The sequence below is a fragment of the Pelodiscus sinensis genome, chromosome 1, assembly GCF_052426305.1.
Source record: "Pelodiscus sinensis isolate ZL-2025 chromosome 1, ASM5242630v1, whole genome shotgun sequence".
In the NCBI taxonomy this organism is placed as follows: Eukaryota; Metazoa; Chordata; order Testudines; family Trionychidae; genus Pelodiscus; species Pelodiscus sinensis.
Window position 1 is genome coordinate 92,945,254 of NC_143052.1, and position 133,472 is coordinate 93,078,725.

Genomic DNA, 133,472 nt, shown 5'->3' on the forward strand with positions numbered 1-133,472 from the left:
CCCCCCACTTCCTCATCCCCCCCAGTGCTAGCCCTGCCCCCAGTGCCCCTTCTCATCCCCTACCCCACAGTGCCAGCCTTGCACCCCACAGCTCCTCTCCCAGCCCACCCCTGCATTCGTGCCCTGCCGCCAGCCCCCACCGCTGCCTCTTTGCCCACAGCCCTGCCCTCCTGTGCCCCCTGCTCTTCCACAGCCCCTCCCTTTGCTGCAGCACCCGCTGCTCCCCCAGCGCTCCACTGCCATGCTAGTCTTGCCCTGTGACTTCCTCACCCTGCCTCCCCTGCTGCACCAGCTCTGACCTCACCACCACCCCCATTTTCTCACATCCTTTCTGGGCCTAGGGTTACCAGATGTTTTCAGAAAAATACCCAACACACTTGATCTCAGATGGGGGTGGGGACCGATTGGGAGGGGAGCAGGGCACAGCTGGCAGGAAGCAGGGCTGGCCCAGAGGAGGTTGGGAGGAAGCAGGGCTGGTCCAGGCAAACATAGATCCTGGGGTGCAGCCCATCCCTAGCACAGTCCTGGCCTTCCATCCCGGCCCCGCCCCCCTCCTCTCTATTGTGTAATTGTATACTGCCTGGTGAGTAGACACGCTCACGCAGTACGCAACTATGTACTGATAATCATGATAATAAAACTTACTTAATTAGAAAATACCGGACATTTATATGTCCGGTATTTTCTCAATTTGTTTCCCGGACAGAAAGCTCAAAAACCGGACACCTGGCAACCCTATCTGTGCCAACTCTGTCCCCACTTTCCCTGCTCTTGGGCTGCTGTGCCAGCTTTCTCCTCCCCTCCCCACCACTTCTTACTCCCCCACAGCACTTCTCTCCCTGTGCCAGGACTGCTCCTCACTTTTCCCTCCCTGTTGTGCCATCCTGCCCCTAAAGTGTCTCTCACTTCCCCTCATCCCCACCCCTGTTGCCCATTTCCTTGCTCTACCAGTCCTGCCACTAGGGCAACCTGTTCTTCTATGACCCCTCTCTCTGCCATGCTAGCTTTGTTCCCTCTTCTGTTGCCCCCCGCCTCTTGCTGTTTGAGGTGCATTCAGATATAATTACATGTTTTCCATATTGCTAACCATACAGTAAAGCAGGGGTCAGCAACCTTTCAGAAGTGATATGCCAAGATTTAACTTATTCACTGATCTGGGTACGGTGACCATATTTTCTGAACCAGCTGCAGCTAGGGAGAACAGTTCAATTTAAATTATGAAACAGATTAAGCATTTAACTTTCTCATGTTAGTTTATTAAACTTCACCTTATTTAAAGTAAAATATTATGTCCAACACAAAAGGTTTCAATGTTTTCTTTGTTTATGGCAGGGATAGGGAACCTTTTTTGAGTTGGGGAGCCACTGACCCACAGAAAAACCAGTTGGAGACCACACAGTGAGAAGCAAAAAAACCCTACTAACCCTCACTGATATAGCCCCCAACTGAAACACCTCACTCCCTAGTGCTCCAACCTCACAGGGCAAGGGGAAGGAACAGGGAGGACTGAGGTTCAGGGTTTCCTGTAGGCCAGATTTACTTTTCTGGCATTCTGGAATTGGAGGATTTTATGATCCCCCTTAGGTTCTGGAGTAGGGACAAAAATGAGGGGTTTAGTGTGTGAGACAGAGTTGCCAACAAGTAGGATAGGTATGGGGTGCAGAAGGGGGAAAAGTTGGGAGGTGGGGTGCAGAAGCAGGCTGGGAGTAGGATGTCGGCTGGTGGAGACTGCAGGGACAAGGGAGGGTGCAGTGTGTGGCCAGAGAGAGCGTACAGGAGCAATGGTGGATGCAGGAGCAGGGTGGGGCTATGTGTCTGGCCAGGCCAGGAGGGAGGGTGCAGGAGCAAGATAGGGGTGTAGTGTCTAGCTAGGAGAGAGGATGCAGGAACAAGTGAGGGTGTTGGAGCAAGCTGGAAGTGTAGGGTCTTGGTGGGGGGAGGTGAGTGAGGGGGATTGGGATGTGGGGGTTTGGGCATAAGGAGGGACACTTACTTGACAACTGCTGCGACCATGCTGTCCTGAGCCAACCTGCAGGCCCCACTGACGCTTCCACCACAGACCGGAGCCAGCCCCAGAGGACCCACTGCCTCCAGCCTCCAGGGCTGGCCCCAACTGTGTGCGCCACAGTAGCAGCGGGGAAGGAGGGGATAGGGCTGAGCTCCCTCCCTCATGCTGCTTAAAATCGGCTCACATGCCATAAGTGGCATACGTGCCATAGGTTGTCAATCCCTGCTATACAGTTTGGACTCTGGGGGTTTGTCTACACTACAGGACAAGTTAAGATACACAACTTCAGCTACATTAATTGCGTAGCTGAAGTCAAAGTACCTTAACTCGATTTTTGGCGCTTTCTACACTGCAGGAAGTCAAAGGAAGAACACTCTTCCTTCGACTTCCCTTACTCCTTGTGAAAGCAGGGTTGGCAGCATCAACCGGAGTGCCCCTCTCACTTCGAATTAACTATCTTAAATACACTGCTAATTCGAACTCTGGAAGATCAACAGCAGCAGCTTCGTATAATCATAATCAGCAATAAAGGTTTTGCACAACAAACTTGTGCTTTCAGCTACTTCTGGCAGCAACCCTATTGTCTTCCAGTTATGACTTTAGGAACACTCGTGGAAGCTCATGGCCTTCATTGGGTTTGCACAGCTGTAACTTACTGGAACCTAGTAAACAATTTTAGCGATAATCCTCAAGGACAAATTGTGTCCAGCCTGCTCCCCCACACAGCCCTGCAAAGCCAGCAAAAGAGCAAGAAAGCAATGCAACCTTATCATCACTGAAGTCAGCACAAAATACTCCAAATGCACAATAGGAACCGCTTTGCTGAGTGGAAATGTACCACGTATACAAGGTATTTTTTTTTCTTTTAAGAGCAAAATAACATTTTGAGTCATTGGAGGGGAAACTGCCCTACATCTCAGAAGACATCACAATAGCAGCTCAGTGAACCATGACGACTGGTCTGAAAAAAAAATGCAGCAAGGAACTCACTGAGTTTCAGTACAGAATGAAGGGGAGGCAGTGAAACAAAGAAGCCAAACAAGGGATTGGAGGGGCAGGGGGGTGGATATCAGTGTAGCATGGGGATTGGCTGACGGGAAGGCTTTCACATCCCTTAACCTTGATCCACCCCCTTCCCCATTTTAAGTAATGCTGTCTTTATAGCCAAATCAGTGGAAAGTATATACACACCCTACCCTCCCTCTTGAAAAGCTAATTAAGGATTTTCATGAAAGGAGTCACTGTACGGCAGAGCCAGACTCACATAAGCAAATATGAAATGCGCAACAAGGAACTTCACCCGGATTATCCTGTTTCGGTTTTTCATCTACTTAGCTTTCTTTGTGCATGAAATTAGCACAGTGAAAGGTTCCAGAGAGACATCTTCCATCTCTTCACACTTCCCCCACCCAACCCCCCCCACAAAAATACATTCTCAAAACTCCAAAAAACAGCCATTGGTTAACTTCAAGATTATTTCCTAGTTACCTAGATGACTATAATAGATGCTTTTTATTAGATGCTTGTAGAAATTAGTTATACAGAGTTCCATGTTAAAGCACCCTTTTGCCTTTGCACAGAACTTGCTGAATGTATCTCCTTTGTGAAGGTAATTCTTATTAGAAAAAAAGATTTTTTTTCCCTTAAAGTAAAAATCCTTTGGTTGTTTTTCAGTGATGGGAGAAAACAAGCTGGAAAATGCAAGAGTCTTTTCTCATCATTAACTCAAAAACCTCAAAACAGATTCCTTACGATGCGTATATACAGCAGGGTTTAACCAAAATAAGCTACGCAAATTGAGCTACATCAATTGCATAGCTTCTTTTGAAATTGGAAATGTCAATTACACTGGGGTGGGCAAAAGAGCCTCCGCGGGCTGAATCTGGCCCATCAAGCGGCTGGATCCAGCCCACGGAGGCCCGCTGCTCCCCCGCCCCCAGGCCAATTAAGGTCTGGGGGCAGGGGAGCGCCCGAAGCCTTCTCCGCTCTGCCTCCACCCTTCTCTCAACACGGGGGCAGAGCGGAGAAGGCTTTGCACGCTCCCCCACCTCCAGGACTTAATTGGCCTGGGGACAGGGGAGTGCGCAAAGCCTCCTTCCGCCCTGCCAGGAGCACATGGCACTTTGAAATGCCGTGCGATGTTCGTAGGGCGAGGGGGAAAGTGGAGGAGGCTTTCCGCGCTCCCTCGCCCCCAGGCCAGTCAGGTGCCCTCATAGGGCGGGGGAGGCTTCGCCCACTCCCCTGCCCCCAGGCCCTGATTGGCCTGGAGCTGGGGGAGCGTGCCAAGCCTCTTCCAGGGCATGTGTGCCTAGTGGGAAGGAAGAGCAAAGGGGCTCCTCCACCTCCAAACCAATCATGGTCTGGGGATGGGTCAGCCCTGCCCCTTCCTCTTTAGGCCCTGCCCCTTCCGGGGCAGCCTAGGGCTACTGCAAACATTTTGGAAGTGGCCCCCGGTCAAAAATTATTGCCCACCCCTGGCCTACACAGTACTTCTTTCAAAATAGAGCACTCTTCCTCCAACTTCCCTTTCTCCTTGTACAATGAGAATTACACGAGTCAGAGTAAGAAGTCCTCCAGCTTGACAGTATTTCAACATTATTTCAAAATAACTGCCTGCTGTATAGATGCAGACTAAGTTATTTTGAAATAAAATTTGTTATTGCAAAATAATGTTGCTGTGTAGATATACCCTTAGTGTGTGGCTCATCTGCAGTGAAGTCAACTGGTAAGCTTGGAAGAAATCATTTTTACAATTAAAAAAGGTTTATGTAACTATAAACAATGAAAGAATTGATGTGCATACTCAGTGAACACCTTCTAAAATGTGAATGGCTGCAGTATATTTGACAAAGTGTTACTTTGAAAGGAGCCTTGAAAATGCAGAAATAAAACAGACGCTTGCAACGTATTAGCCCCCAGGAAGATTCTGGAAGCCTAATAGTTATGCTGACCATATGTCCCAATTTTTCCGGGACAGTCCTGAATTTAAATACTCTGTCCTGGTGCACCATCAAGTAGTGAAATGTCCCAGAAAGCCCTGCCAGACATTTTACTACTTGATGGGGATACTGGCTTGCAGGAAGAAGCAAGAAATTATGCCATGCCATCGCTCCTTGCACTGCGCAATAGCCACCTCCCCCTTCCCCAAGCAGGGCGCATAGGGCAGCCAGGCCAGCTTCCAGTGGTGCGCAGCCCCTCCCTTTCCCCCTTCCCTTCCCTTCTTCTCCCCATGGGATTACCTCTGCTGCACGTTGTCCTGGTCTGGCAGCACGGACTTCTCCTCCTCCTCCTTCGGGCTGCCTTGGAGCCCTGGATGGGGTGCTGCTAGGGTTGCCAGGTGTCTGGTTTTGAACTGAACTGGATAGTCCAGTATTTGAGCTTTCTGTTCGGGAAACAAATTGAGAAAATATAAATGAGAAAATACAAATGTCTGGTGTTTTCTAAATAAGATGGAATGTAGATTGTGATGTAATGTCAAGTGTGTTCAGTATTTTTGTTGAAACCATCTGGCAATCATAGGTGCTGCAGGGCGGGGCACGTTCAGGATCAGCAGGTGCCAGGACTGCAGCAGGAGGCCACCCACGGTGCTATTTTTAGAACTGCAGTCCCAGTCCCCATGGGCAGCCCCAGCTCCAGCTGGAATCAAGTGGCAGCCACACAAGGTGTGTTCCAGCTAGGGCAGCATCATCGGAATGGGCCTCATGCAGCTGCTGCTTTATGCCATCTGGAGCCAGGCAGCCCTTGGGAACTGGGAATGCAGTACTAAAAATAGCACTGCAGGCAGCCTCTGCTCCAGTCCCAGCATGCAGTCCCATCCTGGGAGCAACTGGGGCCGGGACTATAGGGGCTTCTGGGGCTGGACTGTGGTAATAAGAATAGTGTCACAGCCCCAGCTCCAGCCCCACAAACTGCTTTCCACGTTGAAGGCAGAAGGTGAGGGAAGGGGCGGGGGGGAGAACTAAGGGGGAGATAGGGGTGAGGAGAGGAAGGGGCTTGTGTTGAGGAGCTGAAGGGCAGGGCAGGAGAAGAAAGGAGAAGGCACCAAGTGGCAGGGTTGAGGAGAGGCAAATGCCAAGAAGCCAAGAGGAGACAATGAGGAAAAGGGGAGATGGGAGGGAAGGAATCAGTGGGGATGGGAGAAGGGAGGGGACAGGGTGATGCTGGGAGAGGGAAGGGGCAAGAGGGAGGAAGAGGAGAGGGGAGGAGTGGGTACCAGGAGAAGAGGGGTTGAAAGGAGGGGTGGGCATGAGGAAGACAGGGGTTGGAGCAAGTCACGTGTGAGGGCACAGAGGGGTGTGAGGAGAACTGTGGCACAGGCTGGTGAGAGGGTGGGCACCAGGGAGAAAGAGGGCAATGAGGGCAGGGGCAGAGAGGGAAGGGGGAGGCACTAGGAAGATGCAGAGGGTAAGGGAAGGTGCAGGTGCCAGGGAATTGTGGGGGTGAAGTCGAAGGGCAGACACATGGAGGGGAGGGATGAGCACCAGAGGACAGAGGAGAGAGGCAGGGCAAGTGGGTAGAGGAAGGTGCTAGGAGAGGGGATGGGGAGGGGTAGCTACAGACAGGGCCTGCCTGAGCCATTTGTGTGTCCCGGGCTCCAGGAGCGCAGCACTGCCCCCGGAAGCCCAGCGCATGTGTGGCCCCACCCCAGGCGCGGCAGAGCATGTGCGATGCCGCCCCCGCCTGGCCCGGCAGCCCCGCGCAGCGCCCCCTATAATGGAGCGCCCCGGGTGGTAGCCTGGTCAGCCCGTACCTTGGGCCAGCTCTGGCTACAGATGATCAGAGGGGGGCTAGAGGAGGAGTGGACATAGGGGGAAGAGAAGGGCTGGTGCAACGAAGGGGAGCAGGTCCCCAAAGAGCTGAAGGGAGTAAAAAGGGCAGGAGCCAGAACAGCCGAGTAGGCTGAGGGGCAGCAGCAAGCACCAGGTAGGAGACATGGCAACAGAGAAGAAAAGGGAGAGGTTTATAAGATTTTTGTTAATAACTTGGGTGTCACAGTGGCACATCTGAACAAGCTCACATGAACTCAATACTGGTGCACAAAACAAAATTCACTCTGCTCAGAGGAGGAAAATCTTAGAAGGAACACTTCCTCCAGCCTCTCCACCTAAATTAATGCAATGCAAATTCCGTTAATGCAATTGCAGGATAGTTGCATGGGGGAGTTCTGTGGGGGCCAAACCCATCCCTATTGGTAGGAGGATGAAGGGAGGACTTCTTAGAGGGGTTCACATGATACTTCTGGTCATCTGTCCACCTTGACCCCAGGAGTACTACCTCCAGGAGTGGGACTTCTTGTGGCAGGGGGTGTGGCTAATGTGTCCCTAATTTTGGTTCCGAAAATATGGTCACCATACCAGTAGTAGGCTGTTGTCATGAACTCATTGCAGGACAGAGGCCACATGACCTCACAGCAGGAAAAACTGCCCAGCTTTCTTTACTGGTCTACCAGGATTAGGTGCTCCTGTTGCTACCATTATATGCATGAGGGAAAATTGTATTGTTGAGAGATGTTCACATGCTCAGTCTTCCACAAGCAAAGCGAATTAGAGAAACTGATGAGCACAAAATCGGCACATCCCATGACTTTAGGTTCTCTTTGCTGGGTTTTTTTCTGGTAAAGTTCCCAATTTTCTGAAAATTCTAAGCTTTACATGAAAGAGTTGGGTTTTTTTAATCTAGTTCATACAGAGAGATTTGGGATAGAGTGTGGGACTGTTTTTGTTCTATGTTTGCACAGCACTCAGTACAAGGGTCCATGACAGGGACTCCAAGATGTTACACTAATACACATCATACATAATGACAATTATGGGTGCTGTGATGTGCTGCCCTTTCATAACAGCATGGCAGAAAACTCTAGCCAAACAATAAGAGAAAGCTGGGAAGTCACCCCTCACATTCCCCTTTAATCTCTCTGCAAGGTAATTTAAATAACATTACAAAGTGAAAAGATGATTTCTTTTATGTTTAAACAAATAATACACACTAAGAAAAAATGCCAACCACCGCTCACATCAGTCATTTAAATATGCAAACATTAGGAAGTGAGAGTTAATGTTTCCATAGTAACCTTCACACACGCGCTGCACAGATTGTACATACATGCAATATCTGGGGTCTGCATGGGGTGAGGCAATGGAAACTGGGTATGCCACAGAGTAGGGTGGTGGGATACGCATCTTCCTTCCTCCAGCCACACCACAAAAAATATTTTATATATCAGGGCTTCTTTTTCCTGGATTACTATCCTAAAGGGTAGTCACTGTAAGGGAGACTCTTTGGCAGTGCCACTCTGTCAGTAGAGTGCATAAAAGTGACACTGGCAGAACCAATGTGGCCTAGACCACACCCAGATCTTCAAAGGGACCAAGACACCTAGCTTTCATTGATTTCAGTGAAAGCTAGGTGTCTAAACACCTTTGAGAATTTGGGCCCAAAGCCCCCAAGCAGAGGGCGGTGTGTAACCCTAAGAATACCCAGTGCCAGCTGGCAAAGGGTTCACTATCACATAATACTTTGTTAAAGAATGCTATGTATGATGTCAAATGAAATTTCATACCATATCGGTCATCATTAGCTTTGTGAGATGTATGCAGGGGCATTATTTAAGAAGCTATATGTATGTATTAAACTATGTGACTAAGCAGGATAGATAAACAAGTTTTTTTCCTGGACAAAGGAATGTTGATTTACCTATATGCCTAGGTCTCCAATGTCAAACAAGCATTGTGTAAGTCAACAAAATCAATCTGAATTTACATACTAAGTCAACAGGAAAAACAAGAACAACAGGAGAATGATGAGAACACCAAATAACAGACAGCGGGGGAGAAGAACTTCCTCTAGGGGCACACTTCAAAGGAGTACAGTTTAAATATCTGGACTATATGGAGGAGGAAAGGAAACCCTTTGGTGTTGCATCATAAAGGGAGCAAAAAGGACAATGCATCTCATAACCATGAAACTTGGATTCTTGTGATGTGGCTAGTGAGGCTGGGAGAATTAGACAAAGATTTTAGCGTGCTAAAGTTATGTTTACTCTCATAAAAGCATGTTATACTTCTGTTTTATTTGTTTCTATTTTTTCATTATCACTTGAATCTCCATCTTGTTAATAAACGTCTCTTTTGTTGTAAGTGCATATTCTTTGTTGAATCAAGTAAGCTGGCATGTTTCTTTGGAGACAACTGACTTGGCAATGACAGAGTGTCCAGTGAAAGGGGTTGCATATCACAGGTAGCCAGGTTTGTCTACGACTCTAAGGGGATCAGGGTCCCTGTTAATTGAAGGCAAAGTAATGATTGGCAGATTCCTCAGCAGTTTGTCTGGGATGGCTAACAGACGGGTGACAAACTGTCACTGAGGCTAGCTCCAAAAACTTTCTCTTTTGCTAAGGCAGAGGGGTCACAAAGTCACCCATAATTCTGGGATCCCCAAGAAAGATGTTGCATTATGGTCCATGGTGAATCTACCAACTGTGTCTGGGGTAGACTTGGCAAAATTTTTTTGCTGGGAGAGAGCAAATCCCTAGGGAGAAAGTAGGAGGTATTCATAAGAGGATCCACCACCCTGAACTCCGTCCTGGAGGAGGAAATAATATGTTGAGCATTCCTTAGTGGAGGTAATGCCAATAGGAGTTCTGCCAGCATAAGGCTTACTGAAAGAACGCTTTTACACTAAGCTTGACATTAGCTGGAAAACGTCCCAATTTCTAGGGAAATAACAGGCAGTCCCCGACTTACGCGGATCCGACTTAGCCCCGTTTGTAAGTGCGGATCCGACCTTTCTCGCCCCCGGAGGTCGAGGTAGCGGATTGCTACCTGCGAGCTCCGGGGCGAGAAAGCCCCATTCGTAAGCTGCTCCGGTGCCCCTGGTCTGCTGGAGACGGTCTCCAGCAGACCAGGGGCACCGGGCGGGTTCCCGCGCTTCTGAGGCTTTGCCAGAGCAAAGCCTCAGAAGCGCGGGAACCCGCCGCTGCTGCAGCTTCAGTCGCGGTGCCTGTGGTCTGCTGGGGACGGTCCCCAGCAGACCACAGGCATGGGGACTGAAGCGGCAGCAGCTGCGGTTCCCTGCGCTTCTGAGGCTTTGCCAGAGCAAAGCCTCAGAGGCACGGCACCCCGCTGCCGCTGCGGCTCTGCTCCCGTATCCCTGGTCTGCTGGGGGAGGGGGGCGCGGCTAGTGTGCCCCCCCCAGCAGACCAGGCTTTTGTTTTGGACCCTGGAGCAGAGCAGCTGGGGCGCTGCTGATTGGTCCTGCAGCGCCCTCTGGGCACTACTGGACCAACCCAGCAGCAACCCAGCTGCTCTGCCCCAAGTCCTGATTCAGCCGCTGCTGGTCAGTTTCAGCAGTGGCTGAATCAGGACGCCTGGGGCAGAGCAGCTGGGGTGCTGCTGGGTTGGTCCAGTAGCGCCCAGGAGCGGTGCTACTGGAGCAACCCAGCAGCACCCCAGCTGCTCTGCCCCAGGCGTCCCCAAGTCAGCCGCTGCTGAAACTGACCAGCGCTGACTACAGGAAGCCCGAATCAGAGTTGCTCTGCCCCAGGCTTCCTGGAATCAGCTGCTGATCAGTTTCAGCAGCAGCTGACTTGGGGAAGCTTGGGGTTCTTAAGTTGAATCTGTATGTAAGTCAGAACTGGCGGTCAGTTTCAGCAGCGGCTGAATCTGGACGCCAGTTCTGACTTACATACAGATTCAACTTAAGAACAAACCTACAGTCCCTATCTTGTACGTAACCCGGGGACTGCCTGTATAGTAAAACAAGGTAGATCAAGCCAAAGCATAGGCTGTCATCAACTCCTTCTCAGACACTCTATACGAACATTCAGAGATACCAGATACATCTTTTTCTCTTTTTTCCTGAAATCTTAATCAACCCTTATGGATTGTAATAGAGATGAAGCCGTGTTAGTCTGGTCTTGCAGAAACAAAAGACAGGACTATGCAGCACCATCCTGTCAGTCTTTAAAGTGCTGCATAGTCCTGTCTTTTCCTTATGGATTGCTCTGCATGATCAAGACTTTCTATCTTATCACTAGATTGATTAGCAAATATATATATATATATAATTAAGGATCAAACCATATACACTATCTTTTTTTTTTTATCATCTACAAATAAATAAAAGCCACAAGCTGCAATTTGCCAGGTATTAGCTTTATCCACAAAATCTTTCATAAATTATTCATTGCTTACCCACCCACTCACTGCCCTACATTTCCCATTTCTATTATGTAAATATTATTTCACCATTAATGTCAAAAAGATAAAATTCTATTTCCAGATTAAAGTTCAATTCTTATAGACAGATAAGGAAACAATCCTGGCTGTCCAGATAACTTTTTTCCATACTGAACTGAGCTGGATGTGGCATTCACCCATTCCTAACCCACAGTCAGTTGAGTTCAGTTCATTATTCTTATCAGTCTTTTGGTAGATGATGGTTTCCAAAAAGTTGTGCAGGTTTCTAGGTGGGAAAGGCCTTTTAACCTTCTACGTCTTGCTCAAACATGAGTTTCCCTAGCAAAATCACAATTGGCAGCAAATAACTGTTAGAGAAGAAACAGGTGATCCAGGAGTGTGGTTGGGATAAATGGACTACTTTATTGCTGATGCACATTTATCTCGGACCTCCAATACAATGTTTCAAGTGGCAACAATTTGGCACCATTTACACTTGTTTATCCATTTTAACATGTTAATTCACACTCCTATCACTACTTTCTCTAAATCCTTATTTAGCAAATTTAACTCCCATACAATGAGTATTAATAAGCAGGTGATCAATACAATTATACCACCCTTTTTTATGATTTATCGGTTTCTAGTTAAATCAGCATTACATACTGTCTTAATCAGCTTACAGAATGGGGGAAAAGAGGTCTGACTCTGAAAGTGTTTTTACAGAGCAAGTAGGATGACAAAACAAATACACTGCTCAGTTCAACTATCTTTCTAGGCTGCAAGGACAAAGGGGAAAACATGCTTATGCTCCCTAAAGCATAGGGAGTCCGGAACTGCTCTATGGACGGGATGGCTCTGCTAGTAAATCTAAATAATTAAATTCAGAAATTCCAAGGCCAAAGGGGACCATTGTGATTATCTTCTTGTTCCGGGGTGGGCCACTCCCAGAATTTGGTAAGCACCAGTGCCAAATACATAGGTAAAATAACCTCTCTAGTCTTACTTAAAATTCCTCATTATGAATCCCAGAATCCTTTTTGGCTGTAGCATCCTGGGAAAAAATGGTTACTTACCTTTCGTAAGCTGTTGTTCTTCAAGATGTCCATTCCACTTATGTGTACGCATGCCGTGTGAACAGCTTATTGGAGACTTTTCCCACAGCAGTAGCCTTCGGGCCAGCAAGGGAGCTCCCTGGAGGGGTGCATTTAAACCTCTCCTGGCCCTAAACTCCCTCAGCTCCGTCTTGCCGGAATCCTCCAATGCAGGGGAGGCGAGTGGAATTGGAATGGACATAAGCAACACATCTCAAAGAACAACAGTTACGAAAGGTAAGTAACTGTTTTTTCTTCTTTGAGTGTTTGCTCATGTCCATTCTACTTATGTGACTCCAAAGCCCAACCCAAGGAGGCAGGGTCGGAGACTAGAGAAAGACAGCCTGCAACACTGTCCTGCCCACTGCTGCATCATCCCTGGCCTGCTGCGCTATGGCATGGTGACTTGCAATAGTATGCACCAACAACCAGGTGGCTGCCCTGCAGGTATCTGCAATGGGCCCCTGGGCCACAAAGGCGGCAGAATAAGCTTGGACCCTAGTTGAATGGGCCGTGATAGGAGGGGCTGGAACATGCACCAGTTCATAACACACTCTGATGCAGGAACTAGTCCAGGACAAAATATGCTGGACTGACACTAGGCTCATCGTCCTGTCAGCTATGGATCCAAATAACTGGGGGGGACTTACAAAAGGGTTTTGTTCTATTCAAATAAAAAAAACAAATCTCGTCTAACATTTACGGTGTGTAGATCCTGCTCTGTCCCCAAATCATGAGGTTTCGTGTAAAACACAGGTAGGAATATATCCTGATTAACATGAAAATGAGACACCACCTTGGGCAAAAACACAAGGTGGAGGAAAAGCCTAACCTTGTCCTTAAAAAAGACCATGTATGGAGGGCCCATGGTTAAAGCCTGCATCTCTGAAACCCACTTATCGGAGGTAATGGCTAAGAGGAAGGACACCTTTCAGGACAGGAGGAGATGAGAGCATGTCACCAGGAGCTTGAAGGAGGTGCCATGAGTCTAGTGGAGGAGACTAAGGGGGGGATATGATAGAGGTCTATAAAATCATGACTGGGGTGGAAAAAGTAAATAAGGAAAAGTTATTTACTTATTCCCACAATAGGAACTAGGGGTCACCAAATGAAATGAATAGCCAGCAGGTTCAAAACATACAAAAGGAAGTGTTCTTCACTTAGCGCACAGTCAACCTGTGGAACTCCTTGCCAGAGAAGTGGTGAAGGCTATGACTTTAATTGAGTTCAAAAAAGGGCTAGATAGATTCATGGAGGTTAGGTCCATCCATGGCTATTAGCCAGAATGGGTGGGAATAGTGTCCTTAGCCTCTGTTTGTCTGGAAATGGGTGACAGAAGAGGGATTATGTGAGAATTACCTGTTGTGTTTCCTCCCTCTGGGTCATCTGATATTGGCCACTGTCGGCAGACAGGTACTGGGCCACATGGAACTTTGGTCTGACCCAGTATGGCCATTCTTATGTTCTTAGTGAGCACCAAGTTAAGGTCTGAGGAAGCAGGGGCTGACGCACCTGAGGGTATACCCTGTCCAACCCTTAAGGAAGTGATGCACCATAGGGTCTGCAAAAGCAGACTTACTCCAAGACCCCGAGTGGAAAGCCAAAATGGCTGCTGGGTGCACCCTAACTGAGGAAGGGGTAAGGCCCTGGGTTTTAAGGTCCAGGAGGCAATCTAAGATAGCTGGGATTGGAGCTTCCGTGGGAAGAAAACCTCTTCCCCTTTGACCCAAATATGAAGCTCTTCTACTAGGGCCTCCTATCTGGCAAAGTGGAAGGTTTACGACTCCCCAAGAGAACAGCTTGAACTCGCTCCAAACACTGCCTCTCCAGGGTAGTAAGCCACGGAGCTTCCACACCATGAGGTGCAGGGATCATACGTTCGGATGCCAAAACCTGCCAACTCCTGAGAGATCAGGTCCGGATACAGGGGAAGGGCCGGGGGAGCTCCACCGAGAGGTCGAGCAGGGCTAGCAACCCTGCTGGTGAGGCTATGCTGGGACTATTAGGATCACAGAATCTCTGAACTTCCTGATCTTGGGAATTACCCTGTGAATCAGAGGGAATGCAGGGAAGGCATACAGCAGGACTGGGGGCCAGGGAATCAACAGGGCATTTCCCATGGACCCCAGGTTGTGGTTGAAGAGAGGGCAAAAGCAGGGACACTTCCTGTTGGTGCAGGTTGTGAACAGGTCCAGGTGGGGAAGCCCCAGCTTGCGGAAGATGGACAGAGCCACGTTCACCCAGAGGGACCACTTGTGCCCCTCAAAAGGACCTGCTGAGGTGATCCACCAACGCATTCTGGGCTCCAGGGAAGTAAGAGGCCATGGGGTGAATGCTGTGAGTGACACTGAACTCCCACAGGAGAAGGGCTTCCTGGCACAGGGGATAAGAGCGAGCACCACCCTGTCTGTTTATATAAAACATTGCTACCCACGTTGTCCATCAAGATCAAAATGACCCTGTTTCAGAGCTGTGGCAGAAAAACACCACACACGAGGCAAATAGCCCTCAACTCCCTGAGATAGATATGAAGGGAGAGATCTGCAGGAGACCACATACCTTGAGTCTGTAATTCTTGAGGTGGGCTTCCCAGCTTGTATCAAAGGCATCTGTCACCAACTGGCTGGATGGGGAAGGGCTGACAAACGGTGTTCCCTCGCAGATCACCAGTTGAAGGACCTCAGCATGTCCTCAGGCACTGTCACCACCACGTCGATTGGTTGGAACACTGGGTTGTGGACCCATGCCAGCCACAACTGGAGCAGTCACATCCTGAGCTTGGCGTGTTGCACCACATAGGTGCATGCTGCCATACATCCCAGCAGCCTCATACAACACTGAGCCATAGTGGTGGGAAATGACCGGAGCCTCAGCATGGCCTCTTGTATCACCTGAAAGTAGGTCACGTCCAAGTGAGCCCCCCCACAAATCCTTGGTGGGGGTCAGAGTGGATTTGTCCTCATTTAGGATGAGGCCCTATGTGAGAAAGGTCTTCCTGACGAGGGATGTGTGGTCCAAAACCTGGAAGAGCCCTTTCTGAGCCAATCATCCAAGTACATGTAGACTTGGACCCAGCTTTTCCTCAGAAATATGGCAATGACTGCCATACATTTTGTGAACACCCTGAAGGCTGTAGAAAGGCTGTGATGGACCAGGCCAGGTCTGGGCATGGCTGAGGGCATCAGCTCAGGGTGAATTGCTCAAAACTAGGGCTACTTACAGCCCTCGACTGGAGACCTTTCCCAAATAGGCCACAAACCAGTCACATAGAGCGCTCCAGGCAGAACAGCATCTCGATGATGACAAGGTCCTGGAGGATCCTGGTGTCTCCCACTCTGAGGACAGTGCGCTGCTGCGGGATGTCGGTGCCATGTTCACGGCCGGTGCCAGGTGGAGTGCAGACTCCATCAGGAGTGTCTTCAGGTGCAAGTCTCTCTCACGCTGTATCCGGGGTTTAAAACTGCAGCAGATCTTGCAATTTGCGGGCACATGAGCTTCACCCAGACTCTTCAAGCACAAATTGTGCGGATACCCACAGGGCATAGGCTTAGAACAGTCCACGCAGGGCTCAAAGCCATGCAGTCCTGGCATGCCCCAGGGACGAGATGGGAAGGGGATGCAACAGGCAAACCCCGAACCAACAAGAATGGGAATCCTGAACCAACAAGAGGACTAACTAGAAAAGGAAAAGGATAACTTAACAACAGACTGAAGGGGAAAGCAACTTGAAGAACAATGGGACTCAATTAGGTGCTAACTAACCGTGAATACCGCTGGAATCACACTTGCAAGAAAGTGAGATAGGAGCTCCAACAACCCTCAAGGGTGGTAAGAAGGAACTGAGGGGGTGGAGGGCCAGCAGCACCAATCCAAGGGTTGCTGGCCCAACCAAAAACTCTCACTCTGAGCACGCAGCATGCATACACCCAAGTGGAATGGACATGAGCAAGCACTTTCAGTTATTATCCATGATGACCCCCAATTCATTTTCAAGGTCACTGCTTCCCAGGATAGAGCCCCCCTTCTGTACGTATGGCCTGCATTCTTTGTTCCTGTGTTCCATTACATCCTACATTCAGGATGGATCAAAATGTTTGTTGTTTGCTTACACCCAGCTTACCAGGTGATACAGATTCCTACGTATCAGTGACCTGTCCTCTTCATTTTTTTACTACTCTTCCAACTTATGTCATTGGCAAACTTTCAGCTATCATTTTGTTTTCTTTTAAGCCATTGGTAAAAAAAATTAAGTCGTGTAAGGTCAGGAGCAGCAGGACCCCCTTGAAAAACTTCTGCTTGATGATGATTCCCCATTTACAATTACATTTTGAAACCTACCACTTAGCCAGTTTTAAAAGGAAACTTAGATGAGCACTAACCGAAGATGGAAGAAATACTTAATTATTGGAGTCAAGAATATTGAATTTTGGGCTTTATAATAATTTTGTTAAAAACTGGTCTCTGCACTAGTACTTAGGAAAGATTAAGACAGTGCTTATTTGTGTCAGGGCTTGCTAGGGCTGAACCTCAGCCCCACTAGGCTTCCCAGTATATTACCTTAGCACCTCCAGGCTTGCCCTGTCAGTTCTGAAAGTAAAAAAATTGCTTGAGTCCCAGCATCTCTTTCATTACAAATTATGCACTGGATTAAGAGCATGAGAAATTTCAATGTTGTAAACCAAACCATTTATTTCAGTTCTACTTCTAGTTAGATGCTTCCCACATATGTTCATTGTCCTGCCACGCCACTTGATTCTGTTTCAAACATTTGATTTTTTTAAGATTATAATATTTGATGAGGCAGTATACAGCTTTTATTAGCATAGCTGGATTGTTGTGTCGCTTGTGAGTAATGCAGATCATCTTAGATGAATGGTAATGAAACCTTTACAGCCTGCCAGCTTTGATTCTAAATATGCCATATGTGTCATAGAAAAACTAAGAACATTTTAAAATGTAGTTGGTATTATTTCTTGTATGCCTCTAGCAGTAAAGTCAGGAACCTTCATTATCATGAGCCCAGCCGAAGAGGACAGAAATTTCAATAAAAGTAAAATCTCTAATATAATGCTTGGTCCCTAAAAATGTCATTAAGGGCTCTTTCAGAGCTACAGGTGAGTGCTGGGTTCTATGGGAAACAGCACAAATCTCCCACTTGTAGACCTTTGTAAACAGGAAATATTAGGGTAACAGCTCAACTTTGTAAATCTAGAGATCTGTAAATGTTGCCAGTCAGAGACTGTGGGCAAGGATAATTTTGGGAGGGAAATTGTCCATTTGAGAGAGGAAGAATGGTCCAGTGGTTAGAGCACTGGCAGAGGATGTGAGTTCAATTCCCAGCTCTGCCATGGCTGGTGGTAAGTCACTTAGCCTGTCTAGCTATGTCTACTCTGCAATTAAAAAAAACCAGAATAGGATATTTTGTTCTTGCATACCTAGAACTTGTAGAATTTGATGTTTGAAACATAGCAGCACTTTGATTGGATGCCAAGGGAGCACTCCACTCTCACAGTCAGTTTGCATGCCCTTGCTTTATGTGAGTGTCCCCGGCCTCTTTCTGGAAATAGGTGACAAGGGAGGGATCATGTGAGGATTACCTGTTGTGTTCCCTCCCTGTGGGGCATCCAGTATTGGCCACTGTCAGCAGACAGGATACTAGGCTAGATGGACTGTTGGTCTGACCCAGTATGGCCGTTCTTATGTTCTTATACCAGTAGGAAAAAAACTACCCAGCTGGAAACCAGTGGAATATGGCTACCTTGCATATAGGCAACAGTAAACAGAATGTGGCATGGGCCATTACAGGGAACCCTGGTGGGCTGCAGCAGGTTGCCCACCACATTAAAGAGTGTGAAGCACTTTGGAGCCTACTGATGAAAAACACTAAGAAATAGGCATGATTATTATTTGCGGAGGAAGAAACAGTATTCCAGGCGACTGATATTGTTTTTTAAAGGCAACTGCGCCCTGAGGTTGGCGATGTGCTGTAAATCTTGGAGAAAGATTAGTAGGCAGAGGACAAGTAAGTTGGTTAAATGTATACAATATGTGTCTCATAGCACCAGTTTATCACATGACAGTCATCTCCTTAGAGCAGATATGTGTCACCTCTGGCCTAAGACTGAACTATTAAATGGTGAAACCAAAATTAATAGAAATTTTTAAAAAGATTGGTTCCGCTTCACTCAGAGGCCGTTCCTGTGCGCCTATCATCTACCAAGGATGGACAGCTGCTCCCAAAATTCTTTCCCATGACCTCCTACCTGAGATACATGGATGCCACCTCTGAGAGAGAGAGAGAGAAGTTCAGTCTTCATGGTCTAGTCACTCCTTGGTCTTTCACCTGAGAATGTCCACAGTGTTGATTAGTGTCAATGATGTGGTTTTTGCAATGTGAGCAGAAATCCCAGCAGGAATGGGACTAAGATAGAGAAGATGAACTATGAGGGACCACTGAAAGAATTTGGCTTGTTTAGTTTGGAAAGGAGAAGACCGAGAGGATACATGATAGCAGTTTTCAAGTATCTAAAAGGGTATCACAAGGAGGATGGAGAAAAATTGTTCTCCTTGGCCTCTGATCATAGGACAAGAATCAATGGACTTCAAATGCAGCAAGGGAGGTTTAGGTTGGACATTAGGAAAAACTTCCTGTCAAGGTGGTTAAGCACTGGAATAAATTGCCCAGGGAGGCTGTAGAATCTCCATCTCTGGAGATATATAAGAGCAGGTTAGATAGGCATCTATCTGGGATGATCTGGACAGTGCTTGGTCTTGCCATGAGGGCAGGGGACTGGGACTCAACCTCTCAAGGTCCCTTCCAGTTCTAATTTTCTATGATTTTAAGATAGATGCTCACAGGTTCTGACTGTAATGACCTTGCAGCACAACTGAGCCAGTCTGGAATCCAAGACCTGAAGCTGAAATACTGTGTCCCATTCCTCTACTCCACATATCCTCCTAATTGATTTAGGCTCAAGATATGTCTACATAGGGATTTTAAAAAACCTGTGGCTGGCCTGGTCAGCTGACATGGGCTTGCCGGACTCAGGTTGTGGACTGCAAAACTGCAGTATAAACAGCTGGTGACACTGTTGGGAGGTGGGGGCAGGGAGGAGTCCTCCTCTAAGCTCAGGCTTTAGCCTAAAAGTCTACACAGCGATTTTTAGCCCTGCAGCTTGAGCCCCATAAGACAGCTTATCCAGGCCAGCCACAGTTGTGCTGCAAGTCTTTTCTCTCTGTGTAGACTTTAAAAACACAGTATTTGCCACTTGTGTGTCTGCACTTCAAAAAATCAAGAATAAAACAAAAATCAGTTGCACTCTCAGGACCATACTTGAGCATATGGAAGTTTGAATTAGTACAGAAAATACCTACTCACCTTTTAAATAAGGCAGCTCGGCCTGATGAACCCAGTTCCTTTGCTCTGTAACTTGGACTAGCTGATTGCCTATTTTTGGATGTGATTCAAGGTGTTGATTATCTACAAAACTCTCAGTGACCCAGGACTTAGCTATCACTAAGGCTACAATGTTTTGCACAGAGCCTGCAGAATCCATGATTTCCAGCAACCTCCATGAATTCAGCTCTTGGGGATGGGAGCTACAAGTAGGGTTGCCAGATGATTTCAACAAAACTACTGGATACACTTGACATTACATCACAATCTACATTGCATCTTATTTAGAAAATACCGGACATTTCTATTTTCTCAATTTGTTTCCCCAAATAGAAAGCTCAAATACTGGACTGTCCGGTTCAAAACTGGACACTTGGCAACCCTAGCTGCAAGATACCCCCAGCTGCAGCAGATGCCAGTGTCACAGTTCCCCCTGGAGCTCTTAGCTGCCATGGGGTCCCACCAGCGCTCCCTACTGCCACAAGCAGCAGCAAAAGCCTGGAACAGGCCTCTGCAGCTGTCTAGCCTCTGCAGGCAATGTGGGGATCCCATAGCTAAGCTTTCCATTTTGTCTGGGATATTTTTAGTAAGTCACAGAGAATCATGGGCTTCCATGAACTTTTCTTTATTGCCTGTGACTTATTAAAAATACCCATGATAAGGCAGATTTTAGCAATCACCTCTCACTCTGTCCCCCATTGCAGCAGCAGCTACATTCCATCACAAGGTTGTCTTCAAGGCTGACCTCAAGGGGAGCAGCCATTTCTGATGGAAAGCCCTTCACTTCGGAATTTTCTCCTTCAGATTCATCAGAGCACAATTCTGGTAATTTTAGGGACACATTCAACTCTGATGTGCTTAATTGGCTGTGCTGCCAAAGTGTATTTATCCCACCACAGGTACACTGACTTACTGATCCAAGTCAATTGTTGGCAACAGTTTTTAAAAATCTTTGCAACATATTGAGCCAATACAGAAAGAGTGTCTTTCTTTGAGTGGCTCATCTCTTTCTGGGGGCTGAGTTAGTGCTTGGGGAAGTACAGAAGGCAATGTCTAACAATGCTGTGCAAAGCCAGCACAGTCATGGGGGCAGGGACACAATTTCCTTTCCTACACTAAGCAAGGAAACTGGTGCTGGGACACTGGATTTACATCTCTTATCCTTGCAATAGCACACCTAGCACATCCACATACTGTGCACTTTACAACCATTGAACCAGCTACATTCAGCGATTCTGAAAGCAACTGTTATGTAATGCCCCATACCAGAGAATCAGGACTTGGGGGTAACTACCAATTACAAAACACTGTACAGGCAGTCCCCGGGTTACGTACAAGATAGGGACTGTAGGTTTGTTCTTAAGTTGAATCTGTATGTAAGTCGGAACTGGCGTCCAGATTCAGCCACTGCTGAAACTGATCAGTGGCTGATTCCAGGAAGCCTGGGGCAGGGGCTTCCTGTAGTCAGCCACTGGTCAGTTTCAGCAGCGGCTGACTTGGGGACGCCTGGGGCAGAGCAGCTGGGGTGCTGCTGGGTTGGTCCAGTAGCGCCGCCGCTCACCCAGCAGCACCCCAGCTGCTCTGCCCCAGGTGTCCTGATTCAGCCGCTGCTGAAACTGACCAGCAGTGGCTGAATCAGGACGCCTGGGGCAGAGCAGCTGGGGTGCTGCTGGGTTGGTCCAGTAGCGCCCAGAGCAGTGCTACGGGACCAACTGGCAGTGCCCCAGCTGCTGTACCACAGGTGTCCGGAGCAAAGCCGCGGAGCACGGGGGCAGCGGGACAGCCCAGACGCGCCGTGGCTGTCCTGCTGCCCTCGGGCTCCGTGGCTTTGCTCTGCTTTGCTCCCCCCCCGTCCCCCTGGTCTGCAGACCAGGGGGACGGGGGGGGGGGGGGCAAAGCAGAGCAAAGCAGAGTCAAGCCGCGGCTTGGCTTTGCTTTGCTCTGCTTTGCCCTCACTCCCCCCCCCGTCCCCCTGGTCTGCAGACCAGGGGGACGGGGGACGGGGCAAAGCAGAGCAAAGCGAAGCCAAGCCGCGGCTTGACTCTGCTTTGCTCTGCTTTGCCCCCCCCCCGTCCCCCTGGTCTGCAGACCAGGGGGACGGGGGGGGGGGGCGCGCAAAGCAGAACAAAGCCAAGCCGCGGAGCGCGTGGGCAGTGGACAGCCCTGTCCGCTGCCCGCGTGTTCCGCCGCTTTGCTTCCTCTCCCTGGTCTGCTGGAGACCAGGGAGAGGAAGGACCCCGTTCGTAACTGCGGATCCGACATAAGTCGGATCCGACATAAGTCGGGGACTGCCTGTACTGTGGTAGGAGTTGAGGGAGTGGTTGAATCTGCAATGCTTGTGGCTTCCTGTCCAAGCTGGGAAGAAGTCATTGTAGACTGCACCAGCTCAGCCAGATCTTAACTAGACATTTTCTCCCATGTATGGCAGCCAGTTATTACAATAAGAGCTGGGATAGTGGTTATGCCTGGATGCCATCTTTTAAAATTCCCAAAATGTGACAGACTTCAGGCTTTCACAGCCAATGTGCCCAAGGCTCACATTAAAAGTAGATTTCATTGGGGCAGGCTGCACAATAAAACTGCTGCTATAAAAGCCCCAAATAAAGACTTGAATTTGATCCTGCTCGTTGTCATTCCTTTACTGAAATGAGGGTTCCAAAACACCAAACTTGGAAACCTTTAAAACTACAACTCTCTTTTTAAGTCACTGTTTTAAAAAACTGACCATAATAATTAAATATTCTTTTCCCTTGAGAAAGGCAAACTTAATCACAGGTGCCTCAAATGAAACCAAAGCTTATGGAACAGTTTGTGTACTATGGTGTAGTGGTGGATGAGATATGGGTATAATCTGTCAAAAGATGGCATCTTTTCGTGTCCAACATTCCCACCTTCCCAGGAACACAAGGGACAATGGCAAGAGGTCTTCCCTACTGCGTCAGCTAGACCCTGAGCTGGCAGTTGGGGAAAAGCATACAAGAGAAGTGGCAATGAGTCAATAAGGAAGGGCACAGCTCAGAACTGGAAAGTCAGTATCAAAAGACAAAGCCCTTGAAGCACATGTAGTCACATTTAACAGAAGCAGAGATACCCACAGAGGCGTGAGCTTTTGCTGCCACTTCAGAGAAACTGAAGGAGACAACTCACTAACGAGGAATCCTCCACATTTGACTCATGTATGCAGATTGCCAGGGCAATATGCGCTGATCATCGCTCTCTCAAAATGATCAACCATCTGCAACTGGCAGTGAGACAGAAAGAATGGCAGGTGGAACTGCAAACCAGTTAGGGGCAAGTGAGCCTTACCAAAAGCACCTGAAGGCCCTTCAAGACAAGTGCTAGAGAAATGCTAAATTTTATAACCATGATTTATAATGGGTGCTTACAGCAAGTCTTCCCCTCCCCAGGCACTGGGAACAGACAGAGGGGCAAGGCACTGTCATATATCAAAGAGACAAAATGCTGAGGAAAGTTATTTTATTTTAGAATTTCCATACACTCTGTCACAGATCATGCACTAGACTTTCCCCCTTCCAATCCCATAGCACAGCCTGGGAGGGTTGGGGGCATCTCAACCACTCACTTCATAACATGGGCCCCCAGATTCCATGACCCCAGTGGCCATACCAGTAGCTTGCCAGGAGGGAAAGGGCAGCCTTTTTACATAATTGCTTTTAATTTAAAAAAATCTTCCAGTCACTTAAAAGATTAAAGACTGAACTCGGTGGTAAGTAAAAACCTGCAGTTGAGCAAGTTGGTCCTCACTCTGAAGTTACAAGGAACACAAAGACAAATGTCATAGGAGTTGTGTGTTCCCTAAGCAATAGCAACATACACTCAAGGCATTCCCAAAGCCAAGAGTGCAGACTTGGGCTCTGGGCCTGTTAAAAATCAGTTGTCTCTATGGGCTGCTCTTTCTTCCTTGAACAGGGGAAGTGGCCATGAGCTGCATTTTTATTCTAGGCATCCTTGCTCTGTATTTCATTTTCATGTAGGAAGTAGCTCATGAATGCTTAAGACACAGAAACCCTCCTACAATATTACTCCCCTCTTAATGGAACTAGAGTTGTAGTGAATTTTAACACTGATAGATGCCAGCTTGACAACCTTAACAAGGGGTGCAAATTAGTTCAGCACTCTTGCCCTTCCCCTGCAACCCACCACCTCCTCCCCAGCACCCTTTATGCCTCAGCCCTGACCTGATCTAACCACTGTCGGTTGGCATATGACAGCTCAATGTCTGTGACCCAACAGATCTTTGGCTTGTGCTGAGACTGCAAACAATGAGTGATTATTGTCAGTTGTGGCAGCTGCCTGGGGGATAAGAGCCCCTGGTTCCCTTTAAATCAGCTGAGGCCACATCCTTGGAGCTAGCTCAGCAGAAAAAAAAAGTTTACATTTCAGAACTGAACTGATGAAGTTATGAAAGTGACCGAAATGAAGTAGAACAAAGTTTTGATGGAGAAAGAAAAGAAGAGCCTCAATTTCCATGTGATACTCCAATTCAGATTTTCAGCAACAAGAAATGGTCATAAACATTAGGTTGCCCGAAAGAAACAAAGGGTTCACTTAAAGTGTCTATACAGATATCTGGCAAGAACAGGCAAGACACTGGATTTCCCTATTCTTGTCTCACCCTTTTTTGATGATTCCAGACCATGCGATTCCTCATTTACATCAAGGCCATTGTATTGGAGTCAGCACCAACTTGGGGCGGGCAGGGAGGGAAGGGGGGGAGAGAGGAGAACACCACAGAGATGAGTGCACAGAGGGAATCCATCCATCTCCTGATATGTTTATAGCTTTGCTGACCTTCAAGTAGTTAGGAGGATGAGTCTCCCAGTTCTCCAAGGGACTCAGTCTCACCTGTTTGTGTTTATGGCAGGAAGACTGATATTGGAAGGACAGTCGAGAGCAAGAAAGGAAAAGGGTTGAACTCCAGGAATATGAGCAAGGAGCAACCCACACACAACACTGACTGCTGCAAAAGTTAAAAACAAAATAATACAAAGACAATTTGTTAACCCTTTGTATACTGCAGACTCCATATGACAGCTTTCTGAGCATCTGGCTGTCAGTTTCAAAACGAGCAGGAGTCTAGGGATTAAATAATTTTAAAAATGTAACACTGCATTATCACTGTCTACTGAATACTGTCGGACAACTGGTCAGACTGGATCAACTGCCTGAGAAAACTTGGCCTAGGGTAAATACAAATCCCTAACATTCATCTTATCAGCACCATCTTTAATTAGAAAATATAGCCTGTCTCTCTATGGGGACTCCACATCACAACCCTCTGCACCACCTTTAAGAGGGGAATAAAATAAGGCCTGAGTCTCCACAATTGCAATTCATTTCCTTAGCTTGTGTTGCTTTTAAATAGAAAGGTTGGGTGTTAAAAGTGGGAAGAGGAAACAACTCTAAAACTGCACGCACACATAATGGTAGTACTTGTCATTCAAAACAGAGCCCCACCATTGTCAGAAGGTGGCAGCACGCAACAGGAATGAAGTAATGTAATCTGGAGCAGATAGGTGCTCCATGCCTGCAATGCAGGAGATACAGCTATGTGGCGGGACACTCCCTCAAAGCTGTATAATCATCTGGAGGCAGGCAGGGAGAGCAGAGAACAGCACAATGGCGTGGAAATTGCAATATTGCAGAAATCTACCAACAGAGGAAACAAATTATGTGCTCCACTGTCCCAATGCCTCCACACTGCAAGCAGTGTAAATTTAACCTGTGACTCCCCCTCCTTCCAAAACAGATACATACCCTTCATCTCCTGTTTCCAGTAACTCATTCCTAGATAACTACTAGGCACTAATACTGAAATTAGGTCAGATCCTCAGCTGATGTAACTCATTGTGACTTCATCAACTTCAGTGCAGGTTCACCAATTCATACCAGGTGACTATCTGACCAATGTGTGTCTTGCAAATGTCTTTACTGAATAAACTTGTTTCCACCTGTTACTGAGATAAAAAGCAGGATGGTGAAAGCGGGGTCCAGTAAGATGGAAACTGAAAAAAACAGCCCTTGTATTCAGCCTCTTACTTGCATATCTGAGGTCCCACCTTGACTATTCTTGATTTCCAAGGCAATTCCAGCAATACTCCCCAGGAAGGAATGCCAAACCCCACTCCTCAGCCTCATATATATGCAAACAGTTCTTCCCAGGTTCAGCAGGACCAGTACATACTGGCAGTGATAGTGCACCTTTGACTGATCATATACACCCAGCTTATTAAGGATGACAATGTTACAGGGCTCTACATTGGCAGAAACATTAGCCATGTGCAAACTTCTCTTGGCAGCCTTGTGCCCCTAAAAATTGCCTGTACAATCACCATGCAGCATTCACTCTAATACAATCACTGCTATTCATTGTCCTATTTAAAAAAAATCCCAGTTGGGCTGACATGTACTGCTGGGTCTGAGTGCGAGAGAAATGAAAGGAAAGCAATAAGGTAGGTGAAAAAGGAAACAAATAAGGATGGGAGAAGTACTAGACATCAACAATAAATTTGCTCAATTTGCCATTGGAGTCACTGGCCCAGTTCCACCCACTCTAATGTGAGAGTGAAGGGGTTCACTCCCTGCAGCAAGTAGCATAGGGCAAAGAGGGCACAGTGTTTTGGTACAAGGTTGGAACACTTGCAGTAGGCAATAAGAAGAAACACTGCATAGTGGTTCCACCCACCCTGCCCTCCCAGGCAACAGATAAAAGCTGGGACTGGACCAGTAGCACCAAGAAATCCAGCAGAAGCACCAACTTTATAGCAGGAAGTATGGATGGCCTAAAGAAAAAAAGATTTTGTGTGTGTGTGTGGGGGGGGGGGGGGGAAGAGGGCAACATTTAGTAAGAGTCAAACAAAGTCCACCTTGGCCAACAACCCCAGCAACACTGTCCCATGTAAAGTCTCATTACGTCTGCAGCAAGACCTGCGGCTCTGAGAGGGAGCTGTAGAGGGTGTAGCCCAATTCATCCACTTCTTCAGGGGTGAGCTCTGAAAACAAGTTCACCTTGGGATTGAGAGCACTGGGTAAGACACCAGCCTCCAAGTAGCCAATCAGACTTTTCAGTGCCTGCAGGAAGCGGTCAGCTAGTGCATCTTGAGACCAGTCAGACTCCGCTTGGGCCAGGTGCAAGATGACATTGGTGAGCTGGCTGGCAGTGAGGTGGCGCAGTGCTGGGTTTGATTTGCACACAGCTTTGAGAATCTTGAGGCACAGGCAACGGCAACCAGAATCACCCTGGTCCAGGGCCCGCAGGCGAGCTGTCTCTGCTGGCCGTAGGCTCAGTCGCCACAGATTGTCATACTGGACCAGTCGATGGGGTCTGGCCACCAGGATGGTGTCATCGAGGGTCAGCGATGGTAGAAAGTCAATAAGAAGGTGCCGTTCTGGCTCATACTGGACCTCCAGCGTCAAGGCCTCTGGAGGTGCTGCTGGACGGATCACATAGTCCAGGAGGGATCCAATGGCTGGCCAATTGATGGATCCTGCCACTACTTTCTCAAAAGTGTCTGCCACAGCCTTGGGGGAAAGGTAACCCCCTACCACACAGCGGTCCCAGTAGCTGCTCCCACGGGGGAAGTATTCTGGGTTTTCCCGACGCACCAGGCAGAAGCCAGGGATGTTCATGATGGTGTCTTCCCCTGGAATGCAAGACCATAGATTCTGCTCCAGGATCAGAGGAACAATGAGCTGGATGTGATCAGCTGTCACTACCTGTCGGGGGGGAGGGGGAGAAAGGGTAAGAATTAACAGTTGAGCCTGCTGGAATGAAGTCATCTGTCTGCCCACTACAGATCCTCCTTCAAATGGAAATCCAAGAGGCTCACATCCTTTCTAAATGGGACTCTTCCACCCTCCCCTCCCCCGCCCCAATCAGGAAACATCTGAAGGGTCATTCTTCATAATCCATGGAAAAACCACAGGTCCTAATGAAATCTGGTATTTAATCAGTATGTGCACAAAAGATCTCTACATGCCTTAAACGCAAATGGATATACCAACTACAAATGGACTATTTCATCTACCACCTAAATTGAATCCGTCGAGTATAATGTGGCAGATGCTTCAGCATACAACATTACACCACCATTTGGGACACGAAATAAAGAATAAATTCTGCCTGCAGCTTGTCAATTAAATTATCAAACCTTAATCATCCTACAATAGAATCTGGCACATATACTGGAGGCAACGCCCCAATCTCTTGTGAAAGGCATGCTGGGATCTTTAATGACAGTATGTGATTAAAACCTCTGATTTAATTTGCAACTGATGCGGCACTTCATCCAGGAGCACAGAATCAGTGCTGTCTCAGAAGTGACTCACAATAGCCAGCGGCCATCTTTGCATCAAACATCCACAGCTGAGATTGCTCTCCAATTCAACTCTGTCATGTGTTAAAAACAAACCAAAAGAGAGTAGAAAAGGCTTACGGGAACATACAAGAGTTCCAACGCATTTGGAAGGAGATGTGCAAGGCAAGTAGTGTGGGGAAGGACAGAAACAAGAGAAAAATGGAGATGTGGCAGAAGCAAAACAGGAAAATGGGGGCAGGAGGGAAGGCAAAGAAAGAAGGATCTGGGGACAATCACAAAGGAAAAAATGAAGGTAGTAAAAGGCAAATGTTCTGCAGACACAGCCAAAGTAACATGCCTATTTTGCTAAAACATCACATGAATGTATTCCCATGAAGTATGGCTCTGGAAAGCTTTTTAAACAGGAATGCTGTGCTGAAGCAGTACAGCCAGCAGGGAAGCCTGCAGTTACCCTTCAGCATAATGGATACCACTCACATCAATGAGTTACCTGCAGATCATCGTACAGGCTGCCACTGAGGTACATGTCTCGCAGGGGCATGTCTGGCAGCTTGGCACGTAGGAAGCTACGCAGTTCAGCACAGATATCTACTGCTGCCTGCTTGGCCCGGGCTTGCTCTTCTGCTGGGATAGCCACTTTTCTCCGGTAGTAGGCAAACAGTTTTTCTTGCAGGGACAGACGGAGGTGGGACTTCTTCAATTCTACTTGGCTCCTCTTGGCAGACTGTTTGGGCTTTGCGGGTTGGAAGATGTCTGCCAGGCAGGAGAGAGAAATCCCGTGATCCCCAATAGTCCATTGCTAAAAGTATGACAGAGATAGCTTGGCAGCGCTAAAATGCACCCACCTCCAGAGTGGATTTTAGCAGTCATTTTGCAGGCTTTACTATGAATATCGTAGTAGGACAAAGTTGTGACTAGCTTCAATTGTAACTACTAAAGGAATTAAATGTGCAGAAAGTAAACTCTCTGAGCTGGAATTTAACCAGGACAATGAGACTAACACTTCATATCATTATGTTAATGACTGTAAGTGAGCAGTTAAACTTTACCCAAATGACAGTAGCCCTTGCAGCACAAGTACCTCTAACAGGATGCAGGAAAAATGAGGGGACTACAGTACACCTTCCAGGATCACCAACACCTGATTTTTTTCTGAAGGACTTCTATCAATGTATGACAAAGCTCAGTGCTGTTTTGTTTCTGGGATGTGATGCGATTATAGTAATTTAAGATGGTAATAATGCCCTGACATCACATTATAGATCAAGAGGCAGGCCAGAGCAGGTGGGAGGCATGAACAGCTAAGAGCCACTGCAGGTCAGGCCATTACAGGGCTTGCATTGTTTTGGGAGAAAGAGATACTTGAGAAATCTCCCTCTCTCACATTTTACATCAAAAGCGAGACCTTCTCAGATCTCATTAATACAACACCTCTTTATGCTACAGTACTTCTCTCTGGTTAAAATACAAAGCAACCCCTGCCTCCCTTCAGGATAGGAAACAGAGTACCTCTTCCTGCATGCAGTATTCAAGATAATTTTAAAAGCTACAGCAATGTCTTTATTCAGCCCCTAACTGACACCCCCACCTTAGGGGGGGATGACTGAGCTCATTTAATGACTTTAGAGGACATAATTCCACACACGACATAGATGTCTTGGTCATTAAGCTTCTTGCTGCTCACTCGGTAGCAATACCAAAGCCATCCTGGACTTGGCCTGCTCGGGAAACAAAGAGTTGGACACCAGGTAAAGTTCTATGTTAGATTATTGATTGCAGATTCTACATTAACCACCTCTAAAGATCACCAGTTTTTAAAAGATCTGTTTTACTTGCAGAGGGATTGACAGGATTGAAAGGGCAGCTGCTGTAATGCTGAAGGAGTCACACTGCTTTTTACCTGAGTCTGAAGCTGAGGGGTCAGTGGGGAGAGTCTGTAGGGAGCGGCTCAGATTTTTCTTCATATCCTGGTTCAGTAACCGTGATGAGGACCCCAGCCAGTTTGGCTCCTCCCAACTTCTCTTTCCAGACTGACTCAAGCGGGTGGGGCTGCTGGGAGCACTGATTGCTCTGTCATACATCTGAAATAGCATCAAAGGCACACCAGAAGTTACATTTATTAAATGCTGCATCCACCAGCCCACATCCTTTCACTTCCCATCCCCACATTCCTTAGTGTTCATCTCCCTAACCCTCACCTTATTACTTTCAGTGTCCCTGTTCTAATGTTTCATGTCCCTCCTCCACACTAGGGATGTTAAAAAGTGGGTAACTGGGTTACTATGTAACTGCTAAAATGTCAGCAGTTACACACACCTGCGTGGGGAGCTGACGCGCGCTGGTTGCCAACTTGCACTCCTCCCTCTGATACAGAGCCAGCAACGCGGGCTGGCAGCTGGCTCCTCAAGAGCAGGAATGAGCCTGTGTGTAACAGTTCACAGGCTTAGAACGGTTATTCTATTACATCCCTCTACTCCACACAAGCACACCTTCCTTCCCTTATGCCTCCTCGCACTTACTCGCTTGACCGCCAGTGTGGCAATGCCTAGCATGGCAGCGCCGCCCACACCCAACACGAGCCGGGCATTGGATAGCACAAAATCGATGGCTGTGCCAATGCCGTTGTCATCCTTCTTCCCCTTGCGCTCTCCAGCACCTGCCATCACACCTTAAGAGGAAAGAACAGATTTGTAAGAATGTTGTACCCACCCAAGCTAAGCCTCCATCTCCTCAGATCCTTGCTCATTGTTCTTTAAAGATTAGGATTTTTCCAAAATGAATCAGATTAATAGTCCATCAATTTCTGTATTTTGCCTCCTACCAAACTGGCTAATATGGTCTAAGCCAGTGAACTTGTCTCCAAGAATGGCTAATGTCAGACTCTCCAGAGAAAGAAAATAAAACCCCTTTAATGTTCCTAATTACATGATATTTTAATCATAGGGAAAATGTCTTCAGCTCCAGCTCTTGGTTTATGACGATTAACAGCATGATGATTAACAGCTCCTGACATTTTACCCCACCGCAGGTCATTATGAACCTTTACACATAAATATAGCAACACTCTGGTACTAGGACCTGCTGTAAGTACAATGCAGCAGCACAGAATGCTGACCTGGGAAGACAGCAAATGAGGGGGCACAAGCTGGGAAGGAGTTCAGAATCCACCAACGGAGGCAGTTGGTGGGCAAGGGGAAGGGGGGGAGCTGCTAGAGGAGGAGAGGAATCTAGATGCTGAGGTAGCAGATGAACTGGAGCCTGGGCAGAAGGTGAGGTGATAAAATAAAAAAGTGGAGAACTGAGGTGGAAGAAAGAAGGACAACAGGAAAAGTTTCAAGTCAGGAGAAACAGCAGGAAAAAAAACAACCCCACACCTGGCTATGTGAGCAGACACTATCAGATCAAAGAGAGTGTACCAAAAAAAACCTGAAAGGAAATACAGTTGGCAAAAGAAAGGATGGATCAAAAAAATGTTTTAAATTAAAACAGATCCTGAAAAAGACCCATACACGAAAGACATAAAATGTGTAACACAGAATGACTGAATATCTATTGAAGGAATACATGGAAAGTTGCTTAATGGGCGAGTGCCCTCTAGTTAAGGAACCCTGCTTGTAGATAAACTTGATGAAAACAGGTACAGCCACAGGAACAACAAATTTAAGGAGTGCTTCAGTGAAAGGGGAAGCAAGAACAGGACTGAAAGAGAGGAACTGGATCTATAGCCAAGGAGAAGAGAAGTTGATTGTTCCTAGAAGTGGCACAATATATTGTTAAATAGCCTCTTGTTCTTTTTAATAATAATAATGTATTTTGCACAGAGAAAGGAAGAACAACATGTACAAATTCCTAAGGATTAATTAATTAGTAACACAGTTTGTTGTTATGCACATTAAGTCTTAAGTAGTAAGTCTTTGATAATGTTCTATGTTATTTATGCACTTCGAACAATTTAGGGGTTATACCTTATAAAACTCTAAAAATATAAAGTGATTCCTTGACAGAACACATAACTATCTAATGCTTTTTTAAAAATTTATTAACATATTTGCCTCAAGTTATATCTTGTAATAGCGATTTCTACATGTTAAGTAATATATTAAACTATATTACCCTTTATGCCTTTTTGTTTTTACCAGCTGAATACTGTACTAAGGGACAAGCCTCTATGCCACTTAATCCTTCCAAACCAAGAGTTATAGTCCCTTTCTATTGCATCTCATCAGCTTGCAGAAACTGCAATCTAGTTGTCAGTGGAGAAAAAAACAAACAAACCAGAATTTTTCTAGTGGTGTACTAGAGGAAAGGAATCGCGGTATTAAATCACATCACTTCTCTGACAGTGGGCAGGCAATACCAGATACTTTCAAGGAAGATACAAGAAGCCCCATAATGGGAAATTATGAATTAGTCTGCTCACAGAAAAAGTTTTTCTCCTAATCCCTGGGAGTTTAGGCCCTAAAGCATGAGCCTTTATCATTTATACAAAGATAATATGCAACATAAATATAACTATTCTCATTCATATGAGCATCTAATTTTGAATCCTATTAAATTATTCATTCAATAATATACATGGCAATGAGTTTCTCTGCTTAATTATGTGGATAAAAAGTATTTTCTTTGGTCACTTTTAAACTTACTATTTCTCAGATTCATCAATGATGTATCTTCACTAGGGAAATTTTCAGAACTATTTTAAAGCCCGTTCCACTATACTAACTTTAGAATTAGCTAAAGGCACATTATTTAGGCAATTTTAAATGGCCATATTTGTTTTTCTGAACCAGTTTCTAAAATCACTTTAAATTCCAAGAACTCAAGAAGGATAGTCTCTGAGCTGATGTGTCTGCAATCAAAATACTTTTGATCACTTTTCAGAGATTAAACTTTTCACAGTGGCGCCACTAAAACAGTGATTCTCAATCTTTTGGGTCTCAACTCATTTGTAAATGTTTATAGCCTCTTGTGACCCAGTAAACAGTCTGGTGGTGGGAAGCCCTCAGGCAGAGCTGTAATTAAGCATTTTAGTGCTCCAGGAAAGCAAACATATTTCCACCCCCTACCAGAGGGGATGTGGGAAGGGACCATGTAGGGTTACATGCCATCACCCCCAGATTTTTTCTAGAGGAGGCTGAATCCTGCCACTCACTCCACATTGGTACCCGCTGCAGCTCATGTCCTGTGGGGCTGACTGGGTTTGGCTCTCCACTCTGGAGTTGCAGCCTTGCTCAGATTTGGCCCTACCAGCTGCACCAAATTTGTGAGAGTGGTGTTGTGATCTAGCTTACCTGACTGCAGTACCACCCACTCAACTCTGCCCTATTCAGATTTTTGTCATCATAACAGCTGGGACAAACCTCTGAATGATGTTGGAACCCCAGAGGTTACAGTGCATGGAGTAGGAAGTCAAGCCAAACCAACCAACCAACCTTGTGGGACAAGAGTCACAGAAACTGCCACGTCACCCTTTGAAACACTCTAAGGACCCAATTTTGAGTCCTTATCCACAGGTTGAGAAACTCTACATTAAAACAAACAACAAAAATCATATTACGTGGCTATGAACAACCTACCTAAAAGCTTAATGCATCTGGGAGAATAGGGGAACACTGCCGTACAGCTATTCAGGCACCTTCGGGACTTTATTCTTCAATTTCTGGTGGGCAGAAGATATTAACCATCTGTCCAGGAAGATTCAAGAGTTTTGGAGGGTGAAAATAAGGAAGCAGAGCAGAAGGAAGGAAAGACTAAACCAACCCTCCCAGTTTATTGCGCAGGAAAGCCTGCCCCTTCTCCAGTTGTCTCTCCTTATCTTCAAGCCGCTCCAACTGCAAATTCTTGCGGAACTCACGCCGGATGGATGCAAAGTAGAAATCACGGTCAGTGTAACGTAGACCACGGCCCTGGCGCAGCAGCGCACGATAAAGGTTCAACACTGCCTCACGGGACCACGCTGCCATGGGGGACAGATGTAGGTGAAGACAAACTGAAGAAAAACGGATGGGTGAAAATAAACATTCGTTTCCCAGCTGCATTTTGCCATTTCCTCTTGGAAGTGTCACCCCCAAACTTTCCCCACAAGCTCCTGGGAAAGGGGAACCCGGGGGGGGGGGGGGCGCCTTGGGTTTCCACCTGAGAAAAGAGGGAAACATCTTAAAGCAGAGGAAAAAAGCCTTAGTGGGGGGACAGGGGGGCGGCGAAAAGCTTCACCTTCTCTGCCATCAAAACACTGTAACCCCCCGCCGCAGGACACTGTAACTCCCACTCCCACCACCACCTGGGTCAACTTCGCTGGCGCCTGTCTCCGTCCCGGCTTCCCCTGCCAGGTGCTTTAAGGACCTGCGGGGGCGGGACCCCTCGCGAGCCGAGGAAGGACCCCGGGGAGCCGAGGAGGGGCTGCAGGAGAGGGGGAGGGGCAGGAGCCCGGGTTTGCTGAGGGGGATCCCTCCCCGAGCCCCCCCCCCCCTCAAACTCACCGGGGAAGCGGGGGTTGGTTCTTGCTCCTTCTCTGACGCCTGGTCCCGTTTCTGGGCGTCACGCGCCCCCCGGCACCGATTCCCCGGGGTCACCCGGCAATATGGCCGCTTCGCTTCCGGGGCACGACCCCGCACGGAGGCCAACCAGAGAGCGCGAGTGGGAGCGCAGACAGTATGAGCGGGGGGGGGAGGGGCCAACTTCCGCTTGCCTTGGCGCGAGGCTGCTCGCCCGGCGGCGCTGTACGGTACGCCTGGGGGGACAGCCTGGAACGCCAGCGCTGTCCAAAGTGGCGCGATACGTCAGTAGCGCGTGGGCAAGCCCTAGCGGGGAGCGAAGCGCGTGGGCAGGACCCTGCAGCAGGCTCTGGCGCCTCTGGCTGTGGCTGCAGCACGCCGGGCAGGGCGGGGCTCGCCTCTCGGGCGGGGCCAGTCTAGCCACCGGGAAGCTCTTTAATCCGGTTTCACCCCGGTGCTTTGGTGCAATGTCTCATGGGCACCTTGGCCGCCGGCTTAGCAAGCGTGTCGCTCTCCCCCGGGTTCAGGCAGCGCTGGCTTGGGGCTGCTGGTTCTGCCCCTACGGGCAGCCTGCCTTAGCATTGCAGATGCCGCTACGCAGGGCTGCCACACTCGGGACCGGGTGCAGGCCGTCTTGTCACTTCCTGTCTCTGCTTAGGTGTTCATTTACAGGTTTCATACACTGCAGTCAAAGAGCGCCAGGCCAGTTCTCTGCCTGACCTGGGTAATCTTTTGAAACATGCCCTTTATAAATAAACATTCATTAATTACCCTAAAATCAAATCTGATACCCAATGACAACCATTGATTAGCAAATTCTGAAGATCAGATCCTTTAGAATTTGGTGTTGAGTGTAGTTGGGATACTATGTTGAGATACGTTACATTTGCTTCTAAATTTAGTTTTAGATCCTCTGATGCTTTGCGGTTAAGGAAGGGAGTGTTTGTTACTTTGGTTAGGGTGGCAGCAGAAGTTAAACGTTTTGTTAGTCTTTAAAGGTGCTACCAGACTGTTTGTTGTTTTTTAAGTTTTTCCTGTTAAGGACTAACTCTGCTATTCCTCTGAAGCTTTTTTTTATGTTGATTAGTAGAGTTTCGTTCTGAAATTGCTCTTGGGCGAGTCCCAATGTGTGCAGTACTTGCTTTCAAAAGTGCAGGTGAATAATTGCTCTTGAAATCTTGTTCTAGCTCGTGTTAAACTGCAGTTCATCTCTAAAACATGACTTTGTACAAATTGTGCAAGAGGGTTCCATTTGTATGGTCTCTGGATCCAATATAAATATACCCTCAATTTACAACCAGTTTTTTAATTGCCTTTGCCTACTCTTCTCCCCCTTATTTTGAATTATATAAAGGCAGTCTGAAAGATTATTTGCTTCCTTTATTTTAAAATTTGTTTTTGCTTTTTTAATCTTTGAAATATTAATAACATTAAATCAGGGTTGGAGAGTTTGTTTTGTTGGACGACTCTTGGGGGTTCTCAGATATGCTTATTGTGAAGTCTCAAACCTTAACTGAAAGAGTGGGAAAATTGACACTTTTATACAATAAGCATTTCAGCCAAAAGTCATTTTAGGCATTAGAGTTAAATGTGTAATTTTTAAAACAATTATTTCCAAACCATTCCCCCTCACAGTCTGTTAACTTCTGTCATTACAAAAGTTAAGTTCTCCCATTACGTACAGATCTGTCTACACTAGGGAAATTTTGCAAGCCATTATTAACACAGATTCAGCTTCACCAGTGTTAGCAATGTTGGGAGCTCTGGTATCCATGAGCCAGTAGCTACCACTACTGTTTTAAGCACTAGGTTGGTTAGATCCACTTGTCAAATGAGAGCCACAGTTCACAGCTCTGTCTGTAGTTCTGTCTAGAAACATACTTCTCATTAAACCTTCCCATTGAACAAAACACCCAGGCTGCGTCTAGACTGGCAAGTTTTTCCGCAAAAGCGACTGCTTTCGTGCAAAAACTTGCCAGCTGTCTGTACTGGCTGCTTGATTTTGCGCAAAAGCACTGACGTTCTACTGTCTGAAATCAGTGCTGCTTGCGCACATGCTTTGATGTTCCCGTTCAGGCAAAAGCCCTTTTCCGGAAATGTTTTTGCGCAAGAAGGCCAGTGTAGACAGCTAAAAACTGTTTTGCGCAAAAAAGCCCCGATGGTGAAAATGGCGATCAGGGCTTTCTTGCGCAAAACCGCGTCTAGATTGGCACGGACGCTTTTCCGCAAAAAGTGCTTTTGCCGAAAAGCATCCGTGCCAATCTAGATGCTCTTTTCTGCAAATGCTTTTAACGGAAAAATGTTTCCGTTAAAAGCATTTGTGGAAAATCATGCCAGTCTAGACGTAGCCCCAATGTAATGTTTCTCTTGAAATGCTTCTAGATTATTCCTATACATTACATATACAAATACCAATACAGAAGACATGGCTTCATTCAACAGTAACCTTACATAGGCTACTCCAAAATGCTGCACTGGTTCCAGAGTTCATGTTGCAAAAAGCTTTTTGTGTCCTTTTTCACACATTACTTCTGGAAGCAGAGCACTCTCTATCCGTGTACAACTGGGGAAGGAAAAGTGAAACACAATATTTAGCAACATTCTTTTCCATCTCCCTAAATCAAGGGTGGGCAATAAGTGGCCCTCAGGCTGGATGTGGTTTGTCAGGGTTAGCCATTGGTGGGCCGTTGGCGCTTCATTCACCTGCACATCTGCAGGTACAGCCACTTGCGGCTCCCATTGGCTGTGGTCACTGTTCCCAGCCAATGGGAGCTGCTTTTAAGCAACTGCCTAAGGCCTTGATTCAGCAAATTAAGCATGTGTTTAGGTATTTTGCTGAAAGGGGAGCTAGATTGTGTGCCACTGCCCTCTACTGAATATAGGTCTGGTCAAGTAAGTGAGAGTGCTCTCTTAAGGACGTTAAGGACTAGTCGATTATCCGATAAGCAAATGTTTATCGGATAGTCGAGTCAATTAGTCTATTCCTCCCCCCCCCCCCTTTGCTGCCTTTATCAGATAGAGGCAGCAAAGCCACGGGGAAGTGGGGGTACTTCAAAACAGCAGCACCGCATAGAGCCTGTACCCGGGCTCTGTGCAGCGCTGCCGCTTTGAAACACCGTGGTGGCATTTGAGTGGAGCCTGGGGTCAACGGGGTACTCCCCAGCTGACCCCGGGTTCTGTGTGACATTTCAAAGCAGCAGTGCAGCATGGAGCCTGGGGTCAGCAGGGGACTCAGTCCCCCGCTGGCCCCAGGCTTCATGAGGGCACTTCCACTTTGAAATGCACAAGAAACTGCATGATTGAAAATAAGTTATAAATACATCCACCTAATGTTCTTAAAGTAACAGAACATAAAACAGTAAAGGGTTATAATAAAATGCCTTATAGAGGAAATAATAAAGATATACAAGATAACTTTTGACCCAATCACATCTAATTCATGAAATTGTCATGATAAATCTTCATTAGCCTAAAATTATACTGTACATTTGTCTCTTGTTCTTTTTCCCTTTTAAGGTGGGAAGATCGCTGGACCTCATAATTATAATTTACTTTAAATTCAATCCATGTTAGGATATATAAATAATGGATTAGAAGATAATTATGACAATTTAATCAATACTGTGCTCACTGTGCTTATTCTGCCTCTAAATGGAGATAGCAAGACTAGAGAGGGTTCAGGTATGGAGAGAGAAAATGCTCAGATATATGGAAAGGCTTCCACAGGAGGAACAATTGAGACTTGTTTGCAGAGAAGAGACAAATAAGTGGGGAGATGATAGAGATATGCAAAATGATGACTGGTATAAAAAAGGTAAAAAATTATGTGCTCATATAGTAATCCTCTCTCAACAAGAAGACCTTAATTGAAATGAGAAAATAACCTGATAAAAGAGAATACAGTTTTACAAAAAGTATTATTTTTTATGTGGTTCTATTCAATGTCTCCATACATTATTTGAATAACTGCATTGAGAGTACACTTAAAGTTGTGGACTGTACTGAGCTCCGAGGGGTTGCAAGCATTTTGGAGGACAGGATTAGAATTCAAAATGATCTTTACAAACAGGAGAAATGGTCTTGAATAAATGTAAACGGCACAGATTCTACATGGTCATTTGCTTGGCAGTAATCTATGACCAGGTGGTATATTGGGTCATCTCTAGGACCATTCTGTTTAGGTATACCCCAGCCTGCTGAAAGATATTTGCTACCGCTAACTTCTCGTAGCTTTCCCTCGGCCATGAGGTTGTTTATTAGCATTCGGATTTGGCCGACGCCATCGGGGGTGGGTGGGAATGTGCTGGTGCTTCCATTGTGCGGGACAGACTAGCGTAGGGGAGTGGGGTAAAGGCTGGGCGGTCAGGCAGTTAGGTAGCACTGACAATACTTGGTCTTTTAAGTCAAGTTGTTTTAGCTCCCCCACGCCAAGCAAGTTCTGGCCTCCTACCAGGGCTTTGACTCGGTACACTCTCCCATTGTGAGTGATTTTAATTTCTACAAGCTCCGCTTGGGCGGCTTGATTTAGGCCTTGAACTCACAGCTTCCTCCCTAGTTTTTTATGCAGTGTTGAGGGGGTGACTATGGATACTTGTGCGCCGGTGTCTAGTAAGAACTTTACCAGGTTCCGCTCAACTATAAGGGTGGCAAATGGCCTTAGATCGTCATCTGGGGCGGTCGCCTGATGGTATGCGGCCGCTACTCGTTTTTTGGCTGGGTGTTCAGCAGTTCGCTTTCATTGCCTCATGGCTTGAAGCCCTTTGCTTTTGCTAAGAGGAGTTGTTCGGGGGTTGAGAGTCGCCTAACTTCCTCTTTGGTAAGCCCACTGTTAAGCAGGAAACCAAACACGGCCCTCTCCTGAGGGGTGCGTTCAGGGTATGTTTTTCTCCCTTGGGGCCGGGGCCGGGGTCCTGAAGTTACGGCAGCTACTGCTCCCGCCGATGGTTCAGGTTGGCGGGTCAGAATGTGGATCTTATCTATTATAATACAAGCTAGTTAATGGTTGGTCAACAACGGTGCGTAACCACATTATTTGGCCAGCATCTGGATGCCCTGTGGCCTCACAAACCGCGTCTATTGCTATTCCCGCAACCGGGAATCTATGTGGCTGCCCCCCAGTCTGTTGGGCCAGTGTCAGGTTGAGGGGGTGCCCTGCAGGACTCCAAACAACTATAGAGAGTCCAGCTACGCCATACATTAGATCTTCCAGAGCCTTTACAGGTCCATGAGGGATGTTAAATGAGGCTAGCGTGGTGCCTATGAGCTGGGTGATCACAGAGGGAAGAGGGATTGGCCAAACATTATTGTGTTGGACAATGATGGGGTTTCCTGCCCCACCATGCCAACTGGCGTTGCGCACCAAATAGGTACACTCCTCCGAGTCTACAATTTTGCTACCGTTTTCTAAAGAGACGCGCCCCAACCAAATGACTACCGGTTCTCCAGGGCGTCTACGGGTGGCTTCAGCCAGTTCCCTCCTTTCCGCCGCACTGAGGGTGCGGGAGACGGATTGGGTTGTGGTGTTACCTTGTTGGTCCACCAGTTGCTTGGTGACCACCACGGGGCAAACCTCTCAGGACCGGCTATCTTCTTCGGCAGGGGCGGGAGATTTTTCGGGCGGGAGTGGGGCGGACGGGTACGGGGGGGTGGTCTTGGTTCCTCAACGGGGTTTTGTGTGCCACCAGCTCTAGCGCTGTTCGTAGGGCACATTTGCTGTGTGACTGTTCGTGCAGTAACTTCGTACTGTTCTATTAGGCGCAGTGCGGTTATGAACTGGCCGTACAGTGCTCCTAAAAGGTGGTGAGGTTCATAGGTATCAGGTTTTAACTTATGGCGCGTCAAAGAGTGGCGGCTACGTTGGCGGCTAAGGTGTGTGCTCGGCCCCCGGTCTCTAAGTTGGGATAGAATGTCAAGGGAGAGACAGAGGCTCCTGCCTTTTTTATGCAGGCCTCCATACCCTTAAAGGCGTGACAGGGGGTCGCTGCTGGATCTAGTGGCTTTTTAAGGCCCGCTAGTTTTACCTGCTTTTCCTCCAGCAACGGGAAAAAGTGACTAGTGGGGTGTGTGCGGAGGACGCAACCCAGAGAGGGCCATCAAGGCGCGTACCTCCCATTTTTGATCCCCAGCAGCGATACTCAGGTGTCCCAGTATGCCGTCATCTGTGTTGGTGATTTGGTGATATTGGGCATGGAAGAGTAAATCTTCCGGGGTTAAGTTAGTTCTGTCTTCCCACGGGCATCCTGTTTGTGACGCCATGTTGCGAGAATCACAGGTCCGATGATGCATACCCAAGGGGGGAAGGACAGAACCAGGTGGACCGTTTTAGCAAATAAAAAATATTTATTTATAACAGTGATGAATTTATAGTATTTATTCTAAGATTTTTAATAGACCATGTTAATGAATTTACAGTATTTATTATATTCTACGATTTCTAGTTAAATGTGTCAGAAATATAAGAATGGGAATGGCAAGGGGAATAGTCTCTATTCTAAAAATATCCAGCTACACTAATTAAATAACAGTGATAACTACAAACTCTATGTACTACTCAAAACAACTACAACACTAAGCTTATGCAACAAGAAAAAATCAAATCATACATACCAACTTACACAGCACACAGAACATTTCAAAGATATCAGTTCGGTTGCAAAGGCCTTGGTTACGCCCGAGAGTCGGGGAAGGTGGCTGGTCGGTTGATCAGGCCAGCAGCGCTTTGAAGTATATGGGAAGGCAAACACACGGTGGTACGTGTGTTGCGAAGACCCCCTCGAGCGAACTGTGTGATGGGTATTTATCCCCAAGTCTGCACATCGCTTTCCCGTGCTTGCATATTACCATATATGGCCCAATGGTCACCAAGTGGGGGGTCTTTGTCCCAGGGGTTGGGCTGAAACTGTGCAGGTTTCATGCGACCAGGTAAGCCCCACTGTTCTCACGCCAACGTGACCGGTGGGAGAGTCTGAGGCTATTTTCCCCTTTTCACACCTTCCCTTTTTCCTGGTATGCAGGAAGGGTGCGGCCGGTTTCTCCCAAGGAGTACTGCAGCCCGCTGTAGCAAAAGCGGCCTGGCCAAACTTTTTACTGGGGGGGGGGGGCAGTTTTTTCTCTAACAAGAATTCAAAATGATCTTGACAAACAGGAGAAATGGTCATGAATAAAATCATCAAGGACAAATGTAAAATACTACTTTTAGGAAAGAACGCTCACTCACACAAATGAAAAATGGCATTACTGTAGAAAAGGATCTGGAGGTCACAGTGGACCACAAGCTAAGTATGAATCTATAAAGTAACACTGTTTTCAAAAAACATTTTTAGGGAGCAATATAGCCATAATTTATTTGGGCATATGTGTGCGCACATGCACGTGCACGCACACACACACACACACACAGAGTACTTGGAAGGCTAATTTTTAATCAAGGAGAAGTGATGTACCTCAGGAGAGAAATTTTACATATTTTTATCTGTAATGATTGAATTACTTGGATCATCTCTTTAATACCTGTCCTGTCTGTTTTTTGTTACACCATAGATTTGTCCAAAACTAGAGTGTTTAGGAAAACTATAAAAAATCACCAAACTGTATTCACTCCAGCATAGCACAAATTGGATATCTAAATTGCTATCTTTCATCTAAATCCAAAGACTCTCTCAGGCTGTCAGTATATTTCAAAACATCTTTAACACAGTTATGATCAATCTGACAACCATATATCATTCTTTTAGGTCCTAAGTTCTATCCATGCTATTAACCATAAAGTAATTAGACCAGATACTCTGTTGGTGTGTAATGGGCACTGTTCTGTTGAAATCAGCTGAGCAGTACCCCATTTACTCAAGCAGATAATTTGGCCCTGTAGCTATAGCAAGATATATATATATATATATATATATATATATATATATATATATATCTGAGAATCACATAATCTGTCTGTAACTCTCCATGCAAACGACCAGATATTCAAATAAGCTGATGAAATCTTACTTGCTTTACCAGAGTAAGCACACACGGCTCAAGCTGGCCAGTGCTTTTGCCCTGATCCACCAAATAATTTAAGTCCATGGCTAACTTTAAGTATATGGGTGGTCCCACCAACCCCCTTCTACTATCGATCCTCAGAAGAACTGCTTAGAAGAAAATAAAGAGCTCCATTTGTCCACATAATGGAATTATTACAGGACAGAAGAAAACTTTATGATCAAGCCCTCATTAAAACTTGTAAAGCTTTCCAAAACCTTTGATCAGGAGCAACCCCCCTATAAACAGCTAAACTATTTACTAACTTGAAGCATAAGAAACTAATGAAATTCTTTACAAACATTTTCAAGAGTAATACTTATATACAGACCTGGAGTTGAGGGAAATTAATATACCCAAAGACATTTTGGAAGGACCAAGATCAGGAATAGATAAGTAATATATTTAGGGTAACAGTTGATCAAAAAGAGACAACACAAAAACTGCTGAATAATTAATATAACACTTTGTACCTTCATAGCACCTTTTCCAGCTATAGCTACATTAAATGGTATTACAAAGTTGGATGGCCCTTGAGAGATTCATTAATATCTTTTGTTCATTTATGTTTTTTATATCAACCAAGCAACTATGAAACCTTCAGACTGTATTTTTGTTTTTCTGTTTGTATTATTATTCTTGTCTTCCCCTTCCTCCTCTCTGTTTTGCTCTACACCTACCCTATGCCGTCTACTCTATTCAGATAGTAAAATCTTCAAGGCCAGTCTGTTCTGGTGTAGACCTGCTGAGATATAGGCATGGATCAGGGAAAAATATATGCCATCTCCAGCTGACTTTTGAGGCCAGTGAAGAATTTGCCAACTTCCACCAGAATCATGCCACTTTCCAAGGCTCAGGCACAGGGCAAGCCCCTTACAGCACACCCTGTGCTTCACAATGAAAATTTGGACCAGACTTCTTTTCTGTGGCTAGTAGAGGTGGTCACCTGTCCCTTTCTCAAGGGTCAGATCACCCTGTCCTGTTGTTAAGCACTGGAACCTTTCTCATCGTTAGCCTCTAAAGTTCTTGTTTGAATATTTGCTACTGGTAAGATCTTCAACAGCCTAGGCGCTATATGGGCCCACATCTTAGGATTCTGGACCACATGCAGTGACCCTTATACTCATCCTGCCATAGCCCCTGCTTTTTTCATTGTCAGCAACAGCCAGGTATGTGCCCAATACTCAGCACTATCCATTTTTCGGCTAGCTGATTTGGCAGGTGGGCTGATGGATTCCAATGGGCTTCCGTGAATATTGTATTTCTATCTAAATCAATGTCTTCTGTGGGGTCGTCTGATAAGTGTCAGTGTTACAGTAGTGCCAGTCACAGATTTTTTTTTTAAATCGTGAGTCCAGACCCCAGCGGCCCCAAAATGAGGAGACTTTTAAACAAAGCTTATAGCGTGGCTTTGTTGGTCTTCCAGTTTCTGAAGTCTCCCTGCCCATTCCTTGCACATGTGTGGCGCCCACTCTTCCTAGTGTGTTAGAGAGAGTGACTAATCCTAGATGCAGGAGCTCTATTCGCCATATCTGCCCATCTCCATCCAGCAATTAATTCTGCCCACCACCCTCCAAATCAGTCCTGTCCCCCAGAGTCCACTCATCAGTTCTACCCCCTCATCAGTTTTGTCCATCTCTTCCACTCCTGCCTCTGTCCAGCTCCTCCATCCATTCAGCCAACCCAGCCCCCACTCACCTCCTATCCCCACCATCAGTTCAGCCTCCTTCACTCCCACTCGCCCAGGCCTGGGATATGGATGTAGGTGAGTACAGGCAGTCCCCGGGTTACATGGATCTGACTTACATCGGATCCCTACTTACAAACGGGGTGAGGCAACCCCGCACTAGCTGCTTCCCCCCAGCAGACCAGGGAGACGCAAAGCTAGCGCCCCCCCCAGCAGACCAGGGAGACGCGGAGCAGCTTTTCTCAGCAGACACCTCAGCTTGAGAATAAAGGACTGAGGGAAGTGAGGTGTGGGAGAATAAAACTGAGCTCTGGAGAAATGTTTGGCTAGAGTTTCCCCTACAATATGTACCAGTTCCGACTTACATACAAATTCAACTTAAGAACAAACCTACAGTCCCTATCTTGTACGTAACCCGGGGACTGCCTGTATAGGCCGTCATCACTTTAAGTCCAAGATAACTTCCAAAAAACTTGGACTTATAGCAAAACAACTTCAAGCGGGGAATTTCTTCCCCATGGCTGACTTACATTTGCACAAATTGGGGGTGATTTTTGCATGATTTAAGAGCGGGGAATGGGAGGACTTATAATGCATCAGTTCCTACAAGTGTCAATGACTTCAGTGCAAAATGGATGTACATACCGGGGCGACTTAAAGCAGGGATGCCCTGTAGTCAACTACTTGACCACCCAATAAGCATAAGCGTATTGGGTAATTGAGTGGAGTATCTGACTACTTGCTCCCCACCCCATCTTGCTGCTTCTGTATGAGAGGCAGCGGGGGAGGGGAGAACAGGAACCGGTGCTGGGAGGAACCAGCTTGAAGCTAGTTTCCCCAGCACCATCTCTGAGGTGACACCTGCCCTTCCCTTCCTTCCTCCCGCGGCTGCCTCTGATAGAGGTTGGGGGTGAGGGGAAGGGGGATAGGGGAGGCTGCTGCAAAGCAAACTCTGCCTGTGGCAGGTTGAAGCTTGCCACAGGCAGAGGCTGCTCTGGCAGCAGTTCCTGTTCATGCCAGCCCAGGCTGGCCACCGGCAGGGGTTGCTGCAGGACGTGTGACTGAAGGAAGGGGGAGAAAGCTTTGAGTGTGGTATCTCAGGAAGTGCAGGTGGAGCAGGCAGAAAATGAGAGGGGTACTCACCTGGCACAGCAGAAGTTCACAAGAGGGTTGAAGCCTCTCTCATTTCCAGGCTGGTTCCTGACCTGGCTGAAAGTCTGTTGCTCACAGGAAATGCAAGACAGCTGGCAACACTGCCATAGGGTGGAGCTGCTTGATGCTTAGTAGGTTACTCCTGGGGGAACTGGGCACCACTGTGCAATGCAGAATTTCCTTTCTCCCACAGAAATGGGCTGCTAGCTACCAGTAGTGGGTGCTGGATTTGACAGAGTCCATCCCAGCTCAAACATGGCAGACACTGCCAGTGGGTGCTCCAGGGTTTCCTGGCACTGCAGTTCCCAGCATGCCTTGAGGGAAGGAGCAGGTGGCACACAGGAAACATCATGCAAGCTTGTGACAGAGCATCAGACTGTTTCTCCCTCTGGATCTCTGAGGGAGGGTGTCTGGGCAAGGTAGGGGTTGAGGCTGGGCTCTGGGGGGAGGAGCTAAAGAAACAGGAACTGGGTTGCCATAAGGGTTTCCTTAACGCTACTCTTGAGGGAATTTTTGCCTGTGACTGAATAATTGCAAACTTACTTGCTGACATATTTTGAAATAAATCACCAAAGTAACTGAAACTGGCATGCTTAGGTAATGTTATTTTGACCAATACCATTTACAGACTTTTAATCCTATGTACACAATTTTTTTTGGAGGAGGGGGGCATACATAATGCCCCAAAAGGACCCTCTGATAATGGAACTGGAGGGGGTGGGTGTGTCCATGCTCTGGGGATGGAGTGGCTGCCATGTGTTGCATTACCACTGCTACTTACTGGTTGGAATACATTAGCTCTGAGCATGTCTCAGCCCTTAGATGTGTAGCAGTTCCCACAATGGGATGATCTAGAGAAGCCACTTTTTCAGAGTGAACAGGGATTGGGGACCCCCTGCCTTTGGTGAAGAAAATGTATCAGACCTATCCGGCTGTCCTCTCCAGGGCTGCAAGGCCCGATTAAGGTTTATGGGGATTCTAGCCTTATAGACATTTATGGGGCCATGAGCTATTGCTACACAACATCTATTGTTTAAAAGGACACTGCTGGCCAGGAATACTATTATAGATGTGACAGAAATCTTGGCTCAAGCTTGCCAGAAAGCAGGCATGTGATTGTCAACACCTCACAGGTGTATATGCTGGGTGAAATATATCAGACTTGCTCAGCAGGGTGCATGAGCACCCTCTGTTGGCTGAGCTGGAGCAGCTGCTCCTACAAGTTACTGGGTAGAATATTTTTGTCTGCCTTCAAAAAATCTGACGTTAAAGCCCCCAGGTGGTGCATGGCTGTTCAGGAATGGAAGAGATGTGCCGCAGTCAGAGACAGCTCCCTCTTCACCTTTTTTCCATGGAGTCCTAGCCACATGGGCTGCAATAAAGACAGGCACAAACACCATTTGGTTACCTTTCATACTTTGTAATTTTTATTATTTTTATTCCTCCTTTTTAAGCATCCCTTTAAGGGTGAAATGAAATCCAACCATTTACAGAGAAAATGATTTCAGAATGTACATTTGATTCATCCTTACAAAAAATTAATTACTGGTGTTTATAAATTACATTTCGTTTTGTTTTTTTTGGCAAGTCCACACATTCCTTTGCCCAAAGAGGGAGCTCTGGGCCACGCAAGTCAATTCCCTGGGTAGCATCAACCCCATGGGAATGCCGATGCATTGCTCCATGGAGGATACTGCTTGATCATTCCTGCAGGAATGGAATGGACAGTGGTTTGAAGTCCTTCCTCTCTGTACCATGGGTTGCAGTGCCGATATGCCCAGTGTATGTGTATTGCATTATACTCTCCTCCCTTTTCTTGACATTTCGGGTTAAATCCCCTCCTGTTTTTTCCACATTTACATTCCTCTATTATCACATTAAAGATAAGCTCCTCCCACTTCTCAGAGAGTGGGGTTGGGTTTGTTTGAGCTCTGAATGCAAAAACTGAGGGATTTAGGGTCCCTTCCCCTTCAATCTCTCCCCATCCCCAGTTTTAGAGGCCTGTAAAGTCACGATGACCTTTCCCTTGCCTACTGCATTCCTAACCAGTGTTTACTAACAGGAGCAGGAATGACCAGCTCCAGATTCTCACAGTGCAGATCTGTAGCAGCCATGAAAGTCAATGAAGAAAGTGGGTAATAAATGACATGAAGCAGGGTATTTCCTGGGTGTGAGAAGAAGCTATGGCCTCAGGAAGAGACCAGGAGAACTAGAAAAGCTGCTGCTCTGAGCTCCACCAACCTTGCCCTATCAATGGGATGAGTCAGAGCCTCTTCATTTGCCTACTCTTAGGTTTTATCTACACTGCAGGGTTTTTGCGCAAGAAGCTTTTTGCAGAAGAGGTATATCCACACCTCAAAAGCGATGTGCTTTTGCGTAAGAGAGCATCCACACTGCATGGATGCTCTTGCACAAGAAAGTTCTGATGGCCATTCTGTGAATGGCAATCAGAGCACCTGTGCTTTTTGTGATAGGCTCTTTTTGCGCAAGAAACTCCTCTTTAGCATCCACACATACCTTTTTGCGCAAGAACGCTTGTGCAAAAAGGAGTTATGCCTCGTAGAAGGAGGTATACCTACACCGCAAAAAGCCCTCTGTTCTGTCGATTGACTATAGATTTTCTTGCACAAAAATGCGCTTGAGGTGTGGATGCTCCACAGGTTTTTGCACAAAAATGGCTGGTTTTGCGCAAAAACCCTGTCATGTAGACATAGCCACAGTGTATGAATATGTTGCGCCCTGTCCTCCACTTAGAGGCAAAGAAGTTTTAGGGATTACAGCAGCTTCTAGGAACATATTACAAATACTGGAGAAAGAACACTAGAGAACTATAACGTTTGCCCTCTCATAGTAATCACAGAGCCATAAAACCCATCCCATCCTTTGTGTCCTGTCCCCCTAGGGTTATCATACTCAGTCTGGCCCTGAGCATCATTAAGGTTTACCATCTGCTTCACTGATGGGACAGGGAGATGCCTCTTCAACCCAGTCTTTCCAGTAAAGTAGACCCACCAGCTCCAACACCTGTGCTTATGAAGAACCTGGAAGTAGCCTGCCTCTCAGGACTTAATGTGAGGAAATGGTGGAAGAGAGCTTTGAAAACTACAAAGGAGCAAGGGCATTAATAAAACAGACTGAAACAGGTGCACAGCAGAGTGTAAGCCCCAGAAATTGCAGAGGGTATCTCGTGTGATTCAAATTAAGAAGGGTAGCAAAGGGTAAAAGGTAGAAAAGATACCAGAAATGAGCCAAGCAAGAGCTGTCTAAAAAAAGTGTTTGTGGGCAGAGGAGGAAGTGAGCTGTACTAATTCTCAGTTATTGTTGCACACATAAATAGCACATAATCTGGCTCTGACAGCCTGTCCCAGCCCTCCCCTCTTGTTAATACCTACCCCTCAGACACAACTTTGGGTTTTTAAGCTTTCCCTTCTAAACTCCATTTTGCAGCATCTTCAGTGCCAGATCAAGACCTGATCAAAGGAGCCAGACAGCTCATCCCAATTGTTTGGGAATGAGGACTCTGGACCAGTCCTTATCTATCTCTTTCTCTACTCACCCATGTTTTGAGATCCTACACTTTTGTGCTGCTCCTTGTTTACGAATCTGTCTCTCTCCTACAAGCACCCATTCAGCCAGCTGGTCAAACTACATATGTAACCTCTGCCTCCTATTTCTTCAGGGCCTGGCTGGGATGGAATCCTCGCCTGAGAAATCAATCAGCCAGCGCTAGTTACCAAAAGGCTCACCCTGTAGCTTGCAAGGATGAAGGAAGAGGACGATGTTAAACGCACAAGAGGTCAATTTATCTAACTTCAATCAAGAGAGGATTAGCTGTACAAGTTAAATACCATAAATATAAAGTGATTTGGCTTTAAACTGAACAGTTACAAAAATTATTCATATGAGGGGTAAAACAGACATGTTTTTTCTGGAAAGTCTCCCAACACAGAAGTCTGTTTCAAGTTTCATTTCTAACCAGCTTGGGCAAGGGGGGGGGGGAAAAAAGAGGGACTCTAGTATAAAGAGCCCTCTGAGTCCCCAAAGGAGCTCAGTTCTTATCCAGTGGCAATTACAATGGGATCTGTTCCTCATGCCTGTGAAAGGGAGGGGCTGCTATTGAGAAGAGGGAAATGGAGGGTGAAGAGGGAAATGGAGTAATTAAGGGAGGGGAGGGGAGGGAAGGGAAGCAAGCAGTCTATATGACTGTGCTAGATCAGGCCTAGCTACAGCAGTGATGGGTGCATTAGAAATTCATAAGGCAAGGCAAACATGCCCTGAAGTGCAATGTAAATCCCAGATAGCCCATGGAGAGGAAAAGGGGAGCAGGCAAAAGAGGAAAAAGTGGTAGGAGGAGGTGGCACAGTCATGTGAATGTATTATGGTCTGCTTGGTCCCCCATAGCTTCCTATCCAGGAAGATTGCTGGCCTCTACCAGAACCCACCCCAGACTCATGGCTAAGACTGTGCTGTAGAGAAGGGACCCAAGTTCTAGCTATCTGGTTCCTGTCATCAAGGTGTCTGAGCATCTCCCAGCATCATGGAGTTTGCATACAAAAATATATAGTGTGCCTCTCCCTTCCAGTCAACTGGAACTGGACTTTGGGTTGTTTTGTTGTTACTGTGGAAAGGTCAAATCCAAACAGAGGGCCTGCAGGTAAGTTCTGAGCTCCCATGCCTTGACCAACTGCTGGGTCCCTCCGTCTTTCTCTGCAATCTCTTGCATCAGGCCCTTGTGCTGATGCATTGTACTCTCCCCTGGCCTCCATTCAGGATAGTACAATGCCCATCTGTGCTATACCCATTTCTGCTAATTCTTCTCCCCTAACATATGCCCCTCCTTTTGCAATTACCCTCCAGTTCTTGTAAGTCACCAAAGTTCTTTCAGCAGAGTCATGAATCCTCTGTGGCAGATTGGGCTGTAGATCCCAATCGGTGAGGTCCCACGCCTGTGCTTGGAACACTCTAGTTGATGGATCACGTGGGCACAATAATAGCCTGCTCCCGGGGGGAAGGGTGGAGATTTCCCCTTCTCCCATTCTGTGTGCCAGCCACCAATGATCTCATGGAGCAGAGTGTTGTGGGTGATGGCAGCAGTTATAAATAAAGCAAAAAGATGTTTTTGCTCTTTCAAGCAAGTGCCTTGGGGCTAGGAGTGAGATAAGATTAAACATGTCTTAGATCCACTGAGAACAAGGGGTTCCAATCTTGTGCTTTATGTCATTCTATCTTGATCGTACTTTGGACCCACAGTGGCTTGGAAAAGGAATTCACCCAGTTCAGAGTCCTACGGGCTCACCTAGCACTGGGTGATAAGAACCTTAGAAATACCTGGGTGGTAAGAATCTTAGAAATACTTATAGATAAGGAGGAAGCCACAACCTTAGAACTGAGCTCCGGGACTTGTCACTTTCCCCCGGAAAAGCAGAGGAGGGAGCACAAAGTGGGGGGAAGAGAGAAACGGAAATGGGAATCCAGGCTAAAACCCCATGGTCATGGGGATTTACAGACCCACTGGCAAAGAAAGCCCCCTGTCTTCAGCAGAGCTTGCCAGACTGGCAGGGGAGCATTCCTTATAGGGAATAGTCCATTTTCTCCCTCATGCTTATTACAAACAAGGGGAGGGATCATGTTCCCACCATTTCTCTCTTTAACGTCCTCCCTCAGCGAGAAGAATAACATAGGCCCGCTCTGTCCTTCACCCCGCTACATGCTGCAAAGCAGGCTCAAGGCACTACAGAGCCATCTGCTCAAACGGGGTGGGGGAGGTGGCTGGCACCCCAAAGAACCAAGATAGCCAAGGAAAGAAGCAAGCCCTATCACAGACAACAGGGACAAAGAGCTTAGCTCGCTGGTTCGGATTGTTTCTAGTTCTGTCACTTCCCCCGCTCACTGCAGGACTCTCCACACAAATGGTTCTGGATCGCACACCCTCCCAGCCACAAGGCAGGCACATTCCAGGAGTAATCCCCACAGTGGATTCTCCCTGACAAACTGTTCCTAGTATGGGTGCTGGGCCTAGATGCAGCCCATTGGCCCCAATACCCAGGCTTGGCTCTAGGGAGCTTGGGATTTCCCCTTCCCCCTCCCTTTTACTCCAAGGAGCAGATTAACCAGTATTTTATTTTTTTTATGTTGAGGAGAGAAACACCCTGCCAGACACTGCCAGCAATACTGCCCTAAGGCTGTCCCCATTCTTACCTCCCCATCCAGAGCTAGTTTTCAACTGGCCCACTTAGAGCACTGGAACCCAGAGCCTACAGCCTCCCCCTAGACACAGCAGGCTTGTAGGGGGTTCCCTAAATATCCATAACTCCTATGTATGTAGCAGAGCTTCTGAATCCTACCATGCTCCCACCTCTCTCTCAAAAACACAAACACTCTGCCACATGCCTACCAAATCCATGCACATTCACACTCGTGCACACACTAATCCACGCACTTGTGAACACAACATACATCCAACCTAGTGAAGACCCCTGTAGCTTGTTCCCCTGATGAAAGCAGGTTGCTGGGACACAGCCTGAGGCTTTTTGGGCAGAGGTAAGGTGAGGGGGCAGAGTGATAGCCCAGTGGGAGTAGAGAAGGAGTACAAGCATTGTGTTCCGCCCCATTTCCCTTATCTGCAAGCTCCAAGACCAGCAGCATATTAGGCAGAGTGGAGCCCAGGAGAGATGCATTGGCATGAGGTTAGTGGTGGGGGGAGGGGGCGGGGATAAGCTGTGCTTTAAAGAATTCTGCAGTAAAAAAATAAATGCATATAGAGATGCTTTTGCAAATGTACACACAAACTCACATGAACGCGCATGACACACACATCCACTCACATGCACATGATCATACATTCGCCTGCCCACTCTCATGCTCATCGACGAGTTCAGACTCACACGGGCATGCAAACCTGTCCCACAGTGGAGGGCAGCTGCTTCCTCTACCCCCTCATGTAGGAAAACCTGCCCTGGGATAAGATCTCAAGATAGAGGGGGATGTGCCACAATCTTTTTGCCTCCTCCAGGGCCAGTTCCCATTTCCTCTCCATTCCTCCGGCCCTCCTTAGTGAGACTGGGAATCCCACCCCAAGTCACACTGCCAGAAGGGCAGACAATGCAGAGTGACTACATATCTTGGCTGGAAACAAAATAAAAAGGAAAATAAAAGACGTTTCTCATTCTTCCCCTTTGCTCTAAAGTTCCCATTTCCCATGCAAGCCCAGCTCCTTTCACCCAGCCCCTTCTGCCCTCCGGTAGGGATTCTCTAGCAGGTAGTGGAACCGCTGGTAGTTCTTTAGCAGGTATTTTGGGGCATACATTTGTTCCCTGGGGTCGGCAGGGGGGTACTCCTGGGTGGTGCCATCAAACCAGCCACCAGTCCGGATCAGTTCCCGGATGTAGTTGAGGTCCCGCTTGTCCTCATAGTCGCCCCAGCGGGGGAAGTCCCCGTTCTGGGCTGACACTAGTTTAAAGTAGATGCCCTCTGGGGTGAAGCACCAGGAGCAGTGCCAGCCAGCAAAATGGAGAGGGCTGCCCAGCGACCACTGCACCAGGATATGGCCTGTGCTGTTCTCGTACTGTCGGAAGCCAGGCATGGTGTAGTACTCTCTGCGGCGGAGGCGGATCCCGTCTGTGGCGTAGACAGCCCGCAACATCCCCACTGTGCAGCCAGAAACCACCTCCAGGGTGCCAGGCTGCTTCCAGAAGAAACCATAGAGGGACTTGCGCATGTGGAAGGCGAAAGGCTCCGTCCAGCCATCGTACAGCTTGAGGAAGAGCACGCCATCCCGGGCTGGGATCTCATCCGCATCATCGATGATGAAGACATCGTCCGGACGCAGGTGGCGCAGGCGGGCGGTGCCATCCTTCGTCAGGAAGGTGCGCAGGTAGTCATCAGCGATCCAGCCATCCTGGCGTCCCCCCAGGGGAAAGTGGTCCAGGAAGACATAGAGCACCTTGCGGCGGATGTAGTCGAAGGAGCCATTGAGGAGCATCTCGCGGAACTTCAGTGGGCGTGGCTCACCATAGGCAGTGAAGTTCGACTCACAGACCACGAAGGCGTCCACTACATCCCCCAGCTCGTGGAAACGGGCATCCAGGAGGTCGAACTCGTGGTTGATGTTAATGGCGTTGATGACCCGCCGGGGCACTTCACGTGGTACCAGCCGATCCTTGGTGGGCAGGTTTGAGTACTGGACCACAGTGGGCACGCCACAGCTAGGACCATGCCAGCCAGGGAGACACACGCACTCCACCCACTTCCGCCGCTTTGTCCCGCTGGTGCTCAGCGGCTTGCGAGCTGGGCGCCCTGAAGCAGCGCCATTTTCCCTCTCATCCAGCCGGCCTGCTGGTGGCTTCTCCAACATCCTGGTTCCTGGCTTGAAGCAGACACCGCCTGCTTTGGTATGGACAAAATATTCTGTGGTGTCTTCCTGCAATACAAACTCAGCTTTGTGCAGCTCCTCACTGGCCCTGCTGGGCGGCAGGGGCTGGAGCAGGGGTGAATGGGAGTAGAGTGGTGTGCGGAGGAACTCCGGCCCTCCTGGCTCAGGGCTGACCTGCGGTGTGACAGGTGCATTGTTCCAGAAGAAGCTGTAGACCAGGTTGGGGCTAAGCGAAGCCAGCTCCCGGGGGAAGGTAACGTAAGAGAGGGCCTTGAGGAAATGCAGGAAGGAGATGAGGCAGAGACCAGCCATGCACAGAGTCAGAAAGAGCTTGTGGCGTCTCATCTTCATCCTGAGGAAAAGACAAAGAGAGAAGTAACATTCAATTATAAGTTGGCTGCAAAAGGTCCCTGGACCACTGGGGAAAAGAGTGTTGTATGGAGCCCAGGATATAACCAGAGTGATGTCCAAACTCTGATAGTATAGGCTCCAGCTGGAATCTTTTCCTCAAATCTTGGAGAGGCTAATCCAGTCCTATTCCCGCCATCCCATTCTGACCAGGCCTGCCACCTTTGCTGAGTTCCTCCTTGGCATTCAGCAAATTTGAGCTCTTCTGATCTGGCCACTGTCTTTAGACCTGATATATTCTAGAACATCCCATTAGTGTCAGGGCAAGGGGATGGGAAGCATGGAATTCTGCACACCTCTGATCCACTGAAGTCCCCAAGCTCGCAGATATAATTACACTAGATGGCAAGGTAGGGACAAAATACAGACTGCTCACTCATATGCGATATCACCCAAAGGCTAGGGGGCTGTGAGAAGGGAAAGCCAGAGAACGGTTGGAATGAGAGGCAAGGAGAATAGAAGGTTGAGGCAGAAAAGAAGACATAATTGGAACAGAGTGTAGTGTGTAGGAGAAGGGACCTTAAAAAGGTTTTGCTAATGATCTCAACTTCTGGGGTATGGGAGATACCTGAATCCACAAAACCATCTGGAAGTTCACCCACAACACATGTCCTAAAGAAATCCTCTTATTCCGAGGGAAATCTGGGCAGGGATAGTCTCAAAAATTAATCTGGCTTCCTCTTTTCTCTCCCTTCCACCAAAAGTCTGGACTGTTATTTAACCCCTTTGCCTTCCATCCCCTACATGTTAGGAGCTAGAAGTGTTGCCACTGGACAAAGGCAATTTAAAAACAAAAACAGCTGTCATAGCTAAAACCATCAAGTCAGGGTAATGGGTTCAATAGTACTGAAAGACAGATGAAAAAGGAACCCAAAAGGGCGCACTCCCTCTCTCCATGCAATAGGAGATATGTTTCCATCCCCTTTATCCAATTGCTAGTCTCCCCATCTAAGAGTGGGCCAGAGGAGCTGTTGTCAGATGGGAAAGTAGCAAGAAGCAAATTCCAGACAAAAGATATGAGTTCCCACCATATGCACGCACACGTACACACACACATAAAGGCATTGACTCTTGCTAGGTGTGAAAGGGGAAGTAAATCCTCTCCTAAAGGGTCAGCAAGTTTGGGGGTGAGCTGAGATGAGCCAGGAGCAGACCACCTGCCACATGATAAAGGAACTGGACCTCTCGTTATAGCATGAAATTCTATGCAAAAGTGAACATCAGGCTGGGGCTAGAGGTGGAGGTGGGATCCCCTCTACCTCTGAAACTCAGGCTCTGAGGAGGATGAAGCCAAACAATCTACAGAAACTTCTACTCACACAAACAGACAATCCGGTGCATCATTGTAAACCACCACAGACGACACATCACCTCGCTGCTCCACTGGCTCCTCCTTGGCATACCAAATCTAATTTAATTCCTTTAAGACTTGAGACAACACTGAGACCAGCACTCCAGAGCACGCTTCTCCCTCTGCCACAGCTGCAGAGACCAATTAAACTTAGCCAATCGGGGGAGACTCACGAGTGCAGGAAACAGCCCTAGACTATGATAAGCACTTTTGCCAGAAGCAAGTAGGAGCACTGATCTCACCACAGTCAGCACCAAATGCAAAGTCCATTAGTTCAAGCTTGCTTTTCCACAAGAACTCCTCTTAGGGTTGGCGCACCTGGGGAGAAAATTCTTCTACCATTTAGGCTACTCCCAAAGGTAGAGACAGAAGGGCAAATAGGTCTTATTAATTTATAATCCTGTGAGAGTTCCACTACTATGGCAACAAGGAACACAAAATACGTAGATGGAAACGGATGTGGAAGGAAGGAAAGTACATGCTTCTTGGTTGTAATAAAAGGTTTAGGTGGTTATTTCATTGACTGTGTTATAGTGTATGCCAGAGCTTAATTTGACCTGGATTCTTTATGGTCTCTCAGAGTACATGTCAACCTCATTCCTTATCTTTAGGAGGATTCACCCAGCCTCTAGTCTTCAGATCCTATCTCAATCAAACCCTGTGGGGTTTTTCAGGAACTCTCCAAGACTTCAAAGCCGCCATTCCCAATTGTACACCTCCACTGTCCAAGAATGTGCCTAGGATCCTATGTGAGCATTCACATCTCAAACGATTGTGACCGGCACCATATTTGCTACATATCTCAAAGCTCACAGAGCAGTTCCGAATTTTCAGCATGGTGTGTTTATGATGGGCTGCACAAAGCTGTGAAGCTGATCTGGGCAGACCCTGTGTCACTGCACAGTAAAACTGTGTGATTGAGTACAGACAAAAAGATATGCAGTTATTTTGTCTCACAGGACAAAGAGTAAGGAGGGGGCATTTTGAAGCAGATACAAAGGTTATAAGGAAAGAGGGGAGGGCCAGAGCCAGGTTGTTAATGTTTGCGAAGTATTCAGTTTATCATTAACTTCAAAGATCTCAGAGGCAGAACGATTTACATCCGACACAAATATTACAGACACATGACGCTCGAGCTACTGGAGAGTCTGCAGGGGTAAGAACAATTCAGAAGAGTTCCCAAATCTGGCACAACTCTCCCGATTCAGCTCTCGCTTACACGGGTTGGACACCAGCAGAACTCCAGTGGGCCAAATCCTCAGCTGGATAAGTCAGCCTAGCTCATGGAGATCGACTCCATCAACACTAGTGAAATTCTTCCCACTGTGTTGTCAACACTTGTGATTTGATTGTGATTCTCCAATATTTGTTGTATTTCTTAGAGCTCCCATTCCTGGAGTCCTGGAACTCATGAGAAACTCACTTTAAAATAAAATAATAAAATAATAATAATAATAATAATAATAATAAAAGTTAGGTTTGTGAGCAGGGAAAAACTGGGAAACAGGAATCCTTAAAGCTCAAAACCAGAAGACACCCCCACTCAAACATTATTATTTTAATGCCTCATGATATTTTAGGCCTGACTCAGGACTGATACTGCTCCTGGCTGACATTGGTGCAAGGAGAAAATCAGGCTGACAATATCCCATATGTGGGGTTAATTATGCAGGGCTTGAAAAATGTACCCAATCTCTGTTAGCTCAGTGGTTTTCAACCTTTTTTCATTTGCTGACCCCTAAAATATTTCCAGTGGAGACACAGACCCCTCCAGAAGACTGCAGACCACTGATTGAAAGCTACGGCTCTAGCACAAGGACTAAGCCTGCTCCACAGGCTGAAACACACTGATACTATAAGTCACAGACTTCCTGTCCCATCTCCTACTGGACACGCAGCCCCCACTGCCTGGGCCCAATGAGCCCACTCTCCTGATGGCAAAACAGTGTGTTACCAATTAATACTACCCTCACCCCCAAATAAACCAATACTATGCCAATATGTTAATGCTGGGACACTCCACCCCACTCCTCAAAAATCCATTTATACTTGTCTCAGGCCCAGAGCTCTCTGCTGAGGCAGGGGCTGGCTGCCAGAAATGGAGGAGCAGGGTAACCTGGGCCTCCCTGAATACATGTGCCTGACAACTCAGCAGAGGGCCCCACCTCACACCAAGCAGAAGGCCCTTCAGCCCTCAGCTGAAGTGGTGCTGGCAATAGCAGGCCCTCTCCCCACACACAGCCCTCTGCTGGGGTGGCTGAGATCTCCAGGGGCCCCTGCTCCACACGGTGACTCCTCCCCGAGGCCTCCCGAAGGCACATAGCAGCAGTGTCCCATCCTCCCCTTCCTCCCATCAGTGGAAGCACTGGAGTAGGCCGGAAGGAAGCCATTTTGCTTTGTTTGACACCAAAGAGGTTTCCTTGAGGGCCGGAGGTTTTCAAAATAAAAACATAGGCCCTGCAGCAGTGGATGGGCCATGGCCAAGAAAGATACCTACTTGTCCTGGGTGAATAGATTTTTCAAGCCCTGTCATTCTCGGAGCCTTTCATCAGATTGCTGCTGCTAGAGGATGGTTACTCAGAGCCTTCATCTGTAAGAGACCTATTCAATGCTGGCTCTATGACTAGGAGAAAGGCAGACCTTTAGCTTCTGGGTTACTGGTTCCAGTCTAGTCCCAGATCAGTAGGACCTACAATTAGGAAGGAATTTCCCCCTACAGAATAGATCAAAGTACATAATAAGGCACTACTAGGTATTCTTGTGCTTGCTCACAGGCGTCTCCTTCTGATCCATATCAAAGGCAAGATACTGGATGAGATGGACCCTTGGCATAATCCCTATAGCAACTCGTATGTTCTTACTGTGTTGGTTAGTCCGTGTGATGCTTGTTAAGAAACACATTCCAGTTCCTACTGGGTAAGTAGCCAGCCTGCCTCGTGGTAGGCTCAGTAAACGGACCAAGATTTGAGTACGTCATAGGAATTAGCTTCCCTCCTCACCACAAATGGCTGTGAGGTTCTGTATGTAATGAGGAAATCCCACTCAAAAGCCTCAGCATTGATATGAGCCAATTGCTTCACAATTTGGTCGGCGGTGAAACGTGCTGACATTCCCCAATACAGGCTTTTAGAAATTAAAGTGTATTTTTCTCCTTAAGACGGCATGCTTGAATTCCTCTCCTGTTCTTACATCCACAAGTCTCAGCCAACATACTTCAATTTGGACCTGTAATGCTCATTGCTATTCCAGTTCCAAGAGCTCCCATAGCTAAGGTCCACCATGCAGCTACTTCCAGCAGCTCAGCCAACCCAGTCTTAACCCGTAGTACCCTCTGTTCTTCCAGTCCTGACATTTCCTGCAAGACAACTTTTCCTGCTCATCTTTACCTTTTATTGGGATCCTGGAACTGAAAACTATGAAATTCATTTCCTGAAACATAGAGGCAAAAGAGGCAAATTGAGAAGTAGGGATGTGCCAGTCTGAAAATCCCTCCCCTAAATCAAGTCCATCCTTACATACCAGGGATTCCTCTGACTGGGAGTGGAGAGAGACTGAGACTAAAAATGTCTGTGCTCTTTCCTTTTCCCCAGATCATGCTGAAGTGTGAGCTGCACCTCAGAATTGCAGCTGAGTTCACAGGTCATTAGGTGAGAAAGAATTATCTACACCCTTCTCATTCAAAACAGAACGCATGTAGTGGAAATTTGAAAGGGAAATACCTAATAATAATCTATTGGGGACAGGGCTCATGTTGCTACCTAGAACTCCTGCTACTCCTTACAAAGCAAAAATCAATTACCAGAAGCACAGAGCCTCCTCTCCCTGACAATGTTTAGAGAATGGCAATGACACCCAGTAAACCAAAACCACAGGTGGTTAAATGAGGTAGAAAAGTTACATTTGTTCTGCAGGCTAGGTGAGGAGACCCTTAAGACTCCTTAAGATTGCTTCAGCATCTCCCCACCCATCCTCTTATCCCCAGCAGCAGAACAAGAGATTTGGTTTGTTTTAAGAGGGGCCCTCATGGGCCTTCATGCTTGGGGTCCCATGGCTAAGCCGATACTTACAACCATCCTGCGCAGTAACTAGCAGCTGGGAGTAGCATCCCCAGTCACTTGCTACACTTTATTGTAGCCTGGGAAATATCAAACAATCAGTTGATTTATGCCATCCTGGAATCACATCCTGTATCACAAGGAAGAAACATGCACAAAGCTTATGAGTTGGCAATTCACCACATTCTGCTCTGGAGGACATTGGGAAGAGAATGCCAGGCGTGCAACCAGGTGTATAATACCCCTCATCTTGGTACAAATAGTCCCAGTGCACACTCACCCACCAACTCATTCATCCCCCCAACACTTGGAAATAAAACAGCAGCCCATAAACTGGAACAAGTTCAGAGGTGTCATCCAGCATCCATTCCAGAAATCCAATTCAGGATTTTCTTCCCCCTCCTGGGGAGGCTAAATGCTGAGTCCATTCCAGGAAGACATAAATCTAGCACAGGTTTCCTCTTCTCAGACACGGCAGGGAGAGTCCATTCAGGGGACAAGGGAGAATAGGAATATGTGCACACAAAGAGTCTCAAAGCACTTTCAAACCTTGAGTAAATTGTGCCCCAGAAAACACTTTGTAAATAGGCAGGGAATATAAAATCATCACTTCAGATTCAGAGCAATTGAAAGGAAACCATCACTAAGGAGGCCAGTTACTGTGTGATAGGCCAGGGCAGCATGCCACAACTATTTTAGGACAGGAAGTGAACAATATACCCTGAGAGTGAAATTGCAGGGGGAAAAGTAAGGAAATGGAATGTAATTGTCCTGGTTTAAATTTATGCAGGACACTCTTGCTCTTATGAAAAATGTCATGAAATCTTTGCTATCTGTGTGTGGCTAGAACCCTAGCACAGACATTCTGGTAGGATCACAGTGCAAGGTGGAAAGGCTGCAGGCTGCAGCTAGATTCTGACTCAGGTTCTCCTTTAGTCAGCAACTGAATTCAAAGTCTATCCATGATCCCCCTGGCTGGTGACAATCAGCAAAGAGCAACTGTTTTCCACTGCAAATAGAAACTATCAAAGGCTGCTTCAAGTCAGCAAACCTCAGAAACCCTCCCCAGAGCATTGACACTTCTGGCCTCAAAGTGACTCACTACCAATATGACAGGTGCAAATTGTTCTTACCAGCCTCACGTAACTTGAACAATCTAATTCCTTATTTTTTTCCTCTTTTCTTTTTTCCCCTCTCCTCCCCCCACCTTCCCTTATTTATTCTTGGATCTGAACTTTTAATACTCCTATCATCTGAAGAAGTGGGTTGTGCCCATGAAAGCTCATGATACCATCTCCATGTTTTGTTAGTCTTTGAGGTGCTGCAAGACTATTCGTTGTTTTTTACGGTTTTTTTTAGTTACAGACTAACTTGACTACCCCTCTGAAGCTTCGGAAGCAGACAGTGCAGCATTCAAACCATCTGATTTTGAGGTGATCTTGTCTAGAGAAGGGGAACAACTCTTCAGATATGCTGTCCTCCCTCCCCCCTTCCATTGAAGGAAACTGCGTTCTGTTTCTCAAACTAGTAATAGCCTCAGGGTTCTGTGCATCACAAAAGCTAGACGAGTAAGTAGCCCCAGTAGTGACAAATATCTACTTCCACCTGCACCTTACAAGAAATGCCATCCCTTCCTGCTGGTCAATCTCCTTCAGACTGTATTACCATGTCTTGCTGTACGTAGTGACTAAGATGGATGCAATGCAGAGATTCCATCTCGTACAGAATGCGTCTGCCCACCTTCCTCAGTGGGATGGACTGCTCTGAGTACACTGTATTTCAGTCCCTCCACCATCACCCAGGGCCTCCCTATTGTCTTTTTAAAGCCTTGTGATAATCTTCAGTTGGTCAGGACTCCATTACTTTAGCAACCACCTCATCCAGAAATATAGTTGTATTACTCACAGCTCACAAACCAGTAGAAACCACATTAGAGACGGAGAGAAAGCAGTCTTGGTAGGACTGTAGGTTGAGGGGTTATGGAATGGTCTTCTAGAGGTCATCAGTCTAACCAAGATGTGACCAACTGCAGGTCTCATTACAAGTCCCTTCTCTTTGATAAACTGCTACTATAACAAGGTTAAAATAATAATAGTGATATTAGTATTAATTAATTCTCCAAGCAGGTCATCTTTTGAACCAGGGGCTACTGAAGAGCAGAAAACTCAATAATTCATTAGGGACCTTGTTATGCAGATTTAATTTACCTGGGAAGCATTTAGACATCACAGTGATATACTAACGGGTGCTATAGAAAATTAAGCCCTCCTGGGACCATCAAAGGAAGATTCTTCTCTTTATTTGTCATGTACCAGGAAAAGGGAGAGTTTGAAAGTATCACAAAGTCTTTTGGCCACAACTGTTTTCATGTTCCCTGACTGCTAATATGGGACCTCCCTAATCTCTCTGGCAAATCCTTCACCCACAGTAGCTTTCCCTGTACAGGTAGGGAAAATAGAGATTACACATAAAGTTTGGGTCCTAACGGACAGAGAGAAATGTATAGGATATAGGAGTAAGCAGGTCCACTGTACTTTTTGTATAACCCTTCACCTCTCTCCCAAGCAAACTTCCTTGCTTGGTTCTCTTTGATCATTCCAGGGCAAGCAAATATTCTAATTCCATCTTCCCACAGCCTCATCCCATTCCTGTCTCTCCCTCTAACAACACCTAAAGTCCTGGAAAAAGAGTCTGGATGCCCATCTGGAATGGGTTCCCATGACACCAAAGAGGATGACATTTCACAGGGAAGAGATAAGCAACTCAAAGACACCAGCCCTGGTTTCCAACACAAAATTATTATTATGATTACTTATTATGTGCAACGACAGTGGTTCAAGTAGACCTATGTGGCGGGGGGAGGCGCTTGCCACTTGGTTTTTATGTTGGCACAAGTGTTGGCATCACATAGTGAAGTACCACCACATGCCACTGGGTGATGAGACAAGGCACAGAAGAGACTGGGGACAACTGAACAATCATAGCTGAAAGGAGCCCATAGTGTGTATGTGCACACGTGTGCTGCATAAGGACACAACTGACGTGCTCCTAACCACCCTCAGGGAATTATTGAGAGTGGAGGGATCTGTTTTCCCTGGATTCTGGCTATGGTAGGGAGGTGGCAGGTGGAGAAAGGGCTAACGGTGGCAGACTCCCCTCCCTGTCCCCAGTGAACCATCAAGGAGAAAAGATGGTCCTGTGGAGGAGTGAGGCAGATAGGTGACTCCCATCTTGGCAGGCTTCCTACCCATTGCGCACTGGTGCTGCACCACCTCCTGGTGGAGAGCTCAGAGTCCCAGGCTGTAAATCCATGCACCAGCTCCTCATGCTTCTCTCACTTCAGATTCTCTCACCTGAAGTGAAGAGGAAAGAGTGGAGCTCTCAGTGACTTCCCAGGATCCAGCCCTTTGCATTGAGCAGAGGAAGGTGAGCAGCACTTCTACACACTCCCCCAGACTTTAACGTCTGGTATTCATGGGTGATAGACAGGGTGCCAAGCAGTATTTGAACACACCTTACAGTCTCACACAACAAGCCACCTACAAAGGGTGCAGGAGCAGGGCAAAGCTATACAGAGGGAAGAGATACCTTATATCTGTAAAACAAAGCCAAAGTGCTCAGAATTGGCAGCTGATTTGGGGTGTTTCTGCTTTGGGGTGCCCAATTTGACATACTATGAAGGTGTCAGGGATGCCAATCCCTTGGGGTCAGAGACATGCAGCTGGCTGATTAGTCACCCATGGCACCTGACAGCTGTGCCTTAATTAGCTGATCTTTATAAAAGAGGGCAGTAGGAAAGGGGGTTAGGGTAGCCAGCCCTCCGGGGTTGGCCTGGAGTCTCCTGGAATCGGCATAAATCTCATTGACTATTGAAAGCAATCTGGGAGATTTTAATAGCATATTTTAAGTAAGTGACATTATGTCTTGTTGGGAGAAAAAAAAAATTCTGGAATAGCCTCAATCAGATTTGGCAACCTTAAAGGGGGAGGAGAATTGCAACATTCTCCAGAAAGCTGAGGGGCCAGGGGTCATGGTCCATTAGTACAAGAGCTACTGCAGAGAAGGACTGTTCAAGAAACCAACAGGAAGTGTGAAGTTCTTGACTGCTGAGGCTTTGAGGAAAGAGCCAGAAAATTTGGGTTACTGCTGTGAAGGACAGAGCTGAGGAAGGGAATACTTGGTCTGCACAGGCTGAAGGAAAAACCTGCAAGGTTTTGATTTTCTTGTTAAGAAGTCTTAAAATAAAACAAACAACCCTGCTAGATTCCACTTTTCTATCTTCCTTGAGAAAGTTCAGATGGATCTAACCCAAGGCATCAGCTGGCAGCACAAGCAAAACCTGGGCTTTGATAGTTCCCAATTCTTTTACAGATGCCTAGGGCCTGATTTTCAGAGGAGCTGAGCACACATGACTCCAGTGGAGGTCCGTGTGAGCTACAGGTGCTCTGAAAACTCAGCTGTTGGGAATCTCACATTGGGTAACCTCTAACTGCAATACTCAAAATCAGGGGTCATTTTTTAAGATTGTGGGTTAAATAAACACTACCGATTCTGTCCCTAATTTCATGTAGACATCATGGAGGAAGTGGGTCTCAAGACTGAATGTGGATGAACTACTTTCCAGAGTAGTTCAGGGATGGCATTTCACGCAGAAGGTGATGCAAGGAAGAAAGCAAAATGCAGATTCTGAGAGAAGCAGAAAAATGGATGGTCGAGAGCAATGAAACAGGCAGGGTAAAGGGATTATGGGATGACTCAGTAAGAAACAAGAATGCATGTGTCCTCGAGACTCCCAGTACCAGAATCTGAAAGGTACTGGTAATAATTTGGATCTACTGTACATCTCCAGTAATTCTGGAGGCCTAGATGGTTCACTATTTGGAAGTACTCATCCTGTACGAGTGAAGAGTCACAAAACAGCCCTGAGCCTGAAGTGACAGAGGCAAGAGTTACCATCCTGAAGCTAAGCCACTGCATGTATTAGTTCAGTTTCCACTCGTCTAGGATAGGACAAAGGCCCCTTGTCTTCTTCAGGATAAGGACATATCAGGAGAAGCCTCTTTTTTTGTATTCCTGAGGAACCACTTCAATAACTCCTACATGGAGCAACAAGGCCATTTCTTTTTACAGTGGCTCTTGTGAGAAGGATCCCTGAAGAGTGACAGGGAAAGGGGGTGTGTAGGGGCTAAGGAAAGTAACTGGATAGGTGAGCCATGAGTGGTGAAAGCTATTATGTTCACAGCACACACACACAAAAGTTAGAAAGGTTGCAATGCACACTGCTTTATTACTTTGAATTCGGAACAACGGCACATAAGAACCAGAAGGAGACAAGGTAGGATGCTCCCTAAAGTAAACAGTCATAACTCACTCCTCCTTACTCTCGGCTGACTCTCTGTAGATGTTCTCTGGTTGCACGCTTTTTCCTATAAAGCCCTATAGCCTGCGAGCAGGACTAAGAATATCTTTACAATTTAAATTGACATCTTATAATTTGAGTATAATTTTCAATACACCAGTGTCTGGCACCCATTTGTGGCTACCATCTCTGACCGTGCCCAATGGAAGGGGTAAGGCAATTCCCAAAGGTCAGCTCTGAGATGGTTTTGGCATGGCCCTCAACACCCCCATCAAATCAGCTGCCTTTGAGGGGGAAGCTGGGGTGGGAGGGAGGAGGAGGAGGGGGATGGGTACCTCATGGCATCCACTTTCTGGATGATTATTCCAGTTGGCAAATATGGGAACAAGACAGCTTTCTGTCTTTGCAGGGACTGGTATCAAAAGGGCTTGCAGTACAGAAGTGGGGTATAAATCCTTAACGAGCCCAGCACTGCCCTTGAATCCTTGAGAGAACAGAACATCTTGTCCATCTAGTTGCTGGTGAGCTGCGTGTTCTTGAAGTGTAGGTCCTCTCTTGTTGTCTGGACTTCTATTGGAATCACAGGTGCTTGTAATCAGGACCACCAGTGCCTTGTGACTGCCATCTTCATGAATTGAGCAGTCACATCAGACTTGCCTACTGCTTCCTGTAGCCCTGTTTTCACCGTCATCTGCCCCTCTCTGATCCCATCTCTTAGGTCCTCCCCTGGAGCCTTGGAGCACCTTTGATAAGAAGGGAGTAATCCTCTCCCACATAAAAAACTGTATTTCTCAAACTGATCCTGCATTCACGATGCAGAATTGGAGGGAGACTCGTGAGTAAGACTTTCGGCCAAACAGATCCAATGTTTGGGAGGTATAATCTTTTGAAATCCCTTTGATAACCTTGGGCCAGCAGCTGGTGATTAAGGGGTTAAACGCAGGTAGCTAGCAAAGGTGTTGGCAAGGGGCCAGAAGAACCAATGAGGATACAGTGCTGAAATTTAAATTGTATTTAGAAACCTTGCCTGCTCTCTTGGAAAGCGAATTCTAAGTTAAGGGCTGGAGGCAGCAGATGCAGTAATCAGAATTACCATGCTTATAAGAAATATTGGACAGGGGAGCAAATTGGGCCTTGAAATACAGATCAGCATGGATCATGAGTAGAGGGAAAAGATGTACTCAGTCATGATCAGGGTATTTTTCTTTGTTTTGGTTGTTTGGTTAAACTTTGTGTGAATCTATGCATTCCTTCCCCCATTCACTATCTAAAAGTGTACCCAGAGATGTTCTCTGTGTTTTAATTTTTTACTCAGTTGCTCTGTAACACCTAGCAACCAAGTATGCTTTATCAAATATATCTTTTTGTTTTGTTAACAAAAATCACCTTTTCTAAGGCAGTGATTTGAGTCTTGTGTCCTCGAAAGAAACAGGAGGTCTGTCTGTGTGTGTGCATGTATGCCTCAGACTAAGAGGTTAGCTACCAGAGACTGCAGTTGTTTTTAAGCTCTCTTATGGTAAAGGAGCTTGGGAGTATCCCTCTGGAAGAAGTCCAAGTGCTTTCTTCCTGGGTTCAAGAAGAAAGTTTTTTTTTTCCTTTTATTTCACTTGGTGGTGGCAGCTATTGCCCCAAAGAGTCAGTGAATCTGTGACTCTGGGGAGTTTTTGTAAGCAGAGCTGATAGAGGCAAGATATTTAAGGTCTCTTGTGGGCCCCCATCTTCTGCACTCGGAGTGCCAGAGTGGGGAACAGCCCTGAGAGGGAGGTATCATCTTTCAAAATCCCCTTGATAACCTTGGTCTTCTCCGGATACCAAAAGAGATCCTAATGTGGGGTGCATGTAAAAATATTAGAAGCCTGTGAGAGAGACTTGTTAGTGCTGTTTTATTCACCTTGAAGCAGTCAGGAATGAAGCTGGAGTGTGCCATGGTCCAACCTGCCTTCATTGATTGGTAGGGTAAATCCTGTTAGCACGAAAAAGGTCAAGCTGCTTGTGCATATTTTCTTGGGTCACTGATGTCTCACTGTGCAGAGTTTCAGCTATTCTTGAAAGCAGGTCTTGGAAGGCCAAGCCTGTGGTCATGGCATATAGTGCCTTGCTCTAAAGTGCAGGGCAGGGCAACATACAGAGGGTGGATGAGAAGGATCCTGTTCTTTTAATGAACAAATTAATAATGAGAAATTGACAAGAGATTTCTGCACAAAAAGGGGGAGTTGGAAGGTGCAGGAACAGTAGCAGGTTGGACATGGTGCAGGTTACATTGCCTGGGTGCCAGAGGTAATGGAGGGAGGGTTGCAGCTACTATGACCTTCATACCCCCACATGGGATTAAGCCGGCACAGGGCTCCCAATGGACATGCCACACAAATGACTCCTATCACACGCGAGGCACACGCGCTGCTAAGGTGGAATCTAGACTGACGCATACTTGAAGAAGTAGCTCAGATACCACGGTGATGGGCATAGTACAGAAACCTAAACAGACAGAAGCAAGCTTGTCTCCACCTGCCAAGTTTTTTTTTGCAGAGGGTGTCAGTTGCTTTACCATCTCTGAGAAAAAAGTTCTCTAAGGAGGGATACATACAAATCAATCAAGAGAAGCCATGAAATACAAGGCAATACTTCTGGGATTAGAGGAACCAAGGAAAAGCGAGACTGGCCCTCCATCCCCTCCCCCTGTCCATAACTGCCCACTTGAGGCTTGGCAGCATGCTCACTTTCCCACAGTAGCCAAACTATTAGTACTTGGAAGAAATTTCCCAGCGTCGTCCTCCTCCTCCTTTCTCTGGCTCTCTCTTTCAGTCCTCAGGGGTCTTTTTGGCAGCCTACAGATCCCCCTCCTTTGCTGTGAAAGTCTAGCAATCAGCCAGTCTGATGCAAAAAGCATTACCCTCACCCCATTCAGCTGAAAAAGAGAAACCTGACTCCATGCTGAGACATTTCCTCTAGGGTTCTATCAGTCTCTCTCTCAAGCCCCTGTCGGCTTCTCTCTCCTTTTCTTTCTCAGAAGCTACCTCCAGCACAGAGAATGTTATTCCTTCCAGAAAGGGTTATATATGTTCATGGGAATTTTACTTGGACCAAGAACAGGCCTTATTTATTTTTCCTTTCTTCCTTTGTTCTTCATTTCCCTTTCAGGGTTCAAGCATGGCCCTATGTGATGTAGTTTTACTTATTTCTGATTTTTGGAAAGAAACAGTAGGGAGAGCTCCTTGATGCCTTATCTTGGCCCAGGAGTGAAATGTCCCAGGCTGGCACCAAAAATGAAAAAAGGAAGGATTGGTCAGAATGCCATGGGCTCTGCACACCCTCAGTTTGCAGACATTTCTTCTCGATAAGGTCCCTGGGTACCAAGCCTTTGGTTTGCAATGCTAGAAATAAGGTTCATATAGCAGATCTTCACTCGCTGGTCCACACTGGTGATAGGGCTATGGTATCCTCAAAAGGGGCAGCTTCCATGATGGACACAAAAGCCTAAAGCCTAATCCACTTCCCAAAATAATCTTCTTAGTTAAGTGTCCATAAACGCTCATCCAAATTAGCAGGATCCAGTTTTTCAGTTAGCAAAATCTACATCACCTCTTACCAAGTTGACCGGTCCCAAAATCCAGACTGCAGAGGAATGAATGCAGCTGGTGTTAAAACTTTATGCTCCTTTTCTCCTAAAAGCAAAGCCACACGGTGCTAACCCCAGTGTTCCTAAAGAGGCAAAGGGTCTCCTCCTACACTCAGAGTCTGTTATGCCAGTGCAGAGCAAGAGATCAGCCTGAGGCCCCCGGACAATGTCATTGGAGTAAAGTTGCCCTCTGGCCCCACTCAAATGCAGTTTCAGGGAATCAGGAGCGTCAGAAAACTTCTCTTCCTGAGACAAGCATCAAAAGCCAGCTCTGTCTCCAAACAAGGCTTCATCCCTCTCTTCTCTAAGCTTTGTCCCAGAGAACCCCTTACTCCCAGAGGGTATGTCTACACTACCCCGCTAGTTCGAACTAGCGGGGTAATGTATGCATACCGCACTTGCTAATGAAGCCCGGGATTTGAATTTCCCGGGCTTCATTAGCATAAGCGGGGAGCCGCCATTTTTAAATCCCCGCTGCTTCGAACCCCGTGTAGCGCGGCTACACGGGGCTCGAACTAGGTAGTTCGGACTAGGGCGCCTATTCCGAACTACCGGTACACCTCGTTTCACGAGGAGTACCGGTAGTTCGGAATAGGACCCTAGTCCGAACTACCTAGTTCGAGCCCCGTGTAGCCGCGCTACACGGGGTTCGAAGCAGCGGGGATTTAAAAATGGCGGCTCCCTGCTTATGCTAATGAAGCCCGGGAAATTCAAATCCCGGGCTTCATTAGCAAGTGCGGTATGCATACATTACCCCGCTAGTTCGAACTAGCGGGGTAGTGTAGACATACCCAGAGGGACTTGGATCATGGACTTTTCCTGTGTGGGATGAAACTGACTCTAGTCTAAAATTCAGAATTTTCTTTACTGAGTCATGGACCAGTGCCAGGGGGAAGGAAAAGGAGAGGCACTGCCTGACCAAGGGACCAATGAGAGTTTAAATAATCTGATCTCACAAACCCCCAAATCTTCAAAGTAACAACAGCTGAAAGACAGAGGCCAGGCTTCATACTCAATACTACACGTGTAGCCAGACCTGATGAGCCAGGAGCGATTGGGCCATTATAAATGTATCTTTCTGATGAGCTGCTTGGCTCCCTCAATCAGCTGATAATGCTATAAACATATTCATCTCACACTCTAGCCTTTTGTGAGATCTCAGCTACTGAAATGCTGGCAGAAATGAAGTGGAGGAAGAAGAAAACCAAACCCAGGAGGGCAATGAAGTGTGTGCGCACGGGCATTTGTGTGGCTGCTGAATGACATCAGACTGACATACTTGGAAACAGAAGTCCCTCCCCTCTCTAAGCAGAGCCGGCAGAGCACTAGCAATGTAATCTGCATTCATGTTGCCTAGCCAGCACACCTTGTGCTATGGTGGGGTGCCCACCTGGCAAGGATAAGGCAATACTGCTTGCCTGGCTCATCCACTGCTGCCTTGCTCATGAGGGGATTCCCAGGGGGCAGATTAAGTCTTCTGTGGGCCCCAGACTAGTAGATTTTCTGGGGCCCCCCAAGGCTCCGGGTGGGGCCAAACCAAAGGAGTTCAGATTGCAGAAGGGGTCTGTGGGTTTGAGACGGTGGGCTAGATGTAGGAAGCTGACAGGGGGTGTGGGCTTTAGGGTGGTGGTGCTGGGGAGGAGATATTTGGGGTGCAGGAGGAGCTCCAGGCTAGGGCCAAGGATTTTGGAGTATGGGAAGGGGCTCAGGGCTAAGACTCAGGAGGGGACTCAGGACTGGGGTACAGGCATTTACCTGAGGCAGCTCCTGTTTGGTGGTACAGCCCCTGAGGAAGGGAGAAGAAGGTGACTGAGTGCTGCCCCCTTGTCATTCCAAGCCAGAGGGAACTGTGTGTGGGGGGGGGGAGGGGAGAGTCTGCAGGTGAGGCAAGAGCACAAATGGAGCTTCCCTGAATTTGCAGCTCCAGCTCAATGGGGCAGGGGAGGGGAGGGGGGCCAGCAGCATGCAGAACCGCATCCCTACACACACACACCCCACTGGGCAGTGCTGGAATGCAGGGGGTTTAGTGGTTGCAGCCCAGAGCCCTGGGCTAAGGGGATCCTGCGAAAAAAAAATCTGCACTTTTAGCTGCTTGAAGTTTTCTCCCCCCCCCCTTTTTTTTTTTTAAACAGGGCCCCCTAACCATGGAGCCCTGAGCTGCAGCCTCTAAAGCCCCTTCCTTAATCCAGCCCTGGGGGTTCCCTGCCAATTAGCTGTAATAGTGATGTTTGTAATGTGGACTCTTTTCACAGGGAACACAACTGACACTTCCCAGAGCCATTTCACACAGGCCACTAAGCAACCATGTATGCTACCATGGTGCTACATTGCTGCATTAGTCCCAGAATATTGGAGAGACCAGGTGGCTTGAGGTCCCATCAAAGATATTACCACCAATCTCACTTCTATCAGAAAGAGACATGAATCAGAAATCTGATGAACCATGAAGATGACTTGCCTAGGGAGGTTGTGGAATCTCCATCATTAGAGATGTTTAAGAGCGGGTTAGACAAACCCATCAGGGATAATCTAGAGAGTACAGGGATAATCTAGAGAGTGCAGGGGACTGGACTAAGACAAAGTCTTATGAGTCTATGAACTGCCAAGGCTGGATGCTCTTTGGTGGTCTGGCAACTGCTTTCAGAATGGGGAATTTACTCAAACTCTGGTTTTGGATTAACACAATTTTTAACACTGCCACTCTCACTTCCCCCCATAACTGGAGCCCAAATCTTGCTTAGGGCAAACTCCCTCTGCTAGGGATAAGATGGAAATTTGTCCCCATATTCATCCTATTCCAAGCTTCAACTTGCACTGAGGTTTCATACACACAGCTCCACCAATGGGGCCTCCGCCCCATCCCTAGTCCCCAGGATGCTTTGCAGCTTAGCAAGTCTGAACAATGAGAATAGCAATCCTGGATGTGCTGTGCTAGAGAGCTTTCAATGTTTTAGCTGCTGCAGAGACAGCTAGGAGTACCAACACAATCTGAGAGAAAAGCCACACTGCTTTCTTATCACTGAGCAATAATTCCCTGTGCTGGAGGGAAGCTACCTCCAGCACTTACAGGAAACAAGAAGGCTGTTTCATAGCACAACTGCACTATAAATTATTCAGAAGGCTGATAAATTATGCAGAAGAAATCCCATCATTCCTCTGGCCAGGCTGAATGCAGGTGTGGTCACTCATAGCTCCAGAAACTGCTGTTTGAAAGGGATTCAAGACCACAATGTCAGCATATGGATAGCCTGTATCTGAGCATGCACAGACACACCAGCTGTCATGCATACAGCAAACTGCAAGGAGGGCAGAGATGACAAATTTCTCCCCATCCCCTAAATGCTCTGAGAATCTGAATATTAACATCTGGGGTTTAGGAAGCAGATATCATCTCATTGGTGCCAGCTGTGATTTCATCTCTTTTCCTTATCTGGACTCTGCACTAAGCAGTAGGAGAGCTATTAGGAGGTTCCCTGGGTGTTTTATCCTGGCACACAGGGAATGAAAGGAGGCGGCAATTGGAGCACAAAGGGATCAGTTGGGCATAATCACACTGGATGTTATGGAGCAGGGACAGGACCCAGGAGGAAATGGAGAGGTAAAAACAGCATGCAAAGAGAGGGGAAGTGGGGAGGGTGGTTTAAAGGCAGGAAGTGTGTCTCTTGCCCCAGTAGCAGTCCCCTACCATATAGAAATGCAGACATACTGGGGAATATTGGGCAGGGACTAGGAAATGTTTTTTTCAAGCAATAGGGTCATTAAATAGCCAAGCATGATCCATAATGATCCTTCAGTGCACACAGGTATCAATCTTTCCCTAAGGGAAAGATTAAGTGCCATGAGCACCCTATGGGCAGGACCTGGGGGTCCTTTTACTTTGTGCAGCTCCAAGCATGCTGTCACCACCACAAATGCTATGCTGAGCCTCCCTCTAAAGAACTGTCCTGCCCGAGCCCAAACTCTCAGCTGGCCCAGGATTCCTCTACCCCAAAATACTCAGTCTTCCCGAGCTTCTGCCTCTCACCTGGTGCCCAGCTGGATGCCTCACTGTTGACAGGATGGAGAAATGGAAAGCTTCTCTCCTGCCTCTGAAAAACACGGCATACCTTTGGCTCCTCTCTCAAAGGGATGAGCATCCAAAAGGAAGACTCCCTTTCATTCTTCTCTCTCTCTCATTTGGAGTTCACTTCCAACATCTTTAAGGCCGCAACAAGAGACTGGAACATGGCTAGAGTCAGCATACCAAGAGTCTGCTGTGAGTAGATCACAGGGTTCACTGAAACCAGAGAGTTTCTAAAGCATTTCTAATTTGCATTTTTTCCTCAGTACATTTCAGATTGTCTAGCTGAGGCTTATAAAACTGGCATTATGAAAAGAAAAAAGTCTAAAAAGTTACACCACTGCCTCTAATACATGCAGGGTTCTGATTCCAACCACACCAGCCCTGTCCTGTCCCTGATGTACAGACTTAGAGAAAATAGCACTAGTGGAAAAGCCAATATGGGGGGAGGCAGAACTGGTGATAAGTGAGGCTAGGGGACAGGAAACTTGCTATGGCCAAACAGTTCAGAATCAACACAGCTGCACTAACCCAGCAGGTGTTCTGTGCCACTGATGAAACCATTCATCAGGAAGTAGGTTACACTAGCATGTTTTATTCCTTGCTCTGCTACTAATACTACGTGAGAGAGATATTAGGCAAGTCACTGTGCCTCAATTTCCTCTGTTGTAAAACTGGTATAACAAGACTTTCACAGGATTTATTTACCTTAATTAGTCACAGGGAGGGGAGTATCTTAATTGAGGCTAAATTAGTCTTGCTAGAAGTGCAAAGTATTGCATAGATTATTACAAAGGACACCTGGATGATTCCCCAATCACTTTTCCTGCCTAGACAGTCCCCACTCCCTACCTCCAGCCAAAGCTAACATGACAAGCACTGTCTTTCCTGCCTGGTGGGCTGTTGCAGATAGAAGTAAAGTGCTCAGATACCTCAATGATGGCTGTCAGAGAAGAGCCTACACAGACATACAAGGCTGGGTACCCCTTAGTCCCCAGCCTGCCAAAGACACAAGCAACTGGTTAATTGGGCTCCCCATACTGCTGATCACAACAGAAGGTACATACCTGTGTGTTGGGTCAGCTCCCTCAGTAGGAAGTCCTGCATTAGTGGCTGATCCCAGCCTGGGGTGGGGTGGCTGGTTAGTGCATTACCCAGATTAAAAAAAAAACAACTCTTTGCCTACAGGGAAACAGATTTTCATGCTGATTTCCTCCATCTGCCCAGGGCTATATGTTTCAGTGGAAAGACATCAAAGGAAAAGCCAGGAGGAGTATGCCACCCCCTGAGGGAGTACTCAGTTGGGCAAGTGTGTGGGCAAAATTATCCCCTTTGCTTCTGTCAGAGGGGTGAGTTTGCCGCCAAAGGAACTTGTTGCTCTCACGAAAGGCTTGAAGGAACTGTGTTTGCATTGCAAAGTGATATCAGGGACTAATATCAGACTAACACGGCTACCTCTCTATTACTGATAAAGTCTGGGGAGTCAAGTTCCCACCTCCAGAATCCAATGGGAGAGAAAGCCAAGTTCCAACAGAAGCCCAACTCCTTCTGCTGCAGGGAGGGGGCCCATTCCAGCTCCACTGACCACTGCTCTTCTAGTCCTGGGCTGCTGCACAGGTCTGCCAATGTACCACAATCCCAGCCTGCAGCACCTCCTCCTGCAGGCATTCTCATGCTGTTCTCTGTCAATGCACCACAATCCTAATCTGGAATGCTGGGATTCCAGAGTCCTCCACCCCCATTCCAGTTCTGTCAGTGTTCCTTAGCACTACCTGCAGTCCCCAGGGGGATTCCTTCCCCGCCCCATGCTGAATGGTTCTGTCAGTGCCACTGCACTCCAAAGCAAATGCAGCATAGGAACCATTTGGCACACACCTGCATAGCTAGCTGCAATGCACACTCTTGTCCACAGAGTCTCTGACTTCAGATTAATCCTCTCATTACTAGAGGCACTGTGTTGAGCTCTTCAATCCTCTGGACACTGCACCCTGTTAACAGGGGGAATAATGCCAGGGCTAGGCAGAGGGGCCAGCCAAGCTGGGGGTGGTGAGGGGCTCAGCTGTCTCCCCTGTACACAGTGACCTCAGGAAGCCTGAAATGTAGACAGGCCCTTTGAGGCACCTGGTCTTACTCAGGGGAAATGAACCAGGCTTCAGTGCCATTTGGTAATTCCCTATCTTCCCCTCAGCTCCCTGCCCTGGAGTTAATGTCAGCACCACCTCCTCCTCCAGCTACATCCCTTTCTGATTGGGTCAGAGATTCCAACAATGTACAAAGCACTCATTTCAGAGTAAATAACCCCATCTCCAGCCTTGATGAATGCTGGCACAAACCCTGCCCACCACCACCACACTCCCCTTCTCCCTCCTCTGCTCTGAGGGGGGAGAAGATAGACATAACTCGGGGGGAGACAGAACTGCGAATTTATCTCAAAGTGATTGTTCTCAAAATAGCAAGAAGCCTGGGCACAGGGTGCTCAGAACCTTGTCCCAACACAGAATTTATAGTTCAGGAGTGGGCGAGGGAAAGGAGTTGTCTGTACCAGTGTGTGCTTTACACGCTGCCGATGCACAATTACACTTTTATACGCAATCAGGAACACATGCTGTACACTCAGCCACACGGAGACACCATGTGGGCTTGCAGACTTAAACCGTACATTCAAATGCACAGCCTGCACATGAAAACGCACCACAATAAATGCATGCATTATTGGACACTCACTGTCTTTGCTAAAACACACTGCCCCAAGTATACAATACACATCCAGACATGCAGCAAGGCACAATGCAAGCACACATTACACAAACAGGCACAAGCGCTCACAAAGACACAAACCCACGCATACACAATGAACATAAACCTCACACATACTGTCCACTTCAAAACTCTCAGCAGACCCAAATGACTGTAGGCCTGTCCTGAGCACACACCCCTCCCCACTTTAGACCAACTCTTCTTGATGGCATTGCTCAGGAAGCCCCTTCATTTGGCACAGGGAACTATTTCTTCCTCCAACCTTACTGATATATGCTATGAGGAAGAGGCCGTGGCTCAGCTTTGAAATTGCAGTCAAGATGGCTCAAAGTGCTCCAGACTCAGGTAGGCTTCAAGAGTATCATGGACCAGAGGTGCTGTGTGTCTCCAGACATATCAGAGGCAGCAGCAAGGTCACAACAATAGGAGGGGGTCTTCAGGCTTTCACCTGCCTTCCCTTTCCCACCAGTGCCCCAAGTCAGGATCTCTCACATCTAGTGGGGATAGGCATTAACACCCAGCTAGGTACAGCAGAGCATCCTTTCAGGAAGGAACATCACACTTGCAACTGATTCCCTCTCACTCCTACAAAACCATCAGGAGATGGAGAGGCAGGGTCAAAAATTGGAGCAGGAGCTCTGTGACACCCAGCTGTAGACTCAAGGTTTCCTTCCGTCTGTTAATTATAAAGACTACTTCAGCACTGAAAGGGTGTTTGTACTGATGTAAAGGAGGAGAAAGTCAGGGACTCCCAGGAACAGACCTAAAGATTGCTTTTGTCCAATTCTGGTTTAAACACATGTCCTCATACTTACCAGTTTAGTTGCAGGAGTGGGGACTCTCAAGCTGCGCCGTTGAGTGAGGTATTCATTGGCTTGAGCTCCCTTCAGAATGGAGTCCTTAGCTGCCTTGAGCTCTGCTCCTCCTTAGAAGTGGATAGTGACTCAGGCTCCATCCACAGGGAATTACAAGTGATTTTTCTTGGGGGAAGGAGAGGCGCTCACAGTTGACTCAAGCACAAGTTTTGAGGGAGGGATCCAGATAACAGAAACTTTTGTCTTGTGGGTGCAGTGGGAGTTTCATCTAAGGTGACTTCAACTCCATTACAAGGGTGGGTGTTTGTGATGCAATCTGAGGTGGGATCTGTGGCAACTCGAGATCTGCTGATTTGGGCTGTTCCTGGTGACTCAAGCCATGCTCCTCACAGCAGTAGCGGTGGGTGATTTGAATTCACTCTTCTGTGGCAGGGTTTGCTGGTGACTGCAGTGACTTACTCTGAAGGGGAGTCTCAGGGACCAAAGCTTTGCCCTTTGAAGATCAATTTTCCTGATGACCTAAGCTCTGCTCCCAAGGGTGAGGTCCTGGTAACCTGAGTTCTGCTCTAGGAGATGTGTAAGGACTTCTTGGTGACCCATGTTCTGCTCTCCAGCATCGTCAGCAGAGACCTCTGGATAAAAATGCAGGCTGACAGAACTCAGTGCTGTCTCTCTCCATCCCTCCTGCTTAGTTTCTCTTTCTCTCTCTCTCATCTCTGGGAGCTGCCTAACAAGGTCTGCAGCTGCAGCACACGCTCTGCCCCCCCCCCCCCCCATCACCTTTGTCGTGCTCATGTGGAGAAACAGATCTCGCGATGTCAAAATTGCACACACACATACACATACTGCTTTAGAACAAATATCAAGGTATTTATAGCTGGCAAATCCCCAGGCATTACCCGCAGCCCTATAAAATTGGGGAGGGACGCAGAGGCCACATCTCTTTGTACCCAGCCCTTCATGGGTGATTATATCAATCTGACATGAAGACAGAGGGGAGACTATGTTTGTTGATCTATTTTTTTATATTTCTTCCCATCCCCCACGCATAAACTCCTATTCCTCCCTAAAGAATGCTGCAGGGCTGGCACACATGCACAGTCAGTAGTACCCTCTTGGCATAGAGAGCACGGGCAGCAGATGGGCCTCCCTCTGCAGTGCCTGGGCTGCAGGCTCCCCTCCTCACTTGGTGTGGCTGTGTTTCATGGGGGTGGCAGAGAGATGGCTGAGGGAGTTGTGACATGTTCATCTGTCTCCCCATCACCAACACTTTGGTGTGTGGGATGTTGCAATTATTGGGGGTTTGAAGGGGAAGCATCTCTCTCCCCGGAAGCCAAGATAAGAAGTTCTCACCATACATTCCTGCAGACACAGGTTGTGTTGCTTCTATGCATACCAGGGTGGGAGAGGCTTCCATTTCCTCCTTCCCCTTGCAGTACTCACAGAAGCTGCAGCTGTGCTGGGGGTAGGGGTGGTGGGGTGAGCACATTTAAAGGGAAAAAATGACAGACTAAAAGAGGAGAAAGAGGGAGGTTTAAAGCCCTCACCTCCTTCCTGGGACTCCTGCATAGGGATGCTGGCAGGATTTGGACAGAGACTAGGCCAGTTATAACCCCCCCCCCCCATGTGAGCAAACAACTTTCCACCCCTTTCCCTCTGCTCTAATTGCTCCGTGCCCAAAATCAGCCCTTTAACCCTCCCCCTCCCCATCTCCTGTCAACACATAAACACACTGGGGTGGGGGCGAAGGGGCAGATGGGAAGTGGGTGCAGGGCCGGAGGGGAGGCAGGAGAGGCCAGGAGGAAGGGGAAGGGGCTGGGGCCAGGGTGAGAGGAGGGAGCAGGGAGGCAGGCTGGAAGAGGGGACAGCAGGGAAGGGATGACACAAGGGGAAGGGGGGAGGGATGGAGGAGAAGGTGATAGGGCAGATGAGGGGAGAGGGAGGACAGGGCAGAGGCTGGGGGAAGGGCAGAGGAGGGGAGGGGGCGGTGGGGTGCAGCGGGAGGCCGGGGGGGATTAGACTGGAGGGGGAATCGGGGGAGTCTCTCACTCACCCATCGCCCCCCTTTGCTGGCTCTCAGCAGCGGCGGCGGCGGCTCTTCAGCTTCCTGGGCCCCCGGCGGGGAGATGCTGGGATCCGCGGCAGCCTCCCGCCCCATCCCTGGTTCCAGCCGCAGCGGCAGCCGCCCCCCGGCATGGCTCAGCCCCGGCTCCCCCCGCGCCGCTCCGGGAGCTGCGAGCCTGCGACCGCGGCGCCCCGGCCCGCCACCCCCCGCCGCTACCGCTTCCCTCTGCAGGGGGCAGCGCGGGGTGGGGAGGGGGAGCGGAGGGAGCCGGCGGCGGCCCAGCCGCGAAAATAAATAAAAGTGCCTAATAATAACACCCCTCCCCCCCACTCAGCCCTGCGGCCACCGGGCGGGATCCGAGCCCCGGCGCTCTGGAGAGCTCAGGTTGGCGGGGGGGAAGCGGCTCCCTTCCCCTCTGCTGGCAACATTGGGCAGGTCTGCGCGCTCTGCAGCAAGTCATTCAAAGCCGTGCGTGAGAGTGTGTGTGTGTGTGTGTGTGAGTGTCTCCTCCCCCCCCCGCACCCTGCCCACTGGGCTCCCGGCCCCCCACAGCCAGCCACACGCGAACCCGCCTCTTCCAAAAGATCTCCCTCTCCCCGCCGCCCGAAAGGGGGTGAAGACCAGATCGTGGGGGTGGAATGAAGGCACCGGGATCTAGGCAGCAGCCTCAGCACACAGCCCTGAGGGGAAGGGGAGGGGGGGAGGAGGCTGGACAGGTAGTGGTAGCTCCTTGTGTGGGTGGTTGTGCGTTTGAACAAAGCCCACCCCCACCTCCAGCAATCGGAGAGCGCTTTGCAGCGCGGCGCAGAGCGCTGTCTCCCCTTCTCCCTCTGTCATGGAAGGGAATACAAAGGAATGCCTTGTGTTAGGAACGGGGGGGGGGGGAGTGGAAGGAGGAGACTGATGGGTGGGCTTTGGGGAGTGTCTTACATGAGCAGCCATTGGTGCAAGCCGAAAGAATACACCATGCGCAACCCCAAAGACAAGGGGATGGGGCAATGGGGGATAGCAGCTGTCTCAGAGCACCTGACTGCACCTGAAATGTACTATAGGGATCCATCTAGTACTAAGGGATGGGTGAGGATGGTGTATTCAATGACCCAGCAGGGCTTTACCCAGTCTTACTCAATGAGTATGCATTTTGCAGGAGCACCTACAAGGCCCAGTCAGGATTCCGGGTTGCACAAACAATTAAAAGACAGTCCTTGCCTCTAAAGAGTTGCTAACTGAAGTAGAGTCCATGAAACACAGATCACTCAGAATTTAAGGACACACAACAATTTTCCATGCAGTATAATATGACTCCATGCTTTTCAGACATCTTCCTTTCATAGGCTCATAATGAATTAGGTCTCCCCACCAGGCCTGTAAGGAGGTTTTGATCATATACTGTAACTTTTTATTTCCCTTGTATAGAGGGTTTAGGTGAAACATATATAAGCTAACTGACTTGCTCTCCCTTAACCAAAAAGCTTATGACAAATAGAACCTGCTTTGCTGACTCCCAAGATGACCTTCCTCTTTCAACTTTTTTTCCTCTTTTCATTGTCAGAGTGATTTAAAAAAAAATGCAGAAATGTAAGAATGGAACTTTGCCTCTTGCAACAGAAAGAGATAAAGGTCAGGAGAAGTGAACTTGAGAGAAAACAAGAGCACCTTCTTCTTCTATGGTTTTACATTACTTTAGAAAAACAGTACCTGAAAAAAAAAGGCACTAACGTCAAACACCCTTCTTACTGTGAAAGGGGGTGGGGAAAAGAGAAAGCATCGAAAAAAAGAGATAGGAGAGGCTTTCCTGTTTCCTTAGGAAGTTACTAAATAGCACAATGATGAATGCACGTAAATGGATGCATAAAAGACCCAGAGCCACTTTGGTTCTGATAAGCAAGTCCTCTTACGAAACATCCTTCATAGCCAGCATCACAAAATGCTTCCTAGAGAAATGCAGTTCGGAGCCTGAGATTTAAAGGCAAGATCTAGAGAGTCACAGATTGCAAATAGATAAAAGGACTATATAAGTGAAAGGGCAACAACCCCTTCCACCCGGCTGGAGTGATTATAGCAAATAGATACCAAAGAAATGTAGATTTAAAGGTGCCATTGAAATGCTACAGAGAGCAGAAGAGAAATGAAGAAAGTTAGCTCCAGGCACTTTTAGGTAATGTTTACAATTATATAAAAATGACTATTAATATGAATAAGGTAATATTGCAGCAGAACACAATGCCATATTGACACAAATGTTGCAGAATATTAAAACACTTCATCCCAAAGAGGCTGAACTGAAAAACAAAGATCCTTTGTTTATTTGGAGTGGGAGAGGCAAAACTAACCCATAAAAACCCTCCATTTGGAAATCTGATGCTTCATGTTAAATGGATTGGTGCTGCTGAAAGGTACTAAGTTGACAGGTCTTGTGGCTGGTCTTTTGGGGAGACCCTCAAGTGGTGGGGTAAACTGTTGTATTTCCATTAACCAAGCGAGGGCTGGATCCTCAACCACAGGCAGATACAAGTGCAAGCTTTTTACGCAGGTGGACTCAAAGCTTCTTCCTGTGGCTTTGAGGAATCATCTCTAGGGAGGAAGAGGGGAGTAAGTTTTCATGGTCCTTTCATTTAATCCTTGATTGCTCTGTTGCTAATAAGTGACACCAGTTAGTCCTGCTTGCATTGGTGATTTCAGCAATGCAAATATAAATCCCAGTAGGAATGGATAGAGACCACAAATTCATTTCACATTCATTTCAGGCCAGTGAATGCCCATCAAATGGTAACATTCATGAGTTACTATTAACTTGGGGATAGACTGCAAGAGATTCATACACCTGTCGGTGTGAGGCTCCATGTCCCATCCCCACAGAGCCATCCAATCTCTAACCTCACATTTTTCTGGCTAGACTTGGTGGTGGGAAAGACATACATGAAGTGATGCCCTGATGTTCTTGCTTGCATGACAGGAGGCATCAGGAACTGTTCCAGAAACTGTAAGCATGCAGAACCCTGCCATCTGAACCAGCTGAAGAAGATCACCAATGTATAGAACAAGAAAAATCAATGCAGTTCCAGACTAAATAGCCACACTACTCATGACATTACAAACTTATGGACATTAAAGCCAGTCACTTTTGAGACAGAAAAATATGTTCTATTGCATCCTGAAAGGTTGTGGGAGGGCTGTGTTGACTCAAATCTCCTAACGAGGGAAAAGACTTTGAACTAGATTCTGTTACCTTTAAGTCACAGTCAGCGCATCCTTATTCAGAAATTCCTGGGGTCCCAGGCTCCTAGTAATCATCCTCATGGGTTCCTATTTGAGATCATGGGAGGGATGGGCGAGCACAGTCCCTGCTTCTCAAAGCCCCTCCCCCAGCCTTGTGGGAGGGACGACTCGACCCAGGCTCAACTGGTCACGTGGGACAAAGAATGACTAAAGGGGCAGGGAGTGCGGGTCACAGGTTCAAAACAAGGGAACTGGATGGGGACACGGAGCAGAGAATCCTGGACAGTGCCCACTGCTCCTCAAAGCTGTCGATGGAGCCAGGGGACGCCGCCCAGAGGAACTCTGCCCGGATACGTGACACAAGGAAGGAACGGAAGTAGGCCCCACAGTCGCAGAGAATCCCCTCGTCCAGCGTCCTCCTCCTAGTATTATATATGGTGGCTTTAGCCAGGGCCAGGAGGAGGTTGACGAGGAGGTCTCGCGACTTTGTGGGGCCATGGATAGGGTGTGCATAAATAAATAGGTGTGGGGAGAAGCAGGGCCGGATTAAGGGGGAGGGCTTGCCGGGCAGCTGCCTAGGGTGCCAACTTATGGGGGGGGGGTGCCTGATGGCAGCTCTAAGGGGCGCTGTGCGGCTCCCAGCCCTGGGCGCGCGGCACCCCTTAGAGCTGCAATCTGGCACTGCGTGCCTGATTGCAGCGCGCTGGGGGGCGGGGCGGGGCGGGGCTGAGCATGTGCTGTGCACCTGGGGGCAGAGCTGCGCATGTGTCATGTGCCCGCTGCCCGGGGCACAGGAATGGCTCGAGCCAGCCCTGGGGAGAAGTGCAGCCAGAACCTCAGTAAGAGGTTCTAGAGGAGCCAGAATAGGGGCTGCACCCTGGCGCATTCCAGATATGCATGTGCCAGGTTTTCCCTCACGCCGCAAAAGGGGCAGGTGTCTGGGATGGGGGTGAACCGCGCCATGCTCATGGCTCTGTGAAGGAGCCGCCAACTAATGTCCCTAATGGGCCATGGAACTAGGGTGGAATATACGCTGGCCCATGAGGGTTCCTCACCCTCTACGGGTCTTAGATAGTCCCACCACTTGGTATCGGGGTGGGATGCGAGGGTGAGGAAGTGAATCGTATGAAGCACGAGCGTGTGCAGATGTTCTCTAGGCGCAGTTCGAAAGCAGATCGGCTGCAGATTTTGCAGCCAGCTGGGGGTCCAAGAATGGGAGAAGCTGGGGGGCCCGCGGAACAGGGGCCCAATAACAAGGGACGGAGGTTTTGCAGGAAGGGAGGGGCGGGGCATACCCTCTCACAGGGCTCTCTGCAGGAAATTGAGAGCGGGCCACAGCAAAGATGCCTTCACCTCCTGGAATAGGAGCAGGGGGGGATTCGAGGGGTGGAGAGCCCCATGCGCTGAGCGAGTGCTCGGGGATCCACCCGGTCCCCTCCGTCGTAGTCCAGGAGGTCTCCGATCTTGGTGGTTTCTGTCAGGATCAGCCTCCGGCGCACCGAGGGAGACTCCATCACCTGCACACACAAGGCTGGATTGTGGAGCAGGGGTTCTGCGAAGAGGTCTGCTCCCTCGGTGGCCACAATGGACCTGGTCACTGAGAACAGCTTCCAGGTCTTGAGGAGTTCCTGGTAGAATTCCAGCAGCTCTGAGAAGTCTCACGGAAGACCCCTAGGGTGAATAAAAAAGAGCTGCCAGTTGTATCGGAGCCCTCGAAGGTGGTGGAGGAAGGTGCACCCCAAAGTGCTCCATGCTGGACTACCTGCATTAAAGAGGAGTCTCTGCAGGTCCTGGAGGTGGAAGGTCCAGACCTGATTGCACACGCAGATCAGGCCCTGGCCCCCCTCCTACAGGGGAAGAGACAGAACTCCTGCAGAGACCCAGTGCAGTCCTGGCCAAAAGAACTCCAAAGCTATCCTCTAGAGCTCGGTCAGGACCTCCAGGGCCGGGTGCAGAAGGTTGAGCCGGTGCCAGAGCATGGACAGGACCAGCTGATTCAGTACCAGTGCCCTCCCCTGAAGGGAGAGACACCAGAACCGTCCTGTCCATCTCCACAGCCGCCCACCGATCCTGGACTCTAAACCTTGCCAGTTCTCCAATGGAGAGGGATGCGTGGCGGATAAATAAATGCCCAGATAGAGCATCAGGACCTGCACCCCACCTGATGGCCTGAAGGGTAGGAGGGAGCCTGCCCGCCACCCTCCCCGACCACCAGGCCAGAGCTCTTGACCCAGTTGACCCGAGCGGAGGAGGCTGCTGAGTAGACGGCTTGGCAGGCCTCTACCCACACCAGGTCGCCCAGAGTCAGGACCACGAGGAGCATGTAATTGGCGTACGCCAACTGGACCAGCCGCAGCTCCAGCTCTCGGAGTACCAATCCCGTCAACCTCCTACGGAGGAGACAGAGGAAGGGCTCGATTGCCAGAGCATACAGCTGGCTCAACAGCGGACACCTCTGACGTACTCTCCGCCTGAAGCTGACCGGCTCGGTCAGGGTCCAGTTGAGCCTGACCAAACACTACACAAGGGTGTACAGCACCCAGAGAAAACCCACAAAATGGGGCCTGAAGCTCTAGCCAGACATGAACCACATCTTGTTTTTCCCCCGCCTGCCCCAGAGAGCAAGAGAAAGGCAGTCAGCCTTTGATGCCCTGGGAACGCAGGTGTGCTGCCTGTCCCTGACTCTACCATAAACAGAAACCAGACAGTAAATGGGCTAGCTGACGACCTGGGGCCTCCCGCCACCCTGATGGCTCGTACCAGTAATTGACACGCCTACACTGTCCCAGGAGAGGAATCTTTGCCCATCACATACCAGAGGTGCCCACTATCTGCATTTTCCCAGGTGTGAATTATGCTTTGCACCCTTCATGGGAAACTTGGCGTTCAAAGCCATTTTTCCTAATTGGCCACTTGAGACCAGGAAGAAGCCTACATGACCCAAGGAGTATAAAGAGGGGTTTAGTAGCCCACCCCATTTGAGCTCCAATCATCTACACCTGCTGGCAGGTATTGATTGACTCCTGAGGTCTGTGGGACGCCCAACCTTGCCCCACTTCTTCCCGAGGGATTGAGAGAAAGACGCTGGCCATGCCACGTCTGGAATGCAGGGGTGAGAATATATACCTACTAGGTGTCTATTTTGCATGCATTTAATAAGAGCTCAGAGAACCAAAAGGGTTTCATGGTACCTGTAAGTGACTTATTAGTGTAATTTCTGTCCTGTCCTTTGTAGTGGCTGTGTTATCTGTAACACAGTAGTAGCATTTAATAGCTAAGTTTACCCTGTAACAATAAAATAGTAACTGTTTAAGCTGTGACCTGACTCCTTCAGTTGCTGTAACAGAACCAAGCACAATTTTAAAAAGAACTCCAGCCGGTCATAAGGGACAGATATAGGGAGAGTTTGAGCATTGGATCATGTCGCTTCCAGGGGACAGATCCATTGGGGCATCTCTCAGCCTCCCCAGGCTGCCCGCTGCGAAGGGGTCGTGTATCCTAGCAGTCAAAATCTGAGGTGTATTAGGCTCTCCCTGTAAACTCTGGGGCGTCTGTCAGCCTGTTGGCTGCCCGCCGTGAAGGGATCCCGATCCTAGCGGTAAAGACATGGACGTTAAACTCCTTGGGGAGCCTGTCAGTCTCACCTAGACTGCCCACTGTGATGGGGCCTTGTGGCTCAGCAGTTGAAGACTCAGGTGTAACACAGACACATGCACTGCCCTGACCATCGGGTGACAGAAGCCGAAGGCCTGCGGAGTGCCCAGGAGATACCCGTGGTCCACGCTGTCGAACGCCTTCTCCTGGTCCAGGGACAGGAGGGCGAATGACAGACCGTCCCTACACCCAAGCTCCAAGAGATCCCGGACTAGGTACAAATTATTGAAGATGTCGAGGTGGATCATGTCCACCAGCACAGACTACAGTTGCAGAGAGATGGCCTTTGCTATGACTTTATAGTCCATGCTGAGGAGCGAGACGGGATGCCAATTCCAAAGGTCGCAGAGGTCCCCCTTCTTCGGCAATAAGGCCAGTATGGCTCGCCTGCACGACAGAGGGAGGACCCCACTCTCCAAGGACTCGGCCCAGACGGGGACTCGGTCTGGGCCGAGGATGTCCCAGAACACACGGTAGAACTCCTCGGTCAACCCGTCCATGCCCAAGGTTTTGTTGATGGGCATGAGAAGAAGGGCTTCCAAGAACTCGGCCAGAATGAGAGGCATCTCCAGCTGGTCCCAGTTGCCCGTGCTGACTGTTGGGAGCTCAGTCCAGAGCACCCTGCAGGCATCAGCTTCAGTCGGATCTGGGAGAACAAACTGGTGTAGAAGGCCCTGGCCCTTCCATGCATCTCCTCTGGATCCGTGAGGGGGGTGCCGTCCTATGCCAAAAGGCAGGTGACATGCTTTTTAGCCCTTCTCCTTTTCTCCAGGACGTAGAACAAACGGAGCCGCGATCCATCTCCCGGAGGAGCTGGATTGAACAAAGGCGCCCCATTTTGTGAGTTCCTCCTGCTTATCCCGGTACACCACGCAGAGGGGTGGATCCTCGGGGTCAGATGCCAGGCGCCCCATAAACTTCAAAACCTCCCTTTACAACTGCTCTATTGTCGCATCCCTCCACCGGCTGGCGCCCTGGGAGTAGTCACAGCAGAAGAGCCGGGTGTGCACCTTCCTCATGTCCCACCATCGCCGTGCCGCTGCCCCCACCAGGCCAGCCAGAACTCCCGGAAGGATGCCACGAAGCCCACATCCTCCAGCAGGCTATTATTAAAATGCCAATAGGCCGGCCCCAGCCTCTCCGAACTCAGAGAGGCTTTCACGGACACCAAATGGTGGTTTGTGAATGGAGCCGGATGAATGCTGGAGGAGTGGGCTCACGCTAGATGGAACTGTGATAGATAAATGCGGTCCAACCGGGAGTGGCTCGACTGATCATCCTCCACCCGGACATAGGTGAAGGTGGTGGTGTTGTCTAGGTGGTGGTCTCAACAGACGTCCACCAGGGAGTGATGGTCCACGATCTCCCTGAGGACGCCTGCTGCAGCCTGGCAGTTCTCGAGTCCTGCACGGTCCCGGTCCTCGAGGGTGGTATTGAAATCCCTGCCCAGGACCAAGCATTCGTGAGGATCCAGGATGCCAAGGAAGGTAACCGCCTGCCATTAAAGGTGACCTGGTCTGGACCCGTGTTTGGGGCATAAACATTGACCAGATTTAGCATCAGCCCCTCCACATGGACCTGGAGGTGCAGCAGGCGACCCGGGACAACTTCGGCAGTCCCCAGCACCTCGGGCCATAGGGCAGGAGAGAACAGGGTGACCACCCCAGCCGCTCCTGTGGTGGGTTGGAGTGGCTACTCACTGACCCCAAAGGGGAGGTGCCCCTCCCAGAGCCTTGGTTGGCTGCACCTGACCTTAATGATCCACCTGGCCAGAAGCCAGGGGGTTGGGTCAGTGAGATAAGAAGCCTGCCAGCAAGGCCAGTAAAAGCTCAGCCACTGAAGGAGCCAGAAGTCTCCCCTGCACACCAAGGAGACGAGCTAAGGCCTAGAGAGGTGGACAACTGGCGTGGGCCACTGGGCCCCATGCTGAACTGCGACCCAGAGGGACTGCGGACCATCCTGGATTTCTCAGAGACCCTGCAAGCCGCTGAGGAGTGGCAGCTGGACCTAGACCCCTTTGACTCCCCTGAGAAGCCTACCGGACAACCAGGTACATGCTGAGGGGGAGAAGGGAAGTGGCCAAGGGAATAGCACAGATGCATAAATGCCTGGGTCAGCATGTTTTGGGCTGGAGCCCCTGCTGACTCGGCAGCAGTCTATAATGCTGCTTCTAGGGCCCTGAGCCGGGGTACAGTGGAGGGGGCAGGCCTGCCTGGAACGAGGTGTACCGGTAGTTCGGATTAGAAAGCCTAATTCGAACTATGTACTCCGTGCCGCGTGTAGCCGCGGGCACGGAGTCCGCACTAACGGGGATTTAAAAATGGCGGCGCCCGGCAAGATGCAAATGAAGCCCAGGATATTTAAATCCCAGGCTTCATTTGCAACTTCGAATGCCTACATTAACCACCTTAGTTCAAACTAGGGTGGTAGTGTAGACATATCCTATGGTAGTGGTGAATAAAAATATAGACACATCAGCCATGGGATGTTTTATAGAGCCATCTTAATGGCTGGAGATTGTTCCTCAGTCCATCAGGTTTTGGGGGTAGGCTCTCTATAGGAAAATACTGTCTGTCAAGGAAGAATTTGAACTACTTTCCTGACTCAAAGCTCATAACCTATCAAGAGGCATCATTGTGGCATATATGGATGGGTATATTTAAAGAATAATGTAAACATATGGAAAATGTGTTTTGTGGACTTGGCGTACTCACCAGGAGCTAATATATCTCTATGATGGACCATTCAAGCAGGAGAGCACTGTCATCCCACATAGACTGTCTACACTAGAGGGGTTTTTTTTTTTTAAATGGCTGTTTCTGAAAACTTCACTTACGTACACACTACAATGGTGTTTTTAGAAAAAGAGCTCTTTCAGAAAAAGGCCTGTGTGGACGGGAAGAGGGAATTTTCGAAAGAGGAAAAAGCTCAGGTGCCTTGGTGGCCATTCTGTCCATAGTAATCATAGCTTAAATGCAAGAGTGTCCATTCAGTGTGGACACTGGCTGTCAAAAAAGCAGCTCACTTTTTCAATGTGCTTTGGCAGTCTGGATGCGCTTTCAGAATTTTTTTGCGAAGATCTCTTCCCGAAAAGCTTCTTCTGAAAGAAGCCTGCAGTCTAGACTTAGCTATAGGTTAGCCAGTGATACAAAGCAAAATGCCACAGTCTAGCCTTGATCTTTCCTTAGGCTTTCAACTGAATACCATCAGAGACAATTGCAATCAATCAAAACCACCTGGAGGTTAAAAAAAAAAGGACCATTACAGACAGAGAATCATCCTGCCTGTGAATAGAGAAATAAGATAGTTTTAACAAAACAGAGGGAGGGAAAAGACAATCTGGATTCCTTAACCAAGAGAACATCTTGTGGAGCAGGAGTGCTTTTTGTGAAAGTTTGGATCCTGGGTTCTGTGAAGCCAGACAGCTCTGCAACAGTCTGAGCTTTGAAGGGAAAACCTATTTTATGAGCTAAGCAAGATAAATGTAGGCCCTTGTTCCAGTTTGATGATTTTGTTCTATATTGTCTCCCTTTGTTGCCATCACTCTCTCGTTTCTAGTATAATCTCTATCCTTTCTAAGATTAGCCTTTGGTTTTATTACAAGTGCAGTGCCTGCTACAGGAATGGTGGTTTACTGTAAAACTAGTTAACTGGGGTTTACTGCTCCTTTGTTGGCAGAGACTCTGCCACTGTCAGAGGCAGGTTAGCACAAGGAATGATTCACAGGGACACCAGATTGGGAGGGGGGGGGAAGGAGGAGGGTATCCACCAACTGTTAAACTGCAAGGCAAAGCTAGGGCTGGTATAGCATAGCTCAGAGAGTGCTTAAGTAGCTAATAGGCTGGTTATATAGGCAGCTAGCACCCAGTTACCATTTTTTAAAAAAAAATCAAGAATTCCTCATCCTGGAGACAAGGAGTAACAAGGTGACTCAGACTTGTCATGCCTCTATCTCAGGCTGCTGTAATCAGCTGTTCATAGTGGATACATGCATCAGATTTTGAAATTTCAGCTCAAAGAGGGATTTATTTCAAGATTCTTGCTCAAAAGGGCATTAAAATGGCTGAAATCCCAGAAGAGAAACTGGTGACCTTTTGGTGAGCATCAGTAGTTAGGTCATTGCTGAGTTGTGGCACACCCAAGAGCTGCCCCTAGGTTCTATTTGTACTGAGCTCATGCCTCCGTTGATCTCCTAACTTGGGAAGTGGAATAATCCCTCCTGCTCTGTAAAATGGCTGTTGGACCACCTAGTATCATATTAGACCCTTGTAAAGTGGTATCTGGCTAAGCCGTAGGTCCCCCTGAGCTAGAAGCTTGAAGTGGGATCACTCATTCATTGGAGACTTCTGAGGTTGGTTAAAATCAAAATGCTAGACTTTCACCAATGACCTAGCTATCGATGCTCACCAGAAAAGGTCATCAGTTTCTCTTCTAGGATTTCAGCCATTTTAATGCCCTTTTAAGCTAGAATCTTGAAACAAATCCCTCTGTGAGCTGTAATTCCAAAATTGGATGCACTTATCCACTACGAACTGCTGATTACATTGAAGAAAACAACAAACTGACACCTCTCTCACCAGGCAAACAGCTTATGCAAACTATATTAATTTCTTCTGCATTGGATATGAGGCCTCAAATCCAAAGACATTAAGGTCACTGGAGATCAGTTCTATTTATCAGAAAATTGAAAAGTGAAAGTGCTCCGCAGGTGCTGATGTCAGCATTTAATAAAAGCCTTATAGACTTTGAGGTCAGAGGAGACCATTAGGATCACATAGTCTGCCTGCCTGCACATTGCAGGCCAGAAACCTCACTCTTGTAATAGACTCTTAACCTCTGGCTGAGCTACTGAAGTCCTTAAAGATTTCAAGCTACAGAGGATCCATAGTTTAAACATGTAACTCATCTGTACCCTATATTGCAGAGGAAGGCAAAAATGTCCAGAGGTTTTTAAACTTCTTCAAGCTTACATTGTTGTAAAATAATGTCCAGCTAAGGCTAGTCACTAAGAATTGTGTGCTTATTCCTGCCTGTTCCCGCTAAAGGGTTGTTGGCCAGCTTTCTCTTTCAGTCACAGCGTTAAGGGTAAAGTAACTGTGTGACACTATATGTTGGGGTAGCACCCTGTATCCCTCAGTCCTCATTTATAAATAATTGAAATATTGCATACTAGAAGATTTACTCAGTGTTACTTGGGTCTATAATTCAAATAAAGTTGTTTTTCTTCATTTAAGTCATTGCTCAGGGGTGGGGCTGGGGAGGAGGGGATTAGTATGCAGGCTGGCCCAGGGAGATAAGACAACCACAGCAGTCTCACCACATCAGCTTGGTGCCAGGTGAGAAGTGCCTGTCCATCCATGGTTGTTGCAGCTGAAGGAGGGCACAGCCAGGGGAAGGGTACATGTCCTCCTGCTAAAGGACAGAGACACACAGAAAAACACCTCTCTGAAATATATAGTAGACAGACACTCCTTTCTCCACACCTGCCCCCTGCTGGGTTATATCTATCCTGGTCCCCATTTCTGCCCCCTTGCTGCCCCCCATTGTCATTCTATGGTATAATTGTCCCTCCTACCAGACCCTCCCCCCCCATTCATTTTATGAGAAATGATGAGATACCAGGCACATCCCATCGCCCTGGCACAACCAAACCCTGACCTTACTTTAAGTTATGATAAGAGGAAGCTGCATACCATATTTGGTGGTCCTATCTCTTACTGTTTAGGAGGAGTTCTTGAATAAGTAGACTCAGACAGATGTTTCTAAAATATATAGTAGATAAAGCATGCCACATGAGATATCTGGGGAAAGATTATGATCACTTGAAACCCACTGTTCTATATCAATATGTATTATCTTTAGTTCATATGAGATAAAGAGGGTCTGTTGGATGCTTGTCACTAAAACATGCTTCAAACTGGAGAATAAGCCAAGTATTAGCTCCCCAGACACAACAGCAAGGAAAGTAACCATGGGTGGGGTGTAAAACCAACAACAGCCATTATTCAGCAAGGGAGCTACAATAAAATGACTTGCCTGCATAACGCCACACCAGGGGAATTGCTCAACCTTGTCTTAAATGAAGGACTCACCAATGCCCACAAAACATGCCTAGATTTGTGTTTTCCAAGCACATGAACAATGGGATAAAACAGAACTCAAGAGGCCACATGGTTTGCCTTTCTCCTGCCTCCACCTGTACTGCAAGCAACAAGGACACTCAGAAGACTGAAGACTCCAACAGAGGGGAGTGGCCCAGATTAAAGGAACAAACCTGTATATTAAGGACGGGAATATCCAGCGGGGTGAGAAGTCCTGCTTAATCTAGCTGTTGCTCAGCCTAATAGAGTGGAGAGTTTAGATGGCAGGCTTATACTTTTCTTTTGCTAACTACTCTGTTTGCCTACCACTTATAATCACTTTTGTACTCAGTAAACTTGCTATACTGTTAGTCTTTACCAGTGAGTTTGTCTGAAGTGTCTGGTAATTTGCTCAGATTTACAAAGGGTGGTGTATAGCCACTTTCCATTGTGGAAGTGGTGAACCAATTAATAAATTTGCACTGCTCATCTTGAGTGGTTCTGGGAGCATTCATGCAATCTGGGTGGGTGTGGGGCACCACGTGGGGTTGTGCTGAGTGATAACAGGGCCTGGAGGGGTCTGCTGTTTGTCATTTGCAAGGCACTGTGGGAGACAGTCCAGGTTAGAGAGTTAAGGGGATACAGTGGTCCCACGGTTTCAAGCTGCACCCTAAGAATCGTGTCACAGTATGTTATGCTCATGTCATATTACTGAATTATTTTGCACTATATTAAATCTGAGTTTTCAACAGCACTAAGTTTCTGCCCTGGATCCCCCCAAGTTATCTACCTTTGTGGTCTCTTCTGGTTCCTCCTGCTTTTCAGCACCCAGTTCAGCCGTTTGATTTGAACGGCTAATTCAGCCCTGAGGGGACTCCATGCTCAGGGCAGTGCTAAGCACTTGAGGAAACGCTGTGTCCTTTGGGCAGGTTGATGGTGAGCTGCCAGATTGACCATTGGAGTTTGCATTGTGGTACGTAGTCTTGAGGGTTTGGATTATTTCCATGCACCGAGTCTCCACGTCTGTCAGCCTCTTGGAGATGTTCCCCAGGACGTGTTAATTATGGGCTGTGCATCTCCCCAAATTGTCAGCCTCACTGATTTCACACTGCAGGTGCACCAGAACCTTGATGTCACCCTCTGGCCAGGTAGCAGCCTGCCAGGATAAGGATGTCCTGCACTGTATCTCAGCTCAAGGGCTGTGTAGAAATGGAATAGACTGTGTAGAATGTGGGGGTTAGACAACAAGCCAATGTATATAAACTGGCAGGTGACTTCCAGTGCAGAAGAAGAGAGTTGGTATAAGGGCAGGAAAATACAGTCATAGAATCATAGAACCATAGAACTGGAAGAGACCTCAGAAGGTCATCAAGTCCAGCCCCCTGCTCTAGGCAGGACCAATTTCAACTAAATCAACCCGGCCAGGGCTTTGTCAAGCCAAGACTTAAACACCTCTAGGGATGGAGACTCCACTACTTCCCTAGGTAACCCATTCCAGTGCTTCACCACCCTCCTAGTGAAATAGTTTTTCCTAATATCCAACCTGGACCTCTCCCACCACAACTTGAGACCATTGCTCCTTGTTCTGCCATCTGTCACTACTGAGAACAGCCTCTCTCCATCCTCTTTAGAACCTCCCTTCAGGAAGTTGAAGGCTGCTATCAAATCGCCCCTCACGCTTCGCTTCTGCAGACTAAACAGACCCAAGTCCCTCAGCCTCTCCTCATAAGTCATATGCTCCAGCCCCCTAATCATTTTGGTTGCCCTCCGCTGGACCCTCTCCAATCCTTTTTGTAGTGGGGGGCCCAGAACTGGACAGAATACTCCAGATGCGGCCTCACCAAAGCTGAATAAAGGGGAATGATGACATCTCTGGATCTGCTGGCAATGCTCCTCTTAATGCAACCTAATATGCCATTAGCTTTCTTGGCTACAAGGGCACACTGTTGACTCATATCTAGTTTCTCATCCACTGTAACCCCCAGGCCCTTTTCTGCAGAACTACTACTTAACCGGTTGGTCCCCAACTTGTAACTATGCTTGGGATTCTTCTGTCCCAAGTGCAGGACTCTACACTTGTCCTTGTTGAACCTCATCAGATTTCTTGTGGCCCAATCCTCCAATTTGTCTAAGTCATTCTGTACCCTATCTCTGCCCTTAAGCGTATCTACCTCTCCCCCCAGCTTAGTGTCATCCGCAAACTTGCTGAGGGTGCAATCCATCCCCTCATCCAGATCATTAATAAAGATATTGAACAAAACCGGTCCTAGAACCGAACCTTGGGGCACTCCGCTAGAAACCGACCGCCATCCTGACATCGAGCCATTGATCACTACCCGCTGGGCCCGGCCTTCTAGCCATCTTTCTATCCATCTTACCGTCCATTTATCCAATCCACAATCCCTTAACTTGTTGGCAAGAATATTGTGGGAGACCGTATCAAAAGCCTTGCTAAAGTCAAGGTATATCACATCCACTGACTTCCCCATGTCCACCGAGCCAGTTACCTCATCATAGAAGCTAATCAGATTGGTCAGGCACGACTTGCCCTTTGTGAATCCATGCTGACTATTCCTAATCACTTTCCTCTCATCCAAGTGCCTCAATATGGATTCCTTAAGGATCCCTTCCATGATTTTTCCAGGAACCGAGGTAAGACTGACCGGCCTATAGTTCCCTGGATCATCCTTCTTCCCTTTTTTGAAGATGGACACTACAATTGCCTTTTTCCAGTCATCCGGGATTTCTCCCGATCTCCACAACTTTTCAAAGATAATAGCCAAAGGCTCCACAATGACATTTGACAATGGGCTCCTGAGGAATTATGGGAAGGCCTTGGAGGACTAGCAACACTTGAGTTAAGTAGTCTGAATCCACATGTCCCTCACCCAGGGAACACGGCTGAGCCCCTGGGCATCCTGGCACCACACCCCATGTCTTCTGCAACCCAAATACAACTATATCCCAGAGCCCCTCTGCCCCAGGGCAATGTGGCCTAGCGGCCAGAGTCTCTAGTAATACCCCCTTCACCAGGGCAACACAACCTATCAGCCAAATCAGAAGTCCAGGTGTAGCATCCCCATAGGGGATAAGGAGGTGGAGTACGGGGACCCAGGCCGTCCCTCTCCACCAGGTCCCAGCTCAGGCAAGGCCCTGTCAGTGATGAGCATGTCCTGCCACTAGCTCAGCAGGGAGCCCACCCAAAAATGATAAGCTTCTCAGGGCCTCCAGTTCCCCACCCTGGGCTACTTCCTACTCTGTCCAGGATTGCTGGTGTCTTTCCCACCTGCATCCTCTGAGCCGGGCCCTTCCGTGTCTGATCTCTGCTGGCTGGCCTCTGCTGCAGCATCCATTTGCTGCTCCTCCTCCAGGCTGGAAGCCTCCCTGGTGGTTCACCTGCAGGTGCTCAGGCAAGCCATCCTTCCTCCTCTGTCTGAGCATGCCCAGCAGGACCACAGGGGTTGGGCTTTTTCAGCCAGGTGGGCCTGATTAGGCTCAGCTGTCACAGTGCAGAGCTGGTACCCCCGCATCACGTAGCCCTAGCTGGATCAGCCTGTCCTAGTTTAAAGCACCTCCAAACCCAAGATGAGGGTTTTGTATATGGTGGCATGTGAGGTCAAGATAAAACATGGATGGGGTCCCAGGCTAACTTTGCAGTGAAAACATGACCATATAGGATTAAAATGTTCATCATCAGATTAGGAATGGAAAGTATTTTCCCTCCAGGCACATTGGCAGTGACCTTGGGCATTTTCTACCTTCCTCTAGTTCAGGGGTTGGCAACCTTTTCAAACCAAAGAGCCAAACTACATCAAAATTCAGAACATGTGGTCAACAAAGAGACTTTTAAGAATGCCCATGTGCATGACTGAAAATATACAACTAAATATTATTGATAATTGACAGGATGATTAATAATAGCATAAATAAATGAAACATTGTACTCAGACTTTATTTAATGGGATTTCTGCGGTATCTTTTTGCACATTTCTTTGAAGTTTACATCATAAACTGATCAAATGCAGGTTCATGCCTGCATTCAAGTTACAGGGGTAATTAAGTATTTTTAAATTTTTGAACTAATTTTTCATTTTTATTTAAAAAGTTGCATGCATTTTGGGAATGACAAAAGAGCCATATTTGGTTCCAGAGTGAGCCATATTTGGCTTGAGAGCCATAGGTTGCAGACTCTTGCTCTAGTCTAAACCACTGAGTACACATTGCCTGCTAGGCCCACATGGCTTTGTGTCAGATGATGGATTGTCTGCAAGGGCCTAGGAAGCAGGGAGGGTTCTGGGGACCCTCCATCCTTGTTTTCCTGCATAGGACTTCCATCCATTCAAGAGCCTTGTTATTTAGTCCATCCTCCCTCTCTGGCCATTACAAAATTGTCCCCTTATGGAATGTGTTCCAATGGTTTTAAACAGTGTTTCCTCTAATTTTTTTCCCATCTATGCATGGAATAAATTGTGTTATGTGCACCAAGGCATGTACAGATGTGCACCACCAGTAGAAACACATGTTGCCAGCTGTGGGCACTCTGTCAATCAGCAAGGCAGTATTTGAATCTCTCCCTGGTGGCCACCCAACTGCTCAACTTGCAGAGAACACTGGTTTTAAGTATTTCCAGCAACTTCTTCCTTTAAGAGGCACAGTCTAAAGCAGTGTTTCTTAACCAGTGGTATGAGAACCCTTAGGGGTACTCTTAAGATAGTTTATTAGGTGATGGGCTTTCGTGGGCCAGACCCACTTCTTCAGATCTTCAGAAGATCTGAAGAAGTGGGTCTGGCCCATGAAAGCCCATCACCTAATAAACTATCTTGTTACTCTTTTAAGTGCTACATATTTTTTCCTTTTGTTTTACCAAGATCAGACTAACATGGCTTCCTCTCTATTACTTAGGGGTACTCGAGAGAAGTGAGGGGTAAATCAACACAACTGAAATTTGAAGAGAACTGAATTTTTGTTCTAAGTTTTACAGCTCTTTATTATTTTTATACTTTTTACACTGAAAAATGTCATCGCCCGCCTGGCTATGATTAAGTTGTTTAAACAAATGAGTTGCAATGGTAAAAAAAAAATTGTGTGTCTGAAAACTGTACTTTATAAAAAAAGGTTGAGAAACACTGGTATAGATCACTCAGACAGGAAGGTCCTACTGATACTCAACTTAAAAATTTCCTTTCCACAATGTTAACACACTAGTCCTAGCTCTAGAGCCCTTAAGCCATCCCAAACTCCTCCTCTTTCTCCTTGGTTACACCTGTGGGTTACCTGCAGACAATATATCAGAAATGAATTAAATCCATTTGTTTACTCTTTGTTCTGGTCCCCATATAAAGTAGCACCAGTTCAAGCAGCTAAACAGGTGTCATTTTGCATGTGGCCACACTTACATCGATTTTTAAACCTTCTGATTGGCAGTGAGATGTGCAGTCAATTAGCTCTCAGCATTTACCGTGCTTGTACATAGGGCTGGCTGCTGGAGCCTGCAGAACTAACAGCTGGTGTAAATGAAGCATGAAATATCATGGCTATATAGGAAACTAGGAAGAAACCTAGAGCGTGAGGCAAGATGCTGGCAGAGGAGAGTGGGGGAAGATCACCACAGACCCCCTCAGATTGGAAAAAAATGCAACAGAGCAAAACTAGCTTATGAGCTGTCTGATTCATGTGATAATGGCTGGGTAGAAGAAGAGAGGATGCCTGAAGGGCCAAAGCAAGGAGGGCATCCAAAAGAGCCTATGGTCTCAGAATGGCAGGAGCTTGCAAGCTGAGTGATTGAGACACGTGCAGCCTGTCCTTCCATCCAAAAGACTCTAGCACACAGAACTGGCCAATGCCAACAGCTGGCTGGCTTGTGAAGTGTTGTCCAGTGTAGGCCACTGAAGTTAATGGAAAGCCTCCCATTGACTTTGCTGGGCTTTGGATCAGACCTTCAGAGGAGGTGCAGGTATTATGCCTGGCTTTGTATTAGTACTTTTGTAGTCTCATTGACCAGGCTGCTCTTTCATTCAAAGCCCCTCCCACCATCCATCTGGGTGGCTGACCTTGATGCTTGTTATCTGTTCATCTTTGACAGATCCAAATACTTTATAGACTGCAGTAGTCTTGAAGGAACTACATACAAATCATCAATTCATTCCACCACTACTACAGTAAAACCTCAGAGTTATGAACACCCTGAGAATGGAGATTTTGTAACTTTAATTTGCTATTTTTGTTCTTTTCCCTTATCTACCCATCCCCCCCCTTTTTTTTAGAACTGGACTGAACTATTCAGTCATCTGAATAAGTGGGTTGTACCCACAAAAGCTCATGATACCATTTATGGCTGTGTCTAGACAGGCCAGTTTTTCCGGAAAATCAGCCGCTTTTCCGGAAAAACTTGCCAGCTGTCTACACTGGCCGCTTGAATTTCCGCAAAAGCACTGACTTCCTACTGTAAGAAATCAGTGCTTTTTGCGGAAATACTATGCTGCTCCTGTTCGGGCAAAAGTCCCTTTTGCGCAAAAGGGCCAGTGTAGACAGCTCAGATTTGTTTTCCGCAAAAAAGCCCCGATCGCGAAAATGGCGATTGGGGCTTTTTTGTGGAAAAGCGCGTCTTGATTGGCACGGATGCTTTTCCGCAAAAGCGCTTTTTGCGGAAAAGCGTCCGTGGCCAATCTAGACGCTCTGTTCAGAAAATGCTTTTAACGGAAAACTTTTCTGTTAAAAGCATTTCTGGAAAATCATGCCAGTCTAGACGTAGCCTTCGTGTTTTGTTAATCTTTAAGGTGCTACTAGACTCTTCGTTGTTTTTTAAGTTTTTCTGAAATGCTGACAACTCAGAAGAAAACAGTTGCTCTTTTAAAAGTTTTGACTGAACATTGACTTAATACAGCTTTGAAACTTTACTATTAAGAAGAAAAACACTGCTTTCCTTTTTTTACTAGCTTACATTTAGCACAGAATTGTATTGTGTGTTTTTTCTTTTTTCATCTCTGCTGTTGCCTGATTCCAAATGACATTTGTGGATGACTGGTCATTTTGTAATTATGATGCTCATAACTCTCAGGCTACGTCTAGACTGGCATGATTTTCTGGAAATGCTTTTAACTTTTCCGTTAAAAGCATTTTCGGAAAAGAGCGACTAGATTGGCACAGACGCTTTTCTGCAAAAGCACTTTTTGCGGAAAAGCGTCCGTGCCAATCTAGACGCGCTTTTCCGCAAAAAAGCTCCGATCGCCATTTTCGCGATCAGGGCTTTTTTGCGGAAAACAAATCTGGGCTGTCTACACTGGCCCTTTTGCGCAAAAGTTTTGCACAAAAGGACTTTTGCCCGAACGGGAGCAGCATAGTATTTCCGAAAGAACACTAACAATCTTACGTGAGATCGTCAGTGCTTTTGCGGAAATTCAAGCGGCCAGTGTAGGCAGCTGGCAAGTTTTTCCGGAAAAGTGGCTGATTTTCTAGAAAAACTGGCCAGTCTAGACACAGCCTCAGGTTCTACTGCTCATTTATTTATCTCTTTTAATTTGCCTTCTTTTGTCAATCCTTTCAACCTCATATTCTCCCTAAGACACAGAGCTCATGGACTTGCACTGGAAACATTCATTTATAGAGGCCTTTGTAAGAAAGTTGTAGTGGGGACTGGAAACTGACTTGAGGGCCATAAATGGAGAAGAATGACAAAGCAGCAATGTGCTGAGCTGGGAGGGAAGGTATCCAGTGAAGATGCCACTGGGACTGATACAAGGTCCCATGCTATTTACTATGTTAATTAATAATCTGGAAGTGGGAAGAAAGAGCTCATTAACAATATGCACAAATGATGCTAAAATTGGAAATGCAGAGAAGTAACACAAAAGCAACCAGGAAAAGGACAGGAGATTCAACTTGGAAAAAGGAGGAGAATGATTTGTGTTTCAAGGGCACACCCATGTACACGAATAGGGACAGCAAGAAAGATACATATAGGCCAACGTACAAGCAGATAGAATGAAGGCATATAAGAGAATACTACAGATTAATTATTAACTTTTTCTGTGTGTGTATTATGGTTACATACACTTAGTCCAACTGCATTGTGCAAGGTGCTGTATATTGTAAGAGACAGTCCTTACTTCCAAGTTTATATTCTGACTAGGCAAAGGATGAGTGAGGAAGGAATATTATCCCTGCTTTAGGATATGTCTACATAGCAGGGCTAAATCAAATTAAGCTAGGCAACTTCAGCTACATCAATTGCATAGCTTAAGTCAAAATAGCTTATTTTGGTTTTTTGTGCTGTCTACGCAGCAGGAAGTCGAAGGAAGAACACTCTTCCTTTGACTTCCCTTACTCCTCGTAAAATGAGAGTTACAGGAGTCGGAGTAAGAAGTCTTCCAGCTCACCACTATTTCGAAATGGTGGCTTGCTGGGTAGACACTCTCTTTGTTATTTCAGAATAATGTCAGTTATTCTGAAATAATGCTGCTATGCAGACATAGCCTTATGGATAAGGCGCTGAGAAATGAAGTGACTTACTCAGGGCCCTTCCTATTTGTCTGTGCTTCTTGCATGTTATAAATAGACATTTGCAGGAGCTCAATGGTTGCCAAACTGGTCTTGGAATCATCTGAGTCAAGCTGCAATTTGTTCCACAACTCGTGTTCCCTATATTTGCTTTAGTCACGTTTTAATTGCAGGGTACAGAGGGCTTTCTGTCATGAGCCAAAATATACCCTGCAGCCTTTATACGCTATGTGTTGTTCTTTGCTGTTGATCTGAAGATTAAGGGGAGCATCTCCTGCAATATTACAGGACAGACCCAATATTAAGAGACCCAAGTCACAGGTTCTCAGAGATTCCAGTATCTATCCATGGAATTGTGCACAGAGCCATTGAGGTGTGTTTTTTGACAGTTCTATAAAAGAGGCATGACCCACACAAGCAAACCTGTTTGTTTTATCTCACGTTTTTATTTCTTTTGTCACCAATGTCCCAGTTCTGAGTTGCAGCTGAATTGAGCTCATAGACTCTCAGGAGGAGGAGGTGTGGGGATGGGAGAGAAAAGGTGGCTGTATGCCAGCTTTTGTGGCTGTCTAAATGTTGGCAGCATCTGGGGGGAACCAGTCCAGTCCTCCCCACCCTGACCTACAGCAGCTCAGAGGCTTTGTTAATGTCCTTTCAGCTGCAACCGATCACAAGGCACCAACAGCCAAAAACCAGAGGGGGTAAACACCAAGGTGTGCCAGTCCCCTATCCTCTTACTGTCCCCTCCAGAGATGTGGCAAATAGCCTTTCTTCCAGCTTTAGGCTTCCTGAGGACCTTTCTGTATGCTAGCGAGACTCCCAGATCAGATGGCTGGTTCTAAGGGGCTGCAGCAGCACAACCTAGAATGGAGACAAAGTGCTTTTGATTTCTGGCCTCTGGGGCTGCACCTAAGTACTATTAAGGAAGTAGGTGTCTGTCGCTCCAGACCCAACAGATTTTGGCATTTTAACTCTGTAAGCAGAGCCTCATTTGATAGCTGATTGATGTTTCCAACAGGTTTTGGAAGAGAGCCCCCACTTGGCAAAGTCAGGGCCCTGCATGAACATCTATATTGCAGGTGCCTGTGAGCGCTGATGTGTTTGCTTATTTGCATACTGTCATTTCAGTGACATTGCAGGTTGTTTCTTTTTTACAGAGCACTGGACAGAACCTGCAGGAAGCCATAGCCTGCCTCAGCCAATTTCCAGGCTAGGGGCCTGAGGCTGAAAGACTAGCAGTTGCAGTCAGTCCTTGCTACCACGAATGGTTCAGCTGTCTTCTGCGCAATTAGTCACTGTAAGAAACACTTAACCTGGCAATAAGTGTCCGCAGGACCATAATATTAGACGTACCAGGTAAATGCAAGAAACAAAAGGCAGGGGAAGAGCTGAGATGCTATGCTGATGAGGACTATATTAATGCCTGACAAGAGAGGGAATGAAGAATAAAAAAACGAGATCCTGCACTTACTTAAGCCAAGTGTATGGATATTGTAATGGTGCCATTAAAAGTGCTACTCTAACATTGACTCCATTTTTGTGGACATGATGGAAGAATTGCGTATTTGGGGGAGTGAGGAGGGCACAGTGTTCCATCCTCCTCTGATTGGCTATCACATTTGTCAGCCTCCTTCTGGGTATGTGCTGACTGACAGCTGCTGGCAGAGAGCTTGAGAAGCATTCCAATTCTAATTTAAATAAACGAATGACTCAGAATGGTTTGCCTCCGAGAAGGGCATTTTAGCCAGCCATTGAAGCATTAAATACCTCAGGGATTCTCAATTTGCAGAGCTATTTTCTTTTCCCTTCCAAGTGTTTCTTGTTTTAAACTTCTTTTTCCTTTGATGTAGCCAAAGATTCTTACAGATACTGCACTAAAAGGTAGATGAGGTATATTTTGAGTGTTCCCTCCAGTTTGAAGTGCTCTCAGGGACATACATTTTAAAGGGTGTTTTCTGACGGCTATGGCTGCCCCTTTTGCTGGTCAGCATGCAAAGGGACATTATGGTTGTTTGACTTTTTTGCTTCCCATTGGGATGACGAATCCTCTCTGAAGCACATTCCAAGTAGCCAAGTCAGAGCAGATGTGCTGGAGCAGAGAGAAAGAATCCTTCTCCTACCTCAAATAGCAGCTGCAGAGTTACTCCATGGAAGCTAGCTACTGTGCATCTTGAGAGCTGGCGTCACCTCTTCAGGCCCTTATATGGCCACCAGAGGGAGGAGGATCTTGCATGTGTCCAAAATACCATAGATGCCTTATGGACAAAAGGAGCTCAAGCCTGCAGGAACTGCTTTTAGTATCACAGTGCTCACAGACTGTTTTGAGGTGGGGGAGGAATTGGTAGAGGTAACACAGTATCACTCCTCATTGCCCCTGCTTTTCCCAACTTTCCATATACGTAGTGCCAAAAATATCATCAACAGCAAGTGAAGGCCAGCAAAGTTCCAATGCACCAGAAGAACAGCACGGTGCTGCCAACTCTTGTCATGCTTGGTGTTTTACTTAAAGCCCCAGCACCTGGAAACATGATATTTGGTAAGACTCTGTTTCATTTGTTTAAAAATAGAAGTTTTAGCCCTTATGGTTGCATAGAAAAAGCTTGAAGACATGACCGGAGTGCATGCCCCTACTCTGCACTCTCCTAGAAACACTGGAAAGTCCCAGGACACAAGCTTAGAAATGTTGTCTTTCTGGGAAACACTTAATCAAGGCACCAAGACTCAGCAAACTTCAAACTCAGAGCTTTCTTGATGTTAACAGAACTCGTGATCTTTCCTTGGCATACTTCTTTCCTGTGTTTACTCCTTCTGATTCATGATTGATGTGGGAAATGTGTTACTTGCAGGGATCAGAACTTTATTTTAACTTCTGTGTAATAATAACAAAAGAAATGTTGATCCATACCTAATTAATAGCAAACGACATCTGCGAGGCAGCCAGAGCGTATACACAAGTCCTGACCCAGAATGCACGTGCCAGTGTGGTTGCTGTCTATGTAATGGTAGTAAATGCATTTGTTTAAAAATGTCCTTTTACATTACAGGGGGAGGAGTATGTAGTATAAAGGAAATGGGTAGTACAGGCAATCCCCGGGTTACGTACAAGATAGGGACTGTAGGTTTGTTCTTAAGTTGAATTTGTATGTAAGTCGGTACATATTGTACCCCAGGTGACCCCGATTCAGCCGCTGCTGAAACTGACTAGCGGCTGACTACAGGAAGCCCGAGGCAGAGCTGCTTTGCCCTGGGCTTCCTGGAATCAGCCGCTGATCAGTTTCAGCAGCAGCTGATTTGGGATACCTGGGGTAGAGCAGCTGGGGTGCTGCCAGGTTGGTCCCCGCAGCGCCGAGGTGCGGCGCTGTGGGGACCAACCCGGCAGCGCCCCAGATGCTCTGTCCCAGGCGTCCAGATTCAGCCGCTGTTGAAACTGACCAGCAGCGGCTGAATCGGACACGCCTGGGGCAGAGCAGCTGGAGTGCTGCTGGGTTGGTCTGGTAGCGCCGACCCTTGGCACGGTGGGACCAACCCGGCAGCACCCCAGCTGCTCTACCCCAGGCGTCCTGATTCAGCCGCTGTTGAAACTGACCAGCAGCGAGAAAAGCCTGGTCTGCTGGGGAGGGGGCGCACTAGCTGCGCCCCCCCCCCCCCAGCAGACCAGGCTTTTCTCGCCGCAGAGGACGGGGGTGGCAGGACGGCGGTGCATCTCGGTGGTCCCGCTGCCCGCGTCCTCCGCAGCGAGAAAAGCCTGGTCTGCTGGGGGGGCACTAGTTGTAAGAAATCAGTGCTTCTTGCGGAAATACTATGCTGCTCCCGTTCAGGCAAAAATCCCTTTTGCGCAAAAGGGCCAGTGTAGGCAGCTGAGATTTGTTTTCCACAAAAAAGCCCCGATGGCGAAAATGGCGATTGGGGCTTTTTTGAGGAAAAGTGCATCTAGATTGGCCAAGGACGCTTTTCTGCAAAAAGTGCTTTTGCGGAAAAGCGTCCATGCCAATCTAGATGCTCTGTTCCGAAAATGTTTTTAACGGAAAACTTTTCCGTTAAAAGCATTTCCGGAAAATCATGCCAGTCTAGACGTAGCATGGGAGCCTTGATTACCATTCCTCAGAATACACTGGCCACCAAACTTGCCCCTCCAAGTGCTGTGCTGTGCTGGCCTTTGAGGGTGCTGAATGCAAGGCCAGCTGTTACTCTTTCTGCTCTATGACACAGGAAGCATCTAAGATGCTAACTTCCGGGCCCTAAGCCAGTGGTTTTCCAACTATGGGTTGCGACTCAGTACTGGGTAGAATGTCAGGCACTGGGTCTCCTTACTGCAGGGGGATCAGGTGATCAGTGGAGGAGCTAAGGCAGCTACTTGCCTGTCCTGGCACTGCAGATCGCACTGTGCCCCAGGAGCAGCCGGCAGCAGGCCCAGCTCCTAGTGGGGAGGTGGGTGGAGCTCACAGGGCTCTGCGCACTGCCCCTGCCCTGAGCACATTGGCTGGGAACCTGCTGCTGGCTGCTTCTCAGGCATAGTGCAGCATGGTCTGTAGTGCCAGGAGAGGCAGGAAGCCTGACTTAGCCCCCCAGCTGCACTGCTGACAAGGAGCCACGCAAGGTACACTCCTCCTGCTCCAGCCCTGACTGCACCCCAAAGCTGTCATCCTCAGCCCCTCTCCCCAGCCCACACGCTAATCAAATTAGGTTAGGTTGTGGGCATCAGCAATTTTCTTCCGCTGGGTCATGAGAAAAAAGTTTGAAACCCACTGACCTAAGCAGTACCGCAAGCCTAACAAAAAGTACTGGAGCAAAATGCAGGACAATGTAGCACTTTAAAGACTAACAAGATGGTTTATTAGATGATGAGCATCTTGTTAGTCTTTAAAGTGCTACATTGTCCTGCATTTTGCTTCAGCTACCCCAGACTAACACGGCTACATTTCTATTACTATTCAAAAAGTACTGGGACACACTTCAGGAACTTCCACATAACTGCCCCAGAGGGCAGTGCTGGGATGGGGTTGCCACTGTTTCTACAGGATCCAAGCCCCACCAATAAGTCTGTGCTGTTTTAGGTTTCCCCTGTCACTGAATCGATGTGTGTTTCAGATTATTTCCCCCTGACTTTCATTAACTTTACAAAGCTGAATTCAATTTGCGGTTTCCTACCCATCTTTAACACATCTCTCCCTCGCAGTTCCTTGCAACTGTGGGACCTGCTCTCATTTCCACTGAAGACAGTGGCAAAGCAAACAGTCATCAGATTAGACAGGAAGTTACGCTGTCATGGAGCACAGGTGACTGTGGCTTTAACATTTGTCACATATTGAGTAAACATGCTTGTCTGCAACTGAATCTACCAGGGAGACAGGAAACGGAGGTGGATTGGGAGTGTTTGCAAAAGACATGGTTCTTTTGAAAAAAAAAAAAAACTTTTTCAAAAGAACCCGTAGTCCTGAAAAAATAAGGAATATGGGTTCTTTTTAAGAACCACGTCTAGACTACGCTTTCACTTTTGAAAAACTCTTTTTTGAAAAAGGGCTCAGAGGCAAATATGCAAATGGAACACGGGATATTTAAATCCACGCTTCATTTGCACTTTCGATTTGCTTCATTTACATTCCTCTTTTGACAGAGGAATGTAGTCTAGACGTGCCTTTAGGCTATGTCTACACTTGCAGCTTCTTTGAAAATGTCCACACTGCCATGTGCGCGCTGTGCTTTTGCGCAAGAGCGCCCATGGCAGTGTGGATGTTCTCTTGCGCAAGAAAGCTCTGACGGCCATTTTAGCTGTAGGGCTTTCTTGCGCAATAAATCCCTGCCGAGCATCCACACTGCCCTCTTGCGCAAGAGCTCCTGCACAAGAGGGCTTACACCTGTTAAAAAAGAGCATAGCTCTTGCGCAAGAAGCCCTCTCTTACCAGGCCATACTATAAATTTCCTTGCGCAAGAGCGGGCGGGCAGTGTGGACACTCTGCGAGTGTAGACATAGCCTTAGAGTCCCCAGCAGGTCAGCTGGAGAGCCCCCTCATGGTGCAATTGTCCCAGGGGTTGGAGATTTAAAGGGCAGCAGTGGCGGCTGACACACTGGGCTCTTTAAATCGCTGATGGAGCACTGTGTCGGGCACTCTGCTTGGCTCCAAGAGCTAGGTGCGGGGATGTGCCACGTGCTAGGTTCTCTAGCCTGGCTGCCGGAAGTCCCACCCCTTCTGGGGTGCAGAGCCGGCCGCCCCCCACATCTTGCCCAGGGGCCCATGGTGGCTATCAGACCCACTGTATGATCCTGCCAAGAATGGCTCTTGTCTAGAGTGCGACTGGTATTGCTTCTGCTGCTGTTGAGGCTACACTTTAAGGAACTTCCTCTGAAAGGCTGGGGTGTGTATTCCCAGGGATCTCATTGTGGCCCTAGTCCTTTAGGCTGTGAAGCCTAGAATCTGTCTGTTCAGAGAATATCCCCTTGGTCTTGAAAGGGAGGTCCTGAAGTGTATTTTGAACCTCTGTAGGGAGACCTGAGGCCTGCAGCTAGGAGGAGCTCCTCATAACCACCCACCCAGAGATGGTGTGCGCAGCAGAGTCAGCTGTGTCTAATGAGGCCTGAAGGGAGGTTCTGGCTACTGTTATCACTTTCTGGAAGGAAGATCAATGCGCTTGGCTTCCTTGGCCTTAGGGGCGAGCGCCTGTTGGTCCTGAAGTTCTTTTCATTCACCACCCAGACCACGAGACAACAAAGTTGCCCCAACAGAGAGTCTCTCAGTGCCGGACTTGCTGGTGCCAGAGGCCCCAGAGTCATCGGCACCTGCTGTTGCTGCTGTGAGGAGAAGTCCTGCCTCTGACTCTCTGGCCGGTCAGTGGCTTAGCGGCTCTTTGTCCTCCTATAACGTATGGGCAATACTGGAAATGCAGAGCAGTGCCAGGTGTTATCTCTTGGTGCCGGTCCAGGGCACTCTAGAACCAGAGTCCTTCCTCTGCACCGTTTCCCTTATAGATGCTGGGCGCTCCACACTGAGGAGCTCAGGCCCAGGCAGTGAGGTGCCACAGGTCAAAGGGTGGCTTCCATCAGTAGCTACTTAAATCAAAAGTCCTTTTCCTTTCTTGTGAGAGGCTGGGAAGCCTTGCAGATTTTGCAGTACAGGCAGTCCCCGGGTTACGTACAAGATAGGGACTGTAGGTTTGTTCTTAAGTTGAATCTGTATGTAAGTTGGAACTGGCGTCCAGATTCAGCCGCTGCTGAAACTGACCGCCAGTTCTGACTTACATACAGATTCAACTTAAGAACCCCAGGCTTCCCCAAGTCAGCTGCTGCTGAAACTGATGAGCGCTGATTCCAGGAAGCCTGGGGCAGAGCAACTCTGCCTCAGGCTTCCTGTAGTCAGCGCTGGTCAGTTTCAGCAGCGGCTGACTTGGGGACGCCTGGGGCAGAGCAGCTGGGGTGCTGCTGGGTTGCTCCAGTAGCACCGCTCCTCGGCGCTACTGGACCAACCCAGCAGCACCCAGCTGCTCTGCCCCAGGCGTCCTGATTCAGCCACTGCTGAAACTGACCAGCAGCGGCTGAATCAGGACCTGGGGCAGAGCAGCTGGGGTGTTGCCGGGTTGGTCCAGTAGTGCCCAGAGCGGGTGCTGCAGGACCAATCCGCAGCGCCCCAGCTGCTCTGCTCCAGGGTCCAAAACAAAAGCCTGGTCTGCTGGGGGGAGGCACACTATCCGCGCCCCCCCTCCCCCAGCAGACCAGGGACACGGGGAGCAGAGCAGCAGCGGCAGCGGGGTGCCACGCCTCTGAGGCTTTGCCAGAGCATTAGTGCAGATATCAATACAGACTAGATTGAATCTTGCACAGGAGGAATGTCAAAGCAGCACAACAGTCTATTTCAGCACAACTGTCTATTTGCTCCTCTCGTGCAGCAGCAGAACAAGGGCACTCCAATGATTTGTTCTTTGTTTGTTCCTCAAATGGAGTAGCTCATTCAGCTGTCAGATACTGCCTGGAGCTTTAAAAGGGGAGGGGTGCATGCTTGCAAGGCAGCAGGGATCACAAAACACTGAGCAGAGCCATCATGGCAGGCATTGCGGCATACTGGCAGAAGTCAGTTCTCTCAACAAAACAACAGTCCACACTAGCTCTCTGTAGGCAATAAAGGAAGGGAAAAAGACAAAAGTCTCTCATGGGATGGAAGTTTTTTGTCGCTCAAACTTTTCCCAGCAAAAGTCGCATTGTAATGTGAACGCTCTCACTGTTTTGTTGCCAAAAGGCAGGTTTTGGAGACAAAACACGCCATTGTAGACAAGGCCACTTCCTAATTACCTAAATACTTGCTTTTTTAAACACGTGTTTAATGACAAAATTATTTCAGTAGCTCAGACTTTTTTTTGGAAACACAATTAACTTCACTGAGGGTATTTAAGAAACACAATTAACTTCACTGAGGGTATTTCGCAATAGGGATGCAAATGAAGACATTCAAAATTGCAAATGAAGCCGAGATTTAAATATCCTGTGCTTCATTTGCATAATCGTGTTATGGCGCTATTTCAAAATAGCACTATTTCGAAATAAAACACTGTGTAGAGACATTATTTCAAGAGAAAATCCTTCTCTCTAAATAACTCTTAAACCTCATTTTATGAGGAATAAGGGTTCTTTCGAGAGAAGGGTTTTCTCTCAAACTAATGCATCTACACAGCATGTTTTATTTTGAAATAGCGCCATAACGTAATTATGCAAATGAAGTGCAGGATATTTATATCCCAGCTTCATTTGCAATTTCGAATGTCTTCATTTGCATCCCTATTGCAAAATAGGGTGCAAGTGTAGACATACCCGTACTCATTTATAAACAGGGAAGGCCGACTTCCCTTCTAACTTCTCCTCCCCCCCACACGCCCACAGATATTTGTAAGTGCCCTTTGATTCCCTCAGCACTGTTAGCTTGTAGTAACCATTAGTGGGGTTTGTTACACTTTATCTGTTTCGTGCGAACTTGTATTGGTTCTGCATGTTCTTTGTTCTCCCCACCTTTGCTATTTCCTATACTGGATTTATTTAGTTGCCATCTTCAGCTCTCTGACAAGTCCCTTTGTGAAGCTGCTTCAGGACCGTGTGTGCGTGCGTGTGCGTAAAGGGTGCGAGCGCACCCCCTTATGGTCCCTCAAGTCAGCGTGAAGCTGGGGCAGCACATTGCCCCAGCCTCCCTCCCCGGTGCTCTGGCTGGCTGGGGGAAGGCAGGAACAGCGCATTAACCCAGCATGCCTCCCCCATGCTCCAACCAGCGTGGAGGGAAGGCTGGAGTTGATTTCGTCCTCTCTCTCAGGAGCAAGGCCGGGGGGCAGGGATCGCACACACATCCCAGAAATTCCTGTGTATGGGCCTATACTTTGCATATTGTTCTGGGTGGCAACTGAGAACTCGAACAAACTTGTGATGGGAAAAGTAACGAAACACAGACTCGGTGATCAAAACAGGACCCACAGAAATTGGCCTTTTTAAAGCAATCATTCAACTACCGGGTTCAAAATTCCCTTTCCAAAGCCTCTTGCTGCTGATATGCTTGCTCCATATTCGTATTTATCAGCCGCCTGCATATTTAAAGGATTAGAAGCAGTTTCTCTTCAATGGTAGGAAGGTATTTATCACTTTTCCTGCAATCAAGTAGGACCTGGCAAAGAATGCTACAGCTCATGGGAAGGCCAGTCTGAGCCAGTTCTAAACTGGTTGCTCTATCTCAGTGCTCAGCAGAATGTGCTGTGTCTTTTCAGAAATGGAGATTTTTGCAAACGTCTGATCTGCACAGCTCACTGCATTCTCCAGCGGCATTCAGCGATTGTTCAGATAGAACAGCCAAGAGGGAGCTCTGCCCAAGGCAATACATTTACACAGGCCAGCACAATTCCTCTGCAAACCTGACCTTAACTTGATCCTGTCTAGGGGTAACTGACTAACTGAACGTTAATGTTAACGAGCCCCAGCCATGGCAATATTTATCTTTAGTTATTTAATTTATTTATTTAAATATTTTTACCCCACCTTTCTATTTAAAATATTCAAGATATTTGCTCACTGCATGCGGCTTGGATCTCTGTCAAAACATTTGTTGTTTAGATGTTTTTGTTACTGGTGTTAGTATCAAAATGTGTAACCAGGGAAACTTACGTTTATCAGACACAAGGATCTGATTGGTCTCCTCTTCCATGAGAGAAGCTTTGGAATGAGTAGGAGAGGCCTCTTCCGCCTGCGTCCTGGCAGTAGAAGTGGCTTGTGGGTGCACTACACTAGCCTAGATATTTGGTGGTCTGGGCGGGAGATCATATTGCAGCGCTATCCCCCACTCAACTTGCATAAGGGACACATTAGTCAGGGACTTGGTTCTTGTTTACTGCTTTTAAAAGGAGATCCAGACCCTGAAGCTCCTTTATAAGCTTCCTGGTGTTCACAACCTGCTCCAGTACACTGGGCTATCCAGCCAACCTCTCCCCAGCTTGTTTGTGCTCTGCCATCTCACCTGCTCATCCCACTCCTTACAAGGGAGCTGGAGAGAGATGGACGTTACAAGACTCTCCCTTCTTTCTGAATTATCTCCTTGAGCCCAGGTGGAAGATAGGGGTGGGAGGGAGGCCCTATTTAAATGGAAGGATTTATTTGCTTCTAGCCTAGCTCTGGCAGAGATGACTTTTTGATGTGCTGACCATAATGCAGTGACTATTTCATCACACCGGTTCTGAATCACCACTGTCTCGTGTAATATGCCAGCATTTAAACCCACTGTGTGCTTGGTATAAGAATGATTACACGAAAGGCAGAATAGGGAAGAACCAGGCCCTCGGCCTTCTCCAGCGTGGGAGTTTTGGGTCAGTTTTCCACATGGTAGTTTCAGTTTCTGCTGTCTTTCGCTTTTAAATTGCTTAGGCACCTAAAAATCCATGATACACATGAGATATATAGGGTGCAGGAGATAGGGCAAATACTCGAAAGCCCCTTGGAAGACCTTGTTGCATTCAATTCATATACTGTTGTGCGCTAGGACCTATGTCACCTCTGTAGGGAGATATGTGACACATGGAGGACCTGGGAGTTCAAGACTATATTGAAAATTGTGCCAATCAAGGACATCTGGGACAATAATGAAGTGGATTTCCTGGGGGAATTCCTAGGGAGAAATTAAAGCAAATTCCTCAAGTCCAGTTATTCAAAACCCCCACCTTTTGAAGTTATGCCCTGAGGACTGAGTCGCTGGCAGCGGATTACCTGTAACAGAAAACCCAGATCAAAAATCCACACTACTTCTGGATCAAAAGTGACTATGGATTTGTTACCCAGTTGTGGGATGTGGAAGTCAAAACTCCCAAGAGCAGGGATGGGCAACCTAAGATAGCGAGTGGCATGACTGGCCCTCCTTCATCCTGGGCTGCAAGACTGTCATAACCTAGATGCTCTCCCGAGATAGGTTAGGTTTGCCAACTGTGCTTGAATACCTACACATTTCGGGGGTGCGCCAGTTGAACTGTAGCATCCCTTTGATTGGATGCAGAGGGAGCTTGCAGCTTTCACACTCAGTGTTGTGAGCTGTCAGCACAAACCTCACTTCATGTGCCCTTGCTTTACGTGTGTGTCATTAATAATACCAGTGGGGAAAAAATGATGTGGACAAAAACCAGCAAAACCTGACAACCCTGCATGTGGGCAACTGTCAACAAAACGTCTCGCAAGTCACACACGTAGAACCTGGAGGAGCCGCAAGTGGCCCTTGGACAAGAGGTGGCCCACTACTGCCCTAGAGGCTAAGACTAGAGATGAGGTGACCTCTGATAAGTTTGGGTGGAGATTCTTTTATTGTTTTCATGTTTTCACCTTAAGAATAAATGTGCTTGCTTAGAAGAAACTGTGTGGTAACTTGGAACTGTTGGCACTAAACTGGTCCTAGTCCTTGGAGAAAAAACAAAGTGCAGACATTGGCTTTTTGGGGCAGTCTAGCTTACAGAGGATATCACAGAGTAAGCAGGGAACTCTTCAGCCTTAAAATCCCTGGTCAGGCAAGAGTGAGATATGGGTCTTTATCCAGGAGATGTGATGCATGGGAACAAGAAGCCTAAAGTGGATGCCTTTGGTGGATCACAGAGGGGAAACACAGGGCAATTGCCCTGAAAATGATACATGGAATAACATGAGAGGTCCATCTCTCCTTGTGATTTACTACTCCGAACTTCCCTAGGAGCTGGGTGAAGCTTAGAACTTCACAAGCCAGAGGTGGATTAAGGCCATAAACAGACTGGGTGGTAGCCTTGTTGGCCTGCTCATAAGACCATAAGAACGTAAGAATGGCCATTACTGGGTCAGACCAAAGGTCCACCTAGCCCAGTATCCTGTCTGCCGACAGTGGCCAATGCCAGGTGCCCCAGAGGGGGTGGACTGAAAACAATGATCAAGCGACTTGTCTCCTGCCATCCATCTCCAGCCTTTGACAAACAGAGGCCAGGGACACCATACCTACCCCCTGGCTAATAGCCTTTTATGGACCTAACCTCCATGAATTTATCTAGCCCTTTTTTGAATTCTGTTATAGCCCTAGCCTTCACAGCCTCCTCTGGCAAGGAGTTCCACAGGTTGAGTGTGCGCTGTGTGAAGAAGAATTTTCTTTTATTAGTTTTTTGCTCCAGCAAAAACAATGAGGAGCCCAGCGGCACCTTAAAGATTAACAAAATTGGGCATAAGTTTTTGTGGGCAGGAACCCACTTTGTCAGATGCAAGAGCTCAGCATAACTGTAGAAGACTTTCACCAGTTAGTGCACCTCCTTGTAGCAGGTGGTGATGTTGCAGGGCCTTTTCATTAGTCTCCTCCACTAGCCAGGCCTGCTGCTGGTCCAGCTTCTCGTGATTGGGGCCTCTGGCCACCTCACCCCTTCCAGGGTAAACCAGGAGTACAACAAAGCGATAGCTCCCTGCCCTCACACTGGACCTTCAGCACGACTCAAGTCATTAGCCTTGTATCAGGCGTTTCTGCACCACCTTCCTCAGCAGGCCTTAGGGCAGTGGTTCTCAACCTATTTGCCATTATGGGCTATATCCAATACTACATGTATGGCCCTGAGGATGCAGCTGTGTGCTGATCAAGCCCCAAGCAGCTCACAGCCCAGAGGTTGAGATCTACTGCCCTAGGGGAACTCACACCCTCCTTTTATTCCAGAGACCAGTCCATTAATCGGTGGGGGCTGGAGCAGTCCCCACCTGTCACGGGCAAACAGAAGCTGCTCCAGTTGTCCAGAGGCAGGGGTTGACTATGGTGGCGGGCCCACTCCAGCCCAGCCTCCCCACCCCCCACCACATCCCCTTTAATCAGTTAACTCGTTAAACAAAGTTTGACTGGTTAACCAATTAAATGGGATTTTCATCCCTGATTCAGACACTTTATTTTTTGTCCCTGGACCACTTGCTCCCTTGCCATACCTCAGGGTCTGTCTCAGAGCCCTTGCTAGACTCAGTATGTCTCTCAGTCACTCTGCAGGCCTCTACTCCAGGCCTGCTGCAAAGAGCATCTTAACAGGTTATTACCATCTCTTTTACTTTAAATGATTTTTTTTTCTACTCTGTCCATAGGTAGGGTTACTAATGCCAAGACATAATAAAAACAGCTATTGGCCATCACTCAAACACCAACAAAAGCCAGCCTCTGACCCCTTAACACAGCCAACCTTTTTAACCACAAGATCAGTTTTTCAATGTAAGTGCTATGTAAGATCTACCTCAGACCCAAATACTCTTGCCTCACTTCCGTCCGCCTCTTCTTTGAGGCCCTGCCTCTGGCTCCACCCCTTCTCCGAGGCCTCACCCTGCTAACTCCATCCTCCTTCTTCCCCCATCCTCACTCGCTTTCACCAGGCTAGGGTTAGGGATTGGGGTGCAGGCTCTGGTCTTGGGCCAAGGGGTTTGGAATCTGGGAGGGGCCCTGGGCTTCGCCAAGAGTGGGGAATTGGGGTCCAGGAGGGTTTTTCCAGGAGCAGCCACTTCCAGGAGCCAGCCACTTCCAGGAGCAGCAATCACCATCACCAAAAACCCTACTCCAGCCATGACAGGTTAGGCATTTTAGTACTCACCGCTCAAATAATTAAATTTAAGCGTAAGAGAGAAATGAAAATTATGAAATACACAGACCAGCCAAAAACCAAAACCAACACACTTTGCAAGCAGTACTAGTAGTACCAACAACCCACCACATACGTGTTGGGTTGGGAGATGAGACTGGAGAACAGTGTGTGTTTGTGAGAATGACAGACACACACAGTATGAGAGTGACAGAGACTTGCATTGCCAAGCTCCCTCCATCCCCTTCTCTCTGGCTACGTCTAGACTAAGGGGTTTTTGCGGGATACCTCTGGAGGTATCCCGCAAAAACCTCGCCACATCCAAGGAACATGTTTGCTCTTCCACTTTTTTTCGTGGAAGAGCAAACGTGCTCTTTCTGAGAGCCCTGTATACCTCGTTTCATGGAAAAGCCTCTTCTGAAAAAAAAGTGGAAAAAGCTACGCAAGATGCGGAGTGCACTTTGAGTAGCTTTTTCTGCAAAAACACTGCAGTCTAGACCTAACCTCTGTGTGGAAATAGGGTACAGAAGTGGGGGGAGGAAGGACACCCTGACATCAGCCCCTTCCTTTTCTCCCTCCCACATTCTGCACAGCAAGCAGGAGACTCCCAGGGGGCAGCTCCAAGGCAGAGGGGGCAGGAGCAGCATAACAGTGGGTGGAAGGGCAATTGAAGTGCCAGCACATGATAGCTTCTTGGCAGAACTAGTCAGGATCCCCTGTCAGAGGCTCCAAGATCTACCAGTAGATCCCAGTCTGCTGGTTGGTGACCACTGCCCTAACAAGAAAGATCCAATTGTCTGAGGGAACCCTTTCGCACAGAGAGTGAGAGACATTTCAAAAGTGTATTTTTATGATCTTTTATCATTTTTCTTACCTGCGTTACAGGGATGTGAATCGCAAAGCATTCTAACGTGTCCCAAGTGAAAAAACTAACAGCATATTTATGCTGCTGATTAACAAGGAAGTACAAAACAATTAGCAACCCCTATTCACGGGTCATTCCCTGACCCTGCAGGAATCTGTAACAACACAGAGATCCCTAGCTAAAGTATACTCATTTCCTCTAGTTTTCCTTCCCGTTTATAACTCCGCCTGCCTCTATCATGTCCACCCAGCTCTGAGCCCCCTCCGCCCAATGCCAACAGGAGAGCTGACTGGGCTGCAAGGCTCCTGTTAACCCTTTGTTTGCCAACACAGGGTCTCCACATGTGGTCCCAAGAACCTTAACTTGGGATTTCCAGGTTAACGGTTGTTTTTCTGAGAAATTTGCAATAGTCTCTCAAGTGTGTTTTAAATCCTACATATATACAATCTTAAATCCACATTAAGTTTTTGCCCAGCTATTTCCTGTGGCACACTGTACTTCAAAGCAACACCTTGGAACCCCCACATTTAGTGTCATATAATTATGTTTTCTACATATTGAGGTCTCATTTTAAAAGCCTTAACCTGTTGAACATTAATATCCTGTTGGAGTGTATGTGTTGTTATTGTATGGGAAGTTAAGAAGTTTTGCTATGTGTATATGTAGTGAGGTTGGGAACACCCACAACCATCTTTGCAGGAACAGGTTGAACCTCCAAAATCTGGGGCTTTCTGGTCCAGCAACATCCATGGTCCAGCAGAACTGCAGATATTGCTGGATCAGAGAGCTCTGGCACCCAGGAATGGGAACCGGCTGGGAGCCCCATCCCTGGGGAGCTCCGGCCAGCAGGACTGGCGAGCCCCATCGCCGGGCAGCCCTAGACGGGCGGGTCAGTAGTGAGGCAGCCAGCAGCCAAAGCAGGGCAGCTGACAAGCCCCATCCCCAGGGATCCCTGGTGGAGTGCAGCAAAAGGGAAGCAGCCAGCAAGTCCAGTTCCAGGAGATTCCTGGTCAGGCGGGGGAGAAATGAGGCCACAGTGGCTGGGGAGCCCCAGCAGACTAGAGCTCAAGTCCAAGTCCTGCAGGCTGGAGCCCAGTGGCAGTGGGGCTGGAGTGGAGCCAGCTACAGAGAGGAGTGTCTGAGAGGCTGGTGGCAGGCGTCCACCCCTAATGGTGGAACATACACACCTCAAGCACTTTTTTTGCGAAAAAAAGATACAGTAAATCACAGGACAGAGGGCTTTTGCCAGTAGAGTTATTCCTCTCCCCACGAGGAATAATTCCTTTTTGTGCTATAACTCTTGTGCAAAAAGGTAGGTGTGGACGCTCTGCAGGACTTTCTTGTGCAAAAAGAGCCTATCAGAAAAAGTACAGGTGCTCTGATGGCCATTCTGTGAATGGCCATCGGAGCTTTCTTGCACAAGAGCGTCCGTGCAGTGTGGATGCTCTCTTGTGCAAAAGCACATCGCTTCTGCGATGCACTTTTGAGGTCTGGGCGCGCTTTTGCGCAAGAAGTTTTGCGGAAGATCTCTGCAGTGTCGACAAAGCCCCAATGTTTTCTCTAATATTTTCCATCCATGTGTGGAATACATTTTGTTATATGCACAGAGGCATGTGCAGATGTGCACCACGAGCAAAAACACACGTTGCCAGCTGAAGGTGCTCTGTTTCTCAGCTTGGCAGCATTTGAATCACTCATGGGTGGCCACTCAAGCTCTCATCTTACAGGGAACACTGGATCAAAGCAAAAGATCTTCCCCACAAGCTAGAAGAAACTATAAAGAGAGAAAGTGACATCATCACTTGGCCTAACTCCTCCCCACAACCACCTCTGGAACCATATCTGGAAGACAAAGAACTTGAACTGAGAGAGGGTAGTCCTGCCCTGGAAGGCAGTTGCAGCCTGAGTATTGAGGATCTGTGACCTGTTTATACCATCCAGCAAACTGAAACACGGCTTCACTCAAATCCTGTTTAGTTTATTGAACTCAGACTGTGAATTTACTTTTGTTCCTTAGAAACTCATTTTGATCTCTATGCTTTCTATTTCTAACCACTTAACCTCTCTCTTTCTGCAGTTAATAATCTGTTTATATTTTACCTAACATGGTGCATTTTGGTTGAAGTGCTTGGGAAGTCTCTGTTCACTTTATAGGATACATCTACACTGCAGCAGTTTTTCAGAAGAGGAAATGCAAATGGAGCGCTCATTTGCATATTCTCACCTGATCCTTTTTGCGGAAGAGGTTTTTGTGATAAAAAGCCCTCTGTAGACGGGGCCATTTGTCGGAAAACCCCCAGTCCTTTGGGACTGCTGCGGAAGCCAACCAAGAGGAGCGCCTCATTGTTATTGCAGTCGCCATGGTTCGGGCTGCTGTATCCGCCGCATCCAAGGAGATCACCCATCCTCCGGTCTTTTTCTCTGAGGGTGTGTCTAGACTACATGCCTCCTTCGACGGAGGCATGTAGATTAGCCAGATCGGAAGAGGGAAATGAAGCCGCGATTAAAATAATCGCGGCTTCATTTAAATTTAAATGGCTGCCCCGATCTGCCGATCAGCTGTTTGTCGGCAGATCGGGGGAGTCTGGACGCGGTAAGCCTGGTTTCACGAGGCTTACCTGTGTCGATGAAGAAAGGCTTCTTTGTCGGGGCATCGCGTCCAGACTCCCCCGATCTGCCGACAAACAGCTGATCGGCAGATCGGGGCAGCTATTTAAATTTAAATGAAGCCGCGATTATTTTAATCGCGGCTTCATTTCCCTCTTCCGATCTGGCTAATCTACATGCCTCCGTCGAAGGAGGCATGTAGTCTAGACACACCCTGAGAGAAAATACCTCGAATAGAAGCCCCTTCCTCTGACCTGGGGGGTATGGGCTCTATGGCTCCTATGGAGAGCAAACGCTGTGCCTCTTCTTTTAAGCGGCTCTCGTGAAAGGGGTCACTGAAAAGGGACGGGGTTGGTGGATTTGTGGGTGGTATGGTAGTGAAGGGGATGGTGAGCCCAGATACCACCAGTTGTAATACCCAACGGTCTGATGTAACAGCTGTCCATTGGTCTCAAAAAGGTCGAAGTCGATAGTGAAAAAGAGGAATGTTGTGCTGTTGTTGGTGTTCCGTCACAGTAGGGAGTCGTTGCAAGCCCTCGATCGAACCATCAAACTTGCTGCTTGGGATTTTGTTGGTTGTTTGAGCAAAATGGTTGAGATCGTTTGCGTTGAGGGAGCTGTCTTTGGTGTAATTGATCCATGACTCGCTGTTGGTGTTGTTGCCTTTGATAAGGGTAATTGTACCTTCTCTGGTACGGGTAATACTTCTTGCACCTAAATGGGGGTGTATACATTCCCAAGGTGCGGAGCGTAGACCTGGAATCTTTTCCGGAAGGAAGGATCTCATCCATCTTTTCTGCAAATAATTAATTTTTATCAAAAGGGAGATCCTCGACTTTTGCGTGGAGCTCCTTTGGGACTGCTGCGGAAGCCAACCAAGAGGAGCGCCTCATTGTTATTGCAGTCACCATGGTTCGGGCTGCCGTATCCGCCGCATCCAAGGAGATCTGCAGACTCGCCCTGGATGCAGTAAAACCCGCCTGGACCAGGGATTTTAAGAGGGGGCGCTTGCTCTCTGGAAGATATTGGAAAAGCTGAGATGTTTTCTCATAATTATCAAAATTATGATTCGACAATAGCATAGCATAATTAGAGATATGCAAGAGAAGGGTTGCCGAGGAGTAAACTTTTCTGACAAATGTGTCCAACTTTTTGGTATCCGGGGTAGTCTTATACTGTGGTGCCTTGGCCCATTGCTGTACCGCATCCACCACTAGGGAATTTGGCTGCAGATGATTGAAGAGAAATTCTAAGTTCTTAGACGGAACAAAATATCATCTATCGGCTCTCCGGCAGGTTGGGGCCACCGTAGCTGGTGTCTGCCAAATAGCATCGGCTGCCTTCATAATGGCCTCATCGATAGGGATGGTGAGCTTTGCCTTCTGCCTGGGGTGCAAGTTTTTCAGCAGCCGGTGTTGCTTCGTTTGAGACTGCACTATCTGTATTTCCTGGGATTGAGCCACCCGCTTGAATAGATCCTGAAACTGCTTAAAATCGTCCCGTGGGGACGAGTCTGGTGGAAAGACCGCAGCACATGACGATGAAGGTGAACCATCAGGAACCGGGTCTTCAGATCGATGATCGTCCCGCTCAGATAACTGACCATCCTCTAGGTCTGCATGGTGTGATGTGGCCTCCCGGCTGCGTGGCGGAGAAGCCAAGTTACGGTCACAGTGGTGATGTGACGGAGAATGTCTCATTGACGGCGGATTATAACGCGAGGAGCATTGGAAGTCATAATGATAGGAGCATGAACGTGTTGAGCACAAAGAAGAGTGATGGTATTCAAAATAACGATATGATGGATGAGGAGACGAGCACCTATATGATCTATTGCTAGTATGCTTGCTGTCTCTCGTGCTTGCTATGTGGAACGTAGTAATAAGGACATTCATATGGTGGAGAATAGGATGGACCTCTATAGTAACTCCTGTAATGGGGACGCCCATAAGGGGACTGTTGTCTGTAATAAGTATGGTGCCTGGGGCTGTGTTGTCGGTAACCATGATGGTATGGTGAGCCATACTCCGTTGGAGGACAGGGGCCAGGTGAAAATTTTGGGGAAGGAGAGAAGTGCGAGTCCTATCCCCATATTGTTAATGGTGCCTCTGATCGGGGGTGCCTCTGTAATTCCGGCTCCCACTCCGGCGCCGGTACGGTGATCAGCTGTTGCTGCGGTGCTGCATCTACCGGTGCCGAGGCTGTTTGCAGCTCATAAGCCCCATGTGAAACCTGCATTAGTGGCTGGAGAGGTGATGGTGCTGGAGGGGTTTTGCCCGGTGCCGGCGGCATAGTCGCGGGTGTGTGCTGGTCAGCAGCTGTCCGTGGGGGTGAATAGAGCAGTGCCGGTGCATTCTGAGCATGTGCACCGCTTGACCGCACCACAGCTGATTTCGGTGCTGGCAACTCTGAGATGCCGGTGCCAGGAGAGCCTTGTGAAGTGGCACCGCTGTCCGTGCGGCTTTGAAAAAGAGCGGTGCGGTGCCAGCGTCTTCTTAGTAGAGGCTGCGCTTGCCGGCACCGAGGCTGCTGCCAAAAGCACTCTCTCTGGCGCTGCAGCCCTACTCCCATTCGCCCCTTATCCTGATGAGGAGGATCGAGGGGCAAGGGCAGATGGGTCACAGTCACCTACCACCAATATATCGGGTGGTAGGGATCTGGCTGGGGAGATTCTTTGCCTCTTCTCCCTCAGATCTGGGGAAGAGATCCTCCGTTCAGGGGTTCTCCCCCTCTGTTTAACATTTTCTGCCCTGGGGTCCAGCGCTTTATCAAGTAGAAACATCTTCAGCCTCATTTCTCTATCTCACCGAGTTCGGGCTGTCATTTTCGCACAGTGCCCGCACTTGTGAGTGTGGCTTTCCCCCAGGCAACGCACACAAAGCGAATGCCCATCTGAGAGAGGCATTGGCTCACTACAGTGGCCACATTTCTTGAAGCCTGGAGACGCAGGCATGATTGTTAATCAGTTTCTTCCTGAGACAAGGTTTTATTTGTTTTGTTTTTTTCCTCTTTCTCAGCTGATCCGTGGCTGTTAACAGCAGGAAGCCGCTGTAAGCTGCAGTTTAAATAAAAAGGTTTCCTTCTTTGCTTTTTTTAACTCCAGTAAACAAGATGAAAGTACAATAAAGGTAATCTAACTATATACAATTAACTATTTAAGTACAGATTCCCTGAGAGAAGGAGAACTGCTGTGAGGAGAAGATCAGAGCTCCATCTGCGTTCAGGGACGGATAAGAGGAACTGACAGGGAAGCCCGGTGCGCGCAAAGATCAAAGAGCGCGAACGGCGCGAGCTGTCTCCTGCACACGCGCACCCGGCTGAAAACAGCTAAACAAAGCATCCGAGCTGTGGTGCGGGATGAGCCCGACACCATGAGTGGAGCACCCACGGCAACCACTCAAAGAGGAATCACAGGGTTGCCAGAGCTCTTGGGAGTTCCCCGAGCCCAACTCCCTTCCCACACACCACGACTAACCCCAACTTATCCCATCCTGCAGCAGGGCTTTGTGAAGGTGGGTTTCTTCCCACCCCCCTCCTTTCGTAGACAACCCCATTCCAGCAGTTACCACCCTCCTGGGACAATAGCACGAGAGTGTCATACCTGCATGACCAGGGCACCGATGGTCAGCCTCCCCATGCCAAACTGGTTCCTGATGGATTGGTAGTGACCGATGTGGCGAACTTCCAAATAGTGATGCTGACCCGATTCTGGAGGGGGACGGGTGGGTCGCATGTGGGTATCCTGTCGCCAGGGGGCAGGGGCGAGCCACTCACACAGCTCCAGGAAGGTGTCCTTCTGCATGTGCAAGTTCTGGAGCCACTGCTGGTTGACCCATCACTCCATGACTATTTGGTCCCACCAGTCAGAACTGGTCCCCCATCACTAGAAGCGGCGCTGCACGGTGTGCAGGGAAGGGCAGGAGGGGCAGTGCTGCATGAGCAGCATGTGGAGAGAGGAGGTGCCCCGCAGGGAGCAGCAGGTCCTGTTCCTGCAGAGCCATGAAGGCAGCCCACAGTGACTGCACCAGCAGGTGCAGCAGAATGTCTAAGAACTGGTGACTGCTTTCCAGCAGGTCCGGCTCCATGGCTGGAGTGCTGTGGTGTCCGCCAGGGCAATCAGAGCAGGTAGTGAGATGAGTTTGCTGTCCCTGAAGGAGGTAGGCAAAGGTGAAGAGCCTGACACACAGCTGTATGAGGTGAGGGGTCCCTTTAAGCGCTAGCCTGTCAGCAGCTCCAGACAGTGACTGCTCTACTGCTGCCTTGTCCAAAGTATTTCTGGGGAGGCTTTAAAAGCAATTCAATCTCCAATGAGTGTGGACGCTCTATTTTTAAATAGCTCAGTGCTATTTCAATGGGCATTTGTAGTGTAGACGTGCTATTTATCCCTAGCCTCTGTTTCTCTGGAGGTGGATGACAGAGGAGGGATCATGTGGGGATTACCTGTTGTGTTCCCTCCCTCTAGGGCATCTGGTATTGGCCACTGTCGGCAGACAGGTTACTGGGCTAGATGGACCTTTGGTCTGACCCAGTATGGCCGTTCTTATTTCGAAATAAGCAATTTCAGAATTTGTATTCTGAAATTGCTTATTTTGAAATAAGCGTGCAGTGTAGACATACCCCCAGCTAGATTGCATGAATGCTCCCAGAGTTATTCATGAATCTCTCAGAGAAAGGCATCAGCCAAATATTCCCAAGCTCTCAGCCTGGTACCTCAGGATTATACCTTCTTGCATTGCTCACGCTGAGCAGTACAAATGTATTGTTTCACCACTTCATCAATGGAAAGCAGACACAAAGCAGCCTTTGAAAGCCTGAGCAAGTTATCAGACACTTCAGGAAAATTCACTAGTAAAGATAAAACAGTTACACAAACGTACTGACTACAGAAGTGACTAAGTGATAGGCAGTCGGCATGTTTACCAAACGAAAAAAAACATAAGCACTAAAACTCTCCCCCCATCAGACTGGGCAACATCTAGTTTAAGAAGTTTTTCTCACCCCACTGGATACTGCAGTCCCTTTAATCTGGGCCAGTCTCTCTCTGAGAGTCTTCAGCCTTCTGAATGTCTTTGTTGCTTGCAGCATCGGTGGGGGCAAGAGAAAGGCAAAGCATGGGGCGAGGGGCCTCCTGTTTTCTGTTTTACCTCATAGTCCATGTGCTTGGAGAAAAAAAATCCAGGCATGTCCAGTGGGCATTGCTGAGTCCCTGGACAAGGTTGAGCAATTTCCCTGGTGTGTTCTTATGCAGGTGAGCAATTGAATTGTAGTTCCCTTGCTGGACAATGGCTGTTGATGTTTGACACTGCCCAGGGTGTTGTCTTTGTGTAACTAACACCTGGCTGATTCCCCCAGTGTACAGGATGTTTTAGTGACAACCATACAACACAATCTCATTGCTTCATATGCCCTAAAGATACACATATTAGCTACATCTACATTGCGCAGTCTTGTGCAAGAAGATATGCAAATGAGGTGTGGCGATAAATATCGCCACGCCTCCTTTGCATACCCAATGAGCCGCCATTTTTGCACAAGACCTATTCAGAACGGCTCTTGCGCAAAAGCCCCTTGCGCAAAATGGCGCCTCATTAGGTATGCAAATGAGGCACGGCGATATTCATTGCCATGCCTCATTTGCATATCTTCTTATGCAAGAATGCACAATGTAGATGTAGCCATTTGATAGAACAGTGACTTTGAGCCAATCATAACCTCTCCCATGGCATGCTTTATATGCAATTTTACAATCATATACAGGGAGGAATAAGGATGTTCTGGGGTACTCCCTCAAAGTATGAAACGTCAGGTGGGACACAGAGTTCAATGGTCTCACATTCCAAGTTGCTCCCAGGGAACCCAGAACAGGTGTTTCCAGGCTGTTCTATGCAGTATTGTGATAGCTGTGTTGGTCCCAGGAGATCAGAAAGACAAGATGGGTGAGGCAGCATTATTTTTATTGGACCAACTTCTAATAGTGAGAGAAACAGGCTTTCAAGCTTACACCATGCTCTTCTTCATGTCTGGGAAAGGCACTCAGGGTGTCACAACTGACTAGAAGACCAAACAGATAGCTTATAGCAGAAAGAGTTAGAACATATTCGGAGACCCCTTTCAGGTGAAGTAGAGCATGAGTTAAATTGTTTTCTGTGGCTATGTGGAAGCAAAGGTGCAGATAGCACAGCAGCTCCAACAGGGGCCTTAGAAAGGATGCAATGTGGGATTGTGAACATCCTAAACTAAAGTGCACCTGGCAGAGTAGCTACAACTGCTCCCTCCTTACTCATGTACACGATCATCCTCTCTCACTTTGTGAGCGATCTCTTTGAAATCAATAGGGCAACTTGCTGAGTGTATTACGCCACAGAAGGATTTTGGAATCTGACCCTGCTAAGATGCTGACAGGCTCTCTTCCTGGAGAAAGCCAGCACAGCAACACAAATGTGGCATTTCTAGGTCAAGCTGATCTTGTGCAACTGAGGGGAGGGGAGGAGTGTTAGGAACCTCTTAGATCACCCAGCACATTTGTGGGCATAGTCAAAATACTTCTCCCAGAACTGTCATGAGATTCCAACACACCATTTTCAGGCAGTCTGATTCAGAGAGAGAGAGACAGTGTGTGTAAAGAATTAGTACTATGTCACCATGACACTGTACCTGTCACAGCTTCTCTTGTTTCCAACTTAAGGAGTCCTAGTCTTTTTCCTCCCATGCTTCACTGTGCTTTAAATCCTGCATGCAGGAAATTCCTTACGCTCTTTGCTCTTATTCCTCCAGGACATCTCTCTTCTCATCAATTCTAACTGTTCAATAGCTTGAACTCAGTTGTTCCAACCCCTCTCTCTTCAGTCATGTTCTCAACTTTGGATAATAAATATTAATGGCTTCCTTGTATACAGTGCTTATTTTGCAAAAAATCCCGTGGAGTTTTATGGTTCATATGTACACGGGGGCAACTTGATTCACCAATGAAATGTAGCTTACGCTGGGATGGAATGTGGCAGCTGTTTAGCAACATACAGCAACAATACACAATGGTTTAAGAGAAGAAGTGAAGATTATTATTATGTTCATTTGAAACTCCAGTAGACTCTAAGTGGGCAGCATGTTATTACTTGTTTTGGATGCTAACCAGAATACTTGGAATAACACTCTTACTTTTGCAACAAGTACCACAGGATTCTGAAATACCTAACACTTCTATATCGGCAAATTTACAATAAACACATTATACTCTTTGGGTACGTCTAGACTATATGCCTCTGTCGCCAGAGGCATGTAGATTAGGCTACCAGACATAGTAAAATGAAGCGGCGATTTAAATAATCGCCGCTTCATTTAAATTTACATGGCTGCCGCGCTGAGCCGACAAACAGCTGATCAGGAGGGTTGGGGATGTCTGGGTCTGGAAGAGGGGAGGGGGACTGGGTTAGAGTGGGGGAGCTGGGGGTGCCTGGCTCTGGGGGAGGGCATTGGGTTAGAGCAGGGAGGCTGGGGGTGCCTGGCTCAAGGGGAGGGATATTGGGTTAAAGTGGGGTGCACTGAAGCACCTTAAACTCAAAGTCTTCATGGATGCAGAATAAGATAGCTAATACAGATGTCATATTTAAATTCCAGGGCAAAAAAAGAATTAGCATGTACCTGGTTTACACTGTGTTTCTTTAAAGAAAATTCAAAGGCTATTGTTTGCTAGGCTGAAGCAATTATTCTGAGATATGAGTCTCTCCCTTAGGCTGTCTCTACACTGGCACTCTTTTCCGTAAAGGGATGCTAATGAGACCAGTCGGAATTGCAAATTCCGCAGGGGATTTAAATATCCCCCGCGGCATTTTCATGAACATGGCTGCCGCTTTTTTCCATCTCGGGGTTTTGCCGGAGAAAAGCGCCAGTCTAGACGGGATCTTGCGGAAAATAAGCCCTTTTCCGCAAGATCCCTTATTCCTACTTTCAAGATCCCATCTAGACTGGCACTTTTCTCCGGCAAAACCCTGAGCCAGAAAAAAGCGGCAGCCATGTTCATGCAAATGCCGCGGGGGATATTTAAATCCCCCGCGGAATTTGCAATTCCGAAGTGTCTCATGAGCATCCCTTTACAGAAATGGGTGCCAGTGTAGACACAGCCTTATTGTTTTTGAACCTGTCATATTTGCAGTCTAAGACAGACCTGAATTTTTAGAACTATAAAAAAAAGCCATAATCTTCAGAAGTAAAAAAATAAATGAGGAAACCATACCATAGAGTTGGAGTGAAACAGGTCCTTCAAATTGTGCTAATTTACTTTTCAGTTCAGTTTAATTTTAAAAAACTCACAGGACATAATAAGGAAGTAGTGTTAAATGTAAAATACGTGGTGGGGATGCTTATTTTTGGTGTAAGAATATTACTGTATTTTCAAAGGGTTTTTTTTTTAAATTTGATGTTCCTTGTCAAGTTTTCTGAAGATCTATGGACTGGCCGTGACTTTTTTAAGTAACTAGAGACTTTTTTATTGGTTTTTAGTAAATGGTCTGTTAATATTTGTCTATTACTAATTTTCATTTGTATGTTGTATGTGTTTAAAACTGTACTCTACTGCTGAATGTGAGCCAATCAGTAAATCATTAACTGGTCATTAGTAGTCAATCAGCAGACTAAATAACTCTCTGTCAGGTATTCTACAACAGAATTGAAATGTCCTGTAATGTTATTTTTATCACTATATTTTGTGTACTAAGATAGATAGATAAGATAAAAATAAATATATAATATGTGGCTCTTTGCACTCTATCCACAGCAATTTTGGCTCTTAGTCTCTAACCGGTTGGTCAACCCTGAACTAAACACAGAGCTTGAGGTCCACTAGACCATTCTTCCTCTCACTAAAGCTTGTTTGATGCAAGTGAATTTATTGTACCATTTATATAGAACTCACAGTAAGAAGTCCCATGTGGTCTCTAATAACCCCAGGGGCTCTTGTGCATTTCAAGGGGTAAGCGCCCTCATGGAGCCCGGAGTCAGCGGGACTTCCTGCTGGCCCCAGGCTGCACAGGGAGTTCCGTATTCCCCCTTTGAAATGTACAAGAGCCCCTGTGAGGCTTGTACATTTCAACAGAGGAATGTGGAAGTGCCTATCAAGTAGTCAATAGAAATTCCATCAACTAGTAAATTACTTGTTAGTTAATATTCTTAATGGGAACAAGACAAATCCACACAGCTGGAATGGGAGAGACCGTTAGAATAGTTTTTCTGCCCATACATAAAAGTCACAGCAGTTGTGGGCAACCTGCAGCCCATCAGGATTCTATGTGTGGCCTATGAGACATTTACCATTTGTCCAAGTGCAGGGTTGTCAGATTCTACTGGTTTCTGCCCAGTTTTTTCCTATCAGTATTACTAAGTGACACACATGTAAAGCAAAGGCATGTGAAGCGAGGTGTGTGCTGACTGAACACAACACTGACTGTGAGAGCTGTATGCTCCTGCATTCAGTCAAAGTGCTGCTATGGTTCAATTGGCACGCCCTGCAAATAATAGATACACAAGTGCAGTTAGAAAAACTACCCTATCCCAGAGACTATCTTGGTTATTACAATCTTGCAGCCCACAGGGATGAAGGAGGACTACTCACTAGTCTGGGTGTGTCCACTGCTGAGTCACAGAGATGTATTTCCAAGAAAAAATTTGAAAAGCTGCATCGCCCCTTCATTAACATGTTTATCAGTCTAAATTGAAAGACTTGGAGTGCACACTGACTGCTTCTTTGCTTTTTATATGTTCCTTTGTTTCACTTGTAGTTTGCCCTATGGTGCAAACTTTCTTGTTTTGAGGCTTAGCACATAGGGGAAGCTAGGTGGCAAAGAACAGTCTGAAAGGCAGATGTGGATAATGCTCTTTCCTTATAAAGGCAAATGTAGTGCCCATCTTTAAAAAAGAGAAGAAGGACGATCCAGGGAACTACAGACCAGTCAGTCTTACCTCAGTCCCCGGAAAAATCATGAAGGGGATCCTCAAGGAATCCATTTTGAGGCACTTGGAAGAGGGGAAAGTGATCAAGAATAGTCAACATGGATTCACGAAGGGCAAGTCGTGCCTGACCAATCTGATTAGTTTCTATGCTGAGGTAACTGGCTCTGTGGATATGGGAAAGTCACTGGGTGTGATATACGTTGACTTTAGTAAAGCTTTTGATACAGTCTTGCACAATATTCTTGCCAGCAAAATTAAGGGAGTATGAATTGGATAAATGGACTGTAAGATGGACAGAAAGCTGGCTAGACAGTCGGGCACAATGGGTAGTGATCAACAGTTCGATGTCAGGTTGGTGGTCGGTTTCTAGCAAAGTGCCCCAAGGATCTGTTCTAGGACCAGTTTTGTTCAACATTTTTATTAATGACCTGAATGAGGGGATGGATTGCACCCTCAGCAAGTTTGCAGATGACACTAAGCTAGGGGGAGCAGTAGATACGCCGGAGGACAAGGCTAGGGTCCATAGTGACCTAGACAGATTAGAGGATTGGACCAAAAGAAATCTGATGAGGTTCAACAAGGACAAGTGTAGAGTCCTGCACTTGGGACGGAAGAATCGTTACAGGCTGGGGACCGAATAGCTAAGTAGCAATTCTGCAAAAAAAGGACTTGGGGATTACTGTGGATGAGAAGCTGGATATGAGTCAACAGTGTGCCCTTGTAGCCAAGAAGGCAAATGGCATATTAGGGTGCACTAGAAGGAGCATTGCCAGCAGAGCTACAGAAGTGATTATTCCCCTTTATTCAGCTCTGGTGAGGCCACATCTGGAGTGGTGTGTCCAGTTCTAGGCCCCCCACTATAGAAAGGATGTGGACGCATTGGAGAGGGTCCAGCAGAGGGCAACCAAAATGATTAGGGGGCTGGATCACATAACCTGTGAAGAGAGATTGAGGGATCTGGGTTTGTTTAATCTACAGAAAAGAAGAGTGAGGGGGGATTTGATAGCAGCCTTCAATTTCCTGAAGGGAGGTTCCAAAGAGGATGGAGAGAGGCTGTTCTCAGTAGTGACAGATGGCAGAACAAGGAGCAATGGTCTCAAGTTACAGTGGGAGAGGTCTAGGTTGGACATTAGGAAAAACTATTTCACTAGAAGGGTGGTGAAGCACTGGAATGGGCTACCTAGGAAGATGGTGGAATCTCCATCCCTAGGAGTGTGTCTAGACTACATGGCTCCATCGACAGAGCCATGTAAAGTAGTTTACTTGACATAGTCAATGAAGCGGGGATTTAAATAATCCCCACTTCATTAAAATAAAAATGGACACCGCACTGTGCCGACAATCAGCTGATCCAGCACAGCGCAGCAGTCTAGATGCGGCGCGGTCGACAAAGGAAGCCTTTGTCCACCGCTCCAGTATGCCTCATGAAATGTCAACCGCACCGCATCTAGACTGCAGCGATCAGCTGATTATTTAAATCCCCGCTTCATTGACTATGTCAAGTAAACTACTTAACATGGCTCCGTCGATGGAGCCATGTAGTCTAGACACATCCTAGAGGTTAAGTCTCAGCTTGACAAAGCCCTGGCTGGGTTGATTTAGTTGGGATTGGTCCTGCCTTGGGCAGGGGGCTGAACTTGATGACCTCCTGAGCTCTATGATTCTATAAAGCAGTGGTCCCCAACACGGTGCCCGCGGGCGCCATGGCGCCCGTTGGGGCATTTGTGTGCGCCTGCCAAGTGCTCAGGGCCGGCCCCTGGGCACGTGGCACATGCGCGATGCTGTTCTGGGCGCACTGTGCATGCACAGCACCGGCTCCGAGTGCACACCACATGGGGAGCGCCGGCCCTGGGCGTGCAGCTATGGGGGGGCACCAGCGGAGCGCTGGCCCCAGGCATGCGAAGAATTGGCCGCCCGAGCCCCGGGGCGCATGGGGGGTGCCGGCCCAGGGCACACGGTGAAAGGGCAGCGCCAGCCCCGGGCTTGCGGCAAATGAGTGGCTCCATCCATGGCCACGCAGCACATGGGGAGTGCTGGCCCCACCCCTGGCTGCATGGCGCATGGGGTTGCTGGCCCCAGGGACGCGGCTCATGGGGGACCCCACCCCCGGGCGTGTGGCGCCCTGGGCGGGCGAGTGGCCCCGGCCCCGGGTGCCCAGCAGCGCCAAATGGTTGGGGACCACTGCTATAAAGAGTAGCTTGAAAAGTTGTTCCTCTAAAGGAGGAATAAGTATTCAAATCAATGGAGGCTTTGAGTGGTCTGAGCAGAAGAAACTCCTTCAGCCCTGTTAGCTAGAGGGCTCAAGAAATATCTCCCATGTGTTTAGACACCCTATCGGGGAGCAAGCAAAAACACCTTTGGCTTCCAGAGTAGGAGATCAGCTGAAGATAAGATTCTGGAAGTACGAGACAAATTATATTTAACAAAGTGAAGGCATTTTGTATTTGCCTACATATTGATTTTGGATTTTAGGCTGCTGCTGGTTGTGAGAACTCAAATAAAACAGCTCATGTCTTTTCTGCATGTTTGTTTGGGATTACAGGCTTGCTCAAACAAGTCACTGGCTGATACATGAGCCTCTGGCTCAGGCTGGTGCCCTTTCACAAGGCTGACAGGCTAGAAAACAACAGGAGAGGTCTGTGTTCTGTTTTGTTTGGAGCGTTAGTTCAAAAATGACAGGAGTAAACCTGCAACTGACACTACTTCATGCTCTACTCAGGCACTTCCTTGGAGACTTCTATTAGAGAACAGGCTAAGCCCGACCCAACTTGGCTCAGGAGATCACATGGCCATGGCAAATAGCTGCAAGCAAATACAAGACATCTTTGCCCTCTTGATATATAAGTTCAAGCAAGCTTGAATCATCTTCAGTTTACAGGAACAGAGGTGACGGATGTTCAGGAGATGGCTGAGGGGTTAAAAAGCCCTTTCATGTCTCTGCTTGACATTTGGATCCAGCTTGGCCTGCAGTTGGGTGCAACTCAGAATTGATCTCACTGTGGGTATGTTTGGAAGAGGCATACTGCTACAGACAGTTTGAAGCTAAGAGCAAGAAATACATCCAAAATTTTTTGAGTCACCCTCAACACTGACTGGTGTTCTCTGAACACTGTTTTAGCTTGTCTTATCATCTGTACATGGGCAGGATCAATCTCCTTTCTTGATTTATACCATCACCCTAATGGGATTCAGAGACTGCAGCTATTTTACCTTCTCCCAGCAGCATTATCTACCTTGGATTTCATGTTTAGGGCTTTCTCTTTCTTTGATCCTTGGACCCCTTTTTCCTGCCTTGTGACTGCATACTGGAGACCAGGTCTGCATCTCTTATTGAAGTCCACTTACGGGGCTATTCATCATGGAGAAGGGTATCAGCTTTCTTCACACCAGAATTGTGTGGCATATTTTGAATTTGCTTGAGATAAGGTGGCAGTCTCCTGCTGGGTAGCTGCACTTCCATGGGACTTCATGCTTGTTGTGATACTGAATTTCATCACATTACATGCAGGTCTTCCTTGGTTTCATCAGATCATGCGGTGCGACTTCAGTTCTGTCCTCCTATGTCTGCTACTTACCTGTTTTGTTGGGGGGTTTTGGTGGGGGAGGAGTAGAAGGAGGGAAAGAAGATATTTCAAATTTGATCACTGCTTACTCTATTTTCTCACAACTCATTAAGATATTAACCACTGATTTCCTATTTGAGCTGATGTGGTACTATTCACACATCTTCCCCTTCCTTTGGAGTCTTATCATTATTCGACATATAACGCATATTTCAGTAATTATTAAGATAGCTTTTCTCTGTGTTATTTTGTGGTGGGGTTTCTCTATAAACATCTTAGTGCAATCCACCTAGTGCATTACAGTCACTTCATTCTTGTATATTCTAAATCAATAATTCTATCAAACGATAAGTTTATTTAGTATGTCCTGTTAAGTATGTTGACAATTCTTGAACTTTTCTCTGAAATAGTCACATTAGGGATGTGAATGTCTAGTTGACTATCCGATAAGCAAACTAGTCGTTGACTATCCGATAGTCAACTAGTCGCCTCTATCAGAAAGAGGCAGCAAGGGGGAGACAAAGCAGTAGTGCTGCATGCAGCCCAAGGCCAGCTGGGAGTCCCCAGTTGGCCCAGGCTGCATGCAGCATTTCAAAGCAGCAGCGCCAAGTGGAGCCCGAGGTCTGCTGCTTTGAAATGCCATGTCAGCTGGGAGTCCCCAGTTGGCCTGGGCTGCATGCAGCATTTCAAAGCAGCAGCGCCAAGTGGAGCCCGAGGTCTGCTGCTTTGAAATGCCATGTCAGCTGGGAGTCCCCAGTTGGCCTGGGCTGCATGCAGCATTTCAAAGCAGCAGCGATTGTGGAGCCCGGGGTCAGCTAGGGACTCCCCCACTCATCCTGAGCTCCACTCAGCACAGCCACTTTGAAACACCGCAAGGAGCCTGATGCTGAGCTCCCTGTGGCGTTTCAAAGTGGCAGCGCCACATGGAGCCTGGGCCCAACTGGGGGACCCCAGGCTCCATGCAGCGCTGCTGCTTTGAAATGCTCCTCTACAGCGCTTTCGCCTTTGAAGTGTAGCAACAGCCCTAGGGCTGTTGCTACATTTCAAAGGCAGAGGTGCCCTTATTGACCAATCGATAAGTCAATGCAAATTGCATTGATTATTCAATTAGCCAATTAATCTAAATTTTACATTCCTAAGTCACATGTTGGAATATTTCCCATTGGAAGTGATCTCAGACTAAATTAGTGCACAGCATAAAATGTAGGCTAAGAAGGCCTGTTTATACAGATACCAATATCCAGGGCAGGGAACAGAAGATGGGATAGCAACCTTTCACTGACTCCAAATCAGTCCACTTGAGTAGGACAAATCAGTTTAACTGGACAGCTGTTCTTTATCCTATGGGGAATAAAGTGAGGATCTCAGTTCTGATCCTAGGATGACAGACATTTTAGACACATATGAACACATGGAATGGTCCATGATTTCCTTGTGGGGGCTAGGGAGGGGAGTGCACTGTAGGAAAGCTTGCTGTTCTGCAGATAAGGAGAGGACTTCTATCTCCAGGGTTCATCAAGCCAACAACAGACTGAATATCAGAGAGGCTCACACTGCTCTACAGTCTTAAAGAGGATCCCCTCGCTCAATCAGACATGTGCCATTTTCTTGTCAGGTTTGAAGGGATCTGACAAGGGGTGCCTGCCCAAGCACATCCAGAGATATCCAGCATCCCCAACCTTCTCAGAAGTCCTAGAAGGGCAGAGAATTGAACTTTTCTACAATATTTTGGAAAGAAAAATTAGCAGCCAAGACCCACACAACTAGCATGAATCTAAGTTAGACAATACAGAGCCAACGGCTTCTATATTTGGCACATTTAGGGAGCTACCCACATGTGTGTATGGGGCATTTCTTTTGGACTGATCAGATAAAATGCAGCTCTCGATGCTACTGTGGTCCAGCCCACATATTTCTGGCAAACTCGGATCTTGCCCTGCAACACTCACAGTTACTCCTCCACCCTCATGTTATTCCAGCCCTGGATGCCTTGCGCCTCCTCACACAGAAGTCTGGCAAGGTACATCAGTCTTGATCCCAGTGCACCCTGCTAATCCATTCTTGGCCCCTTACCTTCCAGTTCCCCCGACCTGGATTCATTAGAACTAAATGTGAATCTGGCTCTACTGGCTGGGAGTGCAGACTGCTAGGAAAGGAGCTGTCCCCAATGCTCAAGTTCTCTACTCTTGTTTTCCCTCTGATTTGCCCCTTTCTGTTGCTATTTCATATTGTGCCCACCACTGTATCATATTTCCCCCTGTGCTACCAGACACACACATGCATGTTTGCACGTGACTCCAGCAACTAGGGAAAGATCTTAAGTGCCACCTGCTGTCAGCAGATCTAATTGGACAGAAACTTTGCTTCCAGCAATTCCTACATCCCACTGTCCTCCTTCCTCCAGCTAGCTGCATATTGCCTCTGCTCTCTTTCCCTTCCCTAACCTCCTACCATACAAACACCCCCACGCTTAGCCTTCAAAACATTACTAAATAACAACCTCTGCATCCCACAGTCCTTCCCGCTGTTTATCAGCAGCAGTCTGTTCTGTCTAACCTTGCATTTGTAAAATCTTCAGTATACAACTGCGAAGATAAAGTCTGTACAATACTTGGCATGCTCTGGGTGTTATGTAAAAATAAGAAATATGTAGGCTACCTCTTACATAACATTTTGCATCAGTGCTTTACAAAGCAGGTCGGAATCACATCCCTGTTTTATAGATGGGAAAACTGAGAAACTGAAAGGTGAATTGACATAGCCAACCTG

At 47.6% G+C, this 133,472-nt stretch overlaps 3 protein-coding genes across 11 annotated transcripts; all 3 read right to left on the minus strand.

Moving 5' to 3' along the window:
* Positions 1-23,134: 23,134 nt before the first annotated feature.
* MIEF1 (mitochondrial elongation factor 1) lies at positions 23,135-30,676 on the minus strand. The gene is made up of 4 exons (XM_089781163.1): positions 30,533-30,676; positions 29,914-30,094; positions 28,504-28,766; positions 23,135-27,411 (listed from the first exon to the last, which is right to left on the minus strand). The coding sequence occupies exons 1-4, from the start codon at positions 30,674-30,676 to the stop codon at positions 26,605-26,607; spliced, it is 1,395 nt and encodes a 464-aa protein (XP_089637289.1). The 3' UTR covers positions 23,135-26,604.
* Positions 30,627-33,976, minus strand: MIURF (mitochondrial elongation factor 1 upstream open reading frame). The gene is made up of 3 exons (XM_089781165.1): positions 33,774-33,976; positions 33,590-33,672; positions 30,627-30,681 (listed from the first exon to the last, which is right to left on the minus strand). Exons 1-2 carry the CDS (start codon positions 33,974-33,976, stop codon positions 33,666-33,668), a joined length of 210 nt encoding a protein of 69 aa, XP_089637291.1. The 3' UTR covers positions 30,627-30,681; positions 33,590-33,665.
* A 12,797-nt stretch (positions 33,977-46,773) lies between these two features.
* MGAT3 (beta-1,4-mannosyl-glycoprotein 4-beta-N-acetylglucosaminyltransferase) lies at positions 46,774-114,757 on the minus strand. 9 transcript variants are annotated; one of them, XM_075936597.2, is made up of 3 exons: positions 78,220-78,358; positions 76,167-76,798; positions 46,774-54,097 (listed from the first exon to the last, which is right to left on the minus strand). In XM_075936597.2, exon 3 carries the CDS (start codon positions 54,094-54,096, stop codon positions 52,591-52,593), a length of 1,506 nt encoding a protein of 501 aa, XP_075792712.1. In that variant the 5' UTR covers position 54,097; positions 76,167-76,798; positions 78,220-78,358; the 3' UTR covers positions 46,774-52,590. The 9 variants fall into 9 exon arrangements, with proteins under 9 accessions (XP_075792712.1, XP_075792724.1, XP_075792697.2 ...); XM_075936609.2 differs by lacking the exons at positions 76,167-76,798; positions 78,220-78,358 and adding an exon at positions 114,601-114,757; XM_075936582.2 differs by lacking the exons at positions 76,167-76,798; positions 78,220-78,358 and adding an exon at positions 90,422-90,443.
* Positions 114,758-133,472: the final 18,715 nt, after the last annotated feature.

Bases quoted from the DNA above. Each gene is read 5' to 3' on its own strand.
- MIURF (XM_089781165.1), bottom strand. From the start codon at position 33,976: ATGGCAGCGTGGTCCCGTGAGGCAGTGTTGAACCTTTATCGTGCGCTG.
- MIEF1 (XM_089781163.1), bottom strand. From the start codon at position 30,676: ATGGCAGGTGCTGGAGAGCGCAAGGGGAAGAAGGATGACAACGGCATT. The intron at 28,767-29,913 runs GTAAAAAGCAGT...CCTGCCTGGCAG, and splicing joins CCCCTCAGCTTCAGACTCAG to ACATCTTCCAACCCGCAAAG. The intron at 27,412-28,503 runs GTAACTCATTGA...CCCCCCCGACAG, and splicing joins GCCTGTACGATGATCTGCAG to GTAGTGACAGCTGATCACAT.
- MGAT3 (XM_006111528.5), bottom strand. From the start codon at position 77,560: ATGCATAGAAGCAACACAACCTGTGTCTGCAGGAATGTATG. The intron at 54,098-77,519 runs GTGAGAACTTCT...TCTTTTCCTCAG, and splicing joins TGTGTCTGCAGGAATGTATG to GATGAAGATGAGACGCCACA.